The 140,328-nt window shown below is 48.4% G+C and overlaps 1 protein-coding gene across 4 annotated transcripts; it reads left to right on the top strand.

Moving 5' to 3' along the window:
* Window positions 1–19,364: 19,364 nt before the first annotated feature.
* On the top strand, window positions 19,365–90,450 carry GATA3 (GATA binding protein 3). 4 transcript variants are annotated; one of them, XM_060245963.1, is made up of 5 exons: window positions 19,365–19,628; window positions 34,250–34,789; window positions 63,555–63,697; window positions 80,160–80,285; window positions 90,007–90,450. In XM_060245963.1, exons 1-5 carry the CDS (start codon window positions 19,388–19,390, stop codon window positions 90,289–90,291), a joined length of 1,335 nt encoding a protein of 444 aa, XP_060101946.1. In that variant the 5' UTR covers window positions 19,365–19,387; the 3' UTR covers window positions 90,292–90,450. The 4 variants fall into 4 exon arrangements, with proteins under 4 accessions (XP_060101946.1, XP_060101945.1, XP_060101947.1 ...); XM_060245962.1 differs by having other exon boundaries at window positions 63,552–63,697; XM_060245964.1 differs by having other exon boundaries at window positions 19,365–19,632; window positions 34,257–34,789; window positions 63,552–63,697.
* The last annotated feature ends 49,878 nt before the right edge of the window (window positions 90,451–140,328 follow it).

Raw genomic sequence — 140,328 nt, 5'->3', positions numbered from 1 at the left:
TTTAGAGATGGTAGTTTCTGAAGGCCACCTAGTGGATTCATGGTGAATTTCCCTATAGCTCAGGCAGAAAAAATTGGCTGTCATGCTGTAAAGTCCAAAGAAATCCATCAGTCTATTTATTCTCTCTCTCTCTCCCTTCCTTTTTTCTTTCTTTCCTTTTTTCCTTCTTCCTTCCTTCTTTCCCTCCCTCCTCTTCCTTCCTACTCTTCCTTCCTTCCTTCCTTCCTTCCTTCCTTCCTCCTTCCTTCCTTCCTTCCTCCTTCCTTCCTTCCTTCCCTCCCTCTTCTATTTTCCTCCCTCCCGTCCGTCCCTCCCTCCGAGGCAATACCGTTTGACTTGAGACCAACACATATTAAGACGTCACCGTTTTGCGGATTTCTGGCTGCCCAATGACGCGTCTTCCCTCGGAGGGTCTGAAACGCAACTCGAATCCACTCACAGCCCGAATGAATTAATATCCGTTAAATACTTTTTAAATGAGAAAAAAAGGCCTTTTAAAAAAGGGGGGGGGGGCAGGTCTTTCTCCGGCCTGCACAAAGAAGGCAGAGAAGAAAGCAGCCTCTCTCCGGCGGGTGGGGGCAGATACTTTATTTCCATCGGCGCCCCCAGTTTGCTTGAACTGTTCCACCGGTGCAGTCTTCCCCATCGGTTTCTTCTGACAAGACAAGGCGTCTGACAGCAGGGGTGGGGCGGGGAACCCCCCATTTTTATCTCCCTTACAAGCGTAGAGGCGAGGATTTTTTTTAGGGGGGTACCAGGTTGTTGTTGTATATATATATATATACAACATGGTTCCTCTCACGTTCTTGTATATATATAAAGACCCCTCGGATCTGAAGAGGCCGGGCGCCGTCCGGAAAAAACGCAGGCCAATTCCTTTGTTCCAATGATGTAATTGCTCCGTTGAAACCCTAGAGGGGGAAAATCCTCGCGAAAGGTGTCCTCTTGTGTGTGTGTGACTTAACACGCTGCAACACACAACTGGGTGGCTCGAAAAGAGGGCCGTTTTGGAGCTAAGGGAAGGGCGCCGCCGGGTCGGGGGGTTGAATGGCTAGATTCCCCCCAGCCCCCACCCCCATCGCAGGTAAGGCCTGCACTAGAGCTCTCTCTCTCTCTCTCTGCATAGTAAGCGAGCGGGCTGTGGTTACCTTCCGGGCGCCTGGTGGTAGGGAAACCGGTGTGCGCCGGGGGTGGCGGGCAGCGTTCCCTCCAAGGTGAGTTCGCGTGAGCCAGCTCACAGATTTTTAGCCTCCAGCTCACACCTTTTTGTCTTAACTCCGGCAGGAGGACCGCAGAGCACACTCTGTTGACGCAGGAGCTCACCGCTTTAATGCCAGCAGCTCACAAAGTAAAAATTTTACTCACAAGATTCTGCAGCTCAGAAGGAGCGTTGGTGGCGAGAGGGTGGGGTGGGGGGGGGTGGGGGGGAAGAAATGTTCTCCTCCGCAAAATGCTCCCCTGGATGGAAACTTCTGCGAGCAGTATTCGAGGAAGTCCCCTGGCTTCGTCGAGTTAAAGCGGACAGGCTGAAAGGCCCCCATTCGCTGTTAGGACGCGAGCCCAAAGGCAAGACTGATACGACAGCTGCCCATCCTAGCAGGGAAAACACACCGATGGTGATGGTGATGGTGACGGCGATGGTGACAGCAGCCCTGTTCGGTCCGAAACGACTGAACAAAGTTGGAGCCCAGCGGCACCTTCAAGACCGACGAAGTTGAATTCTGGGTAGAAGATTTCCTGTGTGCGCGCACTGCTTCATCGAAAGCTGACGTTCGAAATAAAAATGGGTTGGTCTGAAAGGTGCCACTTGACTCCTGCTTTGTTCAGCTGCTTCAGACCAGCGCAGCTGCCCGCTTGGGCCTGTCTACACTGCTTCGGAGACATTCAGCAAAAGCCAACATTATATTTTGTTGGTCTGAGAGGTGCCCTTGGATGATGATGATGACGATACAACTGTAACTCCAAGAAATTACCTCGATCTCGAATGGCAGAACACAATCTACTCGTCAACTACCTGACTGGGAATAATAATAATAATAATAATAATAATAATAATAATAATAATAATAATAATAATAATAATAATAATAATAATAATAATAATAATAATAATAATAATAATAATAATAATAATACTGTTTATTTTATGCACATTATTTATAATCCGGCTTTCTCAAAGGAGCTCCAGGCGAATGACACACAGGGAGTCAACAGTATCGGCAAAAAGGGACACACTAATTGGCCAATGCCCGGGGATCTTGGAAGTCTAGAACCATCAGAAAGAAGTAAACATAGCATAATGCTATTGTCCTTATCGCCGTGGTTGTCTTGTAAGCACCGCAGATTAATAATAATAATAATAATAATAATAATAATAATAATAATAATAATAATAATAATAATAATAATAATAATAATAATAATAATAGAGGGGGATCGTCGTCTGTCTGGACTAAACGGTTCCCAATCAGGATTTCATTCCCGGCTAGAGAAACCCTTAGGAAGTCGTGGGGGCTTACTCCCGAGTAAACGTGCCGATCAGATTGTGGCCTGCGCGGAGGCCCTCTCCTTCTGGTTGAATTACTGCCTATGCACCACCGCCAGGCGAGTATTTGTGTCTGGGGCGCGCCAGCCGGCTGGGGCTCTCCCGGACTTCGCTAGCAGACGCAGGCACCGTTCCAGAGGCTCAGGAAAACCCCATTTCGACCGAGCCGGCGAGGTGTGCGTTTCAAGCCAAGCTGGGTGAGGCGAGGCCGTTTCGTTTCGTTTCGTCTCGTCCTTCCAAGGAGAGCCGAGAAGGCCTTTGGGTGTGTCCCGCGTGGCGCTCAGGCAAGTGCGAGGTTCGACCGGACCCGTAGAGATCGGCATTGCGATCCGGGAAGGGGGGTGGGTGGGAGAAAAGGGGGCGGCAAGGCCGGTTTGGATCCCGGTCTCCAGGCGGGAAAAGAAGCCAATCTTTCGGTCTGCAAGCGCTGGGGCTCAGAGCAAGGCGCCTGAGACTGCAGAAAAGTGAAACTGACCAGAGCGCGGCTTGAAATTGACCTTCCTTGAAACGCACCCATCTGTCTCTGCGCGTTCTTTGGAGACTGGGGGAGGCGGCGGGGGGATCGCGAGAGAAGCTTTTGTTTTGCCCGCTCCCTTGCGATCCCGAAGGTTTTCGAGCCTCCCACGAAAGCCCCCCGCGATTTCTGCTGGGCCGCCCGGCCTCTCTCCTTCGCGTCTGCTGCGCGCACTTTCTTTGCCTTTCTCGGGAATGTGTTTTCTGGGGAAGGGTCGCCTCTCGGACCGGTGGAGCCGGTTTGCTGTTGCTGGGGTTGATTTGTTGTTGTTGTTTTTTTAAATCCCTCCTGTCCCGGGGGCAGCGAAGCCCTTTGATCCCCCCTCCTCCTCCCTCCAGAATAAGAGGGGGAGGGGAATGCAAGTTTAAAAAAGAGGCTTTCTTTCGGGCTCTGGATTTCTCACAATCGCCTTGTTTAGATTCGATTCGGATTAGGAAAGAACGAGAGCGCTCAGGATTCGCTTGAGACGCTAACAAAACTCGGGGCCGAGGGGATGAGCTTGTGGGGGTCGCCGCCGGCTTCTCGGGATCCGCAGGGAAGGGCCTAGGAAGATAGGTTGCCAGGGGGCAGCCGGAGATCTCCCGGGATCTCCCGGGATTCCAACTCAAACGCCAGGCAAGAGAGATCGGGTCACCTGGAGAAAATGGCTGCGTTGGAAGGCAGGCGCGATGGCGTTATAGCCCCCTGTATCGGAGGGGGGGGGGGAGGCGGGGGGGGAAGGGCGCAGCGCCTCAGGAAAGCGCCGATCCTGCCACAAATGTTCGTTTTTTCACAGGGCGGCCAAACTTGCTTAAGGTAAGAGCCACATAGAATAAATGCCCGATGTATGAGAGACTCAAGGGAAGGAAGGAAGGAAGGAAGGAAGGAAGGAAGGAAGGAAGGAAGGAAGGAAGGAAGGAAGGAAGGAAGGAAGGAAGGAAGGAAGGAAGGAAGAGGGGAGGGATGGGGAGGTAGAAAAAAGCATCTTTAACTTAACGTAAGAGCCACATAGAATAAATATCAGACGTTTGAGAGCTGCAAAACATGACTATCAGATGTTTGAGAGAAGGGAAGGGAAGGGAAGGGAAGGGAGGGAGGGAGGAAGGAAGGGAGGGAGGGAGGGAGGGAGGGAGGGAGGAAGGAAGGAAGGAAGGAAGGAAGGAAGGAAGGGAGGAGGGAGGGAGGGAGGGAGGGAGGGAGGGAGGGAGGGATGGGGAATGAAAAAAGCAACTTTAACTTTAACATAAAAGCCACATAGAATAAACATCTGATGTTTGAGAGCTGCAAGACATGAATATCAGATATTTGAGAGGAGGGGAGGGGAGGGGAGGGGAGGGGAGGGGAGGAAGGAAGGAAGGAAGGAAGGAAGGAAGGAAGGAAGGAAGGAAGGAAGGAAGGAAGGAAGGAAGGAAGGAAGGAAGGAAGATAGATAGATGGGGAGGGATGGGGAGGGTGGAAAAAAAGCAACTTTAACTTTAACGTAAGTGCCACATAGAATAAACATCTGATGTTTGAGAGCTGCAAGACATGAATATCAGATGTTTGAGAGAAGGGAAGGGGAGGAAGGAAGGAAAATAGATGAGGGAGAGGAGAGGTGCAGAGAAAGCAACTTTAACTTTAAATGCATCCCCCGAGTTGCCAGCTGGCTTGGCTTGGAGCAGTGATTGAGAGAGAGAAATGCCTTCTCCAGGGCAGCTGCCTGACTGGGCGGTGTGTGTGTGTGTCTGTGCGGGGGGGGGGGGGCTTCGAGAGCCACACCATATGTGCGAAAGAGCCACACGTGGCTCCTGAGCCCGCGTTCGGCCGCCCCTGGTCTTGAAGACCCTTCTGGTCTCTTGTTGTTTTCTGTGGCTGCAGGCAGAAGAGCCCAGGGCCGCCGCCCGTTTTCGCTGGGGAGACTTCTGGCTCCGAATCCGGCGCTCTCCCCCCCCCCCGCCCCGCCCCAGCTTCCCCTTTTGCTTTCCGTCCACCTCCATCTGCTGCTTTGCAGAAATCTGCTGCTCCCCCCACCCTCGTTTCGCTGGAAGAGGCTGCGTGGGGGCGAGGAAGGCCGCCGAGATCAGCGAGCCCCGATACCATCAGGGGCTGAGACATTTCGTGCCTACCTCCGGCGCTGCGCACGAATTTCCAAGCTGACGGGAAAGGACAGATCTCCCCCCCCCCTTCCCCCCACCCTGGCTTTGCAAAGGTTGCGGCTTATGTGTGCGCTGCTTGCAGCTCGCCCCAAGGATTCCAGGAAAGCCAGCTAAGCACCGAGGGACTGCGGGGTGGGAGGGGAGGGGGAAAGCAACCAATGTGCCCTCTAAGCTGCAGAATCTTGTTTGGTGTCGCGGTGAAGCGCGCGGACTCTTCTCTGAGAGAACCGGGTTGAATTCCCCCCTCCTCCACTTGCAGCTGCTGGAAAGGCCTTGGGTCTGCCCTAGCTCTGGCAGGAGTTGTCCTTGAAAGGGCAGCTGCTGTGAGAGCCCTCTCAGCCCCACCCATCTCACAGGGTGTCTGTTGTGGGAGGAGAAGATATAGCAGATTGTGAGCAGCTCTGAGTCTCCTTCTCTTTAGTCTCCTTCTCCTCCTCCTCCTTCTTCTCCTCCTCCTTCTCCCTCTCCTCCTCCTTCTCTTCTCCTCCTCCTCCTCCTCCCCCTCCTTCTCCTCCTTCTCTTCCTCCTCCCCCTCCTCCTCCCCCTCCTTCTCCTCCTCCTCCTCCTTCTCCTCCTCCTCCTTCTTCTCTTCCTTCTCCTCCTCCTCCTCCTTCTCTTCCTTCTCCTCCTCCTCCTCCTCCTCCTCCTCCTTCTCCGAGTCTTGTGAGGAAACATTCTCCTTTGTGAGCTACCGGCATTAAAGTTGTGAGCTGCTGCATCAATTTAGCGTGCTCTGGAGCCATTTTTCGGAGCTAAGACTCAAGTGGGTGAGCTGGAGGTTCGAAATCTGTGAGCTAGCTCGCGCAGACTCACCTTAGAGCCGGGGTGGCCGACCTTGCTGAATGTAAGAGCCACATAGAATAAACGTCAGATGTTGGAGAGACACGAAGGAAGGAAGGAAGGAAGGAAGGAAGGAAGGAAGGAAGGAAGGAAGGAAGGAAGGAAGGAAGGAAGGAAGGAAGGAAGGAAGGAAGGAAGGAAGGAAGGAAGGAAGGAAGGAAGGAAGGAAGGAAGGAAGATGGGGAGGGATGGGGAGGTGGAAAAAAAGCAACTTTAACTTAAACGTAAGAGCCACATAGAATAAACATCAGATGTCTGAGAGCTGCAAGACATGAATATCAGATGTTTGAGAGAAGGGAAGGAAGAGGAGGAAGGAAGGAAGGAAAATAGATCGGAAAGGGAGATGTAGAAAGAAAGCAACTTTAAGTGCATTATCCAAGCTGCTGGCTGCCATGTCTTGGAGAAGCGATCTGAAGAGAGAAATGCCTTCTCCAAGCTGGCTGAAAGGGGCGGAGGGGGCTTCGAGGGCCACACAATGTGTGTGAAAGATCCACACCTGGCTCCCGAGCCACAATTGGCCACCCCTGACTTAGAGGGAACGCCGGAGGCAACCAGCGATCGTAAGTGCGTGGAGGGAGAGAGAGAGAGAGAGAGAGAGAGAGAGAGAGAGACCCAATGGCCCCAATCCAGCCAAAAGGAAGCACCCCAGCGTCCTCTTATGAGGGGGGGGGGCTTTTGCACGATCGTGCGCCTATTCTCTGTTTCAGCGCCTCTCCCCTCCCTTAAGAGAACCAATCTTTTGCAAACCAAACCTTCCTCACCCCCACCCTCAGTTTGGTTTGTAAAGCCTTCCCCAACCAGGCGACGTCTCAACAGGCCTGGGGATCGCAGGCCGCCGCTCGAAGAGGGAGAAGGAGGCCTGGCCCTCCGAGGAATTTGGGGAGGGGGTGGGGGAAAAGAACGAATTCAGCAGCAGCGGGAGGGGATCCTTTTGTCCGCCGTGGATCTGCCCCCCCTCCCTCCCTGGGCACTTGCAACCAGCCTTGAAGTTGCTCTTGGAGCGATCTCCCTCTCCCCCCTCCGCCCCCAGGTTCCCAGCCAGGAACAGAAGTCGTTTCTCCTTGGGGAGGGGGCGGCGGTGAGGAGGTGGAGGGGGGGGGGGAGAAGAGACAGAAAATCTTTAGATCTTTGCCCTGGGCCGGGTGTCCCCTCTGTAACCCTCCCCTCTGGAGCCCGGCGGCTATTTACACAGCTTTACCTGCGGTACGTTCCTTCCCTGTCGAAGTCCCGGCCCCGGCGAAGGTAACCTGATCTCTTTCCCTCCATTGTGCGTCGTCTAAAAAAGGGAAGAGGATGGAGGGGGGGGGGCGTGAGGGGAAGCCGGAGGGGTGGGGGGCGGTGTGGGGGGCGGGGGCTTGTCTTCTCTCTCCCCCCTCCCCTCCCCCCCCAGCCGTCCCTGGAACAGAGAAATTCAGACCAGGTGCCAGAATGGTGAACAGAATGGAGAAGCGGCCAGATGTTTTCTCTGTATGAGTGGAGGAGAGTGGAGTTCGTGTATGTCTTGGGGGGGGGGGGGCGTTAAATTGCTACCTTAGTAAGCCCGGTTTTGCCCAAGCGAAAAATCCACCGGAGGGAGAGGTCGAGACGCCCTGGGGGGGGGGGGGGGGAGACGTCCGGAGCCTACAGAAAGGCCCAGGGTTCGATTCCCACCATCTGCAGTTGAAGGACTTTCCCAGGGAGCTGAATCTCATTGGGCACACAAAGGAGCCAACCCCGGCTTATATGGACTGAGATGAAACCCCCCCCCCCCCACACTCCCAGAACCAGTTTGGTGTAGTGGTTCAGTGGGCGGACTCTTACCTGGGAGAATCGGGTTTGATTCCCCACTCCTCCCCTTGCAGCTGCTGGAATGGCCTTGGGTCAGCCGTAGCTATTGCAGGAGTTGCCTTTGAAAGGGCAGCTTCTGGGAGAACCCTCTCAGCCCCTCCCACCTCACAGGGTGTCTGTTGTGCTGGGGGAGAAGATATAGGAGATTGTAAGCCGTTCTGAGTCTCTGATTCAGAGAGAAGGGCGGGGTATAAATCTGCAGTCTTCTTCTTCCTTCTCCTCCTCTTACTCCTCCTCCATGACCGACAGGTTGGCTCCGAATTAAGGGGGCGTGGAAACAGAGAGGGGCCACATGACCCTGTCTTGGAGACCTCGTTTTGGAGGTGGGGGGAAGGCGGGACAGAAATGTTCTAAATACACAAAATACGTCCCCCCCCCCTTCCTTTCTCCTTTCCCGCAGATGTGTGGCAGAAATCAGAATTCGAATCCAGATCAAGGGTTGTAATTAGGGAAAGCAGCTCTCCCTACTTTGATTGGGGTAGAATTCATGTGGGGATGCACAGCAAGACGGACGATGAACTAGTGGGTGTGGGGGGGCAGGCGTGGCGAAGATTCCGGAAGGATCCGGCTGCGATCCTTCCTGTTGGTGAACTTTGAAAACTGAAGCCAGCGACCCAATTATTCTTGGCTTAAACGGATCAGGACCATACCCAGATACTGTGATCACACATACAGACACTAAATAATGCACTTTCAAAGCACTTTCCAACTGGCTTTTGCAAGTTTACACAGTAAAATCCAATTGCAAAGTGCATTGGAAGTGGATCGAAAGTGCATTATTTTGTGGGTGCGATCGCAGCCATAGTGTTCCAATACCCGTTAGCCAAAAGTGGAACCAACTTTTTGGGAGGGGTGGGACGGGAGTGAGGGATTCGAATCCAGGCCCTCCTGAAGCCGAATTTCAAAGCACCCTGGCTTTGAAAGACTCTGGATCGCTAGGAGGCCCGAGGATCTTCGGGATACGAAGAACAGGCAAACCTTTTGCCCTCTTAGGGCTCTTGTGAGAAAACAGATTTTGGTAACGTGAGGCTGAAATCAGAAGCATTTTCTTTCAGGAGGTCCCGGGGGGGGGGTGGAGGAAGGGAGGGCCACAGAGATCGATCCTGACCTTCTAGCGATCCAGTCATAAGTGTTCATTCGAGATATTGGCATCTCCCAAGGCGTGGGGGCGTGGGGGGTGGGGCAAGGTTGCGATCACACAACCTACATAATGCACTTTCAACCCACCTTCAATGCACTTTCCAACTGGATTTTGCCAGATCATCACACAAGTAAAATCCAGTTGGAAAGTGCATTGAAGGTGGATTGAAAGTGCATCATTTAGTGTGTGTGATCCCAGCCCAAGACTCCCAAACGAGTATTTGGTATAATTGGGGGAGGGGGGTTGGTTGGAGAGCCAGTTTGGTGTAGTGGTTAAGTATGTGGACTCTTATCTGGGAGAACCGGGTTTGATTCCCCACTCCTCCACTTGCACCTGCTAGAATGGTCTTGGGTCAGCCATAGCTCTGTCAGAGGTTGTCCTTGAAAGGGCAGCTGCTGTGAGAGCCCTCTCCAGCCCCACCCACCTCACAGCGTGTCTGTTGTGGGGGGGGGGAGGTAAAGGAGATTGTGAGCCACTCTGAGACTCTTCGGAGTGGAGGGCAGGATATAAATCCAATACCTTCATCTACCTCACAGGGTGTCTGTTGTGGGGGAGGAAGGTAAAGGAGATTGTGAGCCGCTCTGAGACTCTTCGGAGTGGAGGGCGGGATATAAATCCAATACCTTCATCTACCTCACAGCGTGTCTGTTGTGGGGGGGGGGGGGAGGTAAAGGAGATTGTGAGCCGCTCTAAGACTCTTCGGAGTGAAGGGCGGGATATAAATCCAATATCTTCTTCAATATCTTCTTCTTGGCCGGGCGGGAAAGGAAGCTTTAGAGAGGCCATCTGCTCTCTCCTTCCCCCGCCCTTGAATTCCTGCGAGATGCAACTTTCCTTCCAAGTCGAGCTACTTCGAATTAAGACCAGACTTTCTTCTGGCGTAGAAATCAGGATCCCTTAAAACAACCACCACTAACAACCCCCCCCCCCCAAACCTGAACTTAAATCGCGCGGGAATCAATGGGATCCCCTAGTAATGTATCTTTAGGGCCAGTTTACACGTGTGTAAAATAGGGGTTCCACGCCCACCACCGCGCCTCCCGATCACAGTAAGGGTGCTTTCACACGGGCTATATAATTCAGTTTCAATCCACTTCAGCAGCTGTCTGCAAATGGATTTTGCCCTTTCACACAGTGAGATCCTGTTGCAAAGTGCATTATAAGTGGATGGGAAGTGCGTGCTTGTAGTGTGTGTGTGAAATTGCCCTAAATTAGCCGGCAAGCAGACCATCTCCGATTCCACGGTGAATTTATGTTGCCAAGAAAACCGGGCGTTGGCTCATGGGGTGAGAGTATCCAGGATCGGGACCGGCTCCGCCCCAAGTCCCCCTTTTTACTCGGAGCCCAAGCGATTGAAGGGCTGCCCTGCCCAGTGCTCGACGCGATCCCTAACACCCTTGACCCTTCCAGACCTCTCCTCTCCCATCGCGTCGCTTAGGATCTGGAGTTTTGACCTCCATCATAACAGCCTGGGGAGGGGGGTGGCGGACTTGCTTAACATAAGAGACACATAGAATAATGTCATACGTTTGAGAGCCACAAGACATGAATGTCAGTTGTTTGAGAGACACAAGACAGGAAGGAAGGAAGGAAAAAGAGAGGGAGAAAGGAAGGAAGGAGAAAGAGAGAGAGGAAGGAAGAAGGGGAGGAAGGAAGAAGAGAGAGAGAAAGGAAGGAAGTTAGGAAGGAAGAAGAGAGAGAGAAAGGAAGGAAGAAGGAAGGAAGGAAGGAAGGAAGGAAGGAAGGAAGGAAGGAAGGAAGGAAGGAAGGAAGGAAGGAAGGAAGGAAGGAAGGAAGGAAGGAAGGAAGAGGAGAGAGGATGGAGGGAGGTGGAAAGAAAACAGCTCTAACTTTAACTGCATTCTCCAAGCCACCGGCGGGCTTGGCTTGGAGAAGCGATTTAAAGAGACAAATGCCTTCTCCAAGCTGGCTCAAGGGCCACAAACAGTGAATGAAAGAGCCCCGTGTGACTCCGGAGCCGCAGTTTGGCCACCCCTTGGGACCTGGGAGTTCAGCCCTGCCGAGCGCCACTGGGGTTTACTCTCGAGGAAGCGCGGGAGCCAGACGGGGCAGCGCGCCACGAGAAGGGGAAAGAAGGAGAACGGGTGTGGGGATTGGGGAAGAACCTTCCCGTGCGCCCTTTGCCATGGGCGTCGCCTTCCCTTCTGCCTTGCGCGTCCTAATGCGGATCCCAAGGCGATCTCAGCCGGTCGAGAGAGCGACTCTGCTCAGGATCGCCCTCGCCAGGCCGGGGGGTCCCTTCCCTCTTCCCCCTCCGCACCAGCCGGGAAGGAAGGGAACCCCTCTCGTTTTTCACCTCCTCCCCAGCCCGGGGCTTGCATTGACAGTTGGGTCCTAATGGAGCCCATTGTTGAGAGCAATTAGCCAAACAGCCGGGTCGGGGAGAAGGGAGGGGAGGGGAGGGGCGCGGAGCGGGGAGGAGGAGAAGGAGGAAGGGGGAGTCGTTTAATTCGATGTCGGAGGGCTGACGGGGGTGGGGAACGTGTGTCTGAGATCGCGACCCGCGCCTGGCCGATCTTATCCCAGCCGAGAGAAGAGCGAGGCCCGAGCCAAGAAGGGCGCCCGACGCGTCGCAGCTAGCAGGAGTAGGTATCTCCAGCCAGCAGGAAAATGCAGACAGAGAGACAGAGACAGAGAGAATAAACTCGGTTGGTCTTAAAGGTGCCACTTGACTCCTGCTTTGTTCAACCGCTTCTGACCAACACGGCTGTCCACCTGGATCTAGAGACAGAGAGAGACAGAGCGGGTTTTTTTTTGGGGGGGGGGGGGGCTTGATGTTGCTATTTAAATCTCCAGTCAACCTTCAAGGAGAAGAGAGGGTACGCTGTTTTGCTGGGGAAGGCCGCGGGACTGGCGGTGTGTGTGGGCTCAGATTTCAGCGCTGGATTCTCCGAGGTTGCGGGGGGGGGGGGGGGAGAGAAACAAGCCCCGCCTGCTTACTCGGAAGAAGACCCGAGGGAATTCAGTGGGACCTTCCCCCGCCCACCAGGCCCGTAGCCAGAAAATTTTAGGTGGGGGGGGGCAGGGAATAAAATTTTAGGTGGAGGGCCCCCCTTCCTTCTCCAGCGAAAGGTGTCTAGGGTGTATTGCTTTCCTTCAAAATTAAGTTTGGGAGTCTGTAGAAAACGTAGTGATGGGACGTCACACTCCATGGGGTCGGTATCGACTCGATTCTTGCACAGGAGACTTACCTTTACCTCCTTTACCTTTTACTAGAACCCGGGTGCGGGGGATTTATTTTATTTTATTTTTTTGAAGACCAGCAAAGTTCAGTTCTGGGCATCAGCTTTCGTGTACATGCACTCTTCTCCAAGCACCACGCTCGCCAAAGCTTATACCTCGAATCAAACTTTGTTGGTCTTAAAGGTGCCGTCACACTCAAACTCAGCCCCGCTGCTTCAGACCCAACAGCGCTACCCCATCTGAACATGTTGAAGATCGCCGGCTCAGAAGAGCTCTCCGTAGGCTTTGCTCCCGAGTAATCGCGTGTGCAGTCTGCAGTGCAAGACAGGAATCCCAAGTCGACTTCTATGGCCCCTCTCCTCCCTTTTAAATCAAAGGGGGGGGGGGTCCCCCTCCCTACTTCAAGCTAATTTCTCATCTCATCTCGTGGAGGGGGGGGAGGGCGAAACGAAGGCTTGTAGGGATTCCCCCCTGCGCCTATTGGCTGCTGAGACCTCCCCTCCCTCCTCGGTCTTCACCTCCTTTTTTGTCCCCCCCCCCCGACCGTCTGAATGGAACTGGTGACGTCAGCGGCCGGTGGCGTCCGCCGGACTGGCTGCGCGAAGGTTTGTTCTTTGCAAGGGGCCTCCCGAAGACAAACGGGCGACCCAGGAGGCAAAAGAGGGAGACAAAAGGGGAAGGGAGAAGACCACCCGCCCTCCCCGCCCCCTCCTCCAGCAACCCGGGCTCCCTCCGTCCTCCTTAGAGAGCTGGCGACCTCAGCTCAGCCTGGGCTGCAGAGATCCTATCGGCCTACCTCGCAAAGCTGGCGTGCAGACTACAAGAAAAGCCATGGGAACATTCTCCCCCCTCCCCACACCTCGGCTGCAAGGAACGCTATTCGCCTCCCTCGCAGGGTGTGTGTGTAAGCGAGCAGAAAGTTCACGTGAACCTTCTCCCTCCTCCCTCCCGCACTTTCTGTAAATATTAAGTGTTATTGGTATTAAGGAGGAGGCCCGGGGAGACGCCAACCCTCTCCCTCCCAAGAGCGCCCAGAGATGGAATGGAGCCAGAAGGCAAGCCGAACAGACAAAACAATAATTACGATAGATATTTAGGGATCGGGGAGGGGGGGGGGGAGAGAAAGAACAGTTGTGTCTATCTATTTGCTTAATCTAATCCCAGTCTTCGAAAACGATTAATAACGCGACGCGTGCTTTTTATACTGACATCTGCCGGATCGCTCGCGAGGAGGCGGCGGCGATCCTTTTCCTGGGAGTAAAGCCCGACTGATTTTTTTCTTTTTTTTCTTTTTTAGGACTTACTTCGCAGTAGAACAACGCTGGAGTCCGGTGGCGCCTCTCAAGACCAACCCAGTTGCACTGGGCACTTAAATAAATCAAACTTCGTTGGTCTTCGAGGTGCCAACTGGACCCCGAACTTGCTTCTGCTGCTTCAGTTCAGACCAACGCGGCTAACCCCACCGGGAGCTGACTTCCGAGGAGACCGGCTTCTGCAAGGCTCCCGGACTGCGATCACACAGACTAAACAATGCGCCTAAGAAATGCACTCGCAACGCACTTTCCAACTGGATCGGACCAGTTCACACGGTAAAATCCAGCTGGCGAGTGCATTGAAAGTGGATTGAAAGTGCATTCTTTGGCATGCGTGACCACAGCCCCGGTGTGTCGTCCAGAAAAGTGCCACGCTTTTCTAAATAGGTCCCAGTAGGCGGCCGTGTTGGTCTGAAGCAGTAGACAAGGGCACTTTTAAGACCGACTAAGTTTTACTCAGAATGTACGCTTTCGCGCGCTCTTCAGCAGACTTCATCAGACAAAAGCTCACATTCTGAATAAAACTGAGTCGGGCTTAAAGGTGCACTTGCCTACTGCTTTGTTCTAAGGCTTTTCTAAAGCCATGGGTGTCCAAGGCTTCCTTTAGACCCTCGCCTTCCTTTTTGTTTTAAAGGATCGAAATTCTCTTCGTTCGTGTTACAGGGTCTTCGTGGGTTTCTGGGAAGTTCTCAAAAGAAAAGCCAAGATCTCATGTACCTCTCCCATCCTCCAAATTTATTGGAAACAATATGGCTCAGGGATTTTCCCTGAATGGCTTTTCTATATTCGCTTGGTGGGGAGGGATATTTCTCCGAGTCTGGCTGCCTCCGCGTTTGGCAAAGGGTTTTTTTTTTGGGGGGGGGGGGGAGAAGTAATAAATCTTGCCACGTGATCAGACTCTGAAGGGGGGGCTTCTCTCCCCCCCCACTCCTCCCCCCCCCCCAGCCGGGAAGGCGAAGAACGAATCGCCAAGTGGTCTGGACCGAATTGTTCCGGACTTCTAATCCGGATGTGAATTCCCATAAAAGAATCGCAAAATTGTTACCCTGGCTGAAATAAATTAAACTTTTGTGTGTGTGGATAGGGGGGGGGGGGGAGAGAGAGAGAAATCTCCATTCGGCTAGAAACTTCAGAATGAAACAAAATAAACCTTATTGAACAGAAGAATGCATGCATTTCAAACGATTGCTCGGGCAGTTATTTTAGTTTCGTTTTAAGCAAGGCGAGCGTTGATGTAACAGCTCTTTGGGGCTGCGGTCTATGAAAGTAGGTGAAGGGCGAATCTTACTCAGGAGTAAACCCCCCCTTCGTTTAATGGGATTGGCTGCCAAAGTCTTCTTGTCCGGGCTTGCTCTCTTAAACTGGCGCAGCAGCGCTGCCCGCAGAAACAAATTGCCATTAGAGATTCTCTGGACTTTGCCTTAGGCTGGCGCTTGGAAGGCTGTTGAGTGAACTGAGACCCGCCAAAAATTCGCAGGCGTTTTTTTCTTGTGGTTGGTTGAGTCAGTGTTGTGTAAAGTTTCGGGGCTACTTCTCCCTTCTGATAATTGCATTAAAAACAGGGCAGGGGTATAAACTGGATAGTACAAAGACGTCTTAAGTAACCAGACAATAAACTAGTTTAACCGAAGTGTTTTGGAGTCGCCCGTAAAAGCCGAGATGGGAAATCTCTGAAGGCGAGCATTCCCTGGGACTAGATTCATCATGGGATTTTAGACGCATTTTCTGGGGAGCAAATCGCCCACTGAATCAGTGGGGTTCGCCTCGGAACAAACAGGGCTGCGAGTCTGGGCTGGGGGAGTGGCATTATTCAGCCAGACAACGCTGACTTTGGAGGGAAATGCCTACTTTGGAGCGCGTGTCCCCTGAGAAGCCGGGTAGATTCTGGATCTACAGGATGAGGGTGGTTCAGGCACTGGGTGAAGTAGACGGTGAAAACATCTTGGGATTTCAAGTCTATTTCTTTTGGGGTCCTCTCACCTATAAGGAAAACAAAACAAAACCGTTCGCTCTTTTCACCTGCCCCTTCTTTATATCTAGCAGAGTAGGTGCACAGCCTGAAATTCTGATTTTTTTTTCTTGTTTTAACAAAATGTAGGGGCCCCTAACCACTGTCTCTTCTCCTCGGCCTCTATGCCCTGTTGTTGGCCGTCTAGAGCAGGGGTGGCCAATGGTAGCTCTCCAGATGGTTTTTTTTGCCTACATCTCCCATCAGCCCCAGCCAGCATGGCCAATGGCTGGGGCTGATGGGAGTTGTAGGCAAAAAGCATCTGGAGAGCTACCGTTGGCCACCCCTGGTCTAGAGGAAGTGGTTGGCCCCAGTGTAAGACGGGATGGATGAGATGGTCCACTGGACCAATCCAGTAGGGCTTTTCTGATGTTCTTAGGATGCTGGACTAGATGGACCACTGGTCTGATCCAGCAGGGCTCTTCTGATGTTCTTAGGATGCTGGACTAGATGGACCACTGGTCTGATCCAGCAGGGCTCTTGTTATGTTCTTAGGATGTTGGAATAGATGGACCACTGGTCTGATCCACCAGGGCTCTTCGTATGTTCCCCTGCTTTTGCATTATTGCGAGGAATTCGTCTCTCACTGGCCGATGGTCTGATCCAGCAGGGCTCTTCTTATGTCCTCAGAATGCTGGACTAAATGGTCCACCGGTCTGATCCAGCAGGGCTCTTCTGATGTTCTTAGGATGCTGGACTAGTTGAACCACTGGTGTGATCCAGCAGGGCTCTTCATATGTTCATCGTCCTGTTTTCAGGACTCTGGACTAAAGGAACCACTGGTCTGATCCATCAGGGCTCTTCGTATGTTCTCCTGCTTTTGCATTATTGCGAGGAAATCGTCTCTCACTGGCCGATGTGAATCGATTTCTCTTCCGAATCGCGCTCGCTGTTTGTTTACTCAAAGAATTCACTCCATTTTATTACATGCCCAGCGGTGTGTGTGTGTGGGGGGGGGGGGAGATGTTGGAGAGTTAGGGCGACGGGCCGGCCAGGGGCTGGAAAAGACAGAGAAAACCACTTGTGGCGCGTCCTTGGCCCGCTGAGCAGCGAGCCAAACCTGGGCGATTCTCGAGTCTGAACGCGCCGCTAGGGGATGCCCTGGCTCAAAGGACAGAACGCCGAGAGAGAATCGCTGGAAGTTCGAACGCCGCGCCGGCAGCCAATCGGAGAAGACTGGGCGGCCAGCAGCCGGCTCTCGATGCTTCCTGATTGGCCGAGAGGAATCCCTTTCGTTTCCCTCGCCCCTCCCTCTCAGTTCACTGGCCCGAATCCGGCCCCCCACCCCCGACCAAACCGGCCCGTGTTTCGTTTGCCTCTTGGGTTGGCTCTGCGTTGAGTTCTTTTAGGATGGTTTCATGGAGAAGCCAAAAGCGTGTCCCAGAAGTTCTGGGAAGAGCTGAGTTGGACCTCGCTTTCTCCTGCGCGCTTCTTTTGGGTTCTTTCCAGCGTCAGAGCGACGGCGGAGGTTCCCCCCGTTTCGTTTTGAACAGACGGGATCTTTCCCCCAATACTGTCCTCTCTGCAGAGAGATTACAGGTGGGTAGCCATGCTGGTGTGTAGCGGCAGCACCGAGTTCGAGTCCGGCGGCCACCTTAAAAAGACCCCCCCCCCCCCAAAAAAAGCCGAATTCTGGGCATGAGCTTTCGTGCGTGCAGACACGCTTCCTTAGATACCCTCTGCAGGTTTAAACTCAGTTCTAGGCACATTCGTTTTCAGTGGACTTAGACCGGAGTAACTGTGCTAAGGATCGCGCTGTGCTTTTCCGCAGAGCCTCGGCGTTCAGAGGTAGCCCCCCCCCCCCGCTTTCCCCCTCCTTTGAAAAGCCCCAGATCAAGATTATCAGTCTGTCCCTAGCAGCGGAACAGAGCAAGAATTCAGGAGCGCGTTAAAGGCTAACAACATTTGTGGAAGGGTAGGAGCTTTTCCGAGTCGTCGCTCGCTTCTTCTGGACAGGTCTGCTCGCCAGCCATCGTTTTAAAGATTTATTTTTGGTAAATTTATATTCCGCCCTTTCCCAGGCGGGCTCAGAGAGGATTAACTAAAGATCCCAAGTCGCCAATGTTCCCTCTAAGCTGCAGAGTCTTGTGAGCAAAAATTCTACTTTGTGAACCACTGGCATGAAAGTGATGAGTTACTACTGCACAAATGATTGTACTCTGGGGTCATCCTTCCTGAGCTAAGACGAAAATGTGTTGAGCTGGAGGCCAGAAAACTGTGAGCTAGCTCACGCTAACTCAGCTTAGAAGAAACACTGCAGGTCGCCCCCGGAAATGTTAAGCGCCCCTTAATGTTAATCGCTCGATCCCGCCTCCCCCTCCCCCCTCCAATCCCCAGTCGGTTCGAATCCAGCGGGCCTGCGCCTTCAAAACACTTCTTCCCTGCTTCGAAACAGAAGCTAAATGATTTGAGAAAGGGGGGGGGGGAGGGTACTTTACATAAAAAAAGACGAGGTGTTTGTAAGGGGGGGGGATTGCTTTTTTAAAAACCCCTCCCCCAACTTTGTTTGGCTATTTCTCCAGAATTCCAGCAGAAGTCCAAGTTGAGGTTCTTTCCGGCTGCGTTGGGAGGGTGGGGTGGGGTGGGGGGAGCGGGGAGAAAGGGAGTGTTTTATAGATGGATATATATTTTAGGGAAGGGGGGGCGGCGCCGGCAACCGCCCGCTTCCTTTTTCCTCCGCTCCCTCGGCCCCTCCTCCTTCAGTGACAGGCTCCGCCCCCTCCCGGCCGATGACAGCCAAACCTCCTTAAGTTGGTGTCTCGCCACAGCTGTCTGTGAGCGCTGAGCCGACTGGCGCCATCGTGGGCTCTTTCAGAAAGAATGCCTTCCCTTTAAAAAAAAAAGTGAGCGAGAGAGAGAGAGAGGGAGGGAGGGAGAGAGAAGGGGGGGGGACACAGCGAGCACAATTTGAGCCGATCAGGTTTTCCCTGGGGTCCTCCCCTGTAACTTTTCCAACGCGGCTCAGTTTTTGCAGCGTGCCTTTAAGAACGCCTCTGTCTCTCTCTCCTTTCCTCCCTCCCCGCCTCTGAAGCGCTCCCCCCCCATTTTTTTTTTTAAAGTTGCATCCAAAATGTTTCCAGTCTTTTAAGAGAGATTTATTTTTTTTAAAAAAGGCTTCCTCTGAAGCATTGGAAACGCCTTCCCCCACCTTTTTTTTTTTTATTATTTGGAACGATTCTCTGATCTGCTCTGCTCGAGGTGAAATTGACTAACCGAGCGAGCGGGCGAAATTGCCCAGCCGAGCCGTGGCTGCTTGGCGCTAGATCAGCCCGGTTGGTTTGCCGGCTAGCCTGACAGAGGGCCCCGATCTAAAAGCCGGGGAAGGAAGAGAGAGAGAGGTGCGTTCCTTTTTCGGATAGGTGAGTGGCCCAGGCTTTTGGGGTGGGGGGGGGGGAAAGGAGATCGAGGCGTTCTCTTGGAAGAACTTCATCTCTGGCGGCTTAAAAAAAAAAGACACTTGTAAAAAGTCCTTTTTAAACAAAGTTTCTCTCTCCCCCCCCCCCACTCCCTTTTGTTTGTCTCCTTTCTCTCTCTCGCAGGTGATCCAAGAAGAAAGGTGAATATCTACCGAGGAGAAGAAGGCACGCACCGGGAGGGGAATTTTCCCCATCTCATTTTTTTTGGGGGGGAGGGGGGGAAAGCGACGATTTGTTCAGAACTGTCTTTCCCCTGTCTGTTTCCTCGGACTATTTGACGAACTTTGAGCTACCGGTTGGCTGTCTTTTTGGTTTCCTTTTATCGTTTACAATTATTATAGGGGGCTTTTGTTTGTTTGTTTGTTTGGCGGGTTTGTTTTTGCCCGGAGAAAGGACTTTTAAGAAAAAAAACCCCAACCCCAAAACCAACCCTTGCAAACGCCTGGCGATCGCGAGCTCGGCAGCATGGAAGTAACCACGGATCAGCCGCGTTGGGTCAGTCACCACCACCCGGCCGTTCTCAATGGACAACACCCGGATTCCCACCACCCGGGACTGGCTCATTCCTACATGGACCACACGCAATATCCTCTAGCCGAGGAAGTGGATGTACTTTTTAACATCGACGGACAAGGCAACCACGTCCCTTCCTACTACAGCAACTCGGTGAGAGCCACGGTGCAGCGGTACCCGCCGGCCCATCACGGTGAGTGCCCCAGAGACCCCCCCCCCGGAGATCTCTCCCCCTCCCCCCCTCCCAGGAGGCTAGATTGGACAACCGGTAGTAAGGCCCGGAAACAGTATCGTCTCAGTGGGTATGTCTGTCTTTCTCCCGCTGCTCTTCGGGGTCTTTCTAACTGCATTTTGCCAGTCCCCGCAGTGAAATCCAGTTGGAAAGTGCGCTGGCGGTGGATTGAAAGTGCATTGTTGAGCGTGTCTTTCTCCCGCTGCTCTTCGGGGTCTGTAAGGCTGTGATCTCACACACGCCAAATAATGCACTTTTAATTCACTTTCTAACTGCATTTTGCCAGTCCCCGCAGTAAAATCCAGTGGGAAAGTGCGCTGGCAGAGGATTGAAAGTGCATTGTTGAGCGTGTCTTTCTCCCGCTGCTCTTCAGGGTCTGTAAGGCTGTGACCACACACACTCGAGAATCCACTTTTAATCCACTTTCTAACTGCATTTTGCCAGTCCCCGCAGTGAAATCCAGTTGGAAAGTGCGCTGGCGGTGAATTGAAAGTGCATTGTTGAGCGTGTCTTTCTCCCGCTGCTCTTCGGGGTCTGTAAGGCTGTGACCACACACACTCAAGAATGCACTTTCAATCCACTTTTAATTCACTTTCCAATTGGATTTTGCCAGTTCCCGCAGTAAAACCCAGTTGGGAAGTGCACTGGAAGTGGGTTGAAAGTGCCATCTTCAGTGTGTGTGATCGCAGCCTGTGAATGCTATTAAACGACATCAGTACGACGGGGCCGCTCTGCCGAACTGCAAAATAGATTTGAATGCAGGGGAAAGGAGAAATCGACCAGTCCGGGGGCGAGGCTGCTTTTGAAATTGACACGAGAGGCTGGGTCGCGTTAGAGGCCCAGTTTCCTTCAGCCTCTGCCGGCTCGGAGTGAAATCGAAGCGCCTCAAGCCGGTTATCCCTGCGGTGTGTTTACTCGGGAGGCGAGGGCTGGGAGCTACGTTTTGGCCTCGATTTATTTTAAAGAGGAGTAGAGAAGGGCCCTTGTAAACGTGTCTCCCCCGGACCGAATTAAACAGCTCGCTCCGAATAGGCTTTGGAAGGCAGAGCTTCATTGAAACGGGGCTGGTGGTCTGAAGAAGAGAGAGTGTCCACGAAAGCTTATACCCTAGCCTAGAATAAAACTTTGTTGGTCTTAAAGGTGCCGCTGGATTCACTGATGGGCGCTTTCACACAAGCTAAATAATGCCGCTTCAATTCACTTCAGCCCCTGTTTGCATGGGGATCTTGTCCTTTCACCCAGTCCAATCCAGTTGCAAAGTGCATCGAAAGTGGGTTGAAAGTACACTATTTATCCTGTGTGAAAGCGATCAGTATTGCTTCTCACCAACACGGGTCCCTCGCCGGACTCGATCCTGAAAGCTGTTCGCTTGGGGAAACAGCAGCCGAGCTGACTGTGCTGAGTCAAACATGCTTACTCGGCAGGCAACGGAGCGGACTTCCGAGTCGGACATGTGCAAGCTACAACGGCTTGTCAAGCCGGAAAGACTCTGTCTCTGACCAGTTTCGCACTACTCTTTGAATCCTGGTTTAAGCTCTGTCCCCAAGCTGACGTTCTCCACTCAAATCAGAGAATCGTACAGTCATAAAGTTGGATTCTCTGATTCTAGGGTAGAATGTCGGTTTGGGGACAAAGTTAAACCAGAATTAAACCTGGTCTCTGTTCGCTCCACCGGGGGGGGGGGGGTACCACCCCCAGGACTCAGGCTAGCCTGGGAAGGGGGACCCGATCCGGGCGAAGGGAAACCCTTGACGCCGGTCGATTTCTGCAGGGGAATCGAACCCCCTGCCGAAAGGGTGATGCAAACACTGACTCGGGGTGTGTGTGTGAGAGGAGAGAGTTGGTCCCGCTGGGCTTGCTCCCCGGTCAATTTCAGCTGGATCGGGGCTCCCCTTGGAAAGCGCTTTAACACGGCTTGAGCGGGATCGCAGCCCTGTAAGACCCCCTGCCCCCCCCCCCCCAAAAAAAACCCTTTGCAAACCAGGAGTCGAGAACAGAGAGGGCCGCTGGGCGCCCCCCGGGAGAAGAAAAAACCTCCCACGTTTTTACTCGGAAGCAATTCCCTGGGAAACTCGCAGACTGGATCTCTCTTCCCAGCGCAGGCCTCGGCCAAACGTTTTCTCCAAACTTCCGGTTCTTGTAGAAACTCTTGGCCGGCCGGCCATTTCTTCCCCTCCCCGTCCCTCCACTCTCTCTGGCTGTCATTTCGACTTTTTAATACTAATAACAACACCAACCGGGGGGGATGGAGAAAAAAGAAACCACAATAGAGTCTTTTTTGGCATGGCTTTTGTAACCGCTCAATTAACTGTTCTGAAACGAGTAGGGGGAAAAAAAAACCCCCAACAACTTCGGATTGGGCAAGGAGGGCGGAATACGCAACCGTTCAGCAACAGGACTCCAAAAATAAAAAAAAGGTGTAATGAATTCGCCTCCGGGCTCTGAGGTGCCTCAAATTAAGTCTGTCAAAGGTGGGAAAGGAAAAAAAAAAACCCAGAAAGGATTGTCTCACACTGGGGATTTTTCCACCTGCGTGTGCGAATTTGTGCTTGTTCGTTGTGCCAGTAGGTTTTAAGGCCTACTGCGAAAAGGCCGCTTGCTAAAAGGTTAGCAAACTCGACAGGTTGTTTTCCCAGTCTCCCTTCGGAGAGAAACCAACTCCTCCCCTGAAATAATAAAGCAGGACATGTACAGAGATCCAAGTGGGCAGCAGTAGACAAGTCTCGCCTTTAAGACCGACGAAGTTTTATTCGCAATGTAAGTGAATGAAAAGAGGACACGGAAGCTGACATCCCGAACAAGACTTAGTCGGTCTTAAAGATGCCACTTGTCTATTGCTTCGTTCTAATAAAGTTGCGAACTTGGGGGGTTTTCTGTTTTGAAGGGGAAGACATCCCATGATGCAATTTTACTTGGCGGGTGGACGGGGGCGGGGGGGAGGTTGCCCGGTTCGATTTAGGATCGATCCAGGTGGGGTAGCCAAGTTGGGTTGAAGCCCTAGGAGGAAGGTGGCGTCCCCTTGGCGTCTCGAAGACCCACGAAGTTTCATTCTGGGGAGAACATTTGGCGGGAAACGCCCCAGGTGAGTCTGAAAGCGATAGAACCAAGCAGGAGTCCAGCAGTACCTTTAAGAATAAAACTTGGTTGGTCTTCAAGGGGATACTGGATTCCTGCTTTGTCCTTAAGGTCTCTGAAGAAGTCGGCGGGGACGCGGAAGCTTAGACCCAGAACTGATACTCCCTCTAAGCTGTGTGGAGTCTTGGGAGCAACACATTCTACTTGGTGAGCTACGGGCCTTCAAGTGGTGAGCTCCTGCGTCCATGAGTTTGCTCTGGGGCTATTTCCCCCCTGAGAGAAGACAAAAATGGGCGAGCCGGAGTCTAAAAAAACTGCGGCCTATGACTGCAATCACACGCATTTATAACGAATGCACTTTCAATCTATTTCCAGCGCACTTTCCAATTGGATTTTACTGCGTGGATTGGCAAAACCCAGGCGCAAAGTGCGCTGGAAGTGGATTGAAAGTGGGTTCTTTAGCGTGTGCGATCGCAGCCTCAACTCAGCTTAGAGGGGACACTGGGCCAGAACAGAATTTTGTTGGTCTTCGAGGTGCCAACGGGACTCCAGGCATTTAGTGTCGACTAGGGTCAACTAGCTATCTTTCTCCAAGCGAGGAGTCCCCTTTACTTCTGGAAGGAAAGCGCCGGCGGTGTTTGGGATCGTCCGCTTTGATGGGATCAGACTCACTGGGATAAAAGGGGGAAAAAAAAATCCACCCCCGTGGAAGAGTTCTGTTGGGCCAGAAAGCTTGGTTGGCTCGGGCAGAGGCCTTCGTTGATTGCTCCCTACAATTTTGTCAAATTAAAACTTAAAAAAAATAAATAAAAGGCAAGATGTGAGAGAGATGTTGACCAGGCCTAAAATAGGAAGAAAAAAAAATCAAAATCCATTTGGGGGAAGAGCATTTACAGTGCTCAGTTTAACTTGTTCTTGGCAAATCAGACACCCGGAATGGTTGAGGTGGCATCCAGTGTTTCCCTTAAGCTGAGTTAGTGTGAGCTAGCTCATAGTCTTTTAGCCTCCGGCTCACGCATTTTTGTCTCAGCTCAGGAAAAAAATGGCCGCCGAGCAAACTAATTTAGGCAGTACCTCACAACTTTCAGGCCAGTAGCTCACAAAGCAGAATTTTTGCTCACCAGATCCCACAACCTAGAGGGAGTACTGAGCAAACTCATGGAACTTTTAAGGCCAGTAGCTCACAAAGCAGAATTTTTGCTCACAAGACTTCACCACTTAGAGGGAACATGGGTATCCCCACATTTTTGAAGAAGGGAGCCACTGGGAGATTATTTTTCGGGGTGGGGAGCGGTTACTCCCCCAGTGGTAATAGTACGCTCAAGCTGTAGACTCACCCCGGTGAATTGAGCAAGCCGAATTCATTAGGTCTTGCCTGCCTCAGAAACCCTTGCAACATATTGCGACACATTGTTTATCCTGTTCTCTCTGCCCCCTCCCCCGCCCCCCCCCCCCGCAAATTGCGATACAACCCCGTTTGATCTGCCTGTCGAAGACTGAGGCTTAGGGCTTCCAGTTTTGCCTTTTCACACGTGCGGGTCGTAAAGGCCATCGCGTGTATTTAAACAAGACCCGCGCGCCCTTTTTTAAACGTTGCGTTCGTTTCTAGATTTACAAGATGATGCATGGGATGGAGAAAGTAGAGAAAGAAGTCCTTTTCTCCTTTCTCACAATACGAGGACTCGTGGGCATTCGATGAAATTGCTGAGCAGTCGGGTTAGAACGGATAAAAGGAAGTCCTTCTTCACCCCAAAGATGGTTAACACGGGGAATTCACTGCCACAGGAGGTGGCGGCGGCTACAAGCGTAGCCAGCTTCAAGAGGGGATTGGATAAACATATGGAGCAGAGGTCCATCATTGGCTATTAGCCACAGTGTGTGTGTGTGTGTATAATTTTTTGGGGCCACTGTGTAACACAGAGTGTTGGACTGAATGGGCCATTGGCCTGATCCAACATGGCTTCTTTTATGTTCTTATGTGACACAGAGTGCTGGACTGAATGGGCCATTGGCCTGATCCAACATGGCTTCTCTTATGTCCTTATGTGACACAGAGTGTTGGACTGGATGGGCCACTGGCCTGATCCAACATGGCTTCTCTTATGTCCTTATGTGACACAGAGTGTTGGACTGGATGGGCCACTGGCCTGATCCAACATGGCTTCTCTTATGTCCTTATGTGACACAGAGTGTTGGACTGGATGGGCCATTGGCCTGATCCAACATGGCTTCTCTTATGTTGGCAAAACAACGTCCTTGGCCTATCCCTGCAAGAGCGAACCTTCGCACCTGTCTGAAATATCGTGGGCCTTTTGGAAGGTCGTGTAGGAAAGTGGGGTGGGGTCGCTGGTGGCGGGGTCCTTCCTGGAAAATAAATCTGGAGTCTTATGCACGTCGACTGGGGAGTCAGCCTTATGGAACACAGCGGAACTTACTGTTGAGTAAAGCAGGAGTCCAGTGGCACCTTTAAGACCAACCAAGTTTTATTGAGAACGTCAGCTTTGGTGTGCTCTCTAAGCACACTTCTTCAGACGAGGCGATCAGGTATTGTGAAATACCTGAAAACTTACCTTCTCGATAAAAGTGGGTTGGTCTTAAAGGTACCCCTTGACTCTTGCTTTGTTCAACTGCTTCAGACCAACACGGCTGCCCGCTTGGATCTATCTGCTGTCGAGTAGACAGGCCTAGTCTTGAGCAGTGGAGCTCCGCAACCCAAGGTTGCGTTTCTGTTGACAGTGGCGGCCCCACGTAGAGATAGAATTGAATCCCCTTGAAGACTGACTGTTTTAGGGTCTCGTCCACCCCTTATTCTGAAGGTCAGGTCAGGGAAATTCGCAGGGCTTAGCACTAAAAATATTTTAAAATTATCCCTCATTTTATCCCTTGGAGAGCCAGTTTGGTGTAGTGGTGAAGTGTGCAAACTCTTACCTGGGAGAACCGGGTTTGATTCTCCACTCCTCCACTTGCACCTGCTGGCATGGTCTTGGGTCAGCTATAGCTCTGGCAGAGGTTGTCCTGGAAAGGGCAGCTGCCGTGAGAGCCCTCTCCAGCCCCACCTACCTCACAGGGTGTCTGTTGTGGGGGAGGAAGGTAAAGGAGATTGTGAGCCACTCTGAGACTCTTTGGAGTGGGGGGCGGGATATAAATCCAATATCTTCACCTACCTCACAGGGTGTCTGTTGTGGGGGAGGGGAAGGTAAAGGAGATTGTGAGCCTCTCTGAGACTCTTTGGAGTGGAGGGTGGGATATAAATCCAATATCTTCATCTACCTCACAGAGTGTCTGTTGTGGGGGAGGAAGGTAAAGGAGATTGTGAGCCGCTCTGAGACTCTTTGGAGTGGAGGGCGGGATATAAATCCAATATCTTCATCTACCTCACAGGGTGTCTGTTGTGGCGGAGGAAGGTAAAGGAGATTGTGAGCCCTTCTGAGACTCTTCGGAGTGGAGGGCGGGATATAAATCCAATACCACCTCCTCCTCCTCCTTCCAGAAGCCCGGGACAGCAGCCAGACAAGACAAAGGGGCGCTTTGGCACTTGCTAAATAATGCAGCTTCAGCCCACTTCAGTGACTGTTTGCAAGGGGGTCTTGCCATTTCACACAGCGAAATCCGATTTCAAAAGTGCCCTGAAAGTGGTTTGAAAGTGCATGATTTTGGTACGCGTGAAAATTCCATCGGGTGTCCAGTCCCTAACCCTAAATAGAAGCAATCCAAGGAGGCCCGTCTCATGGGCTATGAAGAGTCTTCCGGGTCGCAGCCAGGCCTCTCTCAACCCCTCCCTTCAAGGGAAACAAAAAACTGTCATGCATCTGAGATGCCCTCGATTTCTCGACACGCGTGTTTTAGGATCGGTGGAAACCAAACTGTGTCCCTCTGAATCCCAGTCTGCAAAAGGCCGCACCAACGAATGAGAGCCTTGCTTTGGGGGAGGGGGCATGGAGGAAGTGAAAGATCCTTTCAGCCTGCGTCTCTACCGAGGCTTGCTCGGAAGTAAGGTCGCGCTCGCCTGGGTTTGCTTTCGAGTAAGAGATGTAAGGCCCCGTTTTTGGATTGGGTGGTTGCTGGCTGGCGAAGCAGGCCAACCCAACCCCCCCCTCCCCAAATCTCCTACGTGTGTGTGTGTGTGTGTGTGTGTGTGTGAAATAGACAGAAAATCAGACCAGGAGGTGGGGGAAGGTAACTTAGACTGCGATCCCACACTGTCAATAATGCACTTTCAATCCACTTCCAACGCCCTTTCCAAATGGATTTGACTACGTGGACCGGCAAATTCCGGCTGTAAAGCGCATTGAGAGTGGATGGAAAGTGCATTATTTAGCGCGTCTGATCGCAGCCTCTGTGGAGCTACCGTAAAGAGCCGGACCTTTTTTTTGGCTCGGTGTCTTGATCGGAGCAGTGCGATCCTCTACAACAGGGGTGGCCTGTTTTGCCTACAACTCCCATCAGCCCCAGCCGTTGGCCATGCTGGCTGGGGCTGATGGGAGTTGTAGGCAAAAAAACAACAACATCTGGCGAGCTACCGTTGGCCAGCGCTGCTCTACAAAGTGAGGGCAGATCCCGGTGGGCGGCCGCGTGGGGCTGAAGCAACAGAACCAAGTAGGGGTTCGGCGGCACCTTTAAGACCCAAGAAGGTATTACCCAGAATGGAAACTTTTCGTGTGCTAAAATGGCACGAGAAAATATAGAGAAAGTGGGCAGTGAGTTATGGGTTATGGGTCATGGGAATGGGTTTTTTTTTTTTTAGCAGATTAAAAGAGTCACAAGGCGGGGGTGGGGTCTGGCGTTTGTTAGTTTGTGTTAACTGGGCTTCCCTTCTGAATCCAACTTTGCTGGGTCTTCAAGGTGCGGCTTGACTCTGGCTTTGCTCTACCGCTTCGGGCCAAGGCGGCTGCCCAACTGGATCGGTCGCCGTAGAGCAAAGCAGGAGTCGAGTTTCACCTTGAAGACCAGCAAGGTTCGAGTCAGCACGGCAGCTTTCGTGGGCTCTGAGAAGACTGCAGATGTATACCCCGCCCTTCTCTTGGAATCAAAGCCTCAGAGCCGCTCACAATCTCCAATATCTTCCTCCCCCCCCCCCCCATAACAGACACCCGGTGAGGTGGGTGGGGCTGAGAGGGCTCCCACAGCAGCTGCCCTTTCAAGGACAACCTCTGCCAGAGCTATGGCTGCCCCGAGGCCATTCCGGCAGCTGCAAGTGGAGGAGTGGGGAATCAAACCCGGTTCTCCCAGATAAGAGTCCGCGCACTTCACCACTATACCAAACTGGCTCTCTAAGTATACTTCATCAGACCAGGCGGTGAGGCGACTGATTCCAATGCATTCAAACCCCCAGTCAGTCGACAAATGATCGCACTGCTTTTTTTTTTTTTTTAAAGAGGCAGAGATGACTTGGAGTTTAAACCCCTTTTATCTCTTTAGCGCCTGATCCCGTTTAATGAGCCGGGCTTTGCGCGCCGCTTCCGCGTCGGTTCCTTTCAAACGCAACCTCTGGGCTTTAGCAGGGTTTTTCCAAAGCGGAAGGGCCGCCGGCCTTTGCTTACTCGCGGGGAGACCTTACAAAGGCAAGGGCGAAGGCTGCTAAGCAAACCGCGCCCCCTTTACGCGCAGTCCTTCCGTGCGCTTCCAAGGAAGCCCCGGCTGAATTAGGTCACCCGCCCACCTGTATTGTTGTTGCTAGGAGCCAGCCAGTTTAGAACAGATTTTTTAAAAAAACAACAACAAACTTTCCAGCTCTCCAGAATTCTTCATTAGGCGGGATTAAAAAAAAATAGAGATGGTTGGAGAAAGAGAGAGAGAAAGAAAGAGAGAAATAGAATGAGAGAGAGAGAGCGACAGAGAGAGAGAAAGAAAGAGACAGAGAGAGAGAGAGAAAGAGAGAAAAAGAGAGATAGAGAGCGAAAGAGAGAGCGAAAGAGAGAGAGAGAAAGAGAGAGAGAAAGAAAGAGACAGAGAGAGAGAGAAAGAGAGAGAGAGCGCGAAAGAGAGAAAGAGAGAGAGAGATAGAGAAAGAAAGAGAGAGAGAGAAAGAGAGAGAGAGCGCGAAAGAGAGAAAGAGAGAGAGAGATAGAGAAAGAAAGAGAGAGAGAGAAAGAGAGAGAGAGCGCGAAAGAGAGAAAGAGAGAGAGAGATAGAGAAAGAAAGAGAGAGAGAGAAAGAGAGAGAGAGCGCGAAAGAGAGAGAGATAGAGAAAGAAAGAGACAGAGAGAGAGAGAAAGAGAGAGAGAGCGCGAAAGAGAGAAAGAGAGAGAGAGATAGAGAAAGAAAGAGAGAGAGAGAAAGAGAGAGAGAGCGCGAAAGAGAGAGAGATAGAGAAAGAAAGAGACAGAGAGAGAGAGAAAGAGAGAGAGAGAGAGAGCGAAAGAGAGAAAAAGAGAGAGAGAAAGAAAGAGACAGAGAGAGAGAGGGAGAGAAAAGTAGTTGATTTGAGGATATCAGCGAAGCAATTTGGGGTTTGGTCAGAAGTTAGCTTCTTGCTTTAAACTGGAGTCATTCCGGGGATTTAAAACCCCCTTCATGGGAAGGGCAGTTCCTTCCAAGTCAGCGTTTTTTACTGGGAGGCAGTGTTCCCTCTAAGCTGCGGAATCTTATAAGCAAAAATTCTACTCTGTGAGCTGCCGGCATTGAAAGTGGCGAGCTCCTACATCAAGGAGTGTGCTCGGGGGCTCCTCCTTCCTGAGCTAAGACAAAAAGGTGTGAGCTGGAGGCTAAAAAGCTGTGAGCGGGCTCACACGAACTCACCTTGGAGGGAACGCTGCTCAGAGGTAAAGCCAGTGGCCCTCGAACCGGCCTATTGGGCTCGGGTCCCCTGGCGTTGCGTCTGTGTAGACATAACTTAGGTCGTGGGACTCCCAACGCGAGCCGTCCCCCGGCTTCGATGCAAACTTAAAACTATTTTTAAGATCGACCGGAGCAGCTTTGGCAATTCTCGAGGCTTCAAAAGCTGGGTTCAGGGGGAAAGGCAGCGGCTTAAATGGGCGAGGGATCCTCTTTGAAAGGAGGCGATCCCGCAATGTGTGCAGCAGACGGCTGCGCCTGAGACGAAAAGGAAGGGGGGGGGGAGTTATTGCTGACTTTTGGTTTTGGTCACTTTCCTTTTGTACTTTTGAGCCAGTTTGGTGTAGTGCAGGGGTGGCCAACGGTAGCTCTCCAGATGTTTTTTGCCTACGACTCCCATCAGCCCCAGCCAGCATGACCAAATGGCTGGGGCTGATGGGAGTCATAGGCAAAAAACATCTGGAGAGCTACCGTTGGCCGTCCCTGGTGTAGTGGTTAAGTGCGCGGACTCTTGTCTGGGTTTGATTCCCCACTCCTCCACTTGCATCTGCTGGAATGGCCTTGGGTCAGCCATAGCCCTCCCTCGCAGAGTTGTCCTTGAAAGGGCAGCTGCTGTAAGAGCTCTCTCAGCCCCATCTACCTCACAGGGTGTTTGTTGGTGGGGGGGGGGGGCGGAAGGTAAAGGAGATTGTGACTGCTCTGAGACTCTGAGATTCAGAGTACAGGGCGGGATATAAAGCCAATATCATCATCAGCTTCAGGAACGCAGTTCTGAGGAATCGATGTAGGATTCGGTATTGTGTGCATGTGTGTTATGCGGCATCAAATTGCTCCCAGCCTATAGGGGCACTGGGAGTAAGTATCCTCCAAAACTGTTGCTCAGATCTTGCAAACTGAGAACCATGGTGAACGTATGAACACATGAAGCTGCCTTATACTGAGTCAGACCCTGGGTCCATCAAAGTCAATATTGTCTCCTCAGACTGGCAGCAGCTCTCCAGGGTCTCAAGCTGAGGTTTTTCACACCCATTTGCCTGGACCCTTTTTAGTCGGAGATGCTGGGGATTGAACTGGGGTCCTTCTGCTTACCAAGTAGATGCTCTACCACTGAGCCACCATTCCTCCCCACCTTCACAAGGTGGTTTCCTTGGACTAGTCAAACCATCTCAGGTTGTCTCTTCATCTTCTCCTGCTGCTCTCAGCTTTTCCTGGTGTCATGGACTAGGTATTCAGCCGTTGTGTTTACTCAAGAGCAAGGCTTGATTCCGGGCAGGTTTTTACTAGGAAGGAGGCCCCACTGACTAGACAGGACCTTATTTGGTGTGTTGTGATGTGAAGATTTTAACCTTTTATTGTATTTTATGAGTGTTTTGATGTACACCGCCCCTGAACCCTGTCCTACGGGGGAGGGTGGGCTAAAAACAGAATTAGATAGAATAAATAAATAAGATGAAGTGGTTTTGAACTGGGATTTGGATCTGGATTGTGAGCGGAAGTTAATACTTGTGAGCAGAAGTTAGTCTGAGCTATTCTAATAGACTACGTCATTCTAATGAGTCTGGGATCTAGAAGTTAAAAGGTTTTTCCTTCTTGAGACCGGCTTTTATTCCACACACTTTCTGTTTATAAATAGCACACATTTATTTGAATGCGATGTATACACCTTCCCTGAAGCTTTAGTTGACAATAACACCACAACAGTATATGCTGGAAGAAAACATAAAATATTCCAGCATATGTATTGTTGACTGATTACTTTAGTTAGAAGAGCTTAAGAGGTCAGCCTCTGAGATGTAGGGGGTAGGGAGTTGGAATAAGTTCTGGGCAATCCAGATTTGAATCTTACTTTACTCTGGAAACTTACAGGGTGACCTTACACAGGTCAGTCTCACACTCTCGGCCTAATCTACCTAACAGGGTTGTTGTCAGGTTTGAAATAGAGAAGAGGAAAATGTTAGAAGCCACTGTGGTTCTTTGTGGGAGAGAAAAGTAGGGTACACAATGAAGGAAAGGGGGGGACCTTGATCATAAACTATATTGACTGCCTTGTATTCTGTTCCATCTATTGCAGGGGTGGCCAACAGTAGCTCTCCAGATGTTTTTTGCCAATGGCTGGGGCTGATGGGAGTTGTAGGCAAGAAACATCTGGAGAGCTACCGTTGGCCACCCTTGCTGTATTGGATGGAGAGTTGCTGCCAAATATGTAAAGCAGACTCAAATCCAAAGCAAGGTAAACGCTCAACCCGCAAGATTCTCCTTCCTCCGCAGTGACTGACGCACCAAATTGCCCAATGTTGAAAAACTGGTGCTAGCCAAAGACCGACTATCAAGACGTGTAGGGCAACACTGTGTATTTCAAGACATCATCTGGAGGGTAGACATTTGAAATGCTAGTTTCTCCATTCTCTGGCCTTCTTTCTGTTGAGAGCCGGGGCATTTAGGATGGGGATGTTGGTGAAGAAGCTATAGATGGTGTCAACAGGATCAAGGCTGACCCTAGACTGTCTGGTGCTCTAGGCAAGGCTAACTTTTGGTGCCCTCCTCCTGCACTGAAAACATCACTGAGTCACATGGGGGGGCACCCGATTCAGAGCCCCCAGAAGACGCCGGCGCCCTAGGCAATTGCCTAGTTTGCCTAGTGGCAGAGCCGGCCCTGAACTGGATTCCTGTGGCACTTTCAAGGCTGGTAAGGTTTTATTCCAGCATATACTGTTGTGGGCTAGAAACTGCTTTGTCAGATGCAGTGAGCAATCACCTCAATAACCACTATGCCTCGGATGAGGTAGTCCTTGGTCCCTGAGAGGACAAAATATCATTAGGTGCCACGAGACTTCTCTTTATCTCTGCTACAATCCACAAACAAGGTCACCCTGTTTGGAATGAAAGAATCAAGACGATTCTTTAGAGTCCAGAGTATTTGTATAAACAGGTTGGGGAAACGGTGACTTCAAAGCAGTCCCATCACAGAAAGGCCTAGAGCTGGTAGTTGTCCTGAATGTCTTCTTTCTGGTTCCAGTCCTAAACAGAGTTTCACCCTTCTAAGCCCACTGACATTGATGGATGTGGAAAGGTACAGCACTGATGAGGACTGCACCTAGAAGGTTCCACATCTAGAAGGGTTTTTTTTGCATCTAGGAGGTTCCATATTCAGGTTCTTTGCATCTAGAACAGGGGTGGCCAAACTTGCTTAACCTAAGAGCCACATAGAATAAATGTCAGATGTTTGAGAGCCACAAGACATGCACAGCAGTTGTTAGAAAGTCACAAGGAAGGAAGGGGGGCAAATAGATGGGGGGGGGGGAGGGAGGGAGAGTGGAAAGAAAGCAACTTTAACTTTGAATGAATTCTCTAAGCTTCTAGCCGGCTTTGCAAAGAGATTTAAAGAGACTTTAATGCCTTTTCCAAGCCAGCCAATGGGGCAGTGCGGACTTCCGAGAGTCACACAATATGTGTGAAAGAACCACATGTGGCTCCCGAGCCACAGTTTGACCACCCCTGATGTAGAAGGTTCCATATTCAGGTTCTTTGCATCTAGAAGGTTCCACATTCAGGTTCTTTGCATCTAGAAGGTTCCACATTCAGGTTCTTTGCATCTAGAAGGTTCCACATTCAGGTTCTTTGCATCTAGAAGGTTCCACATTCAGGTTCTTTGCATCTAGGAGGTTCCACATTTAGGTTCTTTGCATCTAGAAGGTTCCACATTCAGGTTCTTTGCATCTAGGAGGTTCCACATTCAGGTTCTTTGCATCTAGGAGGTTCCACATTCAGGTTCTTTGCATCTAGAAGGTTCCACATTCAGGTTCTTTGCATCTAGGAGGTTCCGCATTCAGGTTCTTTGCATCTAGAAGGTTCCACATTCAGGTTCTTTGCATCTAGAAAGTTCCACATTCATTCTTTGATAACTCCTGTGGGGGAAAAAAGAGGACCAGGTCCTAGACAATATGAAAGATCTCCACCTGAGACCCTGGAGAGCTGTTGCCAGTTAGACCAGGCAAGACCGACCATGATAGACCAGTGGTCCGACTTAGTAGAAGGCAGTTTCTTGGGAATACTCAATTAGAGATTGAAGTTTTGCTGTGGGGCCCACTCACAGAGGCAAACTACGTGGCTCCCCAGAACTGCTGAACTCCAAAGGGTCTGGTTTTCACATAGTTGGAACTACTACCTCGAGTAGGAACTACACAGAGGCACCGTGGCAGCTTTGCAGTTGCTTGCTACACTGTGGTGCAGGGGACATGAACGGAACCCCCTCTGAGCTCTCTTGGTTGTCCGTGGCACAGCTGTTGAGAGGAGGGTGTGAAGAAGAGGGAAGGAGCAACCATTGGAAAAGGACACCGCGGATTGTGATCATTTAATGTTATCTTGCAAGGGCTATGATTCAGCCAAAGTTAAAGCACATTTATGCCCCCCCACCTGAGAAATTTCTAAGTTTGGGTGCTATTTTAGTGTATTGGTTACGTGTGCAGACTCTTATCTGGAAGAACCAGGTCTGATTCCCCACTCCTCCACTTACAGCTGCTGGAATGGCCTTGGGTCAGCCAGAGCTATCGCAGGAGCCCCACCCACCTCACAGGGTGTCTGTTGTGGGGGGAGAAGATATAGCAGATTGTAAGCTGCTCTGAGTCTCTGATTCAGAGAGAAGGGTGGGGTATAAATTTGCAGTCTTCTTCATCTTCTTCTCCTTCCTTCTTCTAGAAGGCAACTAACTGGGATCTGCTTGTCTTTTGTCCCAGCAGGTAGCCAGGTGTGCCGTCCACCCCTGCTGCACGGTTCGCTCCCTTGGCTGGATGGGAGCAAAGCCCTGGGAAGCCACCACAGCGCCTCCCCTTGGAACCTGAGCCCCTTCTCCAAAACTCCCATCCACCACAGCTCGCCCGGACCTCTCTCCGTGTACCCGCCGGCGTCCTCCTCCACTTTGTCTACGGGCCACTCTAGCCCACACCTGTTCACCTTCCCGCCCACCCCTCCCAAAGATGTCTCCCCGGATCCCTCCATCTCCACCCCGGGTTCCACCGGATCCAGCCGGCAAGAGGAGAAGGAGTGTATTAAGTACCAGGTGTCTTTGGCCGACACGATGAAGCTGGAGACCTCTCACTCGCGGACCAGCATGTCTTCGTTAGGAGCGGCTTCGTCCTCCGCTCACCACCCGATCACCACCTACCCTTCCTATGTCCCCGAATACGGCTCTGGACTCTTCCCCCCTAGCAGCTTGCTAGGGGGATCGCCGACCGGATTCGGGTGCAAATCCAGACCGAAAGCACGTTCCAGCACAGGTAAGGTCTTGAATGGATTTGTGATGTGTTCCTCTTAGGCTGGGGGTGGGGGCAAGTAAATAATCAATATCGGTGGTGGAGGTGGAAAGGGCCATCAAATTGCAGTCAATCTATGATCACCAGTGTGGGGTTTTCAAGGCACGAGATGTCCAGAGGTGGTTTGCCAATGTCTGCCTCTGCGTAGCAACCCTGGGATTCCTTGCGGGACTCACTTCCAAATACTGACCAGCAGGGCTGTTTTTTTGTAGCAAGGACACCTTTGCCTATTAGGCCACACCCCTTTTATGTAGCCAGTCCTCCAAGAGCTTACAGTAGGCCCTGTACGAAGAGCCCTGTAAGGAATTCCAGCAGGACCTCCTTTGCATATTAGGCCACAGCCCCCTGATGTAGCCAATCCTCCTGGAGCTCTCAGTAGGCCCTATATGAAGAGCCCTGTAAGGAATTCTAGCAGGACCTCCTTTGCCTATTAGGCCACACCCCCCTGATGTAGCCAATCCTCCTGGAGCTTCCAGCAGGCCCTGTACGAAGAGCCCTGTAAGGAATTCTAGCAGGACCTCTTTTGCCTATTAGGCCACACCCCCCTGATGTAGCCAATCCTCCTGGAGCTTACAGTAGGCCCTGTACGAAGAGCCCTGTAAGGAATTCTAGCAGGAGCTCCTTTGCATATTAGGCCACAGCCCCCTTATGTAGCGAATCCTCCAAGAGCTTACAGCAGGCCCTGTATGAAGAGCCCTGTAAGGAATTCTAGCAGGACCTCCTTTGCCTATTAGGCCACACACCCCTGATGTAGCCAATCCTCCTGGAGCTTACAGTAGGCCCTGTACGAAGAGCCCTGTATGGCCTTGGAGGATTGGCTACATCAGGGGTGTGCGGCCCAGGGCTGGAATTCTAGCAGCAGCTCCTTTGCATATTAGGCCTCACACCCCTGATGTAGCCAAGCCTCCAAGAGCTTACAAAAAGGAGCCTTGGAGGATTGGCTACATCGGGGGAGTGTGTGTGGCTCAATCTGCAAAGGAGCTCCTGCTAGAATTCCACCCCTGACTGTACAGTCTTTTAGCAAGATCGGAGCAGCTGAAACTGAACCGGGGCTTCCGGAGCGTCTCCCAGCCTGGCGTCAACCAGACTGTGGGCTTAGCTTGAACAATGCTGCGGTGTGTCATGTGCTCCCAGGACGTTCACGGCACTGGTGTGTGGGAGGCCATTTTCTTCCTCCAGAGATGCTCTCTGGATTTGACTGGTACCTGTCTGGAGGAAATGGTTTCCTGACAGCAGTTGCTTTCTCAGGGTAACAGGAGGCGGTGGGGGGGTGGGGGAAGGAAGTTGGGTGGGACGGTGGCTCAGTGGCAGAGCATCCGCTTGGAAAGCAGAAGGTCCCAAGTTCAATCCCCGGCATCGCCCACTAAAAAGGCTCCAGGCAAGTAAGCGTGAAAAACCTCAGCTTTAGACTCTGCCAGTCTGAGTAGGCAATACTGACTTTGATGGACCGAGGGGCTGATTCAGTAGAAGGCAGCTTCATATGTTCATATATATATGTTCATATGTACCCCTGAGGAATGGCAGTAATGCTAGGCATGCAGAAACTCTTTTGCATTTTAGGCCACACCCCCTGATGTAGCCAATCCTCCTGGAGCTCACAGGGCTCTTCTCACAGGGCCTCCTGTAAGTTCCAGGAAGATTGGCTACATCAGGGGGTATGGTCTAAAATGCAAAGGAGTCACTTTCTCAGGGTAACAGGGGTGGGTGGGGGGGGGGGGGGAGAAGTTAGCCCTGAGTAATGGCAGTAATCCTAGGGAGGTATACATAGAGGTACACACCATTTATGAGATTTACGGTCAAGCCAATGAGTTTGAGCAACAATTCAGTTTCTTAAAAAGTGTGCATAAAAATCTCTCTCTTTCCTCACCCCCACCCGGGGCTTTTATTTTATTTTTTGTAGCAGGAGCTCCTTTGCCTATTAGGCCACACCCCCTTGATGTAACCAATCCACCTGGAGCTTACAGTAGGCCCTGTACAAAGAGCCCTGTAAGAAATTCTAGCAGGACCTCCTTTGCCTATTAGGCCACACACCCCTGATGTAGCCAATCCTCCTGGAGCTCTCAGTAGGCCCTGTACGAAGAGCCCTATAAGGAATTCTAGCAGGACCTCCTTTGCCTATTAGGCCACACCCCCCTGATGTAGCCAATCCTCCTGGAGCTCTCAGTAGCCCCTGTACGAAGAGCCCTGTAAGGAATTCTAGCAGGACCTCCTTTGCCTATTAGGCCACACACCCCTGTTGTAGCCATCCTCCTGGAGCTTACAGTAGGCCATGTACGAAGAGCCCTGTAAGCTCTTGGAGGATGGGCTACATCGGGGGGGTGTGGCCTAATATCCAAAGGAGTCCCTGCTACCCCCCCCCCCCCAAAAAGCCCTGCCCCCACCCCATTTTTAGAAAGTACAAAGTGTCACTCATTCAAGTTGTTTTCAGTTTCTTATAGGCAAGGGCGGAATTCTAGCAGGGGGCTCCTTTGCATATTAGGCCACACTCTCCTGATGTAGCCAATCCTCCAAGAGCTCACAAGGCTCTGTTTTGTAAGCTCTTGGAGGATTGGCTACATCAGGAGTGTGTGGCCTAATATGCAAAGGAGCCCCCGCAAGAATTCCACCCCTGCTTATAGGCTCTTCCTTTCTGTCCCTGTTTTATTTAGCTAAATGGGAGGCAAGGCCTGATTTCAATCTAAACATCAGCTTCAGGGACCCCTGAGTGTCTCCCCCTCCCCCCTCATGTCCAATGAGCCAGGCATCTTCAAGGGAGGGGATAAAGCAAAAGTCGACCTAGTTGCACAAATGGCGTGATATTGCGACTTGGCTTGCACTCCATGACGTGTTCCCCACTGGTTCGTGTCATGTATGATGCACGTACATGGCAGGAAGTTCTAGTTAATCGTGGCTTCCCCTGGCATGTACACACTCAGCGCAACAGCTCTGAGTCTGTCCATCACACTGGAGCGGTTATTGGTAGGACCTTTCCAGGGTGATTCTGTGCCTTTAAAAGCAGCTTGGTGTCAAAACCCAGCAGTCAGGTGGTCATGTTGGAATGTTTGGAAAAGGCACGCCTGGTGATTTCTGCTCTTAAAGGCACAGGGTGAGTCAGGCTGACATAATGTTTTAGCCAGTTGACAACAGTCACACACAGCTTTGCGTAGATGGGACAGGACCAGTGTTTCTTCTAAGCTGTGGAGCCTTGTGAGCAGAAATTCTCCTTTGTGAACTACTGGCATTAACGTTGTGAGCTCCTGCATTCATTAGTTTGCTCTAGGACCGTTTTTCCTGAGCCGAGACAAAAAAATGTGTGAGCCAGAGACTAAAAAATTGTAAGCTAGCTCACACCAACTCAGCTTAGAGGGAACACTGGATAGGACCGATACTCCCTTTAAGCTGTGGGGTCCTGTGAGCAAAAATTCTACTTCGTGAGCTGCTGGCATTAAAGTTATGAGCTTCTGCATCAATGAGTCTGCTCTGGGGCCATTTTTTTCCTGAGCTAAGACAAAAATGTGTGAGCCGGAGGCTAAAAAACTGTGAGCTAGCTCACTCTAACTCAGCTTAGAGGGAACACTGGATAGGACACTTTGATGTGTGTGTTTAGTCGAGTGAGTTCGGTCAAGCAGTTGTAATTTTACAGCACTTCATAGATCACAAATAAATCTGACATGCGATGGTGGATGGAGTGCCAGACCAGGATCTAGGAGATCCAGGTGCAAGTTCCATCTGGGACTGATCACACTATCTCAGCCTAACTGACCTTGATAAACATCTGGAACAGAGGTCCATGAGTGGGTATTAGACACAAGGTATAGATTGAACACTATTATGTCTGGGGCAGTGATGCTCTGTATTTTTGGTGCTTGAGGGGGCAAGGGGGGGGGCTTCTGGAATTCTAGTCGCACTTGTGGGCCTCCTGATGGCACCTGGGTTTTGGCCATTGTGACACAGAATGTGGGACTGGACGGGCCATTGGCCTGATTCAACATGGCTTCTCTTATTTTCTTATATCTGGGGCAGTGATGCTTTGTAGTCTTGATGCTTGGGGTGCAACAGTAGGTTGGCTTCTGGAGTTCTGGCCTCACTTGTCAACCTCCTGATGGCACCTGGGTGTTGGCTACCGTGTGACACAGTGTGTTGGACTGGATGGGCCATTGGCCCGATCCAACATGGCTTCTCTTATGTTTTTATGGCCTCACTGGTGGATCTCCTGATGGCACCTGGGTGTTAGCCACAGTGTGACACAGAGTATTGGACTGGATGAGCCATTGGCCTGATCCAACATGGCTTCTCTGATGTTCTTATGACCTCACATGGTTGTAGCGAGTATAAAATGGAGGAGAAGGATGTCAGTTGTGTTGGGTCCACATTGGGGATAAAGGCAGGGTAGAAAGGAAGGAAGCAAACAAACAAATAGAAAAAACCCTTTGAGAGTCCTAACTGAACGTCGACTGTGGGGTGACATGATAGAGGTTTACAAGATTCTGCATGGATGGGGAAGGTAGAAAAAGAAGTACTCTTCTCCCTTTCTCACAATACAAGAACTCGTGGACATTCAATGAAATTGCTGAGCAGTTGGGTTAGAACAGATCAAAGGAAGTCCTTCTTCACTCAAAGGTGGATTAACACATGGAATTCACTGCCACAGGAGGTGGTGGCGCCTATAACACTAGCCAGCTTCAAGAGGGGAATGGTTAAGCATATGGAGACGTCCATCAGTGGCTATTAGCCACAGCTTATTGTTGGAACTCTCTATCTTGGGCAGTGATGCTCTGTATTCTGGGTGCTTTGGGGGGTGCACAGTGGAAGGGCTTCTAGCCCCACTGGTGGACTTCAGCTGGCACTTGGGTTTTTTTGGCCACTGTGTGAGACAGAGTGTTGGACTGGATGGGCCATTGACCTGATCCAACATGGCTTCTCTTATGTTCTTATGTGACACAGAGTGCTGGATTGGATGGGCCATCGGCCTGATCCAACATGGCTTCTCTTGTGTTCTTATGTGACACGGAGTGTTGGACTGGATGGGCCATTGGCTTGATCCAACATGGCTTCTCTTATGTGTGACACAGAGTGTTGGACTGGATGGGCCACTGGCCTGATCCAACATGGCTTCTCTTATGTTCTTATGTGACACAGAGTGTTGGACTGGATGGGCCATTGGCCTGACCCAACATGGCTTCTCTTATGTGTGACACAGAGTGTTGGACTGGATGGGCCACTGGCCTGATCCAACATGGCTTCTCTTATGTATTCTTGTATGTGGTGTGGACAGGCGGATGGTTGCATTGTCACAGTGTCTCTTCAAAAGTGTTTTGATGTGCTTTTTTCAGGGTTTAGGTGTCTGATGTGCCCTTCCTTTTTAAGTTTAGGAACGAAACCAGTTCATGGGGTTGTTTTTTAGCTGCATAGCCTCCTTCTTAACCCATTTGCCTAACTCTAGAAAGTTTTCCTCTTTTTCTTTTTTTGCAGCAATTGCTTAGTAACTTGAAAATTTCTGGAGAGTGAACTAAAGGGCCATGTGGTATTGTGCAGGGGAGGGCACACCACAAAACCCCAAATGTGTTCCGGAAATATTATTTATTGGTTCAGTGACTTCCCTATTTGAAGGAAATGTAAATGGTTACAGCTGCGCATGCTTCTGCCACTCAGAGGTTTCTCCACGTTTCCTTCCCAATTCTCCACGTTTCCTTCCCAAACTGGAGAGCCAGTCTGGTGTAATGGTGAAGTGTGCGGACTCTTATCTGGGAGAACCGGGTTTGATTCCCCACTCCTCCACTTGCAGCTGCTGGAATGGCCTTGGATCAGCCATAGCCCTGGCAGAGGCTGTCCTTGAAAGGGCAGCTGCTGTGAGAGCCCTCTCCAGCCCCACCCACCTCACAGGGTGTTTGTTGTGGGGGAGGAAGGTAAAGGAGATTGTGAGCCGCTCTGAGACTCTTCGGAGTGGAGGGTGGGATATAAATCCAATATCTCCATCTACCTCATAGGGCGTCTGTTGTGGGGGGGGGGGGGGGTAAACGAGATTGTGAGCTGCTCTGAGACTCTTCGGAGTGGAGGGCAGGATATAAATCCAATATCTCCATCTACCTCACAGGGTGTCTGTTGTGGGGGGGAGGAAGGTAAAGGAGATTGTGAGCTGCTCTGAGACTCTTCAGAGTGGAGGGCAGGATATAAATCCAATATCTTCATCTACCTCATAGGGTGTCTGTTGTGGGGGGGGGGGGAGGTAAAGGAGCTTGTGAGCTGCTGTGAGACTCTTCGGAGTGGCGGGCCACGGGCGGGATATAAATCCAATATCTTCTTCTTCTCCTCATCTTCTCGTACCCCAAGAGCCAGTTTAAGTTTGGAAAAAGAGAAAATAATAATAATTAAAAAAAAACATTTGGGAAAACAGAGGGGTTTTGTTTAGACTGCCAAACCAGGCCTTGTCTCTTAAACATTACAAGCTTGGCAGAGACGGTAATCCAAATCCCAAGGATTAGAAAATAAATTATCACGCTGTTAGGTGAACTCTTCTGAAAGGGTCACAATCCAGGGTGGAATGAACGGGTGTGGTTGGGTGCAGAACTTTGCTCAGAAGTAAATTTTGCCCTGTTCAATGGGAATTGCTCCAGTGTATATTTAACAGTCTTAAGAGTCAGTCTGGTGCAGTGGTTAAGTGCACGGACTCTTATCTGGGAGAACTGGGTTTAGTTCCCCACTCCTCCACTTGCAGCTGCTGGAATGGCCTTGGGTCAGCCATAGTTCTGGCAGAGCTGCTATAAGAGCTCTCTCAGCCCCACCCACCTCACAGGGTGTCTGTTGTGGGGTAGAAAGATAAAGGCGATTGTGAGCAGCTCTGCGATTCAGATCGTAGGTTGGGATATAAATCCAATTCCTTCTTCTTCCTCCTCTTAAAACAAAACCCAAGAATTTGTGATCAGAATTGTAATGCGCTTGGTGGCTTGAAAGTATTTTTAGGGTACAAGAAAAGGGCTGTTCCTGCCCCCCCCCAGCTGCTGGCAACCAATGTTCTCTCTAAGCTGCAGAGTCTTGTGAGCAAAAATTTTACTTTGTAAGCTCCTGGTATTCAAGCTGTGAGCTGCTGCCTCAATGAGCGTGCTCTGAGCTGGAGGCTAAAAATCTGTGAGCTAGCTCACGCCAACTCAGATTAGAGGGAACACTGCTGGCAACTTGTAAGCGGTGGCCTGGGTACTGTTTCGCACCCCCGATCGCAACTGGGCTGCTTTGAAAGCCGGTTCTGCAATGCTGTTCTGCAACACGACCGACTACCCAATCAACGCCTTCAGCAGCACACTGTTTGCACGCACCAGAGAGACCTGGCCGAGTCAAAATTCTTCCTCTTTCCCTCCCCCTCTTTTGAGGCATCGGTAAGCAGAGGAACCCAGCCTATGGAGGGATCAGTTGTCAGGGGTTCCCCCCCCCCCTTTCTTTTTCTTTCCAGGGCGACATTTATTCTGACTGTCTGAGCAGGGACTGTCTCTATTTAGCTGATATGTTTTAGCTAATCCAATTATTTTCAGACTGCCGCACGCGACAGTTACATTGTTTATCCAGCGCCAGGAACTTTAATAGAGTCCGGATGCGGTTAACAGTGACAAAAAGAGAGAGAGAGAAAGAGAGAGGTAGGCTTAGAATGGGCTGTTTCTGTACATGCAAGCAGACTGGTTGGGGGGGGGGAGAAGAAAGGGAAAAGAGGGAGGGAGGAAACAGAAGAGAAATCCAACGCCACTCCCTTCTCGCTCCTTCTCAGGGCCACTTTTCTGGCTGGAAAAGGCACCTGTGTCTTACAGGTTAGGGAAGGAGAAACAGTTTGGCCATTTTGGAGCATAGGGCTGCCCTAAGTCCTTAACAAAGTCCTTTTCTCCCTTTCTCGCAATACAAGAACTCCTGGGCACTCCATGAAATTGCTGAGCGGTTGAGTTAGAACGGGTGAAAGAAAGTCCACCCAAAAGGGTGATTAACACACGGAATTCCCTGCCACAGGAGGTGGTGGCAGCTATGTTCATAGATGGCTTCAAGAGGGGTTTAGATAAACCTATGGAGCAGAGGTCCATCCGTGGCCATTAGCGACGGGTTATCGATGGAACTCTCTGTCTGGGGCAGTGATGCTCTGCATTCTTAGTGCTTGGGGGAGGGTTTCTAATGTCCTGGCCCCACTGATGGACCTCCTAATGGCATCTGTTTTTTTGGCCACTGTGTGACACGAACTGGATGGGCCATTGGCCTGATCCAACATGGCTTCTCTTGTGTTCTCATGTGACACAGAGTGTTGGACTGGATGGGCCATTGGCCTGATGCAACATGGCTTCTCTTATGTTCTCATGTGACACAGAGAGTTGAACTGGATGGGCCACTGTGCTGATCCAACATGGCTCCTCTTATGTTCTTATGTGACACAGAGTGTTGGACTGGATGGGCCATTGGCCTGATCCAACATGGGTTCTCTTATGTTCTTATGTGACACAGAGTGTTGGACTGGATGGGCCATTGGCCTGATCCAACATGGCTTCTCTTATGTTCTCATGTGACACAGAGAGTTGAACTGGATGGGCCATTGGCCTGATCCAACATGGCTTCTCTTATGTTCTTATGTGACACAGAGTGTTGCACTGGATGGGCCATTGGCCTGATCCAACATGGCTTCTCTTATGTTCTTATGTGACACAGAGTGTTGCACTGGATGGGCCATTGGCCTGATCCAACATGGCTTCTCTTGTGTTCTCATGTGACACAGAGTGTTGGACTGGATGGGCCATTGGCCTGATCCAACATGGCTTCTCTTATGTTCTTATGTGACACAGAGTGTTGGACTGGATGGGCCATTGGCCTGATCCAACTTGGCTTCTCTTATGTTCTCATGTGACACAGAGTGTTGGACTGGATGGGCCATTGGTCTGATCCAACATGGCTTCTCTTCTGTTCTTAACAATGGCAGGTGTCCACCAGGGTTCATGGGTTTTACGATGGAGCTGCAAAACTCAAGCTCTGGCCTGAACCCTGGGTGGGCCGTTTGGGAGACTGACAAGATACTGGATGCAAGGCTGTGATTGATGGGTTCTTCTCAGGTGCCTGGAAAGGCCTTTGACTGGAGGTGTGCATGTGGCAGAAGAACAGCTAGTCTTTTGCCCAGAGATTTGCACAAATTGGGGTTCCCTGAGGCTGATAATCTCAAACGCTCTCAATGAGACAAAACTGAGTTCTACTGAAATCCACGAGAAGAGAAAATAGGGGATTTCAATTAGTAGGGACACTTCACTAAATTTTGATCTTTAATTCCCATCTAGCCCCGGGGTGGCCAAACTGCTGCTTGGGAGCCACGTGTGGTTCTTTCACACACATAGTGTGGCTCTTGAAGCCTCCACATTCCCATCAGCCAGCTTGGTGGACATTTTCCCAAACTTGGTGGACTTGGTGGACACTTTGCCAAACCAGCCAGCGGCTTGGATTTAAAGTTTAAAGCAGCAATTTAAAGGTGCTTTCTTTCCACCTCTCCCTTCCTCCTTCACCCCATCTATTTCCTTCCTCCCTCCCTCCCTCCCGTCTGATGTGTATTTTGTGTGGCTCTTACTTCAAGCAAATTGGGTCACTTCTGATCTAGCCCTTCCTAGAGAAGCTGCATAGCCTTCTAGGGAAGAGCCAGTGTGTTGTGGTGGTTTAAAATGGTTGGCCTAGGATCTGGGAGGCCTAGGACTGAATCCCCTCCTGTGCTATGGAATCTCTCTGGATGACCTTGGGCCAGTCACACCTTTTCAACCTACCTCACAGGGTTGTTTTGAGAAAAAAATGGAGGAGAGGAGAACTATGTTAGCTGTCTTCAGGGCTTTTTTTGGTAGCAGGGACTCCTTTGCATATTAGGTCACCCCCCTTCCCCCTATGTAGCCAATCCTCCAAGAGCTTACAGGGCTCTTCGTACAGGGCCTACTGTAAGCATCAGGAGGATTGGCTACATCAGGGGTGTGTGGCCTAATAGGCAAAGGAGGTTCTGCTAGAATTCCTTACAGGGCTCTTCGTACAGGGCCTGCTGTAAGCTCCAGGAGGATTGGCTACATCAGGGGGGGGGGTGGCCTAATAGGCAAAGGAGGTCCTGCTAGAATTCCTTACAAGGCTCTTCGTACAGGGCCTGCTGTAAGCTCCAGGAGTATTGGCTACATCAGGAGGGTGTGGCCTAATATGCAAAGGAGGTCCTGCTAGAATTCCTTACAGGGCTCTTCGTACAGGGCCTGCTGAGAGCTCCAGGAGGATTGGCTGCATCAGAGGGGTGTGGCCAAATAGGCAAAGGAGGTCCTGCTAGAATTCCTTACAGGTCTCTTAGTACAGGGCCTGCTGTAAGCTCCAGGAGGATTGGCTACATCAGGGGTGTGTGGCCTAATAGGCAAAGGAGGTCCTGCTAGAATTCCTTACAGGGCTCTTAGTACAGGGCCTGCTGTAAGCTCCAGGAGTATTGGCTACATCAGGAGGGTGTGGCCTAATATGCAAAGGAGGTCCTGCTAGAATTCCTTACAGGACTCTTCGTACAGGGCCTGCTGGAAGCTCCAGGAGGATTGGCTACATCAGGGGTGTGTGGCCTAATAGGCAAAGGAGCTCCTGCTAGAATTCCACCCCTGGAACTAACGCTGCTGCTCATCGTGATGGAAAGCTTCCCCCCTTACTGGGGCTGTTGCATCTGTTACATGCATGCGAACTGCAGACAGAGCTCTGGCAGCTTCAGGTTTTTTCTGGCACAGAAGTGAAGCCATTGGAGAAGCTGATGTTTATTTTCTGGATTGCCAAGGTAGCTGTGAAAAGCCCAAGGGCTCTGCTGTGAGAATAACTAGCAACCCCTGACCTTAAACAGGCCTAGGTCCACCACTGTAATTGCCAAGAGTTGTAGCAGTTGGAGAGGGGGAAGATCTTAGTGGGTCTGGCTCTTATTCATCTTGGTTGCAAAAGTTTAGGGGCCAGTGGCTCACTGGTAGAGCATCTGCTCAGCATGCAGAAGGTCCCAGGTTCAATCCCTAGCATCTCCAGTTAAGAGCATAAGAGAGCATAAGAGATGCCATGTTGGATCAGACCAATGGCTCATCCAGTCCAACACTCTGTGTCACACAGTGGCCAAAAAACCAGGTGCCATCAGGAGGTCCATCAGTGGGGCCAGGACACTTGAAGCCCTCCCACCGTTGCCTCCTTAAGCACCAAGGATATAGAACATCACTGCCCCAGACAGAGAGTTCCAGCAATACCCTGTGGCCGATAGCCACTGATGGACCTCTGCTCCGGGTGCTTATAGTTGAAAAGTACCAGTCAGTAGGTGCTGTGGAAGACCTCTGCCTGAGACCCTGGAGAGCCGCTGCTAGTCTGAGTAGACAATACTGGCCTTGTTGGACCAAAGGTCTGATTCAGTATAAGGCAGCTATGTGTGAGAGTTCCGTTCAGGGGAGGGGCTGTGGCTCAGTGGTACAGCGTCTGCTTGGCATGCAGAAGGTCCCAGGTTCAATCCCCAGGATCTCTAGTTGAAAAGGACTAGGCAGTAGGTGATGTGGAAGACCTCAGCCTGAGACCCTGGAGACACATAGACGGGGCTGTGGCTCAGTGGTAGAGCATCTGCTTGGCATGCAGAAGGTCCCAGGTTCAATCCCCAGGATCTCTAGTTGAAAAGGACTAGGCAGTAGGTGATGTGGAAGACCTCAGCCTGAGACCCTGGAGACACATAGACGGGGCTGTGGCTCAGTGGTAGAGCATCTGCTTGGCGTTCAGAAGGTTCCAGGTTCAATCCCAGGCATCTCCAGTTGAAAATGACCAGGCAGTAGGTAATGTGGAAGATCTCAGCCTGAGATCCAGGAAAGCTGCTGCCAGTCTGAGTAGACAGTAGTGACCTTGAGGGACCTAAGGATCTGATTCAGTAGAAGGCAGCTTCCTATGTGACCAAGAAACTGATCCCCAGACTGAAGCTTGTTAAATTGAAGAGGAAAGGGGGAATGCTGGATAAGGAAGGTTAAACAGATGGGAAATGAGAGAAGCCCAAAACAAGATAGCTGGTTTTAGGGATTAGGACAGCTTGCTCAGTTGTTCAGGTAGCGTTTTTTGTGGGTCTTTTTTATCCTGCCGTGCAGCCAAAGAGGAAATAGTGGGTGGGAGGCAGATGACTTTTTGGGTTGCGGCTCAGACAGACCTACATAGGCTGTTGGGCTTTTGATGAGATCCGTCGAGCGGGTGAGTTCTCTTGATTTGGTCCTGGGCAGGGGTGGAATTCTCTCAGGAGCTCCTGTGCATAATAGGCCACACACCCCTGATGTAGCCAATCCTCCAAGAGCTTCCAGGCTCTTTTTTTGTAAACTTTTTGAGGATTGGCTACATCAGGGGTGTGTGGCCTATTATGCAAAGGAGATCCTGTGAGAATTCCTTACAGGGCTCTTCGTACAGGGCCTGCTGGAAGCTCCAGGAGGATTGGCTACATCAGGGGTGTGTGGCCTAATATGCAAAGGAGGTCCTGCTAGAATTCCTTACAGGGCTCTTCGTACAGGGCCTGCTGTAAGCTCCAGGAGGATTGGCTACATAAGGGGTGTGGGGCCTATTATGCAAAGGAGCTCCTGCGAGAATTCCACCCCTGGTCCTGGAAGGTGGAGGGTTTTTTTTTTTAAGTTTCAAAAAGTTTTATTGAAAAAACAACAACTATCAATTACAATAGTGTAGGCGTATAACCTTAAACGCGTACAAGAAAAGTCAAACAGTTGCTGCGTGAAGTACAATACTATGCAATGGGACATAAAACATATTAACGGGATCCAGACTAGAATTACATTGCTGCTAAAAAAATATTTGTCAATGGCATGCTGCGCATAAGTGGTCAATAAGGATAAATAAACATTGAATTAAAACGCAGAATTTTAGGCTAGCATTCTTCTTAGCAATAGTTACCATTACAAAGTAATACACAAATGAGTTGTCAGATAAAGAGAAAGTAAAGAAGAGTGGAGACTGTCAATGTATAGCTAGTAAAGTGAGGTATTCCTCTTGTGGAAGAATAAAGGAAAGAGGAGAGGAACCTGGATTCCACCTTAAAAGGGGTTCCCATCTGCGGAGAACATAAGAACATAAGAGAAGCCATGTTGGATCAGGCCAATGGCCCATCCAGTCCAACACTCTGTGTCACATAAGAACATAAGAGAAGCCATGTTGGATCAGGTCAATGGCCCATCCAGTCTAACACTCTGTGTCACATAAGAATATAAGAGAAGCCATGTTGGATCAGGTTAATGGCCCATCCAGTCCAACACTCTGTGTCACATAAGAACATAAGAGAAGCCATGTTGGATCAGGCCAATGGCCCATCCAGTCCAACACTCTGTCACATAAGGACATAAGAGAAGCCATGTTGGATCAGGCCAATGGCCCATCCAGTCCAACACTCTGTGTCACATAAGGACATAAGAGAAGCCATGTTGGATCAGGCCAATGGCCCATCCAGTCCAACACTCTGTGTCACACAGTGGCCAAAATTTTTATACACACACACACACACACACTGTGGCTAATAGCCACTGATGGACCTCTGCTCCATATTTTTATCTAACCCTCTCTTGAAGCTGTCTATACTTGTAGCCGCCAGCACCTCCTATAGAGAAGTCTTAGTCCTTGACAGAGTGTGGGAGGTTTGAGTACTGAGAAGTTTATTCAAAATAATTATTCCCATAATGCCCAAAACCCGGATAGAAGGAGAGTCAGATTGTTCAAGAAATAGAAGGTGGAGTTGGTTTGCCCTCTCCTCACCCCTGTGCGTTGCAGGCGGCGAGAAGAAAATTGTCCTGACGCCTGTTTACATAGGGCTCTTTGAGGTTTCGTAGCACTTCAGTGTGGGTTGTGTCAGCAGTCGGGCCCAATGTTCCTGTAAAGCTGACTCCTGTGATCATCCAATTGCGGCAGGCATGAGAGGGTCCGGTCGCTGCATAGGGCCACCGGGCAGAGCCAAAGGGAGAGAAAATAGCTCTAAAGAGAGATGCCAGATGGTGAAAGCGGTATATATCACAAAGATGCAGAAGTAGGGTTGCCAATCTCCAGGTGGGTAGCAAGGGAGCCCCTAAGAGTTCTGTGATTAAACCAGCCTCCAATAATAAACAATTTTTCTTTAAAGTTTATAAAAGAACCATAAATAAACACTTAAAGAATGAATTGTACATAAGGTGAAGTCATACAGTATGCACAGTCCTTTAAAGGACAAGATTAGGTGAAGTTATATATTATGCACAGTCTTTCTTGGGCCCAATAGGCCTCCAAATGATTTCAGCCAAGAACTGGCAAAGTTGAGTCTTCTTCACAAGACAAACTGCTGTAGAAAAAAAGCCAACAGTAGCAGACAGATGGTCGCTGGAGCACCACATCATAAACACAACTTTCATTGCATTTGGATTAATTTCCGTTATCAAAATTGTAATCTTTTGCATTAAGCCTGTGGAAGCTTCAGAGAAACGGAGGCAGAGAGGCGCCGCCCTCGTAGCTGTCTGCTACTGTTGGCTTTTTTTCTACAGCAGTTTGTCTTGTGAAGAAGACTCTACTTTGCCAGTTCTTGGCTGAAATCATTTGGAGGCTTATCGGTCCCAAAAAAGACTGTGCTTACTGCATAACTTCACCTAATCTTGTCCTTTAAAGGACTGTGCATACTGTATGACTTCACCTTATGTACAATTCATTGCTTTAAGTGTTTATTTATGGTTCTTTTATAAACTTTAAAGAAAAATCGTTTATTATTGGAGGCTGGTTTAATCACAGAACCCTTAGGGGCTCCCTTGCTAGTCATTTATCTGTGATTCTCTATTTATATTGGGTTACTTAATCTCCAGGTGGGGGCAGGGGATCCCCCGGTTTGGAGGTCCTCCCCTTGCTTCAGGGTCATCAGAAAGCAGGGGGGGGGGAGGGAAATGTCTGCTGGGCACTCCGTTATTCCCTATGGAGACCGATTCCCATAGGCTACAATTGAGAATTGATCTGAGGGTATCTGGGGCTCTGGATGGGGGGCTGTTTATTGAGGTAGAGGCACTAAATTTTCAGCATAACATCCAGTACCTCTCTTCAAAACACCCTCCAAGTTTCAAAAGGATTGGACAAGGCGGTCCACTTCTATGAACCCCAAAAGAAGGTGCCCCTATCCTTCATTATTTCCAGCGGCGGGAAAGGCATTTAAAAGGTGTGCAGTGTCTTTAAATGTGAGGGTCAGAACTCTCTTTGGAGTTGAGTTATGCCTGTCGCAACCTTGTGACTGGCTCCACCCCAATGTCTCCTAGCTCCACCCCCAAAGCCCCCAGATATTTCTTGAATTGGACTTGGCAACCCTAGCTTACAGTAGGCCCTGTACAAAGAGCCCCGTAAGCTCTTGGAGGATTGGCTGCCTCCGGGGTGTGTGGCCTAATATGCAAAGGAGTTCCTGCTACAAAAAAAGTCTTGGTGGCAGGCATGGGAGGATCCAGCAGTTGCTTAGGGCCACCGGGCAGAGACAAAGGGAGAGAAAGGAACACATAGGAACGCAGTTCCGTCTGGTAGGTAACAGGGGTGTGGCCTAATATGCAAATGAGCTCCTGCTGGGCTTTTTCTACCAACCCCCCCCCCCCCGGGAAAAGCCATTTACTGTCCACGAAGATGGGTTGGATGTATCCACTAGGAACAGCGATCCGGCTTTCAAGGAGCCTTTGGTTCAGGCAATTAGAACATAAGGACATAAGAGAAGCCATGTTGGATCAGGCCAGTGGCCCATCCAGTCCAACACTCTGTGTCACTTAAGAACATAAGAGAAGCCATGTTGGATCAGGCCAATGGCCCATCCAGTCCAACACTCTGTGTCACATAAGAACATAAGAGAAGCCATGTTGGATCAGGCCAGTGGCCCATCCAGTCCGACACTCTGTGTCACATAAGAACATAAGAGAAGCCATGTTGGATCAGGCCAGTGGCCCATCCAGTCCGACACTCTGTGTCACATAAGAACATAAGAGAAGCCATGTTGGATCAGGCCAGTGACCCATCCAGTCCAACACTCTGTGTCACATAAGAGAAGCCATGTTGGATCAGGCCAATGGCCCATCCAGTCCAACACTCTGTGTCACATAAGAACATAAGAGAAGCCATGTTGGATCAGGCCAGTGGCCCATCCAGTCCAACACTCTGTGTCACATAAGAACATAAGAGAAGCCATGCTGGATCAGGCCAATGGCCCATCCAGTCCAACACTCTGTGTCACATAAGAACATAAGAGAAGCCATGTTAGATCGGGCCAATGGCCCATCCAGTCCAACACTCTGTGTCACACAGTGGCCAAAAATTCACGGATAGGGCAAGATTCAAACAGGGGTCTTCCCAGCAAATCCTTGTGGTTGCTAGGACTGGCACGATGGCAAATTGGAGCTTCCAGGTTCAGAGCAGAATATCTTTGAATGCCAGCCATTGGCAGCCAATAGCAAGAAGGACCTGCTACCTCCCCGTACTGCTTGTGGGCTTATCAGAGGCACCTGAGTAGCTTCTGTTGGAAACAGAGCTTGGCTTTCAGCTAGATCTTGAAAAATGCTTCAATTATCAGTGGAATGGTAGCGACCTCAACTTCAGTCTCTTTGGAGCTCTGTGAGACTCTTAAAGTAACAACCCCTGAACACATGAAGATGTCTTAAACTGAACTGGTCCATCCAAGTCAGTATTGTCTATTCTTCCTGGCAGCTGCTCTCCAGGGTCTCAAATTGAGGTCTTTTGCATCACCTCCTATCCCATCCTTTTAACTGGAGATTCCAGGGATTGAACCTGGGACCTTCTGCATGCCAAGCAGATATTCTACCGGTGAGCCACAGCCTCCTCCCCTTCAACAGCAGGCTGGTTCTCTGGGATTGCAAACCGACTCCCTGATTTATCATTCCAACAGCACTTGTAATGGACAGGATTAATCTCCTTTTATAGCAGAGGAACCATAGCAGATAAGAATATAAGGCTTGTGTTGTTGCTGTGACTGCTACAGTCAAATGTAGAGACTGAGGCTTCCCATCTTCTAGGATCCCTATGCATTGTGGGGCTGAGTCAGCCAGGAGGTGGCCAGCTACTTTTTGGGGATGGTTTTGTTATCCTGTACCTGAATTGTTTCATGACAGTTCCGTAAGAATGATATTCAGCTGGTTTCCAGGCTATGGAAAGCAAAGTGGTGAGAAAAATGACTACTACAGGCAGAAGTCCCTGGGCAGGATAAAAAGGAGTCAGCCTTAAGAGGTTGGATAGTTTCCTGAGTGCCGTTTTAAGTGTGGCATTTGGAGATGTCTGTTCTGTAGAATTCTGCAATAAGGAGCGTCCATAGAGTTTGGGTCATAGATGGTTGGGTGGACAGATCTATGGTCTCCAGAAAGGCACAGGCCTTTGAAGTAAGAGAATGTCCCTTAACCAAAATGACACCTGAGAATAAAGAACCCAGCGATCCAACATCTGTTTAACTCCTGGATGCACCGAGGCTTTAGAAATTTCACCACTAGAACTTCCTGGGGGTTTGTGGCTCTTTGCATCCAAAAGGGCACAGACTTTGCATCCAAAAGGTCTCCAATTCTCTCCCTAGCAGATCCTGTTATAGGAGCACAAGTATCAGACAATGTGAAGGACCCTTCTCTGCCTGAGATCCCTGAGAGGTGATCCTGCATGATACTGAACTAGCTGAACCAATGGGTTGACTTGGGATCTTGTGTGTGATAAAAAGCAAACTCTCCCTTGGTGAAACAACTTGAGTGGGAATAACCTTGATCTAGTTAAAGACTTAGAGCTAAGAGCATAAGAGAAGCCATGTTGGATCAGCCCAATGGCTCATCCAGTCCAACACTCTGTGTCACATAGTAGTCAAGACCCAGGTGCCATCAGAAGGTTCACCAGTGGGGCCAAAACTCCAGAAGCCCTCCCCCTGTTGCTCCCCCCAGCACCAAGAATACAGAGCATCATTGCCCCAGACAGAGTGTTCCATCTATACCTTATGAACATATGAAACTGCCTTATACTGAGTCAATGGTTGGGCCATTGGCCTGATCCAACCTCTTCTGTTCTTATGGCCCCACTGGGGGACCTCCTGATGGCACCTGGGTTTTGGCCACTGTATGACAGAGTGTTAGACTGAACAGACTGTTGGGCTCATCCAACATGGCTTCTCTTATAATCTTCCATCAAAGTCAGTATTGTCTACTCAGACTGGCAGCAGCTCTCCAGGGTCTCAAGCTAAGGTTTTTCATGCTTACTTGCCTGGACCCTTTTTAGTTGGAGATTGAACCTGGGACCTTCTGCTTACCAAGCAGATGCTCTACCACTGAGCCACCGTCCCTCCCCAGAGGTTACCTTGAGGCTAATAACCACCAATGGACCTGTGCTCCAGATGTTTATCCAATCCCCTCTTGAAGCTGTCTATGCCTGTAACTTCCACCACTTCCTGAGGCACCGAATTCCATGTGTTAATTACTCTTTGGGTGAAGAAGTACTTCCTTTTATCGATCACAATTGAGCTGTCAGAAAAGTACTTCCTTTTATCGATCCCAGTTTAGCTTGCACAAAAGAAAGTGCTTCTTCACCCAACACAGGACAAGCATGTGAAGTCCTTGTTAATGATGGTCCTAGAGCGATAAAAGTAGCTTAGTCAAAGTAATGGTGCACAGATCCATCAGCTGCCATTAGTTATGATGGCTGAAGCAATGGCCATCAGTTTGAAAGATCTGAGCAAGGCTGCCAATGACAGAAGATTTGAGAGAGAGATCAAGATGGGTAGCTGTCTGTAGCAGCTGAAAAGAGCAAGAGTCCAGTAGTATCTTAAAGACTTTGTGCTCAGTGGCCAAAACCCACCAGGAGGTCCACCAGTGCGTGAGTCACAGATATCTGAAATGAGCACTAACTCATGAAAGCTCCTACCCTGCCACAAATTTTGTTAGTCTTTAAGGCGCTACTGGACTTTTGCTCTTTCCTAATGCATTTGGGAGATCATTCATTCATTCATTCATTGTGCTGCCATAAGTCAGAAGTAAGTGGACAGCACTTAACAAACACAAAAATCGCAACACTGTGAAATCATTCTGAGAAATTTCTTTCACTGAAATTTCCCTTGACATCTCATTAGAATTTTCACCCTTCCTATTTCCTCCTAATGGCAACTGGGTTTTTTTTACCACGTTATGACACAGTGTTGGACTGGATAGGCCATTGGCCTGATCCAACATGGCTTCTCTTATGTTCTTATGGCCCTGCTGGTGGACCTCCTGATGGCACCTGGGTTTTGGCCACTGTGTGAAACAGAATGTTGGACTGGCTGAGCCATTGGCCTGATCCAACATGGCTTCTCTTCTGTTCTTATGGCCCCACTGGTGGAACTCCTGATGGCACCTGAGTTTTGGCCATTGTGTGACACAGAATGTTGGACTGGCTGGGCCATTGGCCTGATCCAACCTCTTCTGTTCTTATGGCCCCACTGGTGGACCTCCTGATGGCACCTGAGTTTTGGCCATTGTGTGACACAGAATGTTGGACTGGCTGGGCCATTGGCCTGATCCAACCTCTTCTGTTCTTATGGCCCCACTGGTGGAACTCCTGATGGCACCTGAGTTTTGGCCATTGTGTGACACAGAATGTTTGACTGGCTAGGCCATTGGCCTGATCCAACCTCTTCTGTTCTTATGGCCCCACTGGTGGACCTCCTGATGGCACCTGGGTTTTGGCCACTGTATGACAGACTGGACGGGCTGTTGGGCTAATCCAACATGGCTTCTCTTATGTTCTTTAGCTTCATTTTTGGGAAAATTGGGAGGAAATTTGTTGACATTGTTGACTTCACAATAGCTTCCCTTAACTTTTCTACAAAATTTTTGCTTTGAGCAAGATGCTGCACATTCACTCGAGATTTGGCATTAGGTGGAAGTGGTACTTTGTTGTATTTGGAGAGGAAAAGAGAGACTGATTTCCTTTTTGGCTCTTGAAATACCTTTGGAAAGCGAGGAGGGAGGAGCACTGTATATATCTTAGTGTGAAAGCTTATTGGCTTTCATGGAAGTACTAAACACGTGCAAAATGTATGTTTTCTTGGGCACAGCTATAGTCCAAGTTCGCAGATTACGGTACTAACATTTTGATCCCGTCCTGAAGAAAGTTAGTAACATATTCATCTCATTGAAATCAATGGGACCTGTTGTGAATTGGATTCCATTAGTTTCCACCAGGGCTTTTTTTGTAGCAGGAACTCCTTTGCATATTAGGCCACTGCCCCTGATGTAGCCAATCCTTCAAGAGCTTACAGGACTCTTAGTACAGGGCCTGCTGTAAGCTCCAGGAGGATTGGCTACATCAGGGGTGTGTGGCCTAATATGCAAAGGAGGTCCTGCTAGAATTCCTTACAGGGCTCTTCATACAGGGCCTGCTGTAAGCTCCAGGAGGATTGGCTATATCAGGGGTGTGTGGCCTAATAGGCAAAGGAGGTCCTGATAGAATTCCTTACAGGGCTCTTCGTACAGGGCCTGCTGTAAGCTCCAGGAGGATTGGCTACATCAGGCGTGTGTGGCCTAATATGCAAAGGAGTTCCTGCTACAAAAAAAGCCCTGGTAGTTACCAAATTGGTGGTAGAAAGAGCCATCAAGTCCCAGCGGACTTATGGTGACCCAGAAGGATTTTCAAGGCAAGAGATATTCAGAGGCAGTTTGCCATCACCTGTTTCTGCATCCCAACCTGGGTGTTCCCTGATGGTCTCCTATTCCAGTACAACCCAGGGCCGACCCTGCTTACCTTCTGAGATCTGATGAGAACAGATTATCCTGGGCCAACCAGGTCAGGGATTGGAAGCACCCATTAATGGAGCATCCATGCCAGGGCAGACTGATTGGGGCAAGCATGGCACAAGAGGAAACTGAATCACTCACTCGTATTTGTGTCCTGGTCTAATCGAGCCAAGGGAGGGGCTGGATTAAGCAGGAGGCCAATCTGAGATGGATCTGAGAAGGATGCTTAGCGGGTGTTTATTTAGGTCAAGTTGGAGATCCATGGAGTGATTCAGCGCCATCTTCCAATGGGCATCTTCCAAATGGGCACTACAGTTTAAGTAGGATATAGACAAGCTGGAACGGGTCCAGAGGAGGGCGACGAGGATGGTGAGGGGTCTGAAGACCAAGTCCTATGAAGAAAGGTTGAAAGAGCTGGGCATGTTTAGCTTGGAGAGAAGGCGGCTGAGAGGTGATATGATCACCGTCTTCAAGACCTTGAAGAGCTGTCATAGAGAGGATGGTGTGGAATTGTTTTCTGTGGTCCCAGAAGGTAGGACCAGAACCAACAGGTTGAAATTAAATCAAAAGAGTTTCTGTCTCAATGTTAGGAAGAACTTCCTGACCGTTAGAGCGGTTCCTCAGTGGAACAGGCTTCCCCGGAAAGTGGTGGGCTCTCCTTCCCTGGAGGATTTTAAACAGAGGCTAGATGGCCATCTGACAGCAATGAAGAGCCTGTGAATTTAGGGGGAGGGATTTGTGAGTTTCCTGCATTGTGCAGGGGGTTGGACTAGATGACCCTGGAGTTCCCTTCCAACTCTATGATTCTGTGATTTTAGTTTTGTCCACAGAGCACCTCATCAGGCCAATCTTAAAAGCCTCCTCCCCTGGGCTTTTTTTTGGTAGAAAAAGCCCAGCAGGAGCTCGTTTGCATATTAGACCACACCCCTGACATCACCATTGCTCCACACAGTCTTTTTTGTAGACAAAGTTCAGCAGGAACTCATTTGAATATTAGGCCACACCCCCTGACAGCACCATTGTTCCACACAGGAGCAAGCAGGAACTCATTTGTGTATTAGGCCGCACACCCCTGACGGCACCATTGTTTCACGCAGGCCTTTTTTTTTTTGCAGAAAAAGCCCAACACGAACTCATTCGCATATTGGGCTACACCCCCTGACATCACCATTGTTTCTCACAGGGTTTTTTTGTAGAAAAAGCCCAGCAGGGACTCATTTGCATATTAAGCCACACCCCCTGATGTCACCATTGTTCCGCACAGGGCTTTTGGGTAGAAAAAGCCCAGCAGGAACTCATTGGCATATTAGGCCACACCACCTTACACCAAGCCAGCTGGAACTGTGTTTCTGTGCGTTCCGGCTCAAAAAAAGCCCTCCCCATTTTTAACTAGCGCTGACTACTCGTAATGTTCTGTCTTTTCTGGAGCACCTTCCGAAATCCCGACCTGGAGCAGGGGCAGGGTTTCCTCATCTGGGTAATTTTAAAAGTTATGTCCCCCCCCCCGCCCCACCCTACGTTCCTGGGAAACCCTTTGAGCGCAAACCCCTTCCTTGTCTGTGGGTGGCCCATTCGTACAACTTCCGCCATCGGCCCGGGGACCAGCCAGTTTGCCTTTAGGTACCGGGATGGCATTAAGTGGAGGAATCTTCCTTTTATGACCAGTTTGGTGCAGCTTGACGACATTTCTGGAAAAATCGTGGAAAGAACTGGGTTAGCTTGAATGGCTGTCCGATCAGCCTCTAGGGCTGCTGGCTCTTGGTGGGGAATTTCCTGGATGTTTTGAGGCGGAGCCACACAATGTGTGTGAAAGAGCCACATGTGGCTCCTGAAAGGAATCTAGCAAAACTATAGAATCCTAGCGTACAAATGTGTAAATAAAAAACCCCTAAAAGACAAAAAAGTGTGGCTCCTGAGCAGCAGTTTGGCCACCTCTGGTCTAGAGTCCAACAAAGCAGCCATTTTCTCCGGGGGAACTGACCCTGGTTGTATGGAGATCCACTGTAATGGGGGGAGATCACCAGCTACCCCCTGGGTGTTGGCATCCCCAGCCTCAAGCCAGGATCTTTGCAGATGGTCTAACTCAGTGGACCAAACTGTATTCTAGGCTTGTTTTCTTTTGGACAGCTGTGGCCCCCCACCAGGGGTGGAATTCTAGCAGGAGCTCCTTTGCATGTTAGGCCACACCCCCGATGTAGCCAATCCTCCAAGAGCTTACAAGGCTCTTTTTTGCATGCTCTCGGAGGATTGGCTACTTCAGGGGTGTGTGGCCTAATATGCAAAGGAGCTCCTGCTAGAATTCCACCCCTGAGAATATCTGCCAACCTAACCTCGACATTGACAACCTTGTGGTAGACAAGTGGGCAATGACTCCACAGTTTTACCCACTGGAAACACGAGGCAGCTATTGAGATGGGGAGGAGGTGTTTCTGTGAGCACTGGGAAGGGCTCAACAAGTGGGCTGCACTGTCTGTTGATAAATGGGGGTCCTCCTGAGGCCGCTCAGGGAACAGCTCGCTTTCCGGTAGCGGGGTGGTAATGAAATTGTTCTCCATCTTGGCTGCTTTGGTCCTTTTGTGGCGGCAGTTCAATACTGTTTGCCTTTTAGTTGAGAAACAAAAGAGATATCAATAATGTGGGCTATTCCTGAATGAGCACTGACCTGGCTGGCCTCAGGTAGCCCAATCTGGACAGATATCAGAAGAGGGAGGGACGGTGGCTCAGTGGTAGAGCATTTGCTTGGTAAGCAGAAGGTCCCAGGTTCAATCCCCAGCATCTCCAACTAAAGGGTCCAGGCAAATAGGAGTGAAAAACCTCAGATTGAGACCCTGGAGAGTTGCTGCCAGTCAGGGGAGGGATGGTGGCTCAGTGGTAGAGCATCTGCTTGGTAAGCAGAAGGTCCCAGGATCAATCCCCGGCATCTCCAACTAAAAAGGGTCCAGGCGAGTAGGTGTGTAAAACCTTAGCTGGAGACCCTGAAGAGTTGCTGCCAGCCTGAGTAGACAAGACTGACTTTGATGGACGAGGGTCTGATTCAGTATAAGGCAGCTTCGTATGTTCACTAGTGGTCCATCAAATCCAGCATCCTGTCTCACACCGTGGCCAAACATTTGTCCTTGAGACTATTTACTTTAATGGGGAGGGACGGTGGCTCAGTGGCAGAGCATCTGCTTGGGAAGCAGAAGGTCCCAGGTTCAATCCCCGGCATCTCCAAAAAAGGGTCCAGGCAAATAGGTGCGAAAAACCTCAGCTTGAGACCCTGGAAAGCTGTTGCCAGTCTGAGCAGACAACACTGACTTTGATGGACCCAGGGTCTGATTCAGTATAAGGCACCTTCATATGCTCCTATGTTCAGTGTTCCCTCTAAGCTGCAGACTCTTGTGAGCAAAAATTCTACTTGGTGAGCTACTGGCATGAAAGTCATGAGTTACTGCATCGATGAGTGTGCTCTAGGGTCCTCCTTCCTGAGCTAAGACAAAAATGCGTGAGCTGGAGGCTAAAAATCTGTGAGCTAGCTCACGCTAACTCAGCTTAGAGGGAACACTGGTCACAATATATTGAATTATTGGATCTTCACTCTGAATCTCAGACCAGTCACGATCTCCTTTACCTTCCTCCCCCACAGCAGACACCCTGTGAGGTAGGTGGGGCTGAGAGGTCCTAGGGAAGGGGAAAGCGGTTCAAAGCTTCATAGATCGATGCAGGCATCTGCTGTAGGAGAACCTCAGAAGCCCACAGCGGACAGCTGTCAAAAGATGTCCTAATGACGTTAGTGACGATCAAATGTTTTCAGTCTTCTTCATTAACGGGATGCATCACCGGCTGACATGAGCCAAGCAAACAAACAAAAGTCTGATCCCTGCCCCGAAGAGATTACAATCTCAATTTTCAACTGTGAGAAACAACAGCAGAGGAAGGGAGGCGTCGGGCTAAGAGGGCTGAATATGTGAAAATACAATTACGCGACTAATAGCACCTCCACTGATCCTTTGTGTCTGTGTGAGTCTGGATGACTTTAGAGCATTTGCAGCAATTTGCTAACATTATCACGTACACGATCTTGGGAAGGCTTTGGTGCACAAGGTAGCCTGCTTAAGGACAGACTGGGTTGGGCGAGATAATTGGGTCCCTTGATCAACTCTGCCCATGAGCAGCTGGTAAAATGGCACCCTCTGTATTCAGGGCGAGTACAGATTCTTGAGAGTTAACTTGCTTCTAGTCATGTGCAGGGGTGGAATTCTAGCAGGAGCTCCTTTGCATATTAGGCCACCCCCCACCCTGATATAGCCAATCCTCCAACAGTTTACAAAAAAAGGAGCCTTGTAAGCTCTTTTAAAAATTATTATTATTTATTTATTTACATTCCGCCCATTCCCCCGTTTGGGGGCTCAGAGCGGAGTATTGGAGGATTGGCTACATCAGGGGTGTATGGCCTAATATGCAAAGGAGCACCTGCTAGAATTCCTTACAGGGCTCTTTGTACAGGGCCTGCTGTAAGCTCTTGGAGGATTGGCTACATCAGGGGTGTGTGGCCTAATATGCAAAGGAGCACCTGCTAGAATTCCACTCCTGGTCATGTGACATTGTTTCCGGAAGGTTAGCCAAAACCCTAGCTTGAACAGCTTTAAGTAACTGAAGCTTAACTCTCAGGGCAGGACTTAGATTATCAAAGACAAGCAAATATAGAGGTGATGTTTAAAATTACATTTCAGATTTATTTATATTGCTCCCCTCCAGGGGTGGAACTCTAGCAGGAGCTCGTTTGCATACTAGGCCACACCTCCCTGATATAGCCAATCCTCCAAGAGCTTACAAGGTTCTTTTTTGTAAGCTCTTGGAGGATTGGCTACATCAGGGAGGTGTGGCCTAATATGCAAAGGAGTTCCTGCTAGAATTCCACCCCTGCTCCCCCCTATTCCTCCGGGGCAGGTAAGGATTTATGCTCTTTCACTATAGCTAGGTAACATATAAGATATTGCTTAATGCCTTTTAGAGATACATGCCTTACAATTTGCTGTAGTGGTTAAGAGTGACGGACTCTAATCTGGAGAACTGGGTTTGATTCCCCACTCCTCCACATAAAGCCAGCTGGGTGACCTTGGGTCAGTCACAGCACTCTCAAAGTTCTCTCAGCCCCACCTCTCTCACAGGTTACTGTTGTGGGGAGAGGAAGAGAAAGGAGATTCTAAGTCATTCTGAGACTCCCAGTGAAGGGCGGGGTATAAATCCAATCTCCTCTTCCTCCTCTTCCTCCTTCTTCCTCCTTCTTCAGCCAGTTTGGAGAGCCAGTTTGGTGTAGTGGTTAAGTGTGCGGACTCTTATCTGGGAGAACCGGGTTTGATTCCCCACTCCTCCACTTGCACCTGCTGAGATGGCCTTGGGTCAGCCATAGCTCTGGCAGAGGTTGTCCTTGAAAGGGCAGCTGCTGTGAGAGCCCTCTCCAGCCCCACCCACCTCACAGGGTGTCTGTTGTAGGGGAGGAAGATAAAGGAGATTGTGAGCCACTCTGAGACTCTTCGGAGTGGAGGGCGGGATATAAATCCAATATCTTCATCTACCTCACAGGGTGTCTGTTGTGGGGGAGGAAGGTAAAGGAGATTGTGAGCCGCTCTGAGACTCTTCGGAGTGGAGGGCGGGATATAAATCCAATATCTTCATCTACCTCACAGGGTGTCTGTTGTAGGGGAGGAAGGTAAAGGAGATTGTGAGCCGCTCTGAGACTCTTCGGAGTGGAGGGCGGGATATAAATCCAATATCTTCATCTACCTCACAGGGTGTCTGTTGTGGGGGAGGAAGGTGAAGGAGATTGTGAGCCGCTCTGAGACTCTTCGGAGTGGAGGGTAGGATATAAATCCAATATCTTCATCTACCTCACAGGGTGTCTGTTGTGGGGGAGGAAGGTAAAGGAGATTGTGAGCCGCTCTGAGACTCTTCGGAGTGGAGGGCGGGATAGAAATCCAATATCTTCTTCTTCTTCTTTTTCTTCATCGCCTCAGCAGTAGATAGAAGCATTATCCAAAGGTGACGTGAAACTTTAGGACTCCAAGAAGAAAACTTAAAAAAAAAATCCCCCAAGATGTCCATTCCAGATCAATGCCCAGTATCCCAGCTCTCTTTGCTCAAGTGCTTGACTTAATGGGTTGTCGTGGGAAACTTACCTTTGGAATGAAGCGTGTGGCAGTCCAGATTTAGGACAATTGTTGAGTGGAGTCAGAAGAGAGCTGAAAATCATTTCAGAGAAATTTCTTCTCCTGAGATGCTCGAGGGATGAGACTGAATTTCATGGCCTCTGGTTTGATTGGGAAGTTCAAGTTCCCTTGATGGATTCTCCCCGCTTGGGATGAAACAGCTGTTGTCCTTTCCCCGTCCGTATTATCAAAATTTAATGTCTGTTCTTGCCTCGGTTGCATTAAATGGTGTCAAAGAAACAAGTGAAAGTACCTGCATGGCACTGCACATCTGAAATGAAAGTAACCAACAAGGGGCAATCCCAGATTAATGGAATATATGGATGTAGACTGGGCAGGATATACTAAAGACAGAAAGTCAACTGGTGGACATTTATTCTTCTACGGCAGTGGAATGGTCAGCTGGAGCAGTAGGGAGCAAGAAACTGTAGCTGTGTCCTCCATCAAAGCTGAGTATGCATCCACAGCAGAAACATACAGACAACCAAGTGCGCATAAAACTTGCACAGACAGAGAAGATCAGCTCAAGAACTGAACACATGGATATGAAGCACCACCTAGTAGGAAACATGCAAGAAGAAAGGCTTGTTGAGTTGGAATACTGTCGTACGAATGATGATATGATTGCAGATATAGTCATGAAGTCACTTTCTCGAGGAAAGTTTGAATGTCTACATAAGAAGATGAATCTGGTAGACTTTGTACATCAGACCTTGAGAAGGGGTATAGGAAAAGGCAACATCTATTGTACAAAGAAGAAGAGAAGACCTCGCAGGGGTTGCAAGAAGACAATTAGATAGGATAGTGAGGTCAGCATCTTCTCTCCTGTTCAGTGTTGTTCCTTGTCTGTCTCCAGATTGCTACTCTTTGGGTAATTTCCCCTTTCTTTTCAGGAATGCCATAATCAATCTTACCCTCTCTTTCAGCTAGAGATGTAGTTAGGAACCCATCTCTATGTCTCCTCTTTCCTATCAAGTATGTTAATTCCTAAATAAACCTTGATCTAGTTAAAAAAAAAAAGTGGGAAATTTGTCCAAGAAAATAGATGACATGATGAATGTGTTTTAAAAAAGTAAGGAGCAAAACAATGCATATAGCAAAGTCCATAGTGTGCACAAAACTTTTCCTTAGTTCAGTTGTCTATGGACAAAATTGCCCCTGAAAGATTTCCCAAAACTGCACAATCAGTTTCTCAAATTCAAAAGTGGAGCGAGTATCTGGACTCCAAGTGACTGTCCCTTTTCAAAATAGTCTCAATGCTCAGAATAAAAACTCTATGAACTCTTGGCTTTCTTGTGAACATTTTATTCTATCTCTATATTAACGAGGAGTTTTGTTACAATTAAAATGTTGTGTGGCAAATACATTAGGAGAAAGAGGTGTACATTTTCGGGGGTGGATTTAATATATATAATTTTTTTCTTACCACAGAGAAAAAAAAATGTTTTTTTAGAATGTATAGTTTTGCAGTGGCTGTTTCATGTTGCTTCTCTTATTCTATGGTGGTTTTATATTGTTGTCCTGTCTGGGTGAGGCTAGAAATAAGTATGAATTAAAAAATCCTACTGCCATTTCAGACCAGTAGTAATTTGGCCTGCCAGAAAAAGGCAGGTTCTACTTCATTTAATTGTGACTTTGAACTGGCCCCGTCTTTATTTCACAACACTGCTGGCTTTTGGGCCCTCTGGGAGGGAATGTTGAGTTAGATGGCGGGAATATTGAACCAGATGGAGGGGATGTTGAGTCAGATGGAGGGAATATTGAGACCTCTTCCGACTCCCCTGTTTCTCCCCTTGCTGTCTCTCAATGAACTGTGTCCCCTCTTGTTTCCAGAAGGCAGGGAGTGTGTAAACTGTGGCGCTACCTCAACCCCACTATGGAGGAGAGATGGCACGGGGCATTATCTCTGTAACGCCTGTGGACTGTATCATAAAATGAATGGGCAGAACCGCCCCCTGATAAAGCCCAAGAGAAGGCTGGTAAGTGGCTTGAATCTCAAAAACTGCACTAACTTCTTTATTTTCTTTTTTCTTTCTCCCTCCCTGTCATGTTGTGTTTTTGAATTTCCTCAGCCCAAGATGGAAAGCTTTCTGGAGGGAGTGGGACTGGGCAGCCCTGCCCAAAGTCTTGTCTGTCTGTACAGAAGAGGGTTTTTGAGAGAGCTTCTCCCCCCTTTTTCACTATGCCTGCCAAGTTATGTACCATTTCTATGTCTCTATTATATATCTATATATTTTTATTCTTTTTTTTTTAAATCAAGGGATGATAATTTTATTGAACAGGTTCTGGAGGGTGGTACGGGGACTGGGGGGGAGCATGCGGCAGGCATGAAAAAAAGATTTTGTCTTGAACATGGAAGGGTATCTTGAAACCCATTTTTTCTAAAAAATTTGAAACTGTCACAGGACTAATTGGGGCCTCTCTTTCCATCTGATGGGTTTTCATGGCCTTGGGATTGATGTGGAACCTTGGAATAATGTTCATTGTTCTTGTTCACTGTGCATTTTTATCTTTTGCTCAGTTCTAAAATTTGGAGGGGGGAGGGAAATCCAATGACACCTTATGTGATAATTGTTTTGATGAATCTGTACTGTCCTTCCTTCCCTAAAAATTCTGAAAACTTCATTTATTTGGGATGTGTTCTTTAGTGCTTGGAAATGAATTGTGCTGTTGTTATATTTTGCATATCACCAGTCCTGGGCTCAGTCCTTTGAATTTCCAGTTACTAGAACAGCCAGGGGAAAAAGCTGCAGTACTAGATGCAACTTTGGAGTTTAGATCTTCTGTCCTTTTAAACTTCTGTAAGTGGTGGTTAAGGGAAAAAACCCAATATGAATCAGGGCCATAGCGATGGGTGGATTGACTCTCTTTCCTAATCTGAATTGGCCCCCCCAAAGTATTGTTTGTTCTGATCTGAGTTGGTCCTCCAAATGTGATATTTGTTCTGATAGGGAGAAGGGGGTTCTGCCCTGCCGGAGTAAATAGTTCCAAGGGAATGACCCACCTTGGGAGAAGCATGCATGTGCTGGGGGAACATTTATGCCTCCCCCCTTGGCCAGTGGCATGGTCTGGATTCCATTCTTCATTTGCCACCGGAAGTGTAGTGTGCCAGGCGATCTGATTGCAGATGATTTAATAAATCATCAGAAGGCAGTAACGTAAGCCCCTTCCCCCAAGAAATTTACAATCTAAGTTCTGACTCTAGCCAATACCACAGAAGAAAGAGAGCCAGCAGTTGCCTGTTGAAGAAGTTCAAATGCAATTTAGGTCCTTGGATTCAATTTTCGGTCTGTGATCTCAAAGTAGAGTTATGCAACTATCTCAGGATGTAGATTGAGATGGATAGCTGTTTGTCTGTAGCACTAGAAAGGAACAAGAGTCCAGTGGCACATTAGAGACTAACAAAATTTGTTGGTAGAGTATGAGCTTTTGTGAGTCACTGCTCACTTCCTCACAGGGCTTTTTTTGTAGCATGAACTCCTTTGCATCATAGACCACACACCCCTGATGTAGCCAATCCTCCAAGAAGAGGGGTGTGGCCTAGTATGCTACAACCCCCCCCCCCTCTGCTTCTTCAGATACGTCTCAGGATGTGGTGAAATTACGGCATGCAGTTTTTAACACTTCCACATGTATACTCTGCTTTTCTCCAATCCTGCCCTGATCAGGCTGTGAGCCCCTACAAAACATACGGTTACCAATTCGAGATTTGGGAATTCCTATAGATTTGGGGGTGGAGTCTGGAGACGGAAGAGAAGGACCTCAGTGGGGTGTAATGCTAGAGAATCCACCCTCCGAGGCAGCCATTTTCTCCTGGGGAACTGATTTCTGTTGCTTGAAGACCAATTGTAATTCTGGGAGATCTCCAGGCCCCACCTAGAGGTTGGCGGTCCTAACCAAGCACAGAACTGTGCTTCTATTATGCAACTGTCCGCACCTACCATGTAGAACAGGAGTATTGAACTGATTTGTTATGAGGGCTGAATCTGACATAAATTAGACCTTGTTGGGCCGGGCCATGTCAGGCTGGGCCATGTATGTAGCTATTTAAGATTAGGTAGCAGAGATATAAATTTTATAAAGGACCCAGACAAACATCAAATATGTATATATTTAAAAACTTACAATTGAGAAAACAGAGGTTTTGCTCTGTAGCTTCTGTGCAATTGAGCAAGCCTTGCAAAGCAAGGTGTGATGCAGAAGGAAGCGAGAGAAGGAGAAGGAAGCAGATGACAGCCAGTTGCTCGGGGGTCTGATAGGCCCTGTAGAAGATAGTTTGCTGTGGCAAGTGGAAAGGTTCACTGTGAACAAGGGTTACTTATGCATGAGGGTTTCTACTGGCTGCCACCTACCTGATGACTGCGTGGCTTACACTTTAAAATAACTTGGCAAATTACACACAAAAACATGTTGCATTAGAATTTGTTCAAATTTCAACAACTTTTACCATGGGGTTTACGATTAGATAATGTAATTGGTATAGCGCAAACCAATTCGAGAGCCAGTTTGGTGCAGTGGTTAAGTGTGCAGAGTCTTGTCTGGGAGAACCGGGTTTGATTCCCCACTCCTCCATTTGCAGCTGCTGGAATGGCCTTGGGCTAGTCATAGCTCTCGCAGAGCTGTCTTTGAAATGGCAATTTCTATGAGCTCTCTCAGCCCCACATACCTTACAGGGGGAAGAAGATAAAGGAGATTGTAAGCTGCTCTGAAATTCAGAGTGAAGGGTGGGGTATAAATCCAATGTCATCATCATCATCATCTTCTTGTTACCCCCTCCTTGCAATTTTTCTTTTCTTTGTGTTACAGTGAGAGGAGTCCCATTAACGTAAAAGTCTCTCGTTCTATAAATCTTCTTATCTTCCCATTTGACGTAATTTTCTGGTTAGCTAGATGAGAAAAATTGGGATGTAGCATAAAAAGGGAAGCAGCGGGGATATCTCTGGAATCAATTTATTTTCCCATTTAATCCAAACTTTTAATGTAGTGTGCAGAAAGGGGTTCTCCGCCCATTTTATATCTCTTCCTTTATTCCTGTCAAAGACAATTTTCTCAATTAATTTTGGATGTATTTTCAAGGCAAGAGAAGCTCAGAGGTGGTTAACCATTGCCTGCTTCTGCTTGACCCTGGTATTCCTTGGTAATCTCCCATCCAAAAACTGACCTGGGATGACCCTACTTAGCTTCTGAGATCTGTTGAGATTGGTCTTAGCTGGGTTATCCAGGTCGGGATAAACCATCCGGTACCTTTTTAATCCCTTCACCTTGGTGAGGGAGTATAGGACAGTAGGTTCCCTTTCTCCAGTTTATCCTGTTGTATTCCAAAACTTTCTGTTCTTAATTCAGCATTCTAATCACATCACACTTGCCTCATGCATTCTTCTTAGGACGAGATGTTCTAGGAACACTATGTCTCTTGGCGGAAGAACTACTTCCAGCTTAATAGGAGAAGGGAAAGCCTCTTCAGTGGCTCTGGAATTCTGTCTCTTTGAACAACTTGTCCCATCTGTGTCCCAAGATGGAGGTCTACTTACACCTTAGTTACTCCTAACTTACTCCTAGCTTAGTCTTAACTTAAAATTGTTGAACAAATATATCTAACACCAAAAAGGAAAGAGACATTACTTCAAAAATTAAATTGTATAGATACCCAAGTACAAGAATCTTTACCCAGAGTCTAACACCAGTCTCAGTGACAATTGAGGTCTGAGTTCTTTTTTTTAAAAAAACTCTGTGTAAGCCAGATTGCTAAGGAAGACAAATGGGCCACTGCAGTTAAAGTAAAAATACCACTTTGGGGAAAGAGGTATAAATTGCCCGTCCTTGCTCTATTTCTCTTCACACAAATTACAAAAGAGAGTGGAGGAGTCCTTCTCGATTTACTCGGGCTGTTTCTTTTTAAAGGAAAGCTGTGACCCTCCAGAATGGCATGGCATTATTTACCCAGAGACCGGAAACTGTAGCTGACTGAACCAAAACGAACAGCTTTTGCGAAAGGAAAGTTCTTGTTAGGCTTTAATTTGGGACAAAGTTCGAGTATCCCCCCGTTCCATATTTTTTATGCATGAAACTAACTTCCTAGGAAAAACCTACAGGATGTCTGGGCATTGAAGATAATCTGCAGTCGTTCTCCTCCCCACTTCCAAACCCAACAACTAGCAGAAGAAAGGATGCTTTCCTTATTTTTAAAGAGGGCATTCTGTTTTATCAGCTTTTAACAGAAATAACTCCGTTTCTAAAAGATAAGACTAAATCCATACCCTCGGTTAAACTTTCCAGAACTTTTATGGCACTGGAGATAAATCAAATCCCCCAAGTTCTTTCCATATCCAAGTTTAGAAATCCATAGTCATGACTGTGATTCTTCCAAAAGTTAATGGATGTTTTCCGATCCAAAAAGGAAATACCCGTTCAGTAAAGAAAGGGCTCAATGTGGAATGTGAGGCTCAATTCTTCACTCGTGCCATAAGAAGGTCATAACAGACTCCAGCCAGGTGCTTCTAGGAAGAGAGATACAGCCAAAATACTCTTAGTCAGAATTTAACAGAAACCAAGCGCCTTATGCCCTGACCTGAATAGCCTAGGCTAGCCTGATCCCGCCACATCTCAGAAGCTAAGAAAAGTCAGCGCTGGCTAATATTTGGATGGGAGACCTCCAAGGAAGATCACAGGTCGCTACACAGAAGTAGGCAATGGCACACCACTTCTGAAGCGTCTTTTGCCTTGAAAACCGTATGGGGTCACTGTAAGTTAGCTGGAACTTGATGGCAGATAGATAGATAGATAGATAGATAGATAGATAGATAGATAGATAGATAGATAGATAGATAGATGATAGAGGATGGATGGACGGACGGACAGACAGACAGAGGAGGGTGATGATGTAGATGGATGATGATGATAAAGATTGATACAGGGCTTGTTTGCATATTAGGCTACACACCCCTGATGTAGCCAATCCTCTTGGAGCTTACAGTAGGCCCTGTACTAAGAGTCCTGTAAGCTCCAGAAGGATTGGCTACATCACGGATGTGTGGCCTAATATGCAAAGGAGTTCCTGCTACAAAAAAAGCCAGAGATAGAGATAGATGATAGGTAGGTAGGTAGGTAGGTAGGTAGGTAGGTAGGTAGGTAGATAGATAGATAGATAGATAGATAGATAGATAGATAGATAGATAGATAGATAGATAGATAGATAGATAGATAGATAGTTTGACTCCACCACCACACAGCCAGCATTGAACAATGTGTGTGGATATGTGCTGGGGCATCTCCAAGATGTGCTACAAATAGATGACAAAGACATCTCATATTAACTTGGGAACATTGCAATGGATGTGTGACTCCAAACTTAGTCTGCACATGTAAGAGACTCTATTTGGTAAATGTCTTCAAGTCCTATTGATTTTCACGTAAATCAGTGGGAGTTAGACGTCCTGTATAAGTGTCTTGGTGGTGGAGGAAAGGACTGTCAAGTCCTCTCAGCTGACTTATGGTGACACCCAGGGCTTTTTTTGTTGGTAGCAGGAACTCCTTTGCGTATTAGGCCACACACCCCTGATGTAGCCAATCCTCCAAGGGCTTTCAGGGCCCTTTGTACAGGGCCTCCTGTAAGCTCCAGGAGAATTGGCTACATCATGGGGGCGTAGCCTAATATGCAAAGGTGTTCCTGCCACACAAAAAGCCCTAGTGACACCGTAGGGTTCTCAAGATACGTTCAGAGGCAGTTTACCATTGCCTGTTTATGTTGTGTCATGATGACCCTGGTATTTTCTGGAGGTCTCCCAGGGCAGACCCTACTTCGCTTCTGAGATCTGACAAGACCTGTCTAGCTTGGGCTACCCAGGTCAGGGTATATGGATCTTGGTTTCTGTCAAATTCTGAGTGCATTTTGGCTGTGTCTGTCCCAAATGTACAAGATTCAGCATCCCAAGACCCAGGGATGGCATTCTAGCAGGAGCTCCTTTGTATATTAGGCCACACACCCCTGATGTAGCCAATCCTTCAAGAGCGTACAAGGCTCTTTTTCTTTCTTCTTCTTCTTTCCTAGAAACCTCAGGGAGACATATTTGGCAATTATACTGGCATGAAGTCCGAAAGCTGCCATGTTCCATTTTTTTTTTAATAAAAGTTCAAGGAATGCAGTGGAGTGGCTAGACAGGAAGGTGGGTGATGGCCAAAAGCAAGTTGAAAACTTCTCAGCAGGCTTACTTTCCAATTCATGGTCAACCAAGAGCAAGCAGATTGCCTACCCAGTGCAACAACCACGAGAAAGACTCACAGCACCTAGAATCACAGTGTGAAGAAAAAGAATGCTGCAGTGGCTCAAAACTGGTGTATCACACTTATATAATCATCAGTGCTTATAATTTTACAGACTTCCACATACACACCCCTATAATATATGTAAAACATCCAGAACACTATGTCATCTTCATTCCAATTAGCAATAGAACAAAAGTCTGCAAAGGAACAATATATGCAACTCTCTAGTAGCCCACAATGATGACTCCACGTGGACTAGTTTTCAACAAAGTCCAATAGGATCCAAAAGTCCAATAAACCTAATGGGAAAAAGAGGAAAGTGAGCTTTCAGTTCATTGGTTTTAGCGGACTTTTTGATCCTATTGCACCTTGTTGAAAACTGATACATATGGAGTCATTATTGTAAACTAGCCAGGGCTTTTTTAAATAGAAAAAACCCAGCAGGAACTCATAAGAACATAAGAGAAGCCATGTTGGATCAGGCCAATGGCCCATCCAGTCCAACACTCTGTGTCACAGAAGAACATAAGAGAAGCCATGTTGGATCAGGCCAATGGCCCATCCAGTCCAACACTCTGTGTTACAGAAGAACATAAGAGAAGCTATGTTGGATCAGGCCGATGGCCCATCCAGTCCAACACTCTGTGTCACAGAAGAACATAAGAGAAGCCATGTTGGATCAGCCAGTGACCCATCCAGTCCAACACTCTGTTTCACATAAGAACGTAAGAGAAGCCATGTTGGATCAGGCCAATGGCCCATCCAGGCCAACACTCTGTGTCACATAAGAACATCAGAGAAGCCATGTTGGGTCAGGCCAACGGCCCATCCAGTCCGACACTCTGTGTCACATAAGAACATAAGAAAAACCATGTTGGATCAGACCAATGGCCCATCCAGTCCAACACTAAGTGTCACACAGTGGCCAAAAAACCCAGGTGCCATCAGGAGGTCCATCAGTGGGCCTATTTGCATATTAGGCCATACCCCCTGATGCCAAGCCAGCTGGAACTGTGGGTTCCTGTGCATTCCTGCTCAAAAAAAGCTCTGTAACTACTATTACTACAAAGAGTTGCATATATTGGTCCTTTGTGGACTTTTGTTTTATTGGCAACTGGAATGAATATGACATGGTATTCTGATTGTTTTGCATATATTGTGGGGATGTGTATGTAAAATTATAATAAGCCTTGCTGATTATACACTGTTTTTGAGCTCGTATTGCATTTTATCTTCATACTGTGCATACCCATGAGTGTAAACTAAATCGATTAGTTCTGTGGCATCAGCACTGACCATGTGTTTTTAAGAACATGGTCACTTGGTGTTCCTGGGAGATGCTGAATGTTTCTTGGCTGCCAGGTTGCAAGGAATTTCCCTCAATGGGACAGGTCTTCCTCATCTGTCCTCTCCTGCTCGGTCACAACTGCTCTCTGGCACCTTTCTTGAGAGTCTAGAGATAATGAAAACAGGTTCTGTTCTGTGAGGTGAGCTAGTTGTCACAAAATGGCTGCCACTTAGAGCAGCTGCCTCATGGAATGGCTGCAACATGGGGGTTGTTTCCATGTGGCGGCCATTTTGTAAAAAAGAAAAAAGTGGCTGTTAGGCAAAAACAGGGTCTGCGGGTTGATAAATTATGCACTAGCTACTGTTTTGAAGATATCCCAGAGTTCATTCTGTTCAAGTCGCCTTGGGGCACGGGCTACGATCTTGGTAAACATCATGTGAATTAACCATTAAAATATTTCTGCTGCTTTTAAGAAAAAGAGAAGCTGAAATCCTGCCTTCTTCTTTTGCCTCTCTTTTAATGAGAGCAGTACATGCTGTAAGCTAAAAAACCCACAAATGTAATAATTAGAGACACCAGTCTCCAGGTGGAACACAGGGATCTCCCAGTTTTACAATTCATCTTCAGAGTACAGAGAAAACGGATGCTTTGGAGGGTGGTCTCTCTGGCATTGTATCCCACCGTGGTCCCTCTGTCCTCTCTGTGCTCCATCTCCAAATCTCCAGAATTTTCCATCCTGGATCGGGCAGCCCTAACCCCCCATCCCCTGCCAGTGGCCAGGGGGGACCTGGCAACCAATAACAGTAATAACAACAGCAATAAGAAAGCACTGTCACGTCACAACAGACTTAGGGCATCCCTCAAGGGGTTTTGAAGGCAAGAGAGAACCCAAAGTGGTTTGCCATTGCCTTTCTCTGTATAGCTACCCTAGATGTTCTTGGTGGTCTTCATTAGGGATTTTTTTGTAGCAGGAACTCCTTTGCATATTTTAGGGTTGCCAAGTCCCCTGCAGCCTCTGGAGGGGGACGGTTTTGCAAATGACATCATAGTGCCAGCGAAGCCACATGCAGGCCACTCTAGGAGCTCCTGGGAAAACTCTGTGGTTTTCCTGGAGGCTCTAGCACAGGGGTGGGAAACAGTGGCTCTCCAGATGTTTTTTGCCTACAACTCCATCAGCCCCAGCCATTGGCCATGCTGGCTGGGGCTGATGGGAGTTATAGGCAAAAAATGTCTGGAGAGCCACTGTTCTCCACCCCTGCTCTAGTAATTTGGGAGGGAAAACTCTATGGTACAATAGGTTTTGCAAATGACGTTATTGCGCCAGCAACTTTGGAGAATCCCCCCACCGGCCCAATGCAGGACTGTGGGTTGGGAACCTCTGGAGTGGGAGAACCCGGGAACTTGGCAGCCCTAGCATATTCAGGCCACACGCCCCTGATGAAGCCAATCCTCCAAGAGCTTCCAGAGCTCTTCGTGCAGGGCCTACTGTAAGCTCCAGGAGGATTGGCTACATCAGGAGGGTGTGGCCTAATATGCAAAGGAGGTCCTGCTAGAATTCCTTACAGGGCTCTTCGTACAGGGCCTACTGGAAGCTCCAGGAGGATTGGCTACATCAGGGGTGTGTGGCCTAATAGGCAAAGGAGGTCCTGCTAGAATTCCTTACAGGGCTCTTCGTACAGGGCCTACTGGAAGCTCCAGGAGGATTGGCTACATCAGGGGTGTGTGGCCTAATATGCAAAGGAGGTCCTGCTAGAATTCCTTATAGGGCTCTTCATACAGGGCCTACTGGAAGCTCCAGGAGGATTGGCTCCATCAGGGGTGTGTGGCCTAATAGGCAAAGGAAGTCCTGCTAGAATTCTTTACAGGGCTCTTCGTACAGGGCCTACTGGAAGCTCCAGGAGGATTGGTTACATCAGGGGTGTGTGGCCTAATAGGCAAAGGAGGGTCCTGCTAGAATTCCTTACAGGGCTCTTCATACAGGGCCTGCTGTAAGCTCCAGGAGGATTGGCTTCTTCAGGAGGCTGTGGCCTAATATGCAAAGGAGGTCCTGCTATAATTCCTTACAGGGCTCTTTGTACAGGGCCTGCTGTAAGCTCCAGGAGGTTTGGCTACATCAGGGGTGTGTGGCCTAATAGGCAAAGGAGGTCCTGCTAGAATTCCTTACAGGGCTCTTCGTACAAGGCCTACTGTAAGCTCCAGGAGGATTGGCTTCTTCAGGAGGCTGTGGCCTAATATGCAAAGGAGGTCCTGCTATAATTCCTTACAGGGCTCTTCGTACAGGGCCTGCTGTAAGCTCCAGGAGGATTGGCTACATCAGGGGCATGGCCTAATATGCAAAGGAGTTCCCAAGTGCCAAGTATGGCCATCCATGCATAGCTGCAACATTCTGACAAGCTGAGGCTAGTCTGGACCAGCGTTCCCTCTAAGCTGAGTTAGTGTGAGCTAGCTCACAGATTTTTAGCCTCCAGCTCACACAGTTTTTGTCTTAGCTCAGGAAGGATGACCCCAGAGCACAAGAATTTAAGCAGGAGCTCACAGCTTTAATGCCAGTAGCTCACAAAGTAGAATTTTTGCTCACAAGACTCTGCAGCTTAGAGGGAACATTGGTGTGGACTATTCAGGCTGCTAGAATTGAAGGCCGTCTGATGGGACCTTCCAAGATGTTAATTCAAGATTATCTAAGATGGGTTGGTTGTGCTGGAGAGACAAGAATAATTGGTTTTAATGAAGTAAGAAACACATTTGTGCTTGGGCTGTTCCTCTGATTGTAGGTCAGAACTCTCATGATTGAATATTCACCCGTATAAAAATTGCCCTGCACAGTGGAAGATAGATCCAAGTGAGCAGCCATGTTGGTCTGAAGCAATGGAACAAAGTTCTGTTCCGGTAGCATCTTTAAGGCCAACAAAGTTTTATTCAGGGTTATGGTTACCAGGTCCCATTCAAGAAATATTTGGGGACTTTGGGGGTGGAGCAAGGAAATTTTGGGGGTGGAGCCAGGAGCAAGGGTGTGACAAGCATAATTGAACTCCGAAAGGAGTTCTGGCCACCACATTTAAAGAACTCCAAAGGGATCTGTTGAGGCTGGGTGAGTGGGCGTCGATGTGGCCGATGCGGTTCAATGTGGCCAAGTGCAAAGTAATGCACATTGGGGCCAAGAATCCCAGCTACAAATAAAAGTTGATGGGGTGTGAACTGGCAGAGACTGACCAAGAGAGAGATCTTGGGGTCGTGGTAGATAACTCACTGAAAATGTCAAGACAGTGTGCGTTTGCAATAAAAAAGGCCAACGCCATGCTGGGAATTATTAGGAAGGGAATTGAAAACAAATCAGCCAGTATCATAATGCCCCTGTATAAATTGATGGTGCGGTCTCATTTGGAGTACTGTGTGCAGTTCTGGTCGCCGCACCTCAAAAAGGATATTATAGCATTGGAGAAAGTCCAGAAAAGGGCAACTAGAATGATTAAAGGGCTGGAACACTTTCCCTATGAAGAAAGGTTGAAACGCTTGGGACTCTTTAGCTTGGAGAAATGTCGACTGCGGGGTGACATGATAGAGGTTTACAAGATAATGCATGGGATGGAGAAAGTAGAGAAAAAAAGTACTTTTCTCCCTTTCTCGCAATACAAGAACTCGTGGGCATTCGATGAAATTGCTGAGCAGACAGGTTAAAATGGATAAAAGGAAGTACTTCTTCACCCAAAGGGTGATTAACATGTGGAATTCACTGCCACAGGAGGTGGTGGCGGCCACAAGCATGTGTGTGTGTATATATATATATAATTTTTTTTTGGCCACTGTGTGACACAGAGTGTTGGACTGGATGGGCCACTGGCCTGATCCAACATGGCTTCTCTTATGTTCTTAGACAGCACACCTTTAAAATGCCTTCCCTCCCTGGGAAATAATGAAGGATAGGGGCAGCTTCTTTTGTGGCTTTTAGAACTGGACTCCCTGGTTCAATCTTTTTGAAACTCGGATGCTATGCTGCAAATTTGGTGCCTCTACCTCAAAAAATAGCTCCCCAAACCCCAGATATTTCTTGAATTGGTCTTGGCAACCCTAGTCTGATTGAATGTATGTGACTTTATTGTTAAGTTTTCTTGTCAGGGCATGGAGGCCACGGCCTCCACCCTGATGTTATCTCCTAGTATTCAGAGGTCAGCTGTCTTTGAATATGGAGGTTTAGCCTTTCTTCTCTATTATGGGGACAGTCAGAGCTGGCCCTGCCACTAGGCAAACTAGGTGATTGCCTAGGGCGCTGGCCTTCTGTGGGCTCTGAATTGGGCACCCCCCATGTGATTAGGTGATGTCAGGGCTTTTTTTGTTGCTGGAACTCCTTTGCATATTAGGCCACACCCCCTGATGTAGCTAATCCTCCAAGAGCCTAAAGGGAGGGCTCTAGAGTTGCCAAGTCCCTGGCTTCCTGCAGTGGGGGACATTGCACACGACTCAATGACGTGCTCTAGGCATTTCTGGGAAAACTCTAGGGTTTTCCCGGACACTGTAGCCATTTGGGAAGTAAAAACTCTATGGTGCCTGTTGTACCATAGAGTTTTCCCTCCCAAATGGCTAGAGCATCTGGGAAAACCATAGAGTTTCCCCAGAAATGCTTAGAGCAGCCCTGCACGGGCGCTGCCATTTAGATGACATCACCTGGACATCACTTCCGGGTGATGTCATTGCGCCAGCGATGTAGGGGGAGGTTTCCCCCGCTGGCCCTAGTGGGCTCTTCGTACAGGGCCTACTGTAAGCTCAGGAGGATTGGCTCCATCAGGGGTGTGTGGCCTAATATGCAAAGGAGGTCCTGCTAGAATTCCTTACAGGGCTCTTCATACAGGGCCTACTGTAAGCTCAGGAGGATTGGCTACATCAGGGGTGTGTGGCCTAATAGGCAAAGGAATTCCTGCTACAAAAGAAGCCCTGGGTGACATTTTCAGTTTGTATGTGTTTTTTGGGGGGGGGGTGCCAGCAGTTAACCTTTCCTAGGGTGTCAGACAGTCTAGGGTTGGCCCTGGGGACAGTACCATCTTGAACAGGCTTCTTTTGAGAGTCTGGGGACTTTGGGGGTGGAGCCAGGAGACTTTAGGGTGAAGCCAGGAGACTTTCCCATTCCCAGAATAAATACATAAAAATACAGAAGTGCAGTTCCCCCGAATACAGCCTTCATTTCCTCACACCCAAGCAGCCCATGTCCCTGTACATCTCTCTCTCTCTCTCTCTCTCCCTCTCTCTCTCTCTCCCTCTCTCTCTCTCTCTCTCTCTCTCTCTCTCACACACACACACACACACACAGAAAGAGAGAGCAGCCAAAATAAACAGTCTGCGACCCCACACTTCTGTGGTCTCACTGGGGCAATTTACTCACAAGTTGCTGAAGTTCCAAGTTCTATCAGACTAACCCAGGGAAACCAAAGGTTCCAGTTCCTCCTTTACTATGCAAACCTAAAAGGATTGCGAAACAAACGGAGGCTGACAGGGGGCGGGAAGGAGCCTACAAAACCAGGGGATTCCCTGCTGGGTCCTGGGGATTGGAAAACCTACTATGTAGGTTTTTCAGAACGTAGGGAAAGCATAGTAAAAATCCGGAATGCAATTTGCTAGGGCTAATTTGGGGGGAAAGAAAAGAGTTCAATTACTGTTCCCACGCTCCTGGAACCCCAGGCTACCCGGTTAAACGATGACGGGAAGGAGACACAAAAGGAGGGACTCTTTCCTGGGGCCCATAATTAGCTGACGGAATTCTTAACAAGCTGTTTTTGATGGACTTCCACACTATGCCGAACAAATCCAGGGAGAGTATGTCCATGATGACAAACTGGAGCCTCTATGTTTGTTTGTATTTGACAATGGGGAGCGATGGCTCTCAAAAGCTGATGCTGCGAAAAAAAACAAAAGTCATTGGTCTCTAGGGTGCACCTAGGGATGCCATCCTCAAGGTGGGACTTGGGGATCCTCTGGAATTTCAGCTCCTCTCCAGACTACAGAGATCAGTTCCCCCTGGACGAGGGCTGGCCAAACTTAGTTAACATAAGAACTACATAGAATTAATAGAACAAAGCCGTAGACAAGTGCACCTTTAAGAGCAACTAAGTTTTATTTAGAATGTAAGCTTTTGTATGCTCTTCAGCAGACTTCAGCAGACAAAATGGGAATGACAAGCAGCGATTCTTAATAGAAATGGGCAGTGTGGAATCATGGGAATGTTTTTAGCAGTTTAAAAGAATCACAAATAGGGATCTGTGTTTGTTATTGTAGGACAAAACAGGGTTGAAAAAACATTGGAGAGTGATAAAAAGCAGACTGCTGTGGTAGGTGTGGGTGCCATAAAACTTAGTTGGTCTTAAAGGTGCACTTGTCTACTGCTTTGTTCTATTGCTTCAGACCAACACGGCTGCCCGCTTGGATCTATCTACATAGAATTAATGTTGGATGTTTGAGAGCCACAAGACATGAATGGCAGATATTGGAGAGCCACAAGACAGGAAGGAAGGAAGGAAGGAAGGAGGGAAGGACGGAAGGAAGGAGGGAAGGAAGGAAGGAGCGAAGGAAGGAGGGAGGGAAGGAAGGATGGAAGGAAGGAAGGAGGGAGGGAGGGAGGGAAGGAGGGAGGGAAGGAAGGGAGGGAGGAAGGAAGGAAGGAAGGAAGGAAGGAAGGAAGGAAGGAAGGAAGGAAGGAAGGAAGGAAGGAAGGAAGGAAGGAAGGAAGATAGATGAGGGGGAGGGAGGATGAAGGGAGAGTTGGAAAGAGAGCAATTTTAACGTGAAATGCATTCTCCAAGCAGCCGGTTTGCCTAGCCTGGAAAAGTGATTTAAAGAAACAAATGCTTTTTTTTTTATTTTTAGGGGGAGGGATTTGTGAGTTTCCTGCATTGTGCAAGGAATTGGACTAGATGACCCTGGAGGTCCCTTCCAACTCTATGATTCTATGATTCTCCAAGCCAGCTGCCAGGGCGGTGCGGGATCCGAGAGCCTCACAATATGTGTGAAAAAGAACCACAGTTTGGCCACCCCTGCCCTGGACTAATTGACTGCTTTGGAGAGTAGACTTTGTGACATTACACCCTACTGAGGTCCCTGTTTTCCCTAGGCTCACTCCCCAAATCTCCAGTGGTTTACCAGCCTGGAACTGACAACCCTATTTCCACAGATAGAACATTTAGTCTGTACCGAATCCAGAGAGCCTGGTTATGTATTCACCGATTCTCTAGCTAGCCGGTTCTGAAGTACCTCATTGCTGATGAATCCACAAGTGCTATCTCGCTAGAGTTTTATCAGGTTGTTTGCACTTAAGGGGGGCTTTCCTTAAAAAGTACGGTGGAGAGCGTTGGGAGGGGCTATGGTTCAGTGGAAGAGCATCTAGGCCCCAGGTTCAAACCCTGGCATCGCCACTTGAAAAGTACCAGGCAGTAAGGGATATGAAAGACCTCTGAGACCTTGGAGAGCTGCTGCCAGTTTGAGTAGATAAGACGGACCTCAGTATAAGGCAGTTTCAAGTGGAATTTTAATGGGAGATCCCCCCCCCCCTTTAGATTGTTGTTACCAGGGGTGGAATTCTAGCAGGAGCTCCTTTGCATATTAGGCCACACACCCCTGATGTAGCCAATCCTCCAAGAGCTTACAAAAAAGAGCCTTGTAAGCTCTTGGAGGACTGGCAACATAAGGGGCGTGTGGCCTAATATGCAAAGGAGCTCCTGCTAGAATTCTACACCTGGTTGTTACTGTAAAAAGTGAAATCCCAAGACATGAAAAGCTAATTTATGGATAGCAGATGTAAGCATTTGTTACGGAATGAGTCCATGTGACTGGTTGATAAGCAATTTCTAATCTGTGCCAATTTGACACAATACCGAGAATTGCTCAGTTATTTATTTATATTTATTTATTTCATAAGATTTGTATCCCGCCCTCCCCTTACGGGCTGATAGAATTTTAAAATCAACAATTCAACTTAAAAGCAAGACAATATAATAAAACAGCACTATACCAATTTACAGACTATAGGCTAGTCATCCAAGACTATGTCCTTCAATCCCCAGCAGTTCCTCTATCATAAGAGAAGCCATGTTGGATCAGGCCAATGGCTCATCCAGTCCAACACTCTGTGTCACATAAGAACATAAGAGAAGCCATGTTGGATAAGGCCAATGGCCCATCCAGTCCAACACTCTGTGTCACATAAGAACATAAGAGAAGCCATGTTGGATCAGGCCAATGGCCCATCCTGTCCAACACTCTGTGTCACACAGTGGCCAAAAAACCCCAGGTGCTGTCAGGAGGTCCACCAGCATGGCCAGAACTCCAGAAACCCTCCCACTGTTGCCTCCCAAGCACCAAGAATACAGAGCATCACTGCCAAGACATAAGAACATAACAGAGGCCATGCTGGATCAGACCAGTGGTCCATCCAGTCCAACACTCTGTGTCACACAGTGGCCAGAACCCAGGTGCCATCAGGAGATCCACCAGCAGGGCTGTAACTTCAGAAGCCCTCCCACTGTTGCCTCCCAAGCACCAAGAATACAGGGCATCACTCAGACATAAGAACATAAGAGAAGCCATGTTGACCAGTGGCCCATCCAGTCCAACACTCTGTGTCACACAGTGGCCAAAACCCAGGTGCCATCAAGTGGCCCACCAGTAAGTCCAGAACTCCAGATGTCATCCCACTGTTGCCATCTCCAAGCAAGCATACAGAGCATCACTGCCCCAGATGTGATGTTCCCTCGATACCTTGTGGGTGATACCTACCGATGGAACTCTGCTGCTTGATGTTCTGCTAACTGCAGCGATGGTCAGATTGGTCCATCATGTGCAACTGTAGGTGTATGTCCATCCTGAGTGATCTTTGTGACGTGGTTGCATTTTGTCTCTTTTTCTTTCTACAGTCTGCCGCAAGGAGGGCAGGGACATCATGCGCCAATTGCCAGACCACCACCACCACCCTCTGGAGGAGGAACGCCAATGGGGATCCAGTGTGCAATGCCTGTGGGCTGTACTACAAGCTCCACAATGTAAGTGAGATGGTCAGTTGCCCGAAACACATCTTCATCAGGGCTCATTTTGTAACAGGAGCTCCTTTGCAAATTAGGCCACACACCCCTAATGTAGCCAATCCTCCAAGAGCTTACAGAGCTTTCATTACAGGGCCTTCTGTAAGCTGCAGGAGGATTGGCTACATCAGGGGTGTGTGGCCTAATAGGCAAAGGAGGTCCTGCTAGAATTCCTGACAGGGCTCTTCATACAGGGCCTGCTGTAAGCTCCAGGAGGATTGGCTACAACAGGGGGTGTGGCCTAATATGCAAAGGAGGTCCTGCTAGAATTCCTGACAGGGCTCTTCATACAGGGCCTGCTGTAAGCTCCAGGAGGATTGGCTACAACAGGGGGTGTGGCCTAATATGCAAAGGAAGTCCTGCTAGAATTTTTTACAGGGCTCTTCGTACAGGGCCTGCTGTAAGCTCCAGGAGGATTGGCTACAACAGGGGGCGTGGCCTAATATGCAAAGGAGGTCCTGCTAGAATTCCTTAAAGGGCTCTTCGTACAGGGCCTACTGTAATCTCCAAGAGGATTGGCTACATCAGGGGTGTGTGGCCTGGTCAGGGCCGGCGCTAGGCTTTCTGGTGCAATAGGTGAATCACCCACTAGCGCCCCCCCCATTATTAAAAATATAGGGAAATTGAAGAGCGCCAAACTTGAAACTTTTCACATTTTTAATTTACTGATTTTTAATTTTTCAAAAAAAAAAATGTGATGTTATAAAAAAAAAATCGTGAGAATAAGTGCTTGCCGGCCATGTTAGGAAGGAGGGTGGCGGGATAGGATGAGGTGGGAGACCAAGTCACACACCAGGGAGAGGGGGGTGGCTTGGCTTTGTTGAGGGCAGCTTGGTGATGGGAGAGGACAAGGTGGCAGTGGTCAGGAGCCAGAGTCATGCGTCGGGGAGGGGGCCCCCAGTGGTGCCCCCTAGGCCAGATGGCTCCCTAGGCGACTGCCTACTTTGCCTACTCCCACACACCGGCCCTGGGCCTAATATGCAAAGGAGTTCCTGCTACAAAATGAGCCCGGTCCAGGGTTAACCTAACTCAGGTTTCTGTTGTTGTTGACTTTAAGAACTCTGTGAACCAGTCAAAGTATGTGTCTGACCAAGTCCTGCATAGACTTTGCTTTAAAAGTTTTTCTCACTAGTTGTGAACAAGATTCAGTTGGACAAGGATAAATGCAGAGTTCTAATCTGTGCAGGACTTTTTTTGTAGCAGGAACTCCTTTGCATATTAGGCCACCCCCCACCCCGACATAGCCAATCTTCTAAGAGCTTACTTTACAGGGCTCTTCTTACAGGGCCTACTGTAAGCTCTTGGAGGATTGGCTACATCTGGGGGGGGTGTAGCCTAATATGCAAAGAAGCTCTTGCTACAAAAAAGCATTGAATCTGAGTAACTAAAAGAGTATTGGGTATACGGGATCGGGGATATACTTCTGGGCAGCAGTGTGTGTGAACAAGATCTTGTGATGCGGGTGGACTGTAAGCTAAATAGGAGCACTGTGATGAAGCAGCAAACTAGGCTAATGCAGTCTTGGGGTATATTGACAGAAGTGTAAAATCCAAATCCCAAAATGTCATAACCCTGCTGTACATCACATTGGTCAGGCTGCACCTGGAGAACGGTGTGCAGTTCTTTTGCATCATGTATTATGTGATCCTTTGAACTGGAGATGCCGCGGATTGAACCTAGGACCTTCTTCATGCTAACCAGTGGAGTCCCCTCCTCTTATTAATACCCCAATTACACAATCATACCATGGCTTTTGTGAGTTCAAAATGGTAGTTTTTGTTTAGATTCAGGACTGAGAAGTCTGGAGTTGTCAAGACAGTTTCCTTGGCCCTGATCCTACACTTATGGCAGCTCAGTCGAGAGTCTCTGGGTAAAAATAAAAGGAATAAGAAACAACAGTGATATTATTGTGGGGGTCTGCTATAGACCACCAAGTCAGGTAGAGGTCTTGGATGAGATACTTCTACAGCAGATTGCAAAGTCCTCCAAGAGAAGGGATACAGTGATCATGGGAGATTCAATTAACCGGACATCTGTTGGAAGTCCAACTCTGCTAAAAATGAAAAGTCAAATAGGTTCCTGACTTGTCTTGCTGACAACTTCCTTTTCCAGAAAGTGAAGAAGGAAACAAGGGGATCTGCTATCTTGGATATGATTCTCACCAAAAAGGAAGAATTGATTGAAGAAGTGGAAATAGTGGGCACCCTGGGCAGTAGTGACCATGTGATTTTGAAATTTACAGTCTTAGGGAAGGGAAAAGCTAGACTTATAGGTTGGACTTCAGAAAAGCAAACTTTGATTAACTTAGAACTATGCTGGGAAAAAAACCCATAGTCAGAAATACTTAGGAGGAAGGGGGTTCAGGAGGGCTGGGAGTTTCTTAAAAGCGAAATACTGAAAGCGCAATCACAGACGATTCCTATGAGAAGAAAAAATGGAAAAATCCTAAAGAAGCCAAAGTGGCTCCATAAACAGCTCTCTAAAGACTTGAGAAATAAAAAAGACTCCTTTAGGAATTGGAAGGAGGGCCTTATAACCAAGGATGAATATAAACAAATCACCAGTGCTTGTAGAGAAAAAGTTAGGAAAGCTAAAGCTCAGTAGGGTTCTTTTCTTATGTTCAAAGTAAGAAAAAGAGCAAGGACATGGTAGGCCCATTGCGAGGGCAAGAAAGTGAAATTGTAGCAGGTAATGAAGAGAGGGCAGAACTGCTCAATTCCTACTTTTCCTCAGTCTTCTCTTCTGAGGGGAACGGTGCTCAACATGGCAAAACCAGAACATATAAGGAGGGTATGAAGTTCCAACCTAGGATCTGCATGGGGTAGTACATAAACACCTAGTTTCTTTAAATGAAACTAAGTCCTCAGGGCCAGATGAATTGCATCCAAGGGTTCTAAAAGAGCTTGCGGATGTAATTTCTGAGCCTCTGGCTATTATTTTTGAAAATTCTTGGAGAACAGGAGAGGTGCCGGAAGATTGGAAGCGAGCGAATGTTGTCCCCATCTTCAAGAAGGGGAAAAAAGAGGATCTGGGTAACTGCCCACCCATCAGTTTGACGTCTATACCTGGAAAAGTTTTAGAACAAATTATCCAACAGTCAGCCCTGGAACATTTAGAAAGAATGGATGTGGTTACTAAGAACCAGCATGGTTTTCTCAAGTCATGTCAGACTAACCTGATCTCTTTTTTTGAGAAAGTGACTACCTTGCAGGATCGGGGGAATGCTGTAGACATAGTTTATCTTGATTTCAATAAAGCTTTTGATAAGGTTCCACATACTATCCATGTTGACAAGTTGGTAAAATGTGGTTTGGATCCTGTTACCATTAGGTGGATCTGTCACTGGTTGACAGATCACACCCAAAGAGTGCTTGTGAATGGTTCCTCATTCTCTTGGAGAGGAGTGACAAGTGGAGTGCCTCAGGGATCTGTCCTGGGACCTGTTTTGTTCAACATCTTTATCGATTTGGATGAAGGAATAGAGGGAATGCTTATTAAATTTGCAGATGATAATAAATTGGGAGGGATTGCAAACACAGAAGAAGACAGAAACAGGATACAGGATGACCTTGACAGGCTGGAAAACTGGGCTAAAACCAATAAAATGAATTTTAACAGGGATACATGTAAAGTTCTGCATTTAGGTAGGAAAAATCCAATGCATGGTTATAGGATGGGAGACTTGTCTTAGCAGTAGTATGTGCGAAAAGGATTTAGGGGTCTCAGTGGATCATACGCTGAACATGAGTCAACAGTGTGATGCGGTGGCTAAAAAGGCCAATGCAATTTTGGGCTGTATCAACAGAAGTATAGTGTCCAGATCACGTGATGTGATGGTATCGCTTTACTCTGCTCTGGTAAGACCTCACCTGGAGTATTGTGTTCAGTTTTGGGTACCACATTTTAAGAAGGATATAGACAAGCTGGAATGGGTCCAGAGGAGTACAATGAAGATGGTGAGGGGTCTGGAGACCAAGTCCTATGAGGAAAAGTTGAAGGAGCTGGGGATGTTTAGCCTGGAGAGGAGGCGGCTGAGAGTTGATATGATCACCATCTTCAAATACTTGAAGGGCTGTCACATAAAGAATGGTGTGGAATTGTTTTCTGTGGCCCCGGAAGGTTGGACTAGATGACCCTAGTGGTTAATGACATAGAATAAACATCAAAAGTTTGAGAGATCCAAGACATTAATGTCAGATGTATGAGTCTGGAAGGGAGGGAAGAAGAGAGGGTGAGAAGAAAAGGAGGGAGGGAGGGAAGAAGGGAGGGAGAGAGGGAGGGAGGAAGGAAGGAAAACAGATGGGGAGGGAGGGAGAGGTGGAAAAAAAGCTACTTTAACTTTAAATGCATTTTCCAAGCTGTTAGCTGGCTTGGCTTGGCAAAGTGATATAAAGAGAGAAATCCCTTCTCCAAGCTGTTGACAGGGTGGTAGGGGCTTCGAGAGCCACACACTATGTGTGAAAGCCACACAATATGTGAGAAAGTGCCAAATGTGTCTCCTGAGCCACAGTTTGGCCACCTCTGCTAGAATTTGAGAAAAAAATTGACACAACAGGTCAAATTATGAATTTCAACCCCTTGTATATATAGAAGTGTTATTACTTGAGAACCATCTCAAAGCCAAACTGTGCAACTCAAAGAAGGCAAATGTATCTAACTCTGTACAAACGAATCATCCAGGATGACAAGGCAAAAGCAAGCTCTCTCTATAAAGAAAAAATAGACACTGTAGACGCTCTCTCAACCATCTTATCATCCCTTCTTGTACTTCCGCTTAATACACAGTTTACAATGAGGAAATGATATTTTAAAGAAAGAAAATGATTCTGCAAACTAGTCCTGGTTCTATATCCCCCCCAAGCAGGGCCTTTTTTGTAGAAAAAGCTCAGCAGGAGCTCATTTGCATATTAGGCCACACCCCCTGATGTCAAGGCAGCCGGAACTGTGTTCCTGCTCAAAAACAGCCCTGCCCCCAAGAATCCTGGACACTGTAGTTTTAGCACTATATTGAAAATTCTGTCAAAGGTCCCTTCTTGTCCCTGATGGCACATTGTCGCCAACTCCGGGTTGGGTTGGGGATTTCCTGGAGATTTGGGGTTGAAACGTGGGGAGGGCAGAGTTTAAGGAGTTGAGGGAACACAGCAGGATATGATGCCATGGAGCCCCCACCCTCCAAAAGCGACCATTTTCACCAGGGGAACTGGCGTTCTGGAGATCAGTCCTAAATCTGGGAGAATCTCCAGTCCCCACCTGGAGGTTGGCAGCCCAAGCTTAGAACCTGTCTCGATCAGTACTCCCTCTAACCTGTGGAGTCTCGCGAGCAGAAATTCTACTTCATGAGCTACCGGCATTAAAGTTGTGAACTACTGCAAAGCTTAGTTTGCTCTGAGACCATTTTCCCTGAGCGAAGACAAAAAAATGTCCGAGCTGGAGGCTAAAAAACTGTGAGCCGGCTCACACTAACTCAGCTTAGAGGGAACACTGGTCTCGATCAAGTTTCTAGAGGGGCAGCAGATAAACTTTCTAAAGGAGTCAACCAACAAAGGCCTCGTCTTTACGCCTCATTGGATCCAGGAGCTCCCTTTTTGTTCTTCTCCCTTCTCTCTCCCCTCCCCTCCTCTCTACTTTCTAAAAAGAAACTCCTGCAGCAAAACAGCCAGCATGGCCGATCTTTTGACTAACGCCGCGTCTGAGAGCGACTAACGCGTAACAGCCTGCAACTTGTTAATCAACGTTCACCACTGGCGCGAACCTTCGTGCCTGCGAATGGTCGTTCTTGCGAACCATGTCCCATTTAGCAGCCTTGCCTTGCCTAGGCCGTGCTGAGAAAGGAAGGCGCTCGTAAACCACAGTCTTGTTTTTTTCTCATGAATAAGGAAACCGGCCGCCACCACCTGCAGCTCACAAGGCCTTTGGTGAGCGTGTGTGAGGGCGCCCGTTCGTTTCCTTGACAAACCTGTTTCCCTGTGTCCCATTTAGCATGACAACACCGGATAGGAGAAAAGGGTTTAGGGGAATTTCAGGAAAGACAGATGGCAGTGTTGGAAGCGGGGGAGGGTTTGGTGGACCTGGGGAGCATACAAGAAGCTAGGTAGAGTGGTAGTTCTCAGAGTGTGGGTCGGGCCCAAACGAGGGTCATGACCCTCTTGCAGGTGGGTTATTAGGGTCAGGAGAGTGGAGGGCTCAAACTTTGTTCTTTTGCTTCAGACCACACGGCTACCCATCTGGATCTGTGCAAAACTAAATTATTGAAAAGGTATTTTCTATGCAGGCGATAGGGTAGCATTTTACAAAGGGCGTCACAAGTTATGTGGATAAATTATTAGGGACTATTTTCTGTACTGCTGTGGATAATTTCAATTAGAGTTCTGCTGTGTAATTTGCAGCATTTAATGCGTCACATTGAAACGTATGCTTTGCGCTAGTTCTGTTTCTCAGACTCCTGGTTGGTGGCAGAACCCCAATTCTATCTCGCTGTTTCTTGATTGTCCTCTCTTGTCGATTGCATCGATTCACTCTGTGTGAATCCACCTTGAGTTCCATTGAGAAAGGCAGACTATTAATGAGGTAAATAAATAATTACAAGTACTAAAGGAACAAACAAAACTTGTTGGCTATTACGTAACTAATCTGAGACTGTGATTTGTTTCATTTATACCCCACCCCTTTCTCTGTAATGGAGACCCAAAACAACTCCACCTACCTCACAGGGTGTTCATTGTGGGCACGGCTTTTTTTGTAGCAGGAACTCCTTTGCATATTAGGCCACACACCCCTGATGTAGCCAATCCTCCAAGAGCTCACAGGGCTCTTAGGGCCTACTGTAAGCTCCAGGAGGATTGGCTACATCAGGAGGGTGTAGACTAATATGCAAAGGAGGTCCTGCTAGAATTCCGTACAGGGCTCTTCATATAGGGCCTACTGTAAGCTCCAGGAGGATTGGCTACATCAGGGGTGTGTGGCCTAATATGCAAAGGAGGTCCTGCTAGAATTCCTTACAGGGCTCTTCGTACAGGGCCTACTGAGAGCTCCAGGAGGATTGGCTACATCAGGGGTGTGTGGCCTAATAGGCAAAGGAGGTCCTGCTAGAATTCCTTACAGGGCTCTTCTCACAGGGCCTGCTGGAAGCTCCAGGAGGATTGGCTACATCAGGAGGGTGTAGCCTAATATGCAAAGGAGTTCCTGCACAAAAAAAAAGCCCTGGTTGTGGGGCAGGAAGGTAAAGGAGATTGTGAGCTGCTCTGAGACTCTGAGATTCAGAGTGGAGAGTGGGATATAAATCCAATATCATCATCATCCCCCCTCCTCCCCTTCCTCTTCTTCTTCATCTTCCTCCTCCTCCATCAGCCTCCTGTCATCTTTGTTAGGTTGAGTAGCCCAGGCTCAATCCATCTTGTCACATCTCATAAGCTAGACAAGGTTGACCTCGATCAGTACATGGATGGGAGACCACCAAGGAAGTTAAGGGTTGATATGCAGAGGTAGACAGTTTCAGTCTCTTGCCTTGAGAACCCTATGGGATCACTGTAAGCTGAATGTGACTTGAAGGCAAAAAAGAGGAAGGGGGAATAGCGTGGAGTTACTTTGCAAGTAGGTTCCAAAAAGCACAGCATGTTTCGATGAGGTTTTTTTGAGCGGGAATGCACAGGAATGCAGTTCCGGCTGGTTTGGTGTTAGGGTGCGGTCTAATATGCAGATGAGTTCCTGCTGGGCTTCTTCAACCAAAAAAAAAGAGCCCTGCACGAAATGATGGTGATGTCAGGGGGTGTGGCCTAGTATGCAGATGAGTTCCTGATGGGCTTCTTCTACAAAAAAAAAGCCCTGTTGTGGTTCCCACTTCAAAAAAATCGGAGAGCCTCCAGGAGAGTGTGAAGGTTCAAATATAAAGATTCCTTCTTTAAAATGTAAATTGGAGTTAATTTTCAGCTTCAGGGGCGAATCACATCTTTGGGGCATTGTGTCTGTGTTCAGATGGGTGTTTTAGGTCAGGGGAGAAATTTGGAAGCATAAATATCTCATAAAAAAAACATTCCAGGATCTGAATTGAGATGTTTCACTTCCTTAGCTAAGGGCCAAGGCTGTGCTTGTTGGAATACTGAAGGTCTCACGTTCATTCCTAGCATCTCCAGTTTGTGAAGATCTCACCAGGGGTCATTTCGTAGAAAAAGAGGTGCCGGAGTTCTAGCACAACTCATTGCTTATGCCACACACCCCTGACATCACCCGAATGTGTACTAAATTATATCAGCTCAGCCTCTACCTTAAAATGCTTCTTGAATTAGAATTGTCATCATAAAACCTTACTCCCATCACATGTTTTCAATTACTTTCTCCTATGTGGCCACAGCGGCATGATGAAGATTTCCATTTGTCTGCTTCACATGTTATGGTTATTTTCCCATTTTCTGTGGGGAAAAATATTAGGAAGTTTGTCAAATCTTACGAGTTCAGTCAAATTCTTACAGGGGGGTAAGAAAGAAAGCAAGTATTTGGAAGAGGAGGGGGGTAAGAAAGAAAGAACACAATAAAATTTAGAGGTTCCAGAACGCCACTCCTTTGAGCTCCTGCCCAAAATGAAGCCTGGATCTCACTCATAATGTGAGGAGAGGTCCTTCAGCAACCTTTCAAAGCATCCATTTTGTCCCAGTCAAGTGATCTCTATTGCTTGGAGATCAGATGTAATTCTGGGGGATCTCCAACCACCACTTGGAGGTTGGCAACCCTACCAATAATAAAATGTAGTTTCAGATGTTTGTAGCTGATTTGAATCTGGTCCTGCTGGTGGACCTCCTGATGGCATCTGGATTAGAGTTACCAGATGTCCTCTTTGTAAAGGACATGCCCCCTTCTTTTGGAGTCTGTCTTCTTTTGGTTTCTTTTAAAATAACCTGATGAAAATGTCGTCTTTTTGGTTGGAAGGTTAGGAATATTCCTAGTTAGCATCAATGATCATAGCTTAAATAGTAGAGATATTTAAAATGATCACTTGTTTGAAATAGTCACTCAAGAAATATGTTATTTTCTTTGCTTTTACAAATATGGTAACCTTAACCTGGGTTTTAGCCACTGTGTGACGCAGAGTGTTGTACTGAATGGGTCATTGGCCTGATCCAACATGGCTTCTCTTATGCTCTTATGGTCCTGCTGGTGGACCTACTGAGAGCACCAGGGTTTTGGCCACTGTGTGACACAGAGTGTTGGACCGGATGGGCCATTGCCCTGATCCAGCATGGCTTCTCTTATGTTCTTATGGCCCTGCTGGTGGACCTCCTGAGGGCACCTGGTTTTTTGGCCACTGTGTGACACAGAGTGTTGGACTGGAATGGGGCATTGGCCTGATCCAACATGGCTTCTTTTATGTTCTTAGGTTCAACATTCTGTCATTTGATCTTGGGGTGGGGTGTGTGATTTGGGCAAGGTGGGGACAAAGATGAGGGGCTGTGGCTCACTGGCAGAGCATCTGCTTGGCACACAGAAAGTCCCAGGTTTAATCCCTAGCATCTCCAGTAAAAAGGATCAGGCAGGAGGTAATGTGAAAGACTTCCTGAGATGTTGGAGAGTGGCTGCCAGTCAAGTAGACAATACTGACTTTGATGGACTAAGGGTCTGATTCCATGTAAGACAGTGTCATGTGTGTTCATGTGTGTTCAACCCCACAAAAAGTTAATTGATGTTTGTTTAGATTAACAGACCCCTGACTATGAAGAAGGAAGGCATCCAGACCCGAAACCGAAAGATGTCGAGCAAGTCTAAAAAGTGCAAGAAAGTCCACGACAGCTTGGAAGACTTCCCCAAGAGCAGCTCCTTCAACCCTGCCGCCCTCTCGAGACACATGTCGTCCATCAGCCACATTTCGCCCTTCACTCACTCCGGGCACATGCTGTCCACGCCAACTCCGATGCACCCGCCTTCCAGCCTGTCTTTCGGGCCCCATCACCCGTCCAGTATGGTCACTGCCATGGGCTAGAGCGCCCCCCCCCCCGGGTGTCAGCGCGTGCATGAGAAACAGACTTCCCTGCCGAATGCTTTTTTAAGTTCTCAAAATGAGAGGCACATTGATTCTACTTGCATTGTCGCAGGAGAGAGCTTCCCCCGTTCCAAGCCCCGGACACGCAAACGGAAAAAAAAAAAAGCGATGAAAATTTAACTGGTTGAAGGTGTAGAACTTTAAATCATTGTGTGTGTGTGTGGGGAAAAAGGGACAGTTGTCGGCCGCTTTTTAGAGGTGTCTGCAACATTGGGATCCCATTTGTGAATAAGCCATTCCGACGCAAGCTCGCTCTTGAACTGGGTTTCTAGTGCTGTGAAGAAGAACTATCATTGATGACCCCTTTCTGCACCCCTGCCCTCTTCTCCCTCTTCCCCCTGACGAGCGGATAGATGCTGAACACTGTATAACTTATATTGTAAGAAAATACTGTACATTTTTTTTCCCTGGAAGAAGACGCTGACGTCTGTTTAGCTGTAAAGAAACCGCTTACAGCCAGTGCCCGAGGCATGGCCATATATGACTGGGAGGAATGTTGAAGGGTTAGGACTGAGACAAACGAGGTCAAAGCCGGCGAAACGGACAAAACCGCCCGCGGTTGGTTTTATTTTTTGTTCTCACTCTCTCTCTCTCTTTCTCTTTCCTCACTCACTGGCTCGAGTTGATGCATTAAAAATAAATTAATCCAAGGTGTAACCAAATCATCCATTCTAGGCTGCCGGGCCTCCGAACGATCGGAAAGCGGGGATGGTTTCAGGGCAATTGGTGTGATATATTCAGCTTTGTCGCCGAGGCGAAAGTTTCCCAGGCCTGTAACGCATTGTGAACAAGTTCCTGTAATTGTTGTTTGTATGTATAATTCAAAGCACCAAAATAAGATGAGATGTAGATTAATTTCATCCTATGATACAGATTTGAATGGTTGTATAAATTTTACCTACTGCTAGTGTTAAGAATTGCGCTTTTTTTTTGGGTTTTGTTTTCATATTTTTTGTTTCTTCTCTCTCTCTCTCTCTCACTCTCTCTTTTTTTGGAGAATAAACTAGATTAAATTCTGTTGATCTGATATCAGCCTGTTGCTTTTAGTGTGTTGGGAAGCGTGGGGGTTTACCGGGTCAAAATTTGGAAGCTCTTACAGTGTGTAGGGGTCACCAACCCTGGGCTGGAACATTCCTGGATAGAGTTGCCAATCCCCAGGTGGGGGCAGGAGATGCCCCAGTTTGGAGACCCTCTCCCTGCTTCAAGGTCATCAGAAAGTGGTGGTGGGGAAGGAAATATCTGCTGGGCACTCCATTATTCTCTATGAAGACTGATTCCCATAGGGTATAATGGAGAATTGATGCATGAGTATCTTGGGCTCTGGGGGGGGGGTGTTTTTTGAGGTAGAGGCACCACATTTTAAGCATAGCATCCAGTGCCTTTCCTCAAAACATCCTCCATCTGTAATATTTAGGTTTTTTTTAGTGTGCAATAATGTTTTTAATTATATGAACTAATTTTAACTCTGTATTATATTTATTGATTATTGTTACCCGCCCTGAGCCCGTTGTGGGAAGGATGTGTTATAAATTGAAAATAATAAATAAATAAAATATTGTACCCCACTGAGGTCCCTGTCCTCTCCAGGCTATATCCCCAAGAGTTTCCCAACCTGGAGATGACAACTTTACCCTTCTCCATCTCCAAGAGTTTCCCAACCTGAAGATGGCAACCTTACCCTTCTCCATCTCCAAGAGTTTCCCAACCTGGAGATGACAACTTTACCCTTCTCCATCTCCAAGAGTTTCCCAACCTGGAGATGACAACTTTACCCTTCTCCATCTCCAAGAGTTTCCCAACCTGAAGATGGCATCCATACCCTTCTCCATCTCCAAGAGTTTCCCAACCTAAAAATGGCAACCTTACCCTTTTCCATCTCCAAGAGTTTCCCAACCTGGAGATGACAACTTTACCCTTCTCCATCTCCAAGAGTTTCTCAACCTGGAAATGGCAACCTTACCCTTCTCCATCTCCATGAGTTTCCCAACCCGAAGAAGGCAACCCTATCCTTCCCATCCCCTCCCCCCGGAGGCCAGGAGGGACTTGGGAACCCTATTCCTAACCGGGAGCAGGCAGTTCTACTGCCCCATCTGCTCCAGTGGCCAGAAGGGACTTGGAATCCCTAACAGAGAAGGGAATTCAGAAGGGACGTGATTCCATAGAGTTCTCCTTCCAAAGCAGTCACCTTCTCTAGGGGCACTGATCTCCATAGTCCGGAGATGAGTTGTAATTCCGGGAGATCTCTGGGACCCATCTGGAGGTTTAAATGCCAATTTGATGGGAATATGGTGAAAGATTTCACAGAGGGCACAGAAGGCTTAGGACTGGCTTATCTTGATTTCAGACTAGTCATAGAATCCATAGAATTGGAAAGGACCTCCAGAATCATCTAGTCCAACCCTCTGGCACAATGCAGAAAAATACCTCTCCCACCCCACCCCAGTGACACCTGCTCTACGCCCAGTCATCTGATGCCATCCTAAAGAACTTCAGTGGAGGGAATGTACTTGCCTTTCTTCCTAGGAAGTAAGAACATAAGAACATAAGAGAAGCCATGTTGGATCAGGCCAACGGCCCATCAAGTCCAACACTCTGTGTCACACAGTGGCAAAAAATTTTATATACACACATACACTGTGGCTAATAGCCACTGATGGACCTGTGCTCCATATTTTTATCTAAACCCCTCTTGAAGGTGGCTATACTTGTGGCCGCCACCACCTCCTGTGGCAGTGAATTCCACATGTTAATCACCCAAGTAGAGCAGGGTCCTTATTCCCATAGCAGGCACCTTCTGAGGTAAGTGGTGCTGAGAGAGTTCTGAGAGAAGAAGATGACTGCAGATTTATACTCTGCCCTTCTCTCTAAATCAGAGACTCAGAGTGACTTACAATCTCCTATATCTTCTCCCCCCACAACAGACACCCTGTGAGGTGGGTGGGGCTGAGAGGGCTCTCACAGCAGCTGCCCTTTCAAGGACAACTCCTGAGATAGCTATGGCTGACCCAAGGCCATTCCAGTAGCTGCAAGTGGAGGAGTGGGGAATCAAACCCGGTTCTCCCAGATAAGAGTCCACACACTTAACCACTACACCACACTGGCTCTGGCCCAAAGTCACCCAGCAGACTTCATGTGGGTGAGTGGGGAATCAAACCCAGTTCTCCAGATTAGAGTCCATAGCTCTTAACCACTAGTTTTAGGGCTGTCTGGTCCCTTCTGGCAACTGGCAGGGGCTGGTGCGGGGGGGAGGTTACCAGGAGCAGAAGGGAGATCCAGGCTATCTTGCCAGTGACGTGGTGACATCACTTCCACTCTGTACTAGAAATGACTTCATCACATTAGTGATGTCACGCCAACATTCCGATATTAGGGCAAAACCTCTATGGTAAAAATGAGGCTAACCTTTGAAGGGATGAGTCTGCCCTGTATTTAATGTCCAAATAGGATTGCAAGGTCCGACTCAGAGAATATCTGGGCACTCTGGGGGTGCAGCCAGGGACAAGGTTGGGACAAGCATGATTGAACTCTGAAGGGAGTTCTGGCCATCACATTCCTTTTAAATGCCTTCCTTTTATTGGAAATAATGGAGGACCAGGGAACCTCCTTTAGGGGTTCATAGAATTGGACCCCCTAATCCAATCTTGTTGAAACTTGGGGGACGTTCTGAGGAGAGGCACCTGATGCTGTGCTAAAAATGTGGTGCCTCTAACCCCAAAAACAGCCCATTCAGAGCCCCAGATACCTACTGTTTGATTCTCTATTATACCTTACGGAGATCAGTCTCCCTAGGAAACAATGGAGTTTCCAGCAGACATTTCCCTCCTCCCCCTTCGGATAACCCTGAAATGAGGGGAGGGCCTCCAAACTAGGGGATCCCCTGCCCCCAACTGGGGATTGAGAACCTCATGCCCAAACAAGGATACTGCTTCCTTTTTAACCAGTGCAGAAAAGGGCCTGGCAGGGTAAACAAATCCACTAGGCAAAGAAGATGGAACACTAACGTGTTTTAGGGTTACCAGTTCTGGGTTTGGAAATACCTGGAGATTTTGGGGGTAGAGTCTGAGGAGGGTGGGGTTTGGGAAAGGGAGGGACTTCAGTTGAGTATAATGAAGCAGAGGAGAAGATATTGGATTTACATCCCGCCTCTGAATCTTAGAGTCTCAGAGCAGTCAGAATCTCCTTTACCCCCTCCCCACCAAACACCCTGTGTAGGTGGGGCTGAGAGAGCTCTGACAGAAGCTGCCCTTTCAGGGACCACTCCTATGAGAGCTATGGCTGACCCAAGGCCATTCCAGCAGCTGCGAGTGGAGGAGTGGGGAATCCAACCCGGTTCACCCAGATAAGAATCCACACACTTAACCACGACAACGAACTGGCTCTCTTGGACCCCCTAATCCAATCTTGTTGAAACTTGGGGGGGGGGGGCAGTTCTAATGCCATAGAATCCAATCTCCAAAGCAACCATTTTCTCCAGGGGAACTGATCTCTGTCACCTGGATATCAGTTGTAATCCCCAGAGATTTCCAGCCACCACCTGGAAGTCAGCAGCGTAATATGTATGCCTAGTTAGGCTACGATTCCTGGGCATTAGAACTTGGCGGTTACAAACATATTCCTGTTTTTGACTGAGAAATATCAGGGAGGGGGTATGGTGGACTGAGCCCAGGAGTTTAGGCTAGGCACTTCAAGCATTTGAAAACATCATCCCCGAAGACATGTGCATATACACAAAAGCTTATATCCAGAATAAAACTTCGTTGGCCTTATGAAGGTGCAACTGGATCAGATTTGTTCTTTATCTCCATACAGTGGGTTAATTTATAGACCATTTTTTCAACTGAAAAGACCTCCAGGGTGGTTTATAGCCCATTAAGAAGAAGAAGAATTGCAGATTTATACCCCGCCCTTCTCCCTGAATCGGAGACTCAGAGCGGCTTACAGTCTCCCCCCCCCACAACAGACACCCTGAAAGGTGGGTGGGGCTGGAGAGGGCTCTCACAGCAGCTGCCCTTTCAAGGACAACCTCTGCCAGAGCTATGGCTGACCCAAGGCCATTCCAGCAGGTGCAAGTGGAGGAGTGGGGAATCAAACCCGGTTCTCCCAGATAAGAGTCCATGCACTTAACCACTACACCAAATTGGCTTTTCTTGAGCAGGAATGCTGGGCTTTTCTTGAGCAGGAATGTGCAGGGACACGTTCCCGGCTGGCTTGGCATCAGGGGGTGTGGCCTAATATACAAATGAGTTCCTGCTGTGCTTTTTAAAAATAGAATGACAAAATGTAGTATTGACTGAATAACAGTAAAACCAAACCAGAAAAAAAGACAATAAAAATCCAGAGCAAACGCAGTAAAAAGGGATCGAAGTCATTTTATCAATGGTGCCTCCAACTCAGTCACATCATTTTTTATTAATCTAACAAGAAGACACCTCCAATAACAGTCGCTAGCCCTTCTCCCTGGTTGTGCTGTGGTTTGTTCATGTATTTGATTGAATTATTTTAAAATTTTGAAGATTATTTTTAACTGTTAAAACTTTTTAATGTTCTTATGCATGCCACCTTGGGGAGCCTAATCAGGTGGAAAGGTGGCATAAAAATGTTTAATTTTTTTTAAAATGAATGATTAAATAAAAGATTCTCTGTAAAAGGCAGGCCTTTAAACTGGTTGAAAAACCCTTTAGAGATAGGGTTGCCAAGTCCAATTCAAGAAATATCTGGGGACCTTGGGGGTGGAGCCAGGAGACTTTGGGGGCGGAGCCAGGAGCAAGGGTGTGACAAGCATAACTGAACTCCAAGAGAGTTCTGGCCATCACATTTAAAGGGATCACAAACCTTTTTAAATGCCTTCCTTCCATAGGAAATAAGGAATGATAGGGGCACCTTCTTTTGGGACCCATAGAATTGGATCCCCTGGTCCAATCTTTTTGAAACTTGGGAGGTATTTTGGGGAGGGGCTCTGGATGCTATGCTACAAATTTGGTGCCTCTACCTCATAAAACAGCCCCCCCCCCAGAGACCCAGATACCTGCAGATCAATTCTTCATGATTTCCTATGGGAATAAGTCTCCATAGGGAATAATAGAGTTACCTGCAGACATTTCCCTCCCCTCCCCCTGCTTTCTGATGACCCTGAAGCGGGGGGAGGGCCTCCAAACCGGGGGATCCCCTGCCCCCACCTGGGGATTGGCAACCCTATTTAGAGAAGGTGTCACTCCAAATACTTGAAGGGCTGTCATCTAGAGGACGGTGCAGAGTTGTTTTTGTGGCCCCAGAAGGTCAGACCAGAACCAATAGGTGGAAGTTAAATCAAAAGAGTTTTCGATTAAACATTAGAAAGAACTTTCTGACAGTTAGACCAGTCCCTCAGTGGAACAGGCTTCCTCGGGAGGTGGTAGGATCTTTCTTCGGAGGTTTTTAAACAGAGACTGGAGGGCCATCAGACAGCTGTGCTGATTTTGCAAACTTTCGCAGTTCAAGAGGAGAGCAGGAAGGGCCGCATCAGGGCTTAGTTCTCATGGCCCTTTCTTATTTGTCAGGGAAATGCTGTCACCACTTCGACATCAGTCAGCAATTTTTCTCCAGGCCAGTTTGGCCTCTCCTGTCCAATATTCCCTCTAAGCTGCAGAGCCTTGTGAGCAAAAATTCTACTTTGTGAGCTACCGGCATGAAAGTTGTGAGCGACATAAATTAGTGTGTTCTGGGCAGGGCCGGATTAACAATTTGGCCAAGTAGGCACTGGCCTATGGGCCCCCATACCTTTAGGGGCCCTGGACTGGCTCCCCCCTCCAGTTTCCCCCCTGCCTGCAGCCCTCCCAGCCTGCATATGCAGGCAGTAACTGAGCCGCTCTTTGCCCAACAAGGGTGTGTGGCCTAATATGCAAAGAAGCTCCTGCTAGAATTTCATTCCTGTCAAGAACACACATGAGCTCTTCCTTTGTCTCCCGAGCCACATTGATGGTGAATCAGGTCTCGAACATTTTGGTTATCCCGTGGCCTGTCGTATGCAGAGCCTGTTCAGCTTTAGTTACCCAGCAGGAAAAATGCTTTATGGATGTACAACTTCTCTTCCCTTGTCATCACATTTCCATTTGGCTGATAGGAGAATGGCTGAGACATAAAGAGAGCTTATTTTAATTCCCTTCCCCTTCCCTTTTTTGGACTCGCGAGCCTTGGAGGACGAAAAACAAAACTGCATCAGTATCAAATAGGGAAACGATCTTGGAGAACTTCCAGTTTCCTTCCTCTCCTTGGGATCCTCTTACTTACATCTGAAAGTCATTACGACTGCAAGTTAATTGGTAACTTAATCAACTAAAGCATTAGTTGATTAATCAGAAAGGAGACTGTGCAGCAGTAAGGGCTGTGAGCGAAGGATATACAGGGCTTTTTCTGAGCAGGAACGCAGGTCAAATTGGCTTGGCACCAGGGGTGTGTGGCCTAATATGCTAATAAGTTCCTGATATGGCCTAATATGCAAATGAGGATATATTTGTGTTAAAGGCTATTTTAGTTTGGCTCAGTCATGCGGTCAAGATAACACAAGGTTCTAACCAGGTTTGCTTGTTTTTTAGCAGGAACTCCTTTGCATATTAGGCCACACACCCCTGACGTAGCCAATCCTCCTGGAGCTTACAGGGCTCTTCGTACAGTGCCTACTGTAAGCTCTTGGAATATTGGCTACATCAGGGGTGTGTGGCCTAATAGGCAAAGGAGGTCCTGCTATAATTCCTTACAGGGCTCTTCTCACAGGGCCTACTGAGAGCTCCAGGAGGATTGGCTACATCAGGGGTGTGTGGCCTAATAGGCAAAGGAGGTCCTGCTAGAATTCCTTACAGGGCTCTTCGTACAGGGCCTCCTGTAAGCTCCAGCAGGACTGGCTACATCAGGGGTGTGTGGCCTCGTATGCGAAGGTGTTCCTGCTACAACCCCCCCCCCCTGGTTCTAACCTTTACTGCAAGGTGAGGGTAGTTTTTTTGTGGATTATTTCAGTCTTCTTGGACAGTGACCCTGGACCTCCTAGTTTCTTCAGGAAGTCCAGGGTCACCACACAGAGGCAAGCAATGGCAAACCATTTCTGTTCGTTTCTTCGGGTTGCCATGAGTAAGTTGAGAGTTGACGGCATATCCATTCACCTCAGTGCTGCCCTGAGCTGTCCTTGCTGGCATGATGTCATATGCTGCTACATCACTTCCAGGGAAAACCCAGAAGCAATATAGGTTATTTCTAGGAATTGCCAGAAACTCTATGGTAACCATAGGGTTTCAAGTGATTCCCAGAGCTACCCTAGATCACTTCTGGTTTTTCCATGGAAGTGGTGTAGCAAGAGATACGATGTCACTCCCCTCTACCTGTATGCTCCAGTCATCTTTGGAGGCCCTGCTTCAGTTGCTCCGGTCCTCTGAAGCCAAACAGGTGGCAACCCAAGAGAGGGCCTTCTGGGTTGTGGCATCAAAGTTTGGAACTCACTTTTAATCGCACCTTTCTACCCAATTGGGATCCACAAGATGATAAATATTTTAGAAATAAAATATTTAAGCAATTAAAATCCAGTTGAAAAAATAATCCGATTGAAAACACATAAATGGACAACACTAGAAGAAGGGCCAGTAACCATTATCGGGGAGTACGCCAGACAAAACAAAATATTCTTCTCCTGCTGGTAAAAGACACCAATTGAGGTAGACAGATGGATCTTGCTAGGGAGGGAGTTTGACACAGAGCGTTGGACTGGATGGGCCACTGGCCTGATCCAACATGGCTTCTCTTATGTTCTTATGTGACACAGAGTATTGGACTGGATGGGCCATTGGCCTGATCCAGCATGGCTTCTCTTATGTTCTTATGGGACACAGAGTGTTGGACTGGATGGGCCATTGGCCTGATCCAACATGGCTTCTCTTATGTGACACAGAGTGTTGGACTGGATGGGCCATTGGCTGATCCAACATGGCTTCTCTTATGTTCTTATGTGACACAGAGTGTTGGACTGGATGGACCCTTGGCCTGATCCAACATGGCTTCTCTTCTGTTCTTATGTGACACAGAGTGTTGGACTGGATGGGCCCTTGGCCTGATCCAACATGGCTTCTCTTCTGTTCTTATGTGACACAGAGTGTTGGACTGGATGGGCCCTTGGCCTGATCCAACATGGTTTCTCTTCTGTTCTTCTGTTCCTATCTCTGTCACTTAGAGGTCTACACAAATCCCAGGGGATCTCTAGCCACCCCCTGGAGGCTGACTACCCTATTCCCTCCATTTTAACCTCACAAGAAACCTGTTTCATAGGAGATCTGTCAAACTGGTGGGGTTGAAAGAGAATGACACCAAGTTCTTCTTCTTCACCAAGTAGGGTTGCCAATCCGCAGTTGGGGGCAAGGGATCCTCCGGTTTGGAGGCCCTCCCCCCACTTCAGGGTCCTCAGAAAGTGGGGGGGGGGAGGGAAATGTCTGCTGGGCACTCCATTATTCCCTATGGAGACATACCCATAGAAAATAATGGAGAATTGATCCGTGGGTATCTGGGGCTCTGGTGGGCTGTTTTTTGATGCAGAGGCACCAAAGTTTCAGCATAGCATCCAGTGACTCTCCTCTAATTACTTTCCAAATTTCCAAAGGATTGGACCAGGGGGTCCAATTCTATGAGCCCCAAAAGAAGGTGCCCGTATCCCTCATTATTTCCCATGGAAGGACGGCATTTAAAAGGCATGTGATCCCTTTCAATGCGAGGGCGAGGACTCCCTTTGGATTTCAATTATGCTTGTCACACCTTTGCTCCTGACTCCACCCCCAAAGTCTCCTGGCTCTACCCCCAAAGTCCCCAGATATTTCTTGAATTGGACTTGGCAATCTGTTTGCCCCGACGAAGTGTGTACACATGCAAGTTATGGGGAGAGGGACCCAGGAACGCAAAGCTTACCGGATGGAGAGCTGGCCCTGGCTTGGTTACCTGCGTCAGCTTTCCCTCTGGTAAGGAAGATTTTATTATGCCTCAGTGGCAGACAGGTATGCATGCACACAAGCAACGGCGAGAGGCGCAGGAAGAAGAGGCATCCACCTTCCTCATTTTTAGGCACCAGACCGAAACATTTCTTTGTTCACAGGCCAGGTTTGGTTCCTTCATTCAGAGGGGCCCAGGCAGGGGCTGCCTGGGGCCCCCGTCTCCTCCTCTGCTTGCCATTGTGGCCCCCGACTTACACCTACCTGCCCACCTGCCTGTCTTCTCCTTCTCTGGAGGTAGGGTTGCCAATCCCCAGGTGGGGGAAAGAGAAAACAAGCCCTAAGACATCCACGAAAGACTGGCCTCAATTGTGAAAATATAGAGTTTATCAAACAGTTTTAAGCAAAAGTGCAGAAAATCAGCCGGAAACCCGATGTCCTTTCAATTCATAAGGGAAGTTTATCGTCTTTATGGTGGAGAGCCGGGAAAGAAATTGGCAAAGCTGTGAATGGAGAGTCCAACTCTCCAGAGGTTTCTTTCAACGCATGCTGGCGTAGGGACAATTGGAAGCCTGGAGGGGCGTATTGCTCTGTTTCACCGAAGGCTTTTACAAGCTTCAAAATACATTCAAAAATTTACAAGAGGCACAAAGCTCAAATATTCTGCAGAGTACAAATGGCCGTTTCAATTATGAATGGAAAGTACATTGGGTTTCCGGGTGATTTTTTTGCACTTTTGCTTAAACTGTTTGATAAACTTTATTTTCATAATTGAGGCTGGTCTTTCGTGGGTGCCTTAGGGCAGGGGTGGCCAGCGGTAGCTCTCCAGATGTTTTTTTGCCTACAGCTCCCATCAGCCCCAGCTATTGGCCATGCTGGCTGGGGCTGATGGGAGTTGTAGGCAAAAAACATCTGGAGAGCTACCGTTGGCCGTCCCTGCCTTAGGGCTTGTTTTCTTTTTTCCTTTCCACATTACTCTTTGCGTGGCCACAAAATCCCCAGGTGGGGGCGGGGGATCCCCTGGCTTGGAGGCCCTCCCCGCACTTCAGGGTCACCAGAAAGCGGTGGGGGGGAGGGAAATGTCTGCTGGGAACTCTGTTATTCCCTATGGAGACTTATTCCCATAGGAAATGGTGGAGAATTGATCTGCGGATATCTCGGGCTCTGGGAGGGGAGCTGTTTTTTGAGGTAGAGGCACCAAATTTGCATCATAGCATCTGGTGCCTCTCCCCAAAACACCCTCCAAGTTTCAAAAAGATTGGACTAAGGCAGGGGTCCCCAACCCCTGGTCCGTGGACCAGTACCAGTCCGTGGCCTGTTAGCAACCGGGCCGTGAGTTGTATAATTATTTCATTATATATTACAATAGAAGAAGAAGAAGACATTGGATTTATATCCTGCCCTCCACTCCAAAACTCAGAGTGGCTCACAATCTCCTTTATCTTCCTCTCCCACAACAGACGCCCTGTGAGGTAGGTGGGGTTGAGAGAGCTCTCCCAGAAGCTGCCCTTTCAAGGACAACCTCTGCAAGAGCTATGACTGACCCAAGGCCATTCCAGCAGCTGCAAGTGGAGGAGTAGGGAATCAAACCCGGTTCTCCCAGATAAGAGTCTGCACACGTAACCACCACACCAAAATAAAGCGCACAATTGTATCATCCCAAAACCATCCCACGCCGGTCCGTGGAAAAATTGTCTTCCACAAAACTGGTCCCTGGTGCCAAAACGTGGGGGACCACTGGACTAAGGGATCCAATTCTATGAGCCTGAAAAGAAGGTGCCCCTATCCTTCATTATTTACAAATGGAGGGAAGGCATGTAAAAAACGTGCGGTCCCTTTAAGTGTGATGGCCAGAACTCCCTTCAAAGTTCAATCATGCTTGTCACATCCTTACTCCTGGATCCACCTCCAAAGTCCCCAGATATTTCTTGAGCTGGACCGGGCAACCCTATTTGTTGCCTAGATCTCTGCCCTGTCCCCACTCATTTGCTCATTTTCCAGTCTTCCCCATGCTCACCCCACCATTCTCTAACTATAGGGCCCTACTAGAAGACCTGGGCCTTGGTGGATGTGCCCCACTGCAAGTTATGTTGGCAATGGTTCTGACTCAGGCTTTTGAGTTAGGGCGGTGCCAGATTAGACCCTGTGGAGGCCCCTAGGCAGGGCCCCCCCCTCACAAATTATCTCAGAGTCTGAGTGCCTGCCGACATCCCCCGCTGCAGCCTGCAGTAGGCTTGCCAATCCCCAGGTCCCAGCGGGGGTTCTTCCGCTTTCCCAGTCTCCTTCCAGCCCCATTCAGCTGGCCGGCGGGGGGAAGCTCTGCCCCCAAAGCCACCGTGTGATTTTTTTCCCCTCCGGAGGCTCCAGTCTCCGATTGGAAAGGCTTCCTCTTGGGATGGGGTGTCTGTGTTACTTGGAAGAAGTTGGCTGCAACTCGTGAGTAGAGAGGCCAATCCCTCACTTCAGAGTCGCCAGAAACGGGGGGGGGGGGGAATGTCTGCTGAGCACTTCATTATTCCCTATGTGGAGATCGATTCTCATAGGGTATAATAAGGAATTGATCTGGAGGTTTCGGGGTCTCTGGGGGAGCTGTTTTTTGGAAGTAGAGGCACCAAATTTTCAGTATAGTTTCTAGCGCCTCTCCCCAAGGTACCCCCCAGGGGGTCCAATTCTATGAGCCCCAAAAGAAGGTGCCCCTATCCGTCATTATTTCCTATGGAAGGAAGGCATTTAAAAAGGTGTGTCGTCCCTTTAAATGTGATGTCTGGAACTCCCTTGGAGTTCAATTATGCTTGTCAAACCCTTGTTCCTGGCTCTGCCCCCAATGTCTCCTGGCTCCGCCCCCAAAGTCCCCAGATATTTCTTGAATTGGACTTGGCAACCCTAGCCTGCAGGCACCTTCTCAAAAGCCCCTTCGGCAAAGCTGCAGGGGAGAGGCAGAGAGAGGCAAACTGGGCAACAACATCAGCAGCAGCCGTACCAGGCAAGTTGGGAAAGGAGTGGCTCAGTTGCTGGTTGTGTGTGCAGGCTGGAAGGGCTGCAAGCAGGGGAAAAATGGGGGGGGGGGGGGCGGGGAGCCGGCCTGGGGCCCCTAAAGGCATGGGGCCCCATAGGCCAGTGCCTACTTGGCCTAATTGTTAATCCGGCCCTGAGTAAGGGGGCTGATCTTTGCAAAATGATTTGTGTGTGTGTGTACACACCTGGAAGTCATGGCGACCTTCAGTGACTGACCCCTACGGGGGGCTTGGGTATTCAGAGAGGTGGTGAGAGGAAGAGGCCAAGCTTGATGGTACATTGTTGCTTTCCACAATCACAGGCCTGGAGGAACATCTTTTTCTTGCTGGACTAGATGGACACTGGTCTGATCTATCAGGGCTCTTCTTATGTTCTAAGGATGCTGGACTAGATGGACCAGTGGTCTGATCCAGCAGGGCTCTTCTTATGTTCTAAGGATGCTGGACTAGATGGTCTGATCCAACAGGGCTCTTCAGATGTTCTTAGGATGCTGGACTAGATGGACCAGTGGTCTGATCCAACAGGGTTCTTCTGATGTTCTGACGATGCTGAACTAGATGGACCAGGACTCTTCTGATATTCTTAGGGTGCTGGACTAGATGGAGCACTGGTCTGATCCAGCAGGACTCTTCTGATTTCCTTAGGATGCTGAACTAGATGGACCTCTGGGCTGATCCAGCAGGGTTCTTCTGATGTTCTGAGGATGCTGAACTAGATGGACCAGTGGTCTGATCTAGCAGGACACTTCTGATATTCTTAGGATGCTGGGCTAGATGGAGCACTGGTCTGATCCAGCAGGGCTCTTCTTATGTTCTTAGGATGCTGGACTAGATGGACCAGTGGTCTGATCCAGCAGGACTCTTCTGATTTTCTTAGGATGCTGAACTAGATGGACCCCTGGGCTGATCCAGCAGGACTCTTCTGATATTCTTAGGATGCTGGGCTAGATGGACCCCTGGTCTGAGCCAGCAGAGCTGTTCTTATGTTCTTAGGATGTTGGACTAGATGGACCACTGACCTGATCCAAGAGGGCTCTTATGTTCTTGGGATGTTGGACTAGATGGACCACTGGTCTGATCCAGCAGGGCTCTTCTGATGTTCTTAGGATGCTGGACTAGATGGACCAGTGGTTTGATCCAACAGGGCTCTTCTGATGTCCTGAGGATGCTGGATTAGATGGAGCACTGGTCTAACCCAGCAGGCCTCTGCTAATGTTCTTGTGAGATCTCCAAGCCTCTACTGGAGGCTGTCAACCCTTATCCTGATACCAAATATTGAGCATTATTGATTCACAGGATATGCTATTTTCTTTTGCGAGAGCAAAACTACCTTCCTGCTTCTAGGTGACCTTGCCCTGAACTTTGCAGAAATGTAGCAGCACCAATTGCAAAGAGTCTGTTATGACTGTTGAAAGAAAAGGGGGATAAATAGTGTTCAAACTGTGTTCCCCTTCCTCTCCAGGCAGAATTTTCGGATCTTCAGCGAGCAGAGCTGTAGACAGCCTTCGAGGCTTGCAAAGACGAGAAATGTCACCGAAAAAGCGAAAAGATGAAGACGGACCACTCCGGCGGCAAAGTGAATGTGCAAACTGGTTGTCTTCGCATCTTCTCAGCACCATCAGGAAAACCACAAGTGGAATTTTTCTGACTGTAAATTTCACACCCCAGAGAACAGCCAGACCACGCATTAGAAAATGAAAAGGAGGGAGTTTCTTGACAAGATTAAATTTGACCCACTTTCAGAGTGTATTTTTGTACCAGTTGGAAGGGCCGGGCTTGGAAGATGGACCACAGATAGAAGGCAACTATGATGTTTTGCTTTGCAAGGTGAAACAGTATGGACTCTTTAAGTGAAGTTTCAGTGGCCGGGGTTGTTTTCAGTGTTCACTGAAATAAAAAACACATGCCACAGTTCCGCAGGGTCTGTAAGACCGAATTATTTAAACTTGCTTTTAGCGGTTGAAGGGAGGTAGCTATTACTCCACAGCACCGACAACCCCACTGAATTTTATAACTGAAACAAGGACATCAGAGAAATTAGAAATGCACATCTTGGTTTTAGGGTTGTAAATTGTACGAATGATTCTATTATGTATTTTGTTTTTAATGTTTATGTGGTCTAATTTGTTGTTGTTAGCCGCCCTGATCCTGTCAGGGGAGGGCGGGATTTAAATTTGATAAAATAATAATAATAAAAAATAATGTGTAACCTGTGCATGTTCTAAGGTTGCCAGTAGGGTTGCCAAGTCCAATTCAAGAAATATCTGGGGACATTGGGGGTGGAGCCAGGAGACATTGGGGGTGGATCCAGGAGCAAGGATGTGACAAGGACAATTGAACTCCAAAGGGAGTTCTGGCCATCACATTTAAAGGGACAGCACACCTTTTAGAATGCCTTCCTTCCATAGAAAATAATGAAGGATAGGGGCACCTTCTTTGGGGGCTCATAGAATTGGACCCCCTGGTCCAATCCTTTTGAAACTTGGGAGGTATTTTGGGGAGAGGCACTAGATGCTATATGGAAAATTTGGCACCTCTACCTCAAAAAATAGCCTTCCCATAGCCCCTGACACCCGCGGATCAATTCCCCATCATTCCCTATGGGAATCGTTCCTGGAGGTGCATAGTGGCTTTGGGGGTGGAGCTTCCCCCGCCGGCCAGCTGGCTGGGGGAGGGGGGAAGCCTGTAAAACCAGGGGATCCCCCGCTGGGACCTGGGGATTGGGAAGCCTAGTTGCCAGTCGCCACGGTAGGATTGCCAAGTCCAATTCAAGAAATATCTGGGGACTTTGGGGGTGGAGCCAGGAGACATTGGGGTGGAGCCAGGAGCAAGGGTGTGACAAGCATAACTGAACTCCAAAGGGAGTTCTGGCTATCAAATATTTCAGGTTTTCACAGCTGGTAACATCATTAGGGTTTGTAGAGTCTTTCGGGATCAAGTGCCGTGTTCTACTGGAGAAAGTTTTCCTTCCAGACGTTTCGTTCTCAGCTGCTGAGGATGTTCTCCGCAGCTGAGAATGAAACGTCTGGAAGGAAAACTTTCTCCAGTAGAACACGGCACTTGATCCCGAAAGACTCTACAAACCCCAATGGAGTTCTGGCTGTCACATTTAAAGGGGCCGCACACCTTTTTAAATGCCTTCCTTCCAAAGGAAAGAATGTAGGATAGGGACACCTTATTTTGGGGCTCATATAGTTGGACCCCCCGGTGCAATCTTTTTGAAACTTGGGGAGTATTTTGGGGAGAGGCACTGGATGCAATACTAAAAATCTGGTGCCTCTACCTCAAAAAACAGCACCCCCCCGCAGAGCCCCAGATACCCGTGGATCAATTCTCCATTATTTCTTATGGGAATAAGTCTCCATAGAGAATAATAGAGTTCCCAGCAGACTTTTCCCTCCCCTCCCCTCGCTTTCTGATGACCCTGAAGTGGGGGGAGGGCCTCCAAACTGGGGGATCCCCTGCCCCCGCCTGGGGATTGAGCAACAAAAAAGAGCAATGTGGATAATGGAGCAGGGAATAAAGGCTATCACGAACCTTATGGTGTTTAGCACAGTGAAATATGTATGGTTTATCTTTTAATTTTTGTACAGCTCGCAGAAGAAGCAGCGAAATGTGGACTGAGTACTGCCGCGTCGCGTATATCTCCTGTGCCTGGCTGTACAGAGGATCAGATTTATGGAGCATGGTTCTCCATGGAAAAATTCTTGAAGTTCAATTGGAATACGTTAATTTGTTTTTAAAAGACTGTGCGTGTGGACTCTTGTTCCTTACTGTCTTCTATAATCTTTTGATTGATTCAATAAAATTTTGATAAGTTATATAATTACGGAGTGTTATGAGTGATATTTAAGGTGTATTAATTTTGAGGCTGGTTTGTGTGGAGGTTCGCGGTCACCTTTATTCCCTGCCCCACCTCGGGATTGGCAACTCTAACTGGTCTCCAGGTTACAGAGATCAGTTCCTCAGGAGAAAATGGCTGCTTTGGAAAGTACCTCTATGGTATTACGCCCCATTGAAGTCCTTCCCCTCTTCATGCCCTGGCAGCTCCAGGCTCCGCCCTCCCTCCCCAATCTCCAGGAATTTCCCAACTCTGTGGAAGTGGGACAAAATTAAAAAGAAAAAAATGAGGCTTCATCTAATTACAGGAAGTTCTTAGCTTCAAGTTCCTGGCAATTCCCGGAAATATAATTCCCAGAAGTCAGGGCTTTTTTGGTAGAAAAAGCCCAGCAGGAACTCATTTGCATATTAGGCCACACAACCCTGATGTCACCATTGTTTCACATAGGGCTTTTTCTGGAAAAGACCAGCAGGAATTCATTTGCATATTAGGCCACACCTTCTCATGCCAAGCCAGCCGGAACTGCGTTCCTGTGCATTCCTGCTCAAAAAAAGCCCTGCCAGAAGTAGCTCTAGTAATCAACAGAAACTCTATGATAAGAATGTTCAGTTTTACCATAGAGTTTCTGACAACTTATAGAGTGACCCTTTTAATTTCCAGGAAGCTCTAGGAATCAGCAGGGACGGTATGGTAAGAACTTCCTCTAAGTAGATGAGGCCTTATTTTTCTTTTTAATCTTTTCCCCACAGCTGCTTTTGGCCATGGCAGGCAACAGGAACAGTTCTAGTAATTTTTAGAAACTCTATCGTAAGATCTTCCAGTTTTGCTATAGAGTCTCCGGCAATTTCTAGAGTTACCTTTTTCACTTTGGGGTTGCTCTAGAAATCTCCAGGAACTCTATCGTAAGAACTTCCTGTATATAGACAACTTTTCTCCCAGGATGATGCTGCCCTCCACAACCCTCTCTCCTGTTGCCGAGCGGTGTCTGGAAACCTTAGTTAAAGCATTTGCTAGTACCAGGAAACACTTTTCTGTATCTCAGATCAGGGTGTTTTTTTTTTGTAGCAGGAACTCCTTTGCATATTGGGCCAATCCTCCAAGAGCTAACAGAGTTCTTATTTCAGGGCCTACTGACTGATTGATTATTGAAACCAGGAGTGGCCAAACTGTGGCTCGGGAGCCACATGGGGCTCTTTCACACACGTTGTGTGGCTCTCCAAGCTCCCAGTGCCCTGTTGGCTGATGTGGGAAAGGTGTTTCTTGCTTTAAATCATTTCCCGAAGCCAAGTCAGTTGGTGGCTTGGAGAATGCATTTAAAGTTGCTTGCTTTCCACCTCCCTCCCCATCTGTTTGCCTTCCTTCCTCCCTCCCTTCTTTGTCTTGTGGCTCTCAAACATCTGACATTTATTAAATGTGGCTCTTTTGTTAGGCAAGTTTGGCCACCCTTGACTGAAACCTTTATTAAGCATTTGTTCATAGGAATCCAGATGATAGGTTTTTATCATATGTGGCGGTCTTGTGAAATGGTGAAAAAATATTGAAAAATGGTTCATAAAATGCTGCAACCGATATTGAAAACTCAAATCCTGTTTAGGCCGGATTTTTGTTGTTGTTGTTGAACATTTTCCCAAAAGAATATCCAAAAGAAATAAGACATTCGATGGCACGTATTATCACTGCCGCAAGGATTCTATTAGCCAGAAACCGGAAACATCTAGAAATACAAAAAAAGAGCAAGAAATGATTGAAAAAATAAATACTAGAAACAGCGGAACTGGATATTAGGGTTGCCAAGCTGCCGGTCCAGAAGTGACATCATTGTGCCGGCGACGGCACTTGCGACCGCTCTAGGCATTTCCGGGGAAACTCTATGGTTTTCCTGGATGCTGTAGCCATTTGGGACGGAAAGCTCTGGAGAGCGGAGGAGACTTGGCAACCCTACTGGATATGCTCTCGTGTTCAGTGAAAGACAGAGTTGTGCAGGCCCTTAGATGATGCACGCACAATGGGGGTGGTGCCTGATGCCACCTGGAAGTGATGTGTGAGTGTCACCAGCGGAATCCCGAATTGGTTCAGTTCGGGCAGGCTTTACTTGAAGGTTCGGTTTGGGAGTTCAGTTTGGGGCCACCTGGTGCGTGATCCCCAAACTGAACTGGTTCTTTCCTGGTCTGTACCCATCTCTTAAAAACAAACATAATCAGGGCTCCCCCCTGGAGAATGCAGTGGAACAGAGTTCCAGAACTTCTTTGTGGAAACAAAATGCTCAAAAAATGTTTAAAAGTTCATGAGGTGTGTTTCTCCTTCATTTCCCTCTTGAGAGTTTTCCAGAAAAATAGCCCCAAATATAGAAGAAGACCGCAGGTTTATACCCCGCCATTCTATCTGAATCAGAGTTCCAGAGTGGCTTACAATCTCCTTTATCTCCTTCCCCCACAACAGACACCCTGTGAGGTGGGTGGGGCTGGCGAGGGCTCTCACAGCAGCTGCCCTTTCAAGGACAACCTCTGCCAGAGCTATGGCTGACCCAAGGCCATGCTAGCAGCTGCAAGTGGAGGAGTGGGGAATCAAACCCGGTTCTCATAGATAAAAGACCGCACACTTAACCACCACACCAAACAGGCAACAGCAAACCACTTCCGCTCATCATGTACTGAATATTGTAACTGGTTTTTATTGTCATGCTGTTGTGACTTTATGGTGATTTTATTATTTATGCCGTACTCTGCTCTGAGCCCCTATGGGAGAAGAAGAAGATACTGGATTTATATCCTGCCCTCCACTCTGAATCTCAGAGTCTCAGAGCTGCTCACAATCTCCTTTGTCTTCCTCCCCCACAACAGGCGCTCTGTGAAGTGGGTGGGGATGAGAGAGCGCTCACAGCAGCTGCCCTTTCAAGGACAACTCCTGAGAGAGCCATGGCTGACCCAAGGCCATTCCAGCAGCTGCAAGTGGAGGAGTGGGGAATCAAACCCGGTTCTCCCAGATAAGAGTCGGCACACTTAACCACTACACCAATGTGCTCAGTGGTGTCATTATCACACACCCTTGGTCCTAGATAATTTGCTCATCTTTAGGCATATGGGTGATGGGAACATAGGAAGAAATGACGTATTATTTAGCTAGCAAAGTTGGACTGATATATATATATATATATACCTTTTCTCTGGGTTCAACCTTAGCATAAAGCTGCTTTTGTTACAAGGAGAAAATGAGGTCAACGCATGGTATAGGATTTGCAAAAAAAGGCACTTATGCCAGGATTTAATGCGGCAGGGGAGCAAGCTGGGGTTGCCGCAAATGAAAGACGCCTGCCCTCGGAGAGCCCCGACAAGTTTAAACAAATTACAAGAAAGGTTAAACTGGAGAGGCCCTTCTTTGATCCGGGTGAGCAACCACGAGCCAGAGGCGTTCACACTGTTCGGGGTATCATAAAGCCCTTTCATAGGAAACTCTTTGGCCGAATCGAAAATCCCGAATTGAAATGTGTTGACAGGATTTGCCTCGCGCCGGCTGCATAATGTATCTCTCTCTTTCTCGAGTCACCTTGCCGCATAAGAGAGTTTTTGATGGATGACCCTCAGGACAAGAGCTGCAGGGAACATTCCCTCTTTTCGAGATTTTCAGATAGAAATTAGCCACTTGGGTAGGGTAGAAATGCCCATCCCAGAAAGCAATTATTCGCTTTTTTCAGCAATCTTGTTCGGTAATTGTCCTCCCTGACTGAATCAGGTACCGTTCCCCTCGGCTGCCTTTGCTATTCCTGCCTTCTCAAATGAGTCAAAGGAGTGATTTTTGCAATCCTGGATCGTACAGTGGAATGGGAGGAAAGCACAATGCTGTGGCACCATTAGCACCAGCTCCACGGGGACATCACTGATGGCAAGTGAAGGCAAGGGGGACTGAAGGCAAGTGAGGGCACTGTAAAGAAATAATTGGAAATTTTCACAAGAAGGCCAAAAGAAATGGTCAAAACGATAACTGAGGGAGGGTTTATGAACAGCTCTGAACAGTTTGCATGACCTGGATGACCAGATCTCACCAGATTTCGTGAAGTTGAGCAGGGTTGGCCCTGGTTAGTACTTAGAGGGGAGACCACTGAGGGAGTCCAGGGCTGCTACGCAGGGGCAGGCAACTGCAAACTACCTCTGAACATCTCTTGCCTTGAAGAAGAAGATATTGGATTTATATACCGCCCTCCACTCCGAAGAGTCTCAGAGCGGCTCACAATCTCCTTTACCATCCTCCCCCACAACAGACACCCTGTGAGGTAGATGAAGATATTGGATTTATATCCCGCCCTCCACTCCGAAGAGTCTCAGAGCGGCTCACAATCTTCTTTACCTTCCTCCCCCACAAGAGACACCCTGTGAGGTAGATGAAGATATTGGATTTATATACTGCCCTCCACTCCGAAGAGTCTCAGAGCGGCTCACAATCTCCTTTACCTTCCCCTCCCCCACAACAGACACCCTGTGAGGTAGATGAAGATATTGGATTTATATCCCGCCCTCCACTCCGAAGAGTCTCAGAGCGGCTCACAATCTCCTTTACCTTCCTCCCCCACAACAGACACCCTGTGAGGTAGATAAAGATATTGGATTTATATCCCGCCCTCCACTCCGAAGAGTCTCAGAGCGGCTCACAATCTCCTTTACCTTCCCCCCCCCCCACAACAGACACCCTGTGAGGTAGATGAAGATATTGGATTTATATCCCACCCTCCACTCCGAAGAGTCTCAGAACGGCTCACAATCTCCTTTACCATCCTCCCCCACAACAGACACCCTGTGAGGTAGGTGGGGCTGGAGAGGGCTCTCACAGCAGCTGCCCTTTCAAGGACAACTCCTATCAGAGCTATGGCTGACCCAAGGCCATTCCAACAGGTGCAAGTGGAGGAGGGGGGAATCAAACCCGGTTCTCCCAGATAAGAGTCCGCACACTTAACTACTACACCAAACTGGCTCTCCTTGGGGGTTGCTGTAAGCCAGCTGTGACACAATGGCACTTTCCACCATCACCTGAGGTGTTTGGTGTAGGGGTTAAGTTTGTAGACTCTTATCTGGGAGAACCGGGTTTGATCCCCCACTCTTCCACATACACTTGCTGATGTGACCTTGGGACAGCCACAAGTTCTCGCAGAGCTGTTCCTCTCATGAGCAGTTTCTGTCAGAGCTCTCTCAGCCCTACCAACCTCACAGGGTATCTGTTGTGGGGAAGGGAAGGGAAAGGAGATTTGTAAGCTGTTTTGAGACTCCTTTGGCTAGTGAAGGGTGGGGTATAAATCCAATCTCCTCCTCCTCGTCCTCCTCCTCTTCTTCTTCTCACTTTCATTAAGAGAGCTTTGCCATTAGGACTTTGTCATTTGTAAACTTTGTTCATGCAGGGTGGGGGTGGAATGTACCATCAAGTCACAGCTGGCTTATAATGACCATATAGAGTTTTTGAGCCAAGAGCTGTTCAGAGGTGGCTTGTCATTGGCTGCCTCCACATCACAGTCCTGTTATTCCTGGGAGGTCTACCGGTAAACTGGGCAGATAGTCTGTAGGGTCGCCAGGTCCCCCCTAGCAACCAGTAGGGGATGGGGGGGCTTACTGGGAGCAGCAGGGAAGACAATCCAATGTACAGCAACTTGTCTGCCATTCCACTATCCACATGGTCAGGAAGTGACATCATCACATCTGGGGCAATGGGGTGATGCTCTGGTATTTGGGGAAAAAAACTCTATGGTACATTTGGCTCCTACCATAAAGTTTTTGCCCAAATATCAGGGTTTGATTCCCCACTCCTCCACTTGCAGCTGCTGGAATGGCCTTTGGTCAGCCATAGCAGTTTGTTGTGTGGGAGGAAGGTAAAGGAGATTGTGAGCTGCTCTGAGACTCTAAAATTCAGAGCTAAGGATAAATCCAATATCATCATCATCATGTTCTTCTTCTGAGTCAGTTTGGTGTAGTGGTTAAGTGTGCGGACTCTTATCTGGGAGAACCGGGTTTGATTCCCCACTCCTCCACTTGCACCTGCTGAAATGGCCTTGGGTCAGCCATAGCTCTTGCAGGAGTTGTCCTTGAAAGGGCAGATGCTGTGAGAGCCCTCTCAGCCCCACCCACCTCATAGGGTGTCTGTCGTAGGGGAGGAAGATAAAGGAGATTGTGAGCCACTCTGAGACTCTGAAATTCAGAGTGGAGGGCAGGGTATAAATCCAACAACAACAACATCATCATCTTCTTCTTTGTTCATTTCCACCACCAGCCCGCTGATTGGTGGTGGGGTGGTAGGACAGATGTTGCATACTTACTGGCTAGTTCAGAGGACTAAAGCATCTATTGTTGATACTGAGCGTGGAATGTGGGCTTCTCAGTGGGAACATCTCATTCAAAATGGCCTTCAGCCTCGCTACCTGGCTTCCCTCTTCAAGCCAACTGCTCAATATTGTTTCTAGTTATCTATCTATCTATCACAAGAACTTCACCTCCTTATCACCATCTTCTGCCATATCCGCTACTTGGTTTCTTTTCTCCACTTATTTGCATTTGCTGATGTTTTCTTCCTTTGTAACAATGTCATGATCAGCAATTTAAGCTCTCGATGTTCAACCCACAGCTTGCCCTCTTTGCCCTCTTCAAGCTTGGTTTCTGTTCCATTTATGGTCTTCTCCTTCTTTCTTTTAGTTTAGTTTTAGTTTTAGTTTATTTATGATTTATATCCTGCCCTTCCCACCAAGGTGGCTCAGGGCGGCTCACAGCACATAAATTCTAACATTAAAATATTAAATTAAGCATTTTACACAGTTAAAAACATTAAAACATAGCAGAAATCGAATAGAACTACACTCAATTTCCTATGCCGGTTAGTTATAGGCCAGCCGGAAGAGGGTTGTCTTACAGGCCCTGCGGAACTGAGCAAGGTCCCGCAGGGCCCTCACCTCTTCTGGCAGCTGGTTCCACCAGGAAGGGGCCATTACAGAGAAAGCCCTGTCCCTGGTAGATTTCAGGCGGGCTTCCTTTGGCCTGGGGACAACAAGAAGATTTTGGGTTCCCGATCTCAGTACTCTCTCAGTCCTCTTGCGACTCATCTTTTGTATCTGCCTTTATCTTCTGAATAAATTCTGTCTGGGCTTTATTTATTTGTTCATTTATTTATTCATTTATGGACATTTGACAGATAGAGGGGCTGTGGCTCAGGGGGAGAGCATCTGCTTGGCATGCAGAAGGTCCCAGGTTCAATCCCCGGCATCTCCAGTTAAAAGGACCAGTCAGTAACTGACAGGAAAGACTCCTGCCTGAAACCCGGGAGAGCTGCTGCCAGTCTGAGTAGTCCAGGGGTCATTTTGTAGAAAAATAGGTGGCGGAGTTCATTAGCATAACTCATTAGCATATGTTGCCCCTCCCCCAGCCAAAAGCAACCCGATGCAAGAAAGGAGAGCCCCAGGTGAGCAAGGCCTGCTTGAGCTGGCTAGAGATCCAGCCAGCCCAAGCAGGCCTTGCTTGCCTGGGGCTCTCCTGGGCTGCCCCCCCCCAGTCAAAAGGCCAGCAAGCCACCTGCTGCCCCAAATCACATAAGAAATGGAGAAAGGGTGGCACGGGCTTCTCTAGGGGTTAATGAGGGCTGCTGGGGGCGGGGCAAAGCTCCTGGTGGCTGACTGGCTGCCCGCCCTCTTAATCCAGGGATTGTTATGCAGCTGCACCTACTATTCAAGGGACAAGGTAGGTGGGGAGGAGAAGGGGGAACCATCAGAAAGGTTCAGGAGCTGCACTCCTGTGAGCTCCTGCTGAATCTGAGGCCTGGAGTAGTCAATACTGACCTTTATGGACCAAGGAGCTGAGTCAGTATAAGGCAGCTTTGTGTGAGAATTCCATTCAGGGAAGGTCCATGGCTCAGTGGAAGAGAAAAAGAAGAATTGCAGATTTATACCCCGCCCTTCTCCCTGAATCAGAGACTCAGAGCGGCTTACAATCTCCTATGTCTTCTCCCCCCACAACAGACACCCTGTGAGGTGGGTGGGGCTGAGAGGGCTCTCACAGCAGCTGCCCTTTCATGGATAATTCCTGCAAGAGCTGTAGCTAACCCACGGCTATTCCAGCAGGTGCATTTGGAGGAGTGGGGAATCAAACCCAGTTCTCCCAGATAAGAGTCCACACACTTCACCACTAAACCAAACTGGCAAAGAAGATATTGGATTTTATATCCCACCCTATATTCTGAATCTCAGAGTCGCAGAGTGGTCACCGCTCCCTTACCTTCACCGCCCCCCCCACCGGAGGGGCTGAGAGAGCTTTTACAACAGCTGCCCTTTCAAGGACAACTCCTGTGAGAGCTATGGCTGGCCCAAGGCCATTCCAACAGGTGTAAGTAGAGGAGTGGGGAATCAAACCCGGTTCTCCCAGATAAGAGTCCACACACTTAACCACTACACCAAACTGGGCCTCTGCTTGGCATGCAGAAGGTCCCAGGTTCAATCCCCAGCATCTCCAGTTAAAATGATCTGGCAGTAGGTGAAGTGAAAGACCTGAGACCCTGGATATTAAACTCTGTGGAGGCCCCTAGGCAGTCAAAAGCTTGGGGGCCCTCTCACAGATTATCTCAGAGTGCCCGACCCACTGGCCACGGCCCCTGCTGTAGCCTGCAGGCACCTTCGCAAAAGCCCCTTTGACAAAGCTGCGGGGGAGAGGCAGAGAGAGGCAAGCTTGGCAACAACGCCAGCAGCAGCCCCACCAGGCAAGTCGGGCAAAAAGAGCGGCTCAGTTGCTGGCCGCGTGTGCGGGCTAGGGGGGCTGCAAGCTGGGGGAAAATCAGGTGTGGGAGCTCGTAGGCCAGTGCCTCCTTGGCCTAATGGTTAATCCGGCCCTGCCTGGAGAGCCGCTACCAGTCTTGAGCAGACAGTACTGACTTTGATGGACCCAAGGGTCTGATTCAGTAGAAGGCGTTTTCATACGGTCTGTCTTTCTCACTTGGTTTCAAGGTGCATTACACAGGGTGAGTCAATGCCATCCGTGGATGGGACATTCAGTCGACAGTGCAAGAGGATTAGGGTTGCCGAACCAACCTGAAGTCTAAAAAGCAAACTGGAGCAAGACATAGATATTAACGCTACACATTTAATGATGCAAAATTCCATAGTACGATCCTAATTTCGACAAGCTGTCTTCAGCGGTATAGACCACAACCCCTAGGAACTTCTCCAAGTGACTTTCTGCATGATTTAGTACAGTGTGACTCTATTGCCTACGTCTATTGCCTGTGACTTTATGCGCCTGCTTGAATAATGCGGTTTTGTATCGTTTGCGGAAATAGCACTGCCCATTAGCTATCAAACACTTACCATTGCAATTGAGGCCCATGGCACACTAAATATCAGTTTTCGAAACCTTCGGCAGACATTTGAATATTCAGAGATTAGCTGGAGACTTTTTACCAGGTGGATTTCCGACCTATTATGTTCTTATGTCTCCTAAGATCTTCCGAGAAGCTTAAAACAGCATGCCTGGAGTCATTCCTTTAAAAATAATCCTTCTCAGAAACCTTGGTAGGCTCAGAGAATACCTGAGAATACCAGAGCAGCTCACAATCTCACTTAACCTCCTCTCCCCCAACAAACACCTTGTGAGGTAGGTGGGACTGAGAGAGCTCTGACAGAAGATGCCCTTTCAAGGAAAACTCCGTGGGAGCTATGGCTGACCCAAGACCATTTCAGCAGCTGCAAGTGGAGGAGTGGGGAATCAAATCTGATTCTCCCAGATAAGAATCCGTGCAATTAACCGCCGCACCAAACTGGCTCTAATCTGGAGAACTGGGTTTAATTCCCCCATCCTTGACATGTAGCCAGCTGGGTGACCTTGGGCCAGTCACTCTCTCAGGCCCACCTACCTCACAAAGTGTTTGTTGTGGGAAGAAAAAGGAAAGATGATAAGTAAGGCAGTGAGTGGCCAAGAACATGGGCTCTAATCTGGGAGAACTGGGTTTGGTTCCCCACTCCTTCACATGCAGCTGCTGGGTGACAGTGAGCAAGCCACAGTTTTCTCAGAGCTCGTCTCTCAAGAGCAATTCTATCAGAGCTCTCTCAGCTCCATCTATCTCACAGGGTGTCTGTCAGGGGGTGTGGCAGGGAAGAAGATTGTAAGCTGCTCTGAGATTCCTTCAGGTAGTGAAAAGTGGGATAAAAAAAGCAATTCCTCCTCCTTCTGCAAATCTCCAAGGAATTTCCCAACCCAGCGATGGCAACCCTTAGGTCTGGCTGAGACATGGGGTTTCTAACCTTCAAGTGGAACCTTGAGATCTCCCAGAATTACCTCTGATCTCCAGTTACTGAGGCCAGATCCATCCCCTTGGAGAAAAATGCATATCTCTCAAGAGCCAGTTTGGTGTAGTGGTTAAGTGTGAGGACTCTTATCTGAGAGAACCGGATTTGATTCCCCACTCCTCCACTTGCACCTGCTGGAATGGCCTTGGGTCAGCCATAGCTCTGGCAGAGGTTGTCCTTGAAAGGGCAACTGCTGTGTGAGTCCTCTCAGACTCACCCACCTCACAGGGTGTCCATTGTAGGAAGGAAGATAAAGGAGATTGTGAGCTGCTCTGAGATTCGGAGTGGAGGGCAGGATATAAATCCAATATTTTCTTCTTCCTCAGCGGAACAGGCTTCCTCAGGAGGTGATGGGCTCTCCTTCCTTAGAGGTTTTTAGACAGAGGCTAGATGGCCATCTGACAGCGATGCTGAGCCTGTGAATTTAGGAGGAGGTATTTGTGAATCCCCTGCATTGTGCAGAGGGTTGGAATAGATGGCCCTGGGGTTCTCTTCCAACTCTATGATTCTAAGTTCAGAGAATTCTTTCACACTATTTTGAAAAAGTCATACTGAATCTGCTTCCTCCTAACAATAGCAGAAACCCAACGCTAGCTAGAACATATGAACATATGAAGCTGCCTTCTACTGAATCAGACCCTCGGTCCATCGAAGTCAGTATTATCTACTCAGACTGACAGTGGCTCTCCAGGTTCTCAAGCTGAGGGTTTTTCATGCCTACTTGCCTGGACCCTTTTTTGTTGGAGATGCCGGGGATTGAACCTGGGACCTTCTGCTTCCCAAGCAGATGCTCTACCACTGAGTCACCAGCCCTCCCCTGACTGGCAGTGGCTCTCCAGGGTCTCAAGCTGAGGTTTTCTACGCCTACTTACCTGGACTCTTTTTAGTTGGAGATGCCGGGGATTGAACCTGGGACCTTCTGCTTACCAAGCAGATGCTCTACCACTGAGCCACTGTCCCTCCCCTGACTGGCAGCGGCTCTCCAGCGCTCAAGCTGAGGGTTTTCACGCCTACTTGCCTGGAACCTTTTTAGTTGGGAGATGCCAGGGATTGAACCTGGGACCTTCTGCTTACCAGGCAGATGCTCTACCACTGAACCACTGTCCCTCCCCATAGAAAACCGAGTTCTCCCCATCTCTGAGAGCCAGTTTGGTGTAGTGGTTAAGTGTGCAGACTCTTATCTGGGAGAACCGGGTTTGATTCCCCACTCCTCCACTTGCACCTGCTAGCATGGCCTTGGGTCCGCCATAGCTCTGGCAGGGGTTGTCCTTGAAAGGGCAGCTGCTGTGAGAGCCCTCTCCAGCCCCACCCACCTCACAGGGTGTCTGTTGTGGGGGAGGAAGGTCAAGGAGATTGTGAGCTGCTCTGAGACTCTGTCCTTGAAAGGGCAGCTGCTGTGAGAGCCCTCTCCAGCCCCACCCACCTCACAGGGTGTCTGTTGTGGGGGAGGAAGGTAAAGGAGATTGCGAGCCACTCTGAGACTCTTCGGAGTGGAGGGCGGGATATAAATCCAATATCTTCTTCTTCTTCTTCTGTCCTTGAGAGCCCCAAACGTGTGCAGAGGGGATGGTTTCCAGAGAGTGTTGCAGAGTCCTGATAACTGTTTGATAGATTCAATTTATATTATAAATTTAAAAAAAATGTTTTTGGCTAAAGTATGTGCTCCTCATGTGCCAGTAACGTAGGGCGTGGTGCTTATCATTCCTTTTTCTTGCCTTAAGTCAGGAATATATTTCGGTTTTGGGTTGGTTTTCTTTCTTTTTTTTTTTTGCAGAATTGTTGCATTCGTATCGCGAATATGTCTTCCTTCCCGTATCTGTACACAGCTGCAGAAAGCAGAACACACACAGTGCCTGCTGGCTCGAAAAGACTATCAGGGCGTTGCAGAACGTCGGCGCCACGGGATCGGAGTCCTGGAGAAAGTGAAAAATGAAGGCCATGATCCGGGGGAGCTGGTAAGGTGTACACCGGGGCTAGTACATAGGGAATCGGGGCTTTGCCCGCGTGGCAACGATATGGTTCACTCAGTTCTTTGCCCCCCAATGGAATGGACAACCAACGCAGGTAAGAAGGAGATGGTGGCATCGAGCCCAGACACAACCTGGGGTCAAACAGACTCAGCTGTGGCACCGAGCCAGGTTTTTCACACCTGCCTGCTCTCTAGCTCAGGAGACTAGAGGCAAAACTTCCCTAAAGCACTTGGGGGGGGGGGAAGGGGAGGGGAGGAGGGAAGAGGCACCCAACGCTGTCAGAATACATAAATACATTTGAATGAATGAATAAGTAAATAGCGCATTGAGCTTTTGGAGAGGCGCATAATCTGAGTCTTGGGACGTGGAGTTACGTGGTACACAGGGGTCATTTTGTAGAAAAATAGGTGGTGGAGCTCATCCAGGGATTGTCATGCAGCTGCACCTGCTATTCCATGCAAAAGGAGGTGGAACTCTCAGAAGGAGGAGTTAGAACTCTTAGAAAGGTTCGGGAGTAGGGTTGCCAATCCCCAGGTGGGGGCAGGGGATCCCCCGGTTTGGAGGCCCTCCCCCCCGCTTCAGGGTCATCAGAAAGCGGGGGGAGGGGAGGGAAATGTCTGCTGGGGACTCTGTTATTCCCTATGGAGATTTATTCCCATAGAAAATCATGGAGAATTGATCTGCGGGTATCTGGGGCTCTGGGGGGCTGTTTTTTGAGGTAGAGGCACCAAAATTTTCAGTACAGCATCTAGTGCCTCTTCCCAAAATATCCCCCAAGTTTCAAAATGATTGCCCCTATCCTTCATTATTTCCTATGGAAGGAAGGCATTGAAAAGGTGTGCCGTCCCTTTTAAATGTGATGGCCAGAACTCCCTTTGGAGTTCAACGATGCTTGTCACAGCCTTGATCTTGGCTCCGCCCCTAATGTCTCCTGGCTCCACCCCCAAAGTCCCCAGATATTTCTTCAATTGGACTTGGCAACCTTATTCGGGAGGTATGCTCTTGTGAGCTCCCACTGAATCCGAGGCCTGGTGCTACGTACGCCGAAAGGATTGGTCAGTGCTTCCAAGAGTATATAAAAAGGATACAGAACACAGTTTGAGTTCAGGGGCACCTTCAAGATCAACAGAGTTTAATGCCGGGTATAGGTTGTTGTGTGCATGAATATTTCTTCCGATACGTTTCAGTGCATTTCAACGTATCTGGAAACGGGTGGATGCACACAAAAGCATGTGCCCAGCGTTAAACCCTGAAAGGTGCCACTGGACTCAAACTTTGTTCTGTTGCTTCAGACCAACACGGCTGCCCACGTGGATTTATAACACGACACGATAGGATGAGGGCAGGTATCGTTAGCTGCTGGGCAGTGGTGGACTGGGTCTAAAAATCTCGGTTGCCAGGAGACAAATGGGGTCCGCCCTCAGCTCTAAGGCTATCATTCAATTTTTAGAAGAAATAATACAATTTTCAAAAAATGCGTAAGTGGGGGAAAAGCTACAATTAAAACTTTTGCAAAATAAATGTGTGTGTGTGTGAACATATGAACATATGAAGCTGCCTTATACTGAATCACACCCTTGGTCCATCAAAGTCAGTATTGTCTTCTCAGACTGGCAGCGGCTCTCCAGGGTCTCAAGCTGAGGTTTTTCACACCTATTTGCCTGGACCCTTTTTTGGAGATGCCAGGGAATGAACCTGGGACCTTCTGCTTCCCAAGCAGACGCTCTACCACTGAGCCACCGTCCCTCCCCTGACTGGCAGTGGCTCTCCAGGGTCTCAAGCTGAGGTTTTTCACACCTACTTGCCTGGACCCTTTAGTTGGAGATGCCGGGGATTGAACCTGGGACCTTCTGCTTACCAAGCAGATGCTCTACCACTGAGCCACCATCCCTCTCACATATGAAGCTGCCTTCTACTGAATCAGACCTTCGGTCCATCAAAGTCAGTATTGTCTTCTCAGACTGGCAGCGGCTCTCCAGGGTCGCAAGCTGAGGTTTTTTTTTTAAACTTAAAATTTTTATTTTTATAGAATAAAGACCGTACAACATATAAATACATAACTAAAGTACAGGAAATAAATACTTATGTTTACATTTTAAGCAGTATGAACATAAATAATAAAAAAAGAAAAAGAAGTTACGCACCCTCCCTCAGACTGACCACATGCTTCTTAATATAAAATAAAATTCAGGTATTTTTTTGGCATCTTACTTTTTTTACATGAATTAGTGTTCACAAAATCTAAAAAGGGAAACCACTTTTCAACAAACTTCTCCCCTGTATTAGGGTTATCACTGAGAATAAGTTGGGATGCAATTTTGTCTTGAATTACTAACTCCCAAACCTTCTGGAACCAAAGAGTTAGTGATGGTACTTTAGCGACCTTCCAAAACCTAGCTAGGAATAATTTACCAGCCAAGAGTAATAGAGAAATAAGTTTTTCACACCTATTTGCCTGGACTCTTTTAATTAGAGATGCCGGGGATTGAACCTGGGACCTTCTGCTTCCCAAGCAGATGCTCTACCACTGAGCCACCGTGTGTACACACACACACACACACACACACACACACACAGCCATTTCAATGTACATGTATTGTACATTTTACTGGCAGTATGCAGTAGATATTAAATGTAAATACAGATTGCATTTTCTCCGGGGGAGCTGCTCTCTGCCAGCTGGAGATCAGTTGGAAAAGCGGGAGATCATAGAAGAGTTGGAAGGGACCTCCAGGGTCATCTAGTCCAACCGCCTGCACAATGCAGGAAACTCACAAACACCTCCCCCCTAAATTCACAGGATCTTCATCGCTGCCAGATGGCCATCTAGCCTCTGTTGAAAAACCTACAAGGAAGGAGAGCCCACTGCCTCCCGAGGAAGCCTGTTCCACTGAAGAATCGCTCTAACGTTCAGGAAGTTCTTCCTGCTGTTGAGTCGGAAACTTTTTTGATTTAATTTCAACCCATTGGTTCTGGTCCTACCTTATGGGGCCACAGAAAATAATTCCACACCATCCTCTATATCAGGGGTGGCCAACTGTAGCTCTTCAGATGTTTTTTGCCTACAACTCCCATCAGCCATGCTGGCTGGGGCTGATGAGAGTTGTAGGCAAAAACCATCTGGACAGCTACTGTTGGCCACCCCTGCTCTATATGACAGCCCTTCAAGTACTTGAAATTGGTAGTCATATCACCTCTCAGCCGTCTACTCTCCAGGCTAAACATCTCCAGCTCCTTCAACCTTTCCTCATAGGACTTGGTCTCCAGACCCCTCACCATCTTCGTCGCCCTCCTCTGGACTCATTCTAGCTTGTCTATATCCTTCTTAAAATGTGGTGCCCAAAACTGAACACAATACTCCAGGTGAGGCCTTACCAGAGCAGAGTAAAGTGATACCATCACATCATGTGATCTGGACACTATACTTCTGTTGATACAGCCCAAAATTGCATTTGCATTTTTAGCCACCGCATCACACTGTTGACTCATGTTCAGCTTATGGTCCACTAAGACCCCAGATCCGTTTTGTACAGACTACTCCTAAGACAAGTCTATAACCATTCTATAACCATGCATTGGATTTTTCCTACCTAAATGCAGAACTTTACACTTATCGTTAAATTTCATTTTATTGGTTTTAGCCCAGTTTTCCAGCCTGTCAAAGTCATCCCATATCCTGTTTCTGTCTTCTTCTGTGTTTGCAACCCCTCCCCATTTAGTATCATCTGCAAATTTAATAAGCATTCCCTCTAGTCCTTCATCTGAATCATTGATAAAGATGTTGAACAAAACAGGTCCCAGGACAGATCCTTGAGGCCCAGATCCCCAGGCCCCACCTGGAGGCTGGCAACCTTAAATACAATGTAAATTTTAGTTGCATTACAGTAATAATATTGGAACTGGGTTTGATTCCCCACTCCTCCACTTGTACCTGCTGGAATGGCCTTGGGTCAGCCATAGCTCTCTTATCTGGGAGAACCAGGTTTGATTCTCCACTCCTCCACTTGCACCTGCTGGAATGGCCTTGGATCAGCCATAGCTCTGGCAGAGGTTGTCCTTGAAAGGGCAGCTGCTGTGAGAGCCCTCTCCAGCCCCACCCACCTCACAAGGTGTCTGTTGTGGGGGAGGAAGGTAAAGGAGATTGTGAGCCGCTCTGAGACTCTGAGATTTGGAGTGGAGGGTGGGATATAAATCCAATATCATCTATTAATACAATAGATGAATTTCTACCCTTGTCAGATTGCGTAGTGATGATGGGAAATCTTGCCCTTCCTTTGTGCTATGTAGCTTGGCTTACTTGCAAGAGCTACCTGTTTAAACAGTGGAAATGGATAGATGCATGGAGGATAGGTCTATCAGTGGTTACTAGCCCTGGTGACTAAAAGGAAACTTCCACATTCAAAGGCAGTGGATCTCTGAATCCAATTTCAGGAAGTAAAATCAGGGGAAGACCTTGGCCTCTGTGACCTGTTGCTAGACCTCTAGAGGAACTGGTTGGCCACTGTGTGTGACAGGATGCTGGACTAGATGGACCACTGGTCTGATTCAGCAGGACTCTTCTTGTGTTCTTAGGATGCTGGACTAGATGGACCACTGGTCTGATCCAGCAAGGCTCTTCTTGTGTTCTTAGGATGCTGGACTAGATGGACCCCTGGTCTGATCCAGCAGGGCTCTTCTGATGTTCTTAGGATGCTGGACTAGATGGACCCCTAGTCTGATTCAGCAGGACTCTTCTGATGTTCTTAGGATGCTGGACTGTGTGGACCACTGGTTGGATCCAGTAGGGCTTTTCTTATGTTCTTAAACTGGTATCTGCATGCCAGAATAGGCCTTCAGCGGCTGAAGCGTCAGGGATTCAAAGCTGTGCCTTTCCCCAGAATCAGAGAAGCAGAATAAATTATGCCACTGTAAGCATCTTTGTCTAATGTATGTAGGCGGTTCAGATTTAATTGGTGCAGAGCATTTCCACCCCCAGCCTCAATTAAGAACACTGATGAATTCCTCTCAGGTGACCTTACACCCAGTCAGCTCATCAAGCCAGGTGTTTCTGTCTCCTTGGACCGGTGATGGTGCTCCGAGGTCAACCTGAGACATTTACTAGAGGCTCTGGGTTTGAATCAAGAAGTCGCACGTACAAAACAGATACTGCACCACTGCACGCTGGACATTTCACACAAACTTGAAAGTTGAAAAATGTTCGGTGCGACTGTTTGGCTCAGCTTGGAGGAAAAGCGAATGTTCTGATTTTTCGAGGGGGAGATTCACAGGCCTTTGTTTGCCTTAAATTTAAGTTAATGGTAAATTTAAGTCAATGGTACGGGTATAGTTGCAGCTGCTGTAGTCGGCCTGTGACCTCCCATCTCTCCCTGAGGTAACTCTAGGTTGGGAATCCCCTGTAGACAATGGGAGACTTATGTGCGGCCTTCGCGAAGTGTGAGTTGCTTTGCCTCAATCAGCGATTTGAAAAACGTGTGAGGTCTAATTCCACAAAACAGAAGCCTGATTTGTAGACGAAGGATTATCCCACTGGCAAGGAGGGCTCTTACCTTTCCCTCGCCACCCCTCCCTCCCTTGGCCTTTTTAACATGGAATGAGGAGCATGGATTTTCCTCATAAACGATCATGAAAAACGATAGGTGCTTGTGTCGGCTTGTTGAAGGGATCAGTGTTGGTAACAAAGCAATTAGGGGGCTGGAGGGGAGAGCCAGGTTGCCCGGAGAAGGCATAATTAGCGCCAGGTAGATGTCTAGAGGTTATACCTTGCCTCCATTCGGCTCAGAATGCGAAATTGCTGCTCTGATAAATTACCTCAGAGCCCAAAGGGCCTTGCTGGATCACACCCCGCATAACTCTGAATGCCACCCACTTGAAAGATATATATTATGCGATGGGAATGGAGGAGATGCCTTGCGTTCATTGCTACCAGAGACTTGCTTTAAAAAAAAATTATTACCAGATCCAACTAACGAACACACAAGCCTTTATTGGCATATATCAGATTACAAATAAGGCAAAAAAAAAAAGAGATATAGAAATAACAAAATAAACCAGTCATATATACATGGGTAAAGCTGCAGTACTGCAGTCAGAGTCCTCTGCTCATGACCTGAGTTTGATCCCAGTGGAAGCTGGTTCAGGTAGCTGGCTCCAGGTTGACTCAGCCTTCCATCCTTCTGAGGTTGGTCAAAGGAGTCCCCAGCTTGCTGGGGGGAAAGTGTAGATGACTGGGGAAGGCAATGGCAAACCATCTTGTAGAAAGTCTGCCGTGAAAATGTTGTGAAAGCAACGTCACCCCAGAGTCGAAAACGACTGGTGCTTGCACAGGGGACTACCTTTACCTTTTATATACATTGGACAATCGATCCTTGATTACCAGACTCAAGAATAAAGCAGCCTTTTCAGTTATTTCAGATGACAAATCATTCAGAAGCTGGCATCCCTTTGCAGCATCTGAGCAACTTGTCAAATTGAGCAGAATTGGGTCTAGAAACCTAAGGCGTATAGGGAGCAGTAAAGAAGAATATGAGACAATGAATCAACTCATTTTAAGTTGCATGTACAAAGTCTTGGTGAGAGTGGGATTTTTTATATCTACTATAGTTAACTGCTGACGGGATAGTATCGCAACTGGCAAGAGTAAATGCTCTGTGCAATTGTGGAACGTGGAGAGTTGATAGGTAAGAAGGCAGATGATCATTTTACAGGATCCATTCATCTGGGCACCCAGTCCACTGATGGGAAGAGCTGCTAACCCCCAGGTGGAGAAGAATACAATCCGAGAGCGGTCACTATAATGGATAACACAACAAAAAATTCAAGCTAGTGACCAATTTACTAAGAAGTATATAGAAAGTTCAAATGTCCAAAACATGTACATTCAAGTCCCAAAGTAGTGTGGTGACAAGCCAATCAATTAAGTACTTGTTTCTTTCCAGTCTTCATCAGACCTGGGACCAATGTTGATTCAATTGTATCGATTTTTTACACAATTTTCAAAAAAGAGGGACTCAGAGCGTCTCCAGCAGCAATTTCACATCAGCTACAGCTCAGCATGTGGCTTCTTGTTCTCCCGGAAGTACAGCTTGACCTCCAGACAACAGACTGGATTGACTGGATATTCCAAGGCTCTTTTTCTAGCAGGAGCTCTTCTCCATATTAGGCCATGCCCCTCTGATGCAGCCAATCCTCCAAGAGCTTAGAGCAGGGGTGGCCAACGGTAGCTCTCCAGATGTTTTTTGCCTACAACTCCCATCAGCCCCAGCCAGCATGGCCAATGGCTGGGGCTGATGAGAGTTGTAGGGAAAAAACATCTGGAGAGCTACCGTTGGCCACCCCTAGCTTGGAGGGCTCTTAATACTGTAAGCTCCAGGAGGATTGTATACATCAGGGGGCATGGCCTAATATGCAGATGAGCTCCAGCTAGAAAAAGAGCCCTGGGAAAAATTATTTTACAGTGAGAGTAGTTCAACAGTGGGCTCAGCTAAGGAGGGAGGTGGTGAGCTCCCCCCCTCACTGGTGGTCTTCAAGCAGTGGCTGGACAAACACTGGTCAGGGTTGCTCTCGGCTGATCCTGCATTGAAGAAGAAGAGGAAGACTGCAGATTTATACCCCGCCTTTCTCTCTGAATCAGAGCGGCTTACAATTTCCTATATCTTCTCCCCCTCACAACGGACACCCTGTGAGGTAGGTGGGGCTGAGAGGGCTCTCACAGCAGCTGCCCTTTCAAGGACAGCTCTGTGAGAGCTATGGCTAACCCCGGGCCGGTGCGTGGGAGTAGGCAAAGTTGGCAGTCACCTAAGGCACCACCTGGTCTAGGGGGCACCACTGACACCCCCTCCCCGATGCGGGATGACTCTGGCTCCTGACCACTGCCACCTTGTCCTCTCCCATCACCAAGCTGCCTTCAACAAAGCCAAGCCACTCCCCTCTCCCTGGCGTGTGACTTGGCCTCCCACCTCATCCTATCCCGCCACCCTCCTTCCTGGCATAGCCGGCAAGCGCTTATTCTCACAATTTTTAAATAACTTAGCATTTTTTAAAAAAAAATTAAAATTAAAAATGTGAAAACTTTCAAGTTTGGCACTCTTCATTTTCCCTATATTTTTTAATAATGGGGGGTGATTCGCCTATTGCGCCAGAAAGCCTAGCACCGGCCCTGGGCTGACCCAAGGCCATTCCAGCAGGTGCAAGTGGAGGAGTGGGGAATCAAACCAGGTTCTCCCAGATATGAGAGCTCTGGCTGACCCAAGGCCATTCCAGCAGGTGCAAGTGGAGGAGTGGGGAATCAAACCCAGTTCTCCCAGATAAGAGAGCCATGGCTGACCCAAGGCCATTCCAGCAGCTGCAAATGGAGGAGAGGGGAATTGAACCCGGTTCTCCCAGATAAGAGAGCTGTGGCTGACCCAAGGCCATTCCAGCAGCTGCAAGTGGAGGAGTGGGGAATCAAACCCGGTTCTCCCAGATAAGAGTCTGCACACTTAACCACTACACCAAACTGGTTCTACACCAAACTTGAGCAGGGGGTTGGACTAGATGGCCTCTATGAGTATCTATGATGGCTGCTCTGAGTCCATTTGGATGGGGTGGATATAAATCAAAAGTCAATAAAATAAAATAAATAAATATGGCCCCTTTGAACTGTATGATTCTATGACCAGTTCCCTCAGAGAAAATGGCTGTTTTAGAGGGTGGACTTCATGGCAGTTCTCCCTCTAAACTGAGTTAGCGTGAGCTAGCTCACAGATTTTTAGCCTCCAGCTCACACCTTTTTTGTCTTAGCTCAGGAAGGAGGACCCCAGAGCACACTAATATATGCAGGAGCTCACCACTTTAATACCGGTAGCTCACAAAGTAGAATTTTTGCGCACAAGACTCTGCAGCTTAGAGGGAACATCGCTTGATGGTGTTATATCCGTCGGAGTTCCCTCTCCAGGCTTCAGAGCCCTCCCTCCTCCTCAACCTCCAGGAATTTCTCAAGCCAGAGTCAGCGACCCTGCTGATGGGCACTCCTGTAGATGACTTGGGCCTCTGTCCCTAATTGTTGGGCCATGGGGATAAAGAGATCTGGACAACAGGGCTATGGCTTTATTTTGGGAATTGGTTAAAGATAAGATGCCCTTAAAATTAAGATGTGCCAACTCTGGCTTGAGAAATGCTGAAGGAGCTGGGCATGTTTAGCCTGGAAAGGAGGCGGCTGAGAGGTGATATAATAAGAACATAGGAGAAGCCATGTTGGATCAGGCCAATGGCCCATCCAGTCCAACACTCTGTGTCACATAAGAACATAAGAGAAGCCATGTTGGATCAGGCCAATGGCCCATCCAGTCCAACACTCTGTGTCATATAAGAACATAAGAGAAGCCATGTTGGATCAGGCCAATGGCCCATCCAGTCCAACACTCTGTGTCACATAAGAACATAAGAGAAGCCATGTTGGATCAGGCCAATGGCCCATCCAGTCCAACACTCTGTGTCACATAAGAACATAAGAGAAGCCATGTTGGATCAGGTCAATGGCCCATCCAGTCCAACACTCTGTGTCACACAGTGGCCAATATATATATATATATATATATATATATATATATACACACACACACACACACACACACACACACACACACACACATACATACACTGTGGCTAATAGCCACTGATGGTCCTCTGCTCCATATTTTTATCCAATCCCCTCTTGAAGCTGCTATGCTTGTAGCCGCCACTACCTCCTGGGGCAGTGAATTCCATGTGTTAATCACCCTTTGGGTGAAGAAGGACTTCCTTTTATCCGTTTTAACCTGACTGCTCAGTAATTTCATTAAATGCCCATGAGATCTCGTATTGTGAGAAAGGGAGAAAAGTACTTCTCTCTCTACCCTCTCCATCCCATCTTGTAAACCTCTGTCATGTCACCCCGCGATCGACGTTTCTCCAAGCTAAAGTGCCCCAAGCGTTTTAACCTCTCTTCATAGGGAAAGTGTTTCAACCCTTGAATCATTCTAGTTGCCCTTTTCTGGACTTCTTCCAGTGCTATAATATCCTTTTTGGGGTGCGGTGACCAGAATTGTACACAGTATTCCAAATGATACCGGACCATCGATTTATACAAGGGCATTATGATACTGGCTGATTTGTTTTCAATTCCCTTCCTAATAATTCCCAGCAATAATCACCATCTTCAAGTACTTGAAGGGCTGTCATATAGAGGATCAGAAGCAATGGGTTGAAATTAAATCATAAGAGTTTCTGGTTCAATGCTGGGAAGAACTTCCTGACTATTAGAGTGGTTCCTCAGTGGAACAGGCTTCCTCGGGAGGTGGTGGGCTCTCCTTCCTCAGAGGTTTTTCAACAGAGGCTAGATTGCTATCTGACGGCAAAGAAGATCCTATGAGTTTAGGGGGAGGTATTTGTGAGTTTCCTGCATTGTTCAGGGGGCTGGACTAGATGACCCCGGAGGTCCCTTCCAACTCTATGATTCTATGAAATGTACCATAGCCCTGGCTCAGATGGCCCAGGCTTGGCTGGTCTCATCAGCTTTCAGAAGTTAAAGCACAGTCAACCCAGGCTAGTATTTGGATGGAGATGTTCAAGGAACACCAAGGTAATGAAGCAGAGGCAGACGATGGCAAGCCACCTCTGAATGGCTCTTGCCCTGGAAAATCCCAGGGGGTCATCCCAAGTCAACTGTGACTTGGCAGCGCTTTCTCTCACCACCAAGATGACTGGTTTTTCCAGTGCTGTTTTTGCTGAACCTGGCTTACCGTAAACAGGGGTGGAATTCTTTGCATATTAGGCCACACACCCCTGATGTAGCCAATCCTCCAAGAGCTTATAGTAGGACCTGTAAGAACAGCTGTGCAAGCTCCAGGAGGATTGGCTGCATCAGGGGTGTGTGGCCTAATAGGCAAAGGAGGTCCTGCTAGAATTCCTTACTGGGCTCCTCATACAGGGCCTGCTGTAAGCTCCAGGAGGATTGGCTGCATCAGGGGTGTGTGGCCTAATAGACAAAGGAGGTCCTGCTAGAATTCCTTACAGGGCGCTTCATACAGGGCCTACTGTAAGCGGCAGGAGGATTGGCTACATCAGGGGGGCGTGGCCTAATAGGCAAAGGAGGTCCTGCTAGAATTCCTTACAGGGCTCTTCGTACAGGGCCTGCTGTAAGCTCCAGGAGGATTGGCTGCATCAGGGGTGTGTGGCCTAATAGGCAAAGGATGTCCTGCTAGAATTCCTTACAGGGCTCTTCATACAGGGCCTGCTGTAAGCTCCAGGAGGATTGGCTGCATCAGGGGTGTGTGGCCTAATAGGCAAAGGAGGTCCTGCTAGAATTCCTTACAGGGCGCTTCATACAGGGCCTACTGTAAGCGGCAGGAGGATTGGCTACATCAGGGGGGCGTGGCCTAATAGGCAAAGGAGGTCCTGCTAGAATTCCTTACAGGGCTCTTTGTACAGGGCCTGCTGTAAGCTCCAGGAGGATTGGCTGCATCAGGGGTGTGTGGCCTAATAGGCAAAGGAGGTCCTGCTAGAATTCCTCTTCGTACAGGGCCTGCTGTAAGCTCCAGGAGGACTGGCTACATCAGGGCAGCATGGCCTAATACGCAAAGGAACTCCTGCTAGAATTCCACCCTTGACTGTAAGGCGCATCTGGCAATATTTTTCACTGATCCTTCACAGTATAAAGCCATCAGCAATATCATGCTGGAAAAATAAAATAATTATTTTGCAAAAGAGAGGGGAGGGGGGGAGAGAGAAGAGGAAGCATCGCTAATAACCATTCAACCTAAAGTGGAAGAAACTAAAAATAGTTCAATTTGGTACCTAAACACACCAAGAGTTTGATTTAGTATAAAGCAGCTTCATACGTTCATGTATTCAAGTGAATCCTTCCAATGTGCATCTGGTCTTGAATCAATGGCCAATACTGAGGGCATAGGAAAGAGAGCGGCAGGGTAGAATTTTTTTAATAAACCAAAACAAATAGATGCATTGATCTAAATAGCCCAGGCTAGCCCAGGCTAGGCCAGCCTCATCAGTTCCTGGAAGGTAAGCAGGTTTGGAGAGCCAGTTTGGTGTAGTGGTTAAGTCCGCAGATTCTTTCCTGGGAGAACCGGGTTTGATTCCACCCCCTCCTCCACTTGCACCTGCTGGGATGGCCTTGGGTCAGCCATAACTCTCTTATCTGGAAGAACTGGGTTTGATTCCCCACTCCTCCACTTGCAGCTCCTGGGATGGCCTTGGGTCAGCCATAACTCTCTTATCTGGGAGAACACGGTTTGATTCCCCACTCCTCCACTTGCACCTCTTGGGATGGCCTTGGGTCAGCCATAGCTCTCTTATCTGGGAGAACTGGGTTTGATTCCCCACTCCTCCACTTGCACCTGCTGGAATGGCCTTGGGTCAGCCATAGCTCTCTGAGAGAGCCAGGTTTGATTCCCCACTCCTCCACTTGCAGCTGCTGGAATGGCCTTGGGTCAGCCATAGCTCTCTTATCTGGGAGAACTGGGTTTGATTCCCCACTCCTCCGCTTGCACCTGCTGGAATGGCCTTGGGTCAGCCATAGCTCTCTTATTTGAGAGAGCCAGGTTTGATTCCCCTCTCCTCCACTTGCACCTCTTGGGATGGCCTTGGGTCAGCCATAGCTCTCTTATCTGGGAGAACTGGGTTTGATTCCCCACTCCTTCACTTGCAGCTGCTGGAACGGCCTTGGGTCAGCCATAGCTCTCTTGTCTGGGAGAACCGGGTTCGATTCCCCACTCCTCCACTTGCAGCTGCTGGAATGGCCTTGGGTCAGCCATACCTCAGGCAGAGGTTGTCCTTGAAAGGGCAGCTGCTGTCAGAGCCCTCTCCAGCCCCACCCACCTCACAGGGTGTCTGTTGTGGGGGAGGAAGATAAAGGAGATTGTGAGCAGCTCTGTGAGTCTGAGATTCAGAGTGGAGGGCGGGATATAAATCCGATATCTTCTTCTTCTTCTTTTTAGATGGGAGACCACCAAAGAAGACCAGGGTCATTCTGTTGCTGTCTCTGTTCATCTCTTGCCTTGGAAACCCTGTGGGGGTCCCCATAAATTGGCTGATTTTTTAGTACTTTACATTCACAGATAAACGCATCTAAAAAGCTATGAAATGCATCGTTTGTGACTTTTCCATGAAAATCTCTCAAAGTATACATGATCATCACAGGTTCAAGAAGGAATCCATGTTGCTCTGCAATAGAAGAGCAAGATTTGAGTCCAGTAGCACCTGAAAGTCCATAATAGAGTCAAATCGCAGCCAACCTATGGTGACCTCAAAGGGTTTTCAAGGCAAGAGGGGTTCACGTGGTTTGCCACTGGTAGACCTCCTGATGGCACCTGGGTTTTGGCTACTGTGTGACACAGAGTGTTGGGCTGGATGGGCCATTGGCATGATCCAACATGGCTTCTCTTATGTTCTTATGGGCCCGCTGGCGGACCTCCTGATGGCACCTGGGTTTTGGCCACTCTGCGACACAGGGTGTTGGGCTGGATGGGCCATTGGCCTGATCTAACATGGTTTCTCTTATGTTCTTACGGGACCACTGGTGGACCTCCTGATGGCACCTGGGTTTTGGCTACTGTGTGACACAGAGTGTTGGACAAGATGGGTCATTAGCCTGATCCAACATGACTTCTCTTATGGATCCAAGTGGGCAGCCATGTTGGTCTGAAGCAGTAGAACAAAATAGAAGTCAAGTTGCACCTTTAAGACCAACTAAGTTTTATTCAGAATGTAAGCTTTTGTATTGCGGCATACTTCTTCAGATGATGGGATAAGGTACAGTGGACCTTATGTTCTTATGGCCCTGCTGGTGAACCTCCTGATGGCACCTGGGTTTTGGCTACTGTGTGATACAGTGTGGACTAGATGGGCCATTGGGCTAATCCAATATTCTTCTCTTATGTTCTTATGGCTCTGCTGTTGGACCTCCTGATGGCACCTGGGTTTTTGCCATTGTGTGATACTGAGTGTTGGACTGGATGGACCATTGGCTTGATTTAACATGGCTTCCCTTATTATATCTGGGGTAATGATGCTCTGTATTCTTGGTGCTTGGATGGCAACAGTGAAAAGGCTTCTGGAATTAATCTGGCCCTGCTGGTGGACCTCCTGATGGCACCTGGGTTTTGGACACTGTGTGTCACAGAGTGTTGAACTGGATGGGCCATTGGCCTGAACCAACATGGCTTCTCTTATGTTCTTATGGCCCAGCTGGTGGACCTCCTGATTGCACCTGGGTTTTAGTCATTGTATGACACAGAGTGTTAGACTGGATGGGCCACTGCCCTGATCCAACAGGGCTTCTCTTATGTTCTTATTGCCTGACTCTGCGTAGAGAACCTGGACTTTCTTGGTGGTCTCCCACTCAAGTAATAACTAGTGCACTGCCAACCCTTCTTAGCTTTTGAGTTCTGACAAGATTGGGCTAGCCTGGGCCATCCACAGAGACCCCAAAATCTTGTTGGTTGGTAAGATCAATGCGTCCCTTTCCCCACAGGGGAATTGGTGATGATAATAGCCTGCCTCGATATGGTAAGCAATTTGCAGTAGCGAAAAAAGGTGTGGTTTTGTTGATCTCCTGATTAATATAATCCAATCTATTGGTAAATTCTCCTTCAGCAATTTGTGGCTGGCGTCTGTCTTGGAATTTCCTTGGTCGGCGAAGGGTGACTTTTATATCAGCTATAGTGTGTTCCTTCATTTGAATCTGATTAGCAAATTTCCCAGGTCCTGCCCAAAGTGCCAGTGTCCTCCATGGTCTGGTTCCTGCTTACTCGAGCAACTGGCTTCTCCCATATATTCCCCTCAAACATTCCCCTCTCCATTATGCCCTATGAGAATCGACCTCCATAGGGAATAATGAAGTGCCCAGCAGACATTTCATAGAATCATAGAGTTGGCCATCATGTCACCTCCAACTCCTGGCAACCCTATGAACGAATGACCTCCCCAACCTCCTGTCATTCACAATCTCATGCAGGTCTTGCAGTCTGAGGGCCATAGAGGGTCGGCCTGAGACTGTCTGGCACCTAGGGTTGCCAAATCTAATTCAAGAAATATCTGAGGACTTTAGGGGTGGAGCCAGGAGACTTTGGGGGGGTGGAGCCATTAGCAAAGTTGCGACAAGCACAATTGAACTCCAAAGGGAGTTCTGGCCATCACATTTAAAGGAACCGCATACCTTTTAAAATGCCTTCCCTACATTTGAAATAATGAAGGATAGGGGCACCTTCTTTCAGGGCTCATAGAATTGGATCCCCTGGTCCAATCTTTTTGAAACTTGGAGAGAATTTTGAGGAGAGTCATCAGATGCTATCCTGAAAATAAACAGCCCCTCCAGAGCCCCAGATACCCCCAGATCAATTCTCCATTATACCCTATGAGAATCAATCTCCATAGGGAATAATGAAGTGCCCAGCAGACATTTCATAGAATTATAGAGTTGGAAGGGACCTCCAGGGTCATCTAGTCCAACCCCCTGCACAATGCAGGAAACTCACAAACACCTCCCCCTAAATCCACAGGATCTTCATTGCTGTCAGATGGCCATCTAGCCTCTGCTTAAAAACCTCCAAGGAAGGAGAGCCCCCCCCCCAAGGAACCCCCTGCACAATGCAGGAAACTCACAAACACCTCCCCCTAAATCCACAGGATCTTCATTGCTGCCAGATGGCCATCTGGCCTCTGTTGAAAAACCTCCAAGGAAGGAGAGCCCACCACCTCCCAAGGAGGAAGCCTGTTCCACTGATTCCCTCCCTCCCCCCCCATTTCTGATGACTCTGAAGCGAGGGATTGGCATCTCTACTCACGAGTTGCTGAACTTCCAACTTCTACAAAGCAACACAGAGCAACCAAAGGTTCAAGTTTACCTTTCCTATGCAAAGGACCTCTGAAAAGATTGTGCAACCAAGGGAGGGTCTGGGCTGCTTTCACAGCCACTGGGAGCAGCCATGTTCTTCTGCCCGCTTCCCCTGCCCCCATTCAGCTTTAAAGACACAGACACACCAAGAGGAAGCCTTTCCAAGAGGAGTCTGAAGCCTCCAGAGGTGGAAAGGCAGATGGTGGGGGTGGGGGTGGGGCTTCCCCCTGCCGGCCAGAAGACCGGGAGCGGGAAGGAGACTGGGGAAGCAGGAGAACCCCCGCTGGGAACTGGGAATTGGCAAGCCTACTGGCACCCTAGACAAGGCTAACCTTTGGTGTCCCTCCAGCACTGATAATGCCATCAAGTCACATGATGTGTGCTCAATTTGATGCCCCCAGAAGACTGGCACCCTAGGCAATTGCCTAGTTTGCCTAGTAGCAGGGCCATCCCTGGGGCCATGGCTTCCTGGGTTGAGTCAACCCATCTCCTGTTAGGTCTTCCTCTTTTCCTGTGGCCTTCCGCTTTTCCTAGCCTGGTTGTCTTTTCCAGTGAGTCTTGCCTTCTCATGATGTCACCAAAGTACGATAGCCTCAGTTGAGTCATTTTAGCTGCCTTATTGAGAGCCAGTTTGGCGTAGTGGTTAAGTGCGCGGACTCTTATCTGGGAGAACTGGGTTTGATTCCCCACTCCTCCACTTGCAGCTGCTGGAATGGCCTTGGGTCAGCCACAACTCTTGTAGGAGTTATCCTTGAAAGGGCAGCTTCTGTGAGAGCTCTCTCAGCCCCACCCACCTCACAGCGTGTCTGTTGTGGGGGGAACGTAAAGGAGATTGTGACAGCTCTGAGACTCTGAGATTCAGAGTATAGGGTTGGATATAAATCCAATATCATCATCATCATCATCACCATCATCATCATCATCTTCTTCTTCAGAACATAAGAAGATAAGAGAAGCCATGTTGGATCAGGCCAATGGCCCATCCAGTCCAACACTCTGTGTCATACAGTGGCCAAAAAAACCCAGGTGCCATCAGGAGAAGCCCTCCCACTGTGGCCCCTCCAAGCATCAAGAATACAGAGCATCACTGCCCCAAACAGAGAGTTCCAACAATACGCTGTGGCTAATAGCCACTGATGGACCTCTGCTCCATATGCGTATCCAATCTCCTCTTGAAGCTGGCTATGCTTGTAGCCGCCACCACCTCCTGTGGCAGTGAGGTGTTAATCAACGTTTGGGTGAAGAAGTACTTCCCTTCTTCTTCTTCTTCTTCTTCTTCGAGTTCACACTTCAGACATTAGCATCCCCTTGAACTGCTTTTCCAATCTCTCCATTACTTGAGGATCATGAAGATCCTCTCCCATTCTGATTTTGGCCATCATATCTTCCACAGGGCCATTGTATATTCAGATGGGGCACCTGTCAGGGCCCATGGTTTCTAGCAAGGTTCACTGCTGCTAGTAAGTTCTGCCCAATTGCTTCCTAGCTCTGCACCACCCATGGTCCATACTGCACAGCTCAGTGCCCCTGAAGAAGAAAGAGAAGAGAAGAGATTGGATTTATATCCCATCCTTCGCTAGTCAAAGGAGTCTCAGAGTGGTTTGCAATCTCCTTTCTCTTCCCCTCCCCACAACAGACCCACTGTGAGATAGGCGGGGCTGAGAGAGCTCTCCCAGAACTGCTCTTGAGCAGAATAGCTGTAATGTACTGAGTGACGAGATGTGTTGAAGGCAACATGCTTTATTAGCGAGTACATCACAAGGCAAAACAACGTGGGCTGGGTCCCGATTATATACATACCCCGGAACAACCCTCAGTCTGGCCAGGTCCAATCCTGGCCAGTTAAACTTCCCGCCACAGATCTTGATTGGCGAAGCGTATTTGCAGAGCTACATCCGGGGACCAGTGGACTTCCACTGGTCACCTCCGTAGCGTCCACTGTGTTGTAATTTCAAGACAGAAATGCAAGACACAACAATAGCCTTGAGAAATTGTGACTGACCCAAAGTCACATCAGCACGTGTATGTGGAGGAGTGGGGGAATCAAACCTGGTTCTTCCAGATAAGAGTCTGTGCACTTAACCACTTCAGAGCCAGTTTGGTGTAGCGGTTAAGTGTCCGCACACATAACCATTACACTAAACTGGCTCTCAAACTGGAAAGGGTGAAAGCATGTGAGCAGACAAGGGAAGGACACACAAGTATTTGGGAGTTGGATGCATAAGAACATAAGCGAAGCCTTGTTGGATCAGGCCAATGGCCCATCCAGTCCAACACTCTGTATCACACAGTGGCCAAAAATTTATATATATACACACACGCACACACTGTGGCTAATAGCCACTGATGGACCTCTGCTCCATATTTTTATCTAACCCCTTCTTGAAGCTGTCTATGCTCGTAGCCGCCACCACCTCCTGTGGCAGTGAATTCCACATGTTAATCACCCTTTGGATGAAGAAGTACTTCCTTCTATCTGTTTTACCCTGACTGCTCAGCAATTTCATTGAATGCCCATGAGTTCTTTTATTGGCTTCTCTTATGTTCTTATGTGACACAGAGTGTTGGACTGGAGGGGCCATTGGCCTGATCCAAGATAAGAACATAAGAGAAGCCATGTACGATCAGGCCACTGGCCCATCCAGTACAACACACTGTTGCTAATAGCCACTGAGGGACCTCTGCTCCATATTTTTATCTAACCCCCTCTTGAAACTGGCTATGCTTGTAGCCACCACCACCTCCTGTGGCAGTGAATTCCATATGTTAATCACCCTTTGGATGAAGAAGTACTTCCTTCTATCCGTTTTAACCTGACTGCTCAGCAATTTCATTGAATGCCCACGAGTTTTTGTATTGGCTTCTCTTATGTTCTTATATGACACAAGAATGTTGGACTGGATGGGCCATTGGCCTGATCCAACATGGCTTCTCTTATGTTCTTAATTTTGTGACCAAATGCAAACCAGTCTCAAAATAAGCCAGCCTGCCAATGACTGACTGGCATCCCCAGAGGGGTGAGGAACCGCCCACGCATCTCTCGTTGACAGACGAAGCTGCGCACTTAATGACAAACGCCCCGTTCGACAAATAAGGAAGGGTGGTAGAACACCCGGAGAAGATATGATAATGATCCTCTTCCCCTGGAATAACAGATGGGGTGAAGAAAAAGTCCTGTCAAACCAGCCAGGCTGGATGGAATCCCAAGTTATATCCATAGGGTTCCGTCCCAGTTTCATTTGCAGGCATGCTGGGAAAAAAAATAATTATTTGTATTTATATATTTATTTGATTCATGAATTTGTATGTATTTGTTGGACTCCTGGCTTGGTTTCTAGTTCCTGTTGTTCACCAGATTATTCTCCCCTTTCCTGTTCTCTTGGCCTTTTCTCTTCTTTTTTCTTTTTTTGCTGATTCTGCTCTTTTTAGGGGTTGCTTGGTAACCACCTGCTCGTGCTCTGCCCTTATCAGATTGTGCCTAGCTACCATCTTTCTTGCACATGCCCAGGGCGACTCCGCTATCAAAGCCTGCTGAATATTTTAACCTCCTCCCTCCAAAAGGAGACTTCATCTTTATTTGCAGCTGTATCTTTTTCGTTTTCCTCCATCTCTTATGTTGTCATCATGCTTTTCGTTTCTGCAATATTCTCTCTACCCCCCCCCCCCCCGCTTTCCCCCTGGATCGTTGCGGACATATTAAAAAAGTATTTGTGGATCATTGTGCATATTTTAAAAGAAAACCGCACCATTGGGTTGCTTACTTTGGAAGCGATCCCTGCATCTTTATCTTATTATTAAAAAAAGAGGAGGGGGGGGGATGAAATTGGATTCCACACCCTGCCAGGAGAAATATTATTTTTTGTCTTGTCCAACTTCTTGTTAATCGGAATAGAAAAATAAAATTAAACATGGAAACGAAATGGTAGAAGATGAAGATATTGGATTTTATATCCCGCCCTCCACTCCGAAGAGTCTCAGAGCAGCTCACAATCCCCTTTACCTTCCTCCCCCACAACAGACACCCTGTGAGGTAGATGAAGATACTGGATTTATATCCCGCCCTCCACTCCGAAGAGTCTCAGAGCAGCTCACAATCTCCTTTACCTTCCTCCCCCACAACAGACACCCTGTGAGGTAGATGAAGATACTGGATTTATATCCCGCCCTCCACTCCGAAGAGTCTCAGAGCAGCTCACAATCCCCTTTACCTTCCTCCCCCACAACAGACACCCTGTGAGGTAGATGAAGATATTGGATTTATATCCCGCCCTCCACTCCGAAGAGTCTCAGAGCAGCTCACAATCTCCTTTACCTTCCTCCCCCACAACAGACACCCTGTGAGGTGGGTGGGGCTGGAGAGGGCTCTCACAGCAGCTGCCCTTTAAGGACAACCTCTGCCAGAGCTATGGCTGACCCAAAGCCATGCTAGCAACTGCAAATGGAGGAGTGGAGAATCAAACCCGGTTCTCCCAGATAAGAGTCCGCACACTTCGCCACTACACCAAACTGGCTCTCTGGTAGATCCTAAAACATTTATTGATTGGAATAAATAGCCAGCCTAGTCCTGAAGGCCTGGGCTGGGCAAATAATCACCTTGCCAGTTTGCAACTTGGGAACGTTGCATCTGAAATCGTGCACGGTTGCAGGGGACACGACAGCTGTCAAAAGGCAGAGCTCTGCGGACCATGGCAAACCTGGAAGAGCTCGAGCAAGGGAAACAGGACGTCTTTAGGTTGTGCAATTCCCCAGCTTCCTCAAGAGGTGGGGGGGAAACCTGAAAGTGACATCATCTGCTCTAGGAATCGCTGGAAACTCTATGAGCAAAGCAGAAGTCAAATTGCACCTCTAAGACCAACAAAGTTTTATTCAGAATGTGAACTTTCGTATCCATGCATACTTCAACAGACAAGGAAATGGGGGTACAGTGGGCTAAAATACATGCAGTTGGTGGGTTAAGAGTGTAAACGGATACAAACTTAGGGTCAAATGGCTAAATAGTGTAATAAATTGGAAGACCATTTGGTCTGGATAGCAATAAAAGGTAATAAAAGTTGT

This window comes from Heteronotia binoei, chromosome 8 (assembly GCF_032191835.1).
Source record: "Heteronotia binoei isolate CCM8104 ecotype False Entrance Well chromosome 8, APGP_CSIRO_Hbin_v1, whole genome shotgun sequence".
In the NCBI taxonomy this organism is placed as follows: Eukaryota; Metazoa; Chordata; class Lepidosauria; order Squamata; family Gekkonidae; genus Heteronotia; species Heteronotia binoei.
This window is presented reverse-complemented; position numbering and strand designations above follow the sequence as displayed.

Bases quoted from the DNA above. Each gene is read 5' to 3' on its own strand.
- GATA3 (XM_060245962.1), top strand. From the start codon at position 19,388: ATGGAAGTAACCACGGATCAGCCGCGTTGGGTCAGTCACCACCACCCG. The intron at 19,629-34,249 runs GTGAGTGCCCCA...CTTTTGTCCCAG, and splicing joins GTACCCGCCGGCCCATCACG to CAGGTAGCCAGGTGTGCCGT. The intron at 80,286-90,006 runs GTAAGTGAGATG...ATGTTTGTTTAG, and splicing joins TGTACTACAAGCTCCACAAT to ATTAACAGACCCCTGACTAT.